Here is a 144179-nt window from a genome sequence, read left to right as displayed (position 1 = left end):
CAATGAAGGAAGGACTTGCAAAGGTCATGGACATGTTTCCAAATTGCCAATTAGTTTTTTTCCCGTAATGCACAAGGACTAAAGTAGCTGCGTTCTTCTGCATTTGGTCCACAAATGGAGAAAGCGAGGCGCAATGTGAATAAGGCTGTTTGTGCCTTTCTAAGAGATGTTGGCATGTCCTCATTCCACAATGAAAACATTTTGTTTTGCAGCTCTTTCATTTTTCGCAGAGATGGAGTCCATCTCGCATATGCTGGCAATCAGATTTTTCTTCGCAGTGTACAAAATTCATTGTGACCTCTTTTGGATTCACAATAACCTATGTGACAATCCATTTTCTCCAATCCACAGTTTTTGACCCACACAACACACCACCGAAAGGCGCTTTTCAGAGCCACCACTTACTCCCAGCGAAAACTCCATTGGTTTTGCTTTGCTTGCACCCTCCATTTTTGTGTGTCCTACGACTGTCCGCTGACTTTTCCAAAAATGCGCGGGGGCCTACGACGGTCACTTGATAGTTCTATTGTTAAACTGAGAAAGGCGGCTCTGAAAAGAGCCTTTTTTTGTATTTTTTGTTATTTTCCAGTTTACTGCTTTTAAGGACACAACACACTAGGAGAGGAGGGCAAAGGAGGGTAAGGAAGGGAACCCAACCACTGGGATAAGAAGGGCCAGGTGGAGAGAGAAAGATATAGGGTGGCCTTTACTTAGGTAGGGAACAGTTCTTCTGATGCTCAGTGACCGTAGCCTCAAAAGCACTTTGAAGACTCTCCCCCTTGCAGAGTACTGCGTCACAGTACACACAAAATATTGTGACCCTTGAAAGGTAAGGGTCAACAGCATCGCAAATGGCTTGTGAGGCAGCTGGAGGGATGCGCTCCCCCACAGGAGTGTCTCTTGTGGTGAGAGGATCGGACACGGAGGATGCTGTGGAGGAACTAAAATCTACTACGTTCTTCACATGGCACCACCTTGCAAATGTCTGCACTGTGGAACGAAGTTAGGTGTCGCTTCATGGTTGTCATACCAAAGCTGTACGCACCAGGTCTCCCGCGACTCAGCACCAACTGGCACTGGTTACACTTGACCAGGTTCGCACGTGCTTTCGGTACATTCCCAAAAATGGAAAACAACCGCCACACCCACGACTCCCGCCGAGTGTTTGTAGTGTGGAGTTCCTCCACCTCATTCTCTTCTTCCTCTTCTTCCTCGATCTCTACATCCTCACCCATATATCCCCCTGCAGGCCCTTTGGGAGGTGGTGGCGGTGGAGGGTTTGGGGGTGGTGCTGAGGCTAATGAAGCAACAGTAGCCATGGATGCCATAAGGATTAGTTGCCTAATGGTTGCTACAGCAGTAAAGGCAGCACAACTTTAACTGCTATAGCCAGTAGCACAATGAAGATGAGCTCGGGGGTGTGGCCATTTATAGGGGTTGAGGGGTGCGGCTTGTGACCACATTGATCACTCAAAAGCGCTGAAAAAATTATAAACGACACGTTCACAGGTAGAGCTATTGTATGGGACATGTCAAATGGTGATTTTATACTGAAAAATAATTTCCCATGTATGTATAAGTTATTGTGCAATGTTGTGGAAGCAGACAAAGTGCACAAATTAGTCCACACGCTCAGCGTGGGTGCGGTCACATGATGACGTCCTGAACACATCCACGAGGGAAATGCGTGTCCGCTGGACAGCAAATGCAGACTAACCAACGTTCGCATTGTGTGCCAGTGTTCTACGGACAGTGTTTGGGTCCTGCAACTAATTAAAAGTGTGACACAAGTGAGACAGACAGTTAGAGACAGGCGCGATGTTCGCAGTACTTATGGGTGTACTGCGCATGTGCGTACCTGATGTGATCCATCTTGGCTCTTAAGTTTCTGACTGTCAGTAAATAAACCCACCTGGCCTAGATATGGCAGTGAACAAAAAAGAAGGGGCTACACATGTGATATCCACAAAACTGGAACCGGAATTGGGAATCAGGACCACAAATCTTCCCATTCGTTATATCACACTCTAATCCGAGTCACATTTATTCAAATATAACTTTACCTTTCGAATTAATCCATGCTACTGAGTTCCTGAGTTTTGCCTTCAGGGTTCCATAAGTTTAATTTCTTTTCTATGTTGATTTCCAAATAAACATTCATTTTTTATTTGCGTTTTTTAAATTTTACAACTGATTAAAAATAGAGATAGAATATCGGACCTACATTGATGATAGTCAAAGAATGATTAATCATCAAAGGTGACTCTTATTTCAGGAGGAACATGGTGGTCTATTTCTTTCGTGTATAAACTCCGTTCCTCGGTAAATAAATGAAAGAGATGATCCCTTTTAGGTACCGGGATCAAAATGCAATCTGATGTAGGGATCGCCCTGATCCGTATTAGAATACTCAGATCACAAGAGAAGCCGACCGGTTTCAGTGGTATGATGATGAATGTCACCACTTTCTTCAGGGCTGGGGACACGCACCAGTTTGATTGTGCGGTCTAATTACTTCTTGTTTGAGAGAGCTCAATCTCTAGTATCCAGGAGTAGGAGGTCACCCCAATCGAGCTGTAGGGACTCCCATCTATCAGGGTCCTCGGCTCGAATAGAATTCTTTCACTATATCCCGAATCCAAAGGGGTTTCTACATTAGCCCACCTCCAGTTTGCTGTGAGGAACACAAACGTTGTTCCGCAGCCGGCACACAAACAACAGTTGTTTGTATGCCGGCTGCGGAACAACGTTTGTCGTAAGCTACACATGTGATGTCATCAGTGATGTCATCAATGACATTTGTGATGTCATCTTTGATATTCTGGGTGTTAGTGTTAGCAGTGCAGAGTGGTGCGGGCAGTTATGGTTGCCTAGGCTACCATAACTGGCGAATTTCAGGGGTTTTTCCAGTTGTACTGCAAACCATAATGTCACGTTTATAATGTTTTTTTGTGTGAATTTCACAGGTTTTTAGTAGTGCAACTTAACCATAACGTCCCCTTAACAAAGATTTTTTTGTGTGAATTGTACAGGTTTTTAGTAGGGCAACTTAACCATACGTCCCTTTAACAAAGTTTATTTTTACTGAATATATATATATAAATGTATATACAATTACTTATACCATTTTTTCCATATCATGCATTTTTACTTGTGAACTCTTTTTGGTTTCCAGTTTTATTTTGTTGCATTTTGCAAACCTGTATATTAGCCATTTGCAACCTCGTGGCTTTCATTTTGCTCACTCTGAGGGGTTGTACTATCGTGTGCTCTTCTCACATCTGACAGATGCACCCAATATTTCAACCCCTTTACTTTAACCACGGTTGGTGTACAATATATCACCTCGTAAGGTCCATGAAATCTTGGAGAGCTCCACCTCTGCACAAAACTTCACACATACACATTTTCCCCTGGCATCAATTGTCCCATAGGGCTGTTCTGTGCTGGCATTGTAGTATCTGTCTGTATGTCTTGTGTAAACGCGGGTGCGATCTGTCTTGCTATGTTGCACACTGCGCGGGTCAGTTGGGTAAGGTATTCCTTAAGTTCATCCCCCAGCACTTTTGCAGCTCTGTGAGCATCCGATGTTCTGCTTACTGGGGAGAGTGGCGTATGAATGCGCTGTCCCATCCCTATCTCGTGCGGGCTCAAATGGTGGTCTTTACTTGGCTGTGTTCGTAGTTTGAACAGTGCTAGGGGCAAACAATACACCCAGTTTTCTTGAGGGTGTTACACAATTTTGACAATTTTCTTTTGAGCAGGGCGTTGATTTTTTCTACGATTCCGTTCACCTGCGGGTGATAAATAGAACATAATTTATGCTTTACACCCAACAATGTGGTTACTTCCTTGAAAAGATCATTTACAAAGTGTGTGCCGTTGTCTGACCTTATGACCTTACATATGCCCCACCTTGAAAAAACTTCCCGTACTAAGAATTTGGCAGCACACTTAGCGTCTGGGTGGGGACATGGTCCAGCTTCCACCCACCTTGAGAATGGACAAACTATTACAATCAGATATCTTGCTCCATTGCATCTTTCCCCCATATCCATGTAATCAATGTGGAGCTCTATAAATGGCCCCACAGGATGCGGTAGTGTCCCTCGCAGTGTTCTAAGAGTGATTCCTGAGCTATATGTTTGACATGTTGTGCACTCTACTGAGAATTTTGATAAATGTTCCTGCAAATTTGGGACAAACCAATGATCCTGTATTTCAACTGCAATGTGCTGTTTAGTCACATGTGTTGGTAGGTGTAGTTGTTGAACTGCTATCTCTAACTATTCCACGAGCATCACTACCTTCCCTGTCAGTTCCTGTCGCCATATCAAATCTGTGGGTGACTGTTTACATCCTCTTTTTACCCATAGTTCTTGTTCTTCTACAGGTGCACGTTTTTGGAGTTCTATTATTTGGGCAATTGGGGTATGGCTGTATCCCTCCTCTGTTGTATCTGTACCAGATGTTTTTACAATGTACTCTACTGCTTGGGGGATATTAAAATAAGCTGCTTCTTTCGCGGCGGTGTCTGCCGCGTTCCCCAATGAGATTGCATCTGTGTTGTTTGTATGTGCTTGGCACTTTACTAGTGCTACCACTGACGGTTCTGCTAATGCTTCTATTAGCTCATTCAAGAGGGCCGCATGCTGTACTGGTGAACCATCTGCTCTTCTAAACCCTCTTCGCGGCCAACGTGATAATCCTCAGTGCACTGTTGTTGTTGCATATGCTGAGTCAGAGTATATTGTCACCGCACACCCTTTGGCTGTATGTAGTGCTTCAATTAGCGCTATTAGTTCTGCTGCCTGTGCTGAATAATGTGAGGGGAGGCGTTTCTGTACACTCACTTCATACTCCTCTTCCTCCATTCTTACCACCACAGCCCCAACATGTTTTTCACCTGTCTCGCTGTCTATTGATGCTGACCCATCTACAAAGTATATTTCTCCCTCCTCTAGGGCATTTTCGCTTGCTTTAGGAATGTCATCTTATTCTCCTTCGTACGTAGCACAATCGTGTTCCTGTATGTCGTCTACTGTGCATGGTTCTGTTAGAAATATGGCTGGATTAACTGTCTTGCACCTCACTACGTGAATGTTTGGGCTTGAAATTATCATTTCATATGCTGTTGCCCTTTGTGTGGTGAGAGTGCTCTTTGATCTCTCTAAAATGGCAAACAGTGAATGTTCTGCATATAGTGTCACTGAGAACCCATCACGATGGTGGCGCTTTTTTCTATTGCGAAGGCCACTGCGATGAGAGCCTGTTTGCATGCGAAGTGGCCCTGCATTACTGAATCTAGTGTACCGCTGTAGTAGGCCAATGGCTTGTGGCCTAATGATGTTTTTTGGGTTAACACTGCTGTCATTAAAATTCCATTACAGTGTGAAAACAGGTAGAACTCCTGATCATAATCAGGGTTTGCTAAAACTGGTGCGTGTGCAATAAGGTCTTTCAATTTGAAATATTGTGTCCTCATCTCGTCTGTCCACTTTAATGGGACATTATTCTTTTGCGCTTCTTTTAGGGCCTGTAACAGTGGGCGTGTGTACGCTGCATAATCAAGTATCCAGGCACGGCAGTAATTGCAGATGGCGAGAAATTTTTGCCTGCCCTTCACTGTATTGGGTATCATCAGGTGGCATATTGCTGCTGCTCTATCTGGTAAAATTCTCTTGCCATCTTTTGAAATCAGCTGTCCTAAATAGAGCACCTCGGCTAGGCAATATTGCAGCTTACCTTTGTCCACCTTGTATCCTTTTATGGCTAGTAAATTTAACAATGCTATCGAATTGGTTCTGCACTGTTCTTCATTTTTACTGCAGACGAGTATATCATCCACGTACTGTATTATTGTGCTCTCTACATCACTGTTACCAAGACCTTTGTGCAAAATTCTATTGAAAATACTTGGGCTCTCACAATACCCTTGTGGTAACCTACAATGCTCATATCTGTTGCCTCCCAGGGTGAACGCTGTGAGATACTGACAGCTTGGGTCAAGTGGTATCGAGAAGAAGGCATTCTTCAAATCCACTACTGTGAAACAAGTAGCATCTTTAGGTATGCTACACAAGTTTGATGCAGGATTAGGCACTAATGGGAATTCTTTCTGTATGACGTCATTAAGTGGGCGTAGGTCCTGGATCATCCTCCATGCCCCGCCCCTTGCCTTTTTAATCAGACAAAATCGCAGTGTTACATGGTGAATTGGATGGCACTATGATCCCTTGTTGCAGCAATGCATTTATTGTTTCTCGTATCCCTTCCTCTGCCTCACTTGATAGTGGGTATTGTTTTACTCTAGGCGGTATGGCACCTGGTTTCAGTTTTATTTTGATGGACGTGACCTTGTGTAATAGTCCTACGTCATGGGGGCCTGTGGTCCATAATTCTGGTAGGACCTTTTCCATATCTTTCTCAAATATAGTGGGTGGCACATTAACACTAGCCATGAGAGGGTTATGTATTTCTCTGTGTTGGATCATGATGTCACATGGTACACTTATTTCCATTATTATTTCCCCATCAGTCTCATTGTCAGTGAACAATTCTTCATCAGTTAAATCACGCAGCATTATATTTGGGCCTATGCACAGCACTGTTCTCCATTCGCAACCATGTGTGTCCATTCCTATCACTGCGATACGTTTACTTGAACCAGGTGGGGTGAGGGTCAGGTTGCAGTGAGGTAGGGCGGGCCCTAACTAAGCTAACATGAGATACTACCATTAGACATGCAATAAATAATGGTCACTACAACTCCTTTGAGTATATTATCATAAACCTATAAATCGCATACATAAAATTACAACATCACTCATTGGGACCTATATGAAGTACCAGGCTTAAGGTCTTGGTCAGTGAGATAACATTGATTGTGGGGTGGGTCCAGGCGCATCAAAAGAGGCTATAAGGCATTCTGACATTTGTTAGCTCTAGGGTGCAATATACTGTGACAGAGGTCTGAAGTTAGTTGGGGACACACTGGGGGTGGGCTTCACAGCAGGGTCACACGTCTGTTACATCAAGAGAATACCTTACGAGGGCACAGGGTTATAGTGGCAGTAATTTTCCAACAGCGGGGGTAAGAGGGCACAGGCAGGTTTGCGGAGATGGATGGGCTAAAAGTCATGTTCCGGGCTGGTTCACACACAGGACAGTGATCTCAGAGGAAAAGTGAAATGTTACATTGGTGTATTTGTTTCAATTATCTCCAGCTCATCTGTGAGAAATGGAGCTGCAAAGCTTTCAGACAGAGTGAGAAAATTTGGGGGCCATGAGCGTGGTGTGCGCGGTGCTGCAGAAGGGAGAGAAGCCTTTTCGTATTATCGCAGTGAGGCCTAGTCCAAAGATGGGGTCGAGGGTACACAAAATGGAAGCCAAGTGTCCCGCACAACAAACTTGCATCTGCCACTGTTAGTGTGCATGCGAGCAATGAAGGCGTCCCCCATTATTGTACGAGCAAGTGTTTTACATCGTGCTGAATCTATGAGGGGGGGGGCCTAAATGACCCCTCACTCCCACACAGTATTCCCCAAAATAATTGCTATTCGAACTCCCCAATGAGAGTCAATAATGGGCACACCCAGGAGGGAATGAGACCAAGACCAAGTGCGGGTGAAAGTAAAAGTAATGTTTATCTAAAACCAAAAATAGGGCAAGCAGAGAACTCTGCAAACTCCGAGAGCGCCCTGCATAATATCACTCTAACAGGACTTTAAAAAGGGGTACATCATCATAAATTATGGCATTCTATAAGTTACATAAGTTACATTTTCATTGTTGGAGTCACAGATCCAGTATAGCTGTGTAGGCACCACCTCCAGATGATTGGATAGTTGCTTGGCGGGAAGGCGGACATCACATGCATCAGCCGGTCTGGTCAGTGTAAGGTGCAGATTATGGGGCTCTGGATAAGATGATTGATACTAACTCTCTAATCTAAACACCACTTCAAAGTATGCAATAAAAGACACTCATAAAAAATAACCATTGACATCCTGACAGTTGGGGGGAGAATCATATATTTCACACTTTCCTATACGTACATTTATCTTGGATCCCTGAGAGGGGGAAAGGCATGGGGGTCATCTTGTGTTAGGGGGCAGAGGGGTGAACAATCTGTTCGGGCCTAGTGGAAGTAGAAGTGGATACCTTTGTTGCATTAAGGCATCAGTGATACATGGGCCTTTGCCAGAGCACCATCATAAGGAGAGAAAAAGGTGGGGGCCGTGTGCTTGTTGTGCACGGTGCTGCAGTAGAGGAAAGAGAAGGCCCTTTGGTTCTTCAAATTTGCCCAGTTCGATTAGTGGAATTATAAGTAAACCATTGGAATGGGGCTCGAACATGTTTACTGTCACTTCATGTACAAGTAGAAAGCAGGTTCTGACTATATCGTGGGCTCTGTCCTTACAGCATGCTACAGAATTGTTCTTATTTAAATTTGTCTCATGGCCCACCCTTCTATACTGCACACGTGAACCTTCTAACATCTTAATACATTTGCAAGTTTACACAGTGCTGGGAAAAAATTGAGCATTTGGGTCATACATTTTACATCATAACACATGGGTCTGATACTGAAAGACATGGAACCCTTATCAAAAAACACCAACATGCGGATCATAATATCGTATTCATTGCAATTGATTTAGAAGGGTTAATTATTGATCATTCTGTTACATCTCACAGGGACAGCTCCCTTACACGTTAACACAGGAGAGAATGTATAGCCTCACAGAGGGGATTAGTGTTGTGGGTGAAACAGGCTGGATCACAGTCGTGGGGCATGCATCTGCTACATCAAAAGGGGGTGTGAGGTTGGGGGTTATACACATTATATATCTTAAGGGTAGGGTCTGCAAATAATGAGGCATGTTTGGGGAGATGAATGGTTTCTTCCAGGCCCAGGCTCTTGCCCGGTCATTCACAGGTCAGTGATGTAAGGAGGAAAGTCAAAGATACAGTGTTCAACTTGTAGCTGTTCGTGCCCAGTCTGCCATGAGAACAGGGCAGCTACAGGGACACCAGAGGGGAGTGGGTGGGGGGAGTAGCTGGCTAACGGTGCGCGGCGCCAGGGGAGAGCTGCAGGCCTGCAGGCTGGCTTTGCTGTGAGGCCTGCTTTGGCATATACAAAATGAAGTTGGGATTCAGTACACAATGGAGACAGTAATGAGCCCTCTTCAGCCCTCTTATGGACGTTACACATGTATGTGTCGTCCCAAGGCTGTCCGACACCTCTGGCCACAGGCGCATGGGCAGCCGTGGGATGGGCATAGGGTGCGCACGTGAGAGGGAATGGAGGGGAGGGGGCTTAAACGACCCTTCCTCCCATTCATGCCATAGGCACATTTTATGTGGGGTGAATTACATATATTCTATCACAATCTGCAATTAATCTCCTCTTTCTAACAGAGATATGATTTTTCAAAGAATTACATTTTTAATTAAAAGGGCACACAAAGGACTTTTCTTCAAATTATAAAGGAAGAAGATGCTGACTTCGGCCTACAGGTGGCATTGTTGATGCATGGGAAATGGGCTCTTTTCCTTTTTACTGAAGTAGAAAGCTCTAAGATTTTAATTTTCAATGTAATGCACCCATGGTTTGTCTTGTGACTTTAATTAGCTAGATATTGGTTAAAACAGTCTTCAAGCAGGGAAATCTTAAATGAACACAATGACAAAGCCGTAGTTCAAACGTATACAACAAGCAAAGTAAAAAGGAAATATATGGCAATTCAATTCAACAACAATATATAACATATGACCTGATTCACAATATGATCAATGTCTCTTGGCATGACCTGGGTGAACTACCCTTCCCCAGATACAAATCAGGCTGTTCTCCACACTTCAAAGGAAAACAAGAAAATCTGGTTTTACACGAAGTTCCAATGCAGTTCTTATGTTCTTGTACTCAAATTCACAAAGTTCCATTGATTCAATAAAGCATCACAAGCAAGTCATACACTCTCACACCTCTTGGGATAAGAACAGCTTCACATTTGTAGAAACAACACATATTTTGGAACAAATGGTTTACCACAATTTCAGCTGCAGAAAGAATTGTAACTTTTCTTCAACCAGCTTTCAAAATGTCCCCCCCAAATGCCGCAACTCAAAATATGTTGTTTTCTATTAGTACCACTATTCAGCACATGCACCTTCTACTACCTGGCTTTTTCTTTCACCAAGTTCTTCTGGGCAACCACTTCTTGCCCTACGGCTATACTCGCCTGCCCTTCTACTTCTTTAACAACAAGAACAGAAAAGTGCTTCAATGGTAACTTCCAACTTAGAATGACATCAACTTCAATAGTATTCTCCAGCGTCATGCTTTAGACAGGTTAGGGGAAAACAAGAAACCACATTAGTACTCTTTAGGATTCCTGGGCAATTCTGCTCCTCTCCCTCTGGATAAAATTCTCCAGAAGGGCAGCCTATTTGCCACCTTTCCTCCCCCTTTTGTGATGACAGCCAAATAGTGGAAAGGACAAAGGCCCTCATTACGACCCTGGCGGATTTTTTCCGCCATCGACGGACTTTTCCGCCATGGCGTAAAGTCTGTTTACGCCATGGCGGATGGCGGACTTACCGCCCCATTCCGAGATTGGCGGGGCGGTAAGTCCCCATTGACCCATTTACCCTTCCCCATTCCCATTTCGGCCCCATAGGGCTCAATGGGAGTGGGGAAGGCGTTAATTACGCCACCGTACATTACGGTGGCGTAATTAACACCAAGGTCCCATAGCGCCATGGATTTTTACGCCCGCAAAAAGCGGGCGGAAAAGTGACCATGGCGCTTTGGGAACTCGTAGTTGGCGGTAAGGGGTCGGCGCAGCTAACGCTGGCGTAAACCCCTTACCGCCAGGGTCGTAATGAGGGCCAAAGTCTTATTCTGCTTCTGCCTTGTCTTTGGTATTGTGAGCTTAGAGTAGCCAGAGTATTAGATTTCTCAAAACCCAAGTAGCTGATCTTACAATCTGTGTGTTTTTTGCCAATCCCTTGTGGCTTTGGCAATACCTGTTGGATTGGTATCGCTCAGGTTACATGCTCTCCTGGCTTGGGTATTGGTGGTTGTACAATTCAGTTATATGCAGGATTCCCCCACCGGGTTGTTATGCTTGCCATATACTCACAAACTGGCTTCTACAGTTGCTGTGTTTCCTTAGACACCACTTTCTTTGCTTTCTGACAGTTCGGTATTCAATAATACCTCTTTCCCTCATACGTGAATGAACATGCTGTTGGGAACATGCAGACAACAGCAGAACACTCTGGGGCCACTCGCAGATAGTGAGCTCACCAGGTAAGTCGCTTTCCTCCATTCTGCTCGATGCTCTCAGGACTTCAATGACCAGGGCTCGTCTCTGCCTGGCAAACAAACCCCTTGGTCTGTCTCGTTCATGCTTCCCAGTGCACAAATGCTTTACTGGGGATGGTTAGAGGCGCAGACCCACAGTGGTCCCGGTGTCTTCTCGCTCCTCCAGTTCCGCCTCCAACTGCAAACACAGCCCGCGCTGCTTCTTCCCCTCCTGCTTCCACTCCTCCTGCCTCTTTCTAATGACCTGCACCTGAGGGGGCCATTTAAGCCTTTTAGTCTTCCTCATGTGTGGGTCATCCTGGATAACTAGCTGACCACTCCTACATTTCTGTCCCTCTACATCCATCTTCCTCATCTCAGTACTGAGGGAACTAATGCGACTTGAAATCCCTGGCGTAAAAGTTAGTTTTTCTAATCTTTTCTAAAGGAATATGTGAAGAATCCTGCAGATCCCTCACTGAAACCCTGCCTAACATCTCCTCCCAGGTGGCCTGGGGAAGGAAGATGCTTCCTGAACCCAACCCTAGGAGTGGTGTACTGCAGGAGGATCACCTGGGTGGAGACAGGAACCAGGGTGGTGAGGATACTCCTTGGGATGAGACACAGTATTCTTCCTCTGATAAAGGGGTTATGGCTTATTGTCATGTTAATGTCTCTCAGCCTCCTATTAAATCTAAGGTTGTGAACCCTAAGATTGTAACATCAAAGTACACTATACCAAAAGAAAGACCCTTATTGGTATCTAAAATTAAATGCCCAGCCCAAGGGTGCACTACAAAGGATTGTGGAAATGTTGTCTTCTCTAAACCATCTTCCTCTATAAAAGTTAAAACCTACAACCGCACTGTCAAAAATACTAAGGGAATTAAATCTACCCTTATAAATAATCAAGCAGTAGAAAGAGCTAGCTTTGTTAGAGCAATCTACATGGCCCAGAATCCTAGAGAAACTGAGACGAGGAAGAGACGAGGAAGAGGGCTGAAGAGCTATGTAGATGTAGTGGTCAGGCAATTAAACCTAGTAGCCCATTGCAAGAGTCAGGCAATTGAAACTAATGGCTTACACCTGAAGCCTGTTATCAAAGCTGTTAGGCGTAAAAGGCCTGAGCAGGAAAGCAGGAAGGGGGAAGGAGCTGGAGCAGGAGTTGGAAGGCTGGCAGTAGAATTGCAGAGGAGAAGCACGAGGTTGGCAATTCACAAGGAAGTGGAAGCACAGAAGGGACGCCCGAACGTGGAGACAGAAGATTTCACCTGCAAGTTCTAAGAGGGTCATGTGTACCCAAAACCTGTATTGCAGCGGCTACGCAGAGGAAGACGTGCTGGAAGTGAAGTTTTCCCCATGTGAGCCAAGTTGCTGTGATTGCAAAGACATGACAGTGCAGGAGCAGAAGGCCAGTAGCAGAAGGCAAGCCGAGGGTCTCAGAGTGAAAGAGACTCCCAATTAAGGTGGCCGGACCGGGGAGACACCCATGCAGGAGAAGTGTGTGGGTTCCAAGTGAGCCCGAAGTAGTAGCAGTATTCAAGGAAGTCGGTGAAGCAGAGCAACCTGAGACACCCGAAGAACCAGTACTGCTGAGTACTTGGAATTAAAACCCAAAAGCATGTTCCACCCAATACTAGACATGTTTAAACTCAAGACCTCAAGGGATCTAAGGAAGATCAATTACACCAAACAACAAAAGGGGAACATCAGGGACCACCAATTAAGATTGCTTAACGAGCTTGCTGAGGACATTTCGATCACAATGAAACCAGCAGATAAAGGGGGAGCCCTGGTAATTATGGATGAATCTCTTTACAACAAGGGGTGCTTAGATCTGTTACAAGATACAAGAACCTCTAGTTTTGGATAATGATTCTCTTGGATCTATAAATGAACTGATTGCAGATACCATCAACAAAGCATTAGAAGAAGATTGGATCTCTGATCGCACAGCTGATTTCTTACTACAAAAAAACCTGGTTACTCTGGTATTTTACACTTTGCCAAAGATTCACAAAAATCGATGCAACCCCCATCCCCTTTCCGTTCCATAGTTGCTGGCATTGAAAGTATATTTCACCCTTTGGCCATATACCTAAACAAAGCGTTACAACCCCTGATCCAGGCCACATCCACGTATCTTAAGGAACATCCAATGTTTTGCAACTATTAAGTGAATTGGATCTCACAGAGCCCAATTTGCTATTATTCTCTTTGGACGTTCACAGAATAGAATAATAGCAAATTGGGCCATAGTGAGGGAATTGGCGCCATGGAATGGTTTCTATTGGAACATGAAAGCATACAAATACATAAGGTTTTTGCAATAAAATTGATCAACATAATCTTGCATAATAATTACTTCAGATATGAAGGACAATATTATTTACAGACACAGGGACCTCTATGGGCTCATCAGTAGCCCTGACCTATGTTAATATTTGCATGTATCAATTTGAAAAAACATTTGTCCTTGAGACACAACCATGGAAGACTAAAATCATGTTTTGGAAATGTTACATTGATGACGTCTTTGGCACCTGGAATGATTCCAAAAACGAATTCAGACAATTTTCTGAATACTTGAACAATTGCCATAACCAAATAAAAGTTACGATGGAGGTAGGAGACCCAGGTATCCAAATTTTGAATGTAGCAGTAACTTACACAGGTACTGAGCTATTAACATAGAAAACCCACGGAGGTAAATAACACGTTACAATACACTCGTTTTTATCCGAAACATCTGAAAGAGAGTTTACCTTATAGCCAGTCCCTGAGGTTAAAAAGAATTGTCTCCAATACTGAGAACCTAGAAAGAGACTATAGTGACAAGTCCGAAAGATTTAAAAACTGGGGATTCCCTGAAGATGTACTACAAAAGGCACATCAAAGATCTGAACAACAAAACAGTTTAGAACTCCTTAAAGGCCTCCCTAAGAGAGAAGTTGATACATACACTAAGATTTTCCCCGCAGAGTTATCAGGTGAAAAAAATGATCAAGAAAAAATGGGATCTGATTAAACTTGACCGTACTTTACATCAGTTATTTCCACACCCACTTATGTTAGCCTATAAAAGAGGCAGAAACCAGAGGGAAACCCTAGTGAGAGCAGAAAGGCCTAGAAAACCCACACTGACTGTACTACATAAACAAAAATGAGGAACATTTGCTTGTTTGAACTGTCAGCAATGTTCAATTATCATTAAGAGTGAATACATATGTCATCCCCACAATGGGAAAAAGATCAAACTTAGAAACATGTGACAGTAGAAATATGATATATGCCGTAAAATGCCCTTGTGGCAGATACTTGTTGGCAAAATGATGAGGAAGGCTAAGGAAAGGTGGAATGAGCACATGTCCAACCTGAGAACTGCCAATATGAAAATCCCCCGTTTACCAACATTTCAGGGATAATAGACACACTATGGCACAAATGAGGGGCATTATACTTGAAGCGGTACATCCGCCCCAAAGAGGAGGTGACCTGTCAAAACGCCTCTCACAGGGAGAGTTATTCTGGATCCATTGTTTGGACTCCATGGCACCTCTGGGCATGACTGAGGAAGTCTATCTTGGTCCCTTTCTGTAAGGATAGACAGATTGGGAAACCTCTTTACTACTGTATCAGGCAACCTTTAGGTGATTTGGCACAAAGGCAAGATCCATACATGGAAGCAGGAGATGGTGTATACTTTAAAGAGAGACAGAATTGGACAACATGAGTATTTACCTTATAGGGATCTAAGATTTTACAGATGGTAATGGGTGCCACAGGATGAAAAAATGTGGGTTACCATAAAGTGGTGTTATGAATATACTACGTATATAGAATGGGAACTTCATTTGAAGGCTACATATTATTACATGTTTAAACACACACATAGGATATTTTGTAAATGCTTCTCGAATTTGTATCTAAAGTGTTTGATGATTATTAATTCAGGTGTTACGTTAATACTATAAATACAGAATGGGAACTTCATTTGGAGGCAGCATCTTAAGATCTGTTTGGACTTACACAGAGGATGTAGCTGATATGTTTGTTAAAGCTTGAGTGATTGAAGGCTAACAATTGAGGTGCCTGATGAAGTGGAGCATAGCCCAATATTATGTCAATTTTGGGGAATAGTCATTGTGAAAAATAGTCATATGCGAGGACATACACGGGTAAATGTGCTAATCATTGTTTTGACACCATTTTACAATAATACCGATATGTATTATAACAGTCGCGATACAAATCAAAACCAATAAGCACTAACATCCAAAGTTTGGACATCAACAGATCAGAGACACATGATGCTCACTGGATACTGGATACTGGATACTCCTCATTGGAGTAAATTAGACCAAACTTAAAAAACTGCAAGTTGTGCAGAATAGCGCAATAAGAGCCGTTATGGGCTTACTTAAATTTGTGCATGTGTCTGAATTAAGAAGGAAGCTACATGGCTACATGGCTATCAATCGAGGAAAGATTCGAGTTCAGGCTGCTCACTATTACTTATAAAGCACTTTCCAGCAATGCTCCTCCCTACATTGCCAACAGATTAGAAGTCAAACAGGTGGCACGCACACTTCTTTCAAATGGGAATAGGAGCTTACAAGTTCCAAAAACCTCCTTAGAATTAGTTATAAAGGGGGTGTTCTGGTGTAGTGCCCCTATGAAATGGAATGCCCTACCATCAACTGTAAGAAAATGTAGGACGATCAAGGAGTTTAAAAACAAACTCAACACTCATTTATTTAAATGAAGGATAGGTCATTTCTTTCTCTTCTGGACATGCTGGGGATAGGATTTGCGCCCGTATGCCTCCGGGCCTTTTTGGCTGCACATAACAAATAATGTAATGCTTCAGTTATAGTACGATACAGGCTTTTGATAAAAGTTGTAATGTGCACGTTACAACACAGGTGGCACATATACAAATAATAATATCAGACATTTGGATTTATCAACTCTAGGGACTGAGAACTCCTCAGTCAAAAAAACTCAAATATTCACAGAGACAGTTTAAAGTTATAGTTAATCCTAAAAAAACATAATTTAGGCAGTCAGTCTCAGCATGCGTGCAATGGTGACAGTTACAGTGGGCACTTTTTAACATTCACTGCACGTCTAAGCAGCTTTTACCAATAATATCCAACATTTGGATACTTGTAAAGGATGCTCTAGTTACAGTACCATACAGGCTTTTGAGAACAGTTTTATTGTGCACGTTACAAAACAGGCGGCACGAGTATACGTATGCAAATAATTACATCAGACATTTGGACTTTTCTGCCTTCCCGCCTGGGCACACGCTGACAGAACAGCTTTTAACAATAATATCCAACATTTGAATAATTGTATTCTAAAGGTCTTAGTACCTTTAATAGTCAGAATACCTCAAATATGACTCCAAAATAGTAAGCATGGAAATGGATATTAGTTATAAAGGGAATTGAAACACTTGTGTATAGGCGCGTTACAAATGCCATATCATATCATATCATACATTGTAACCAAGGGAGACATAGTGAATGTAAGCATCCCTCGTTAAGCGTGATGACGTCAGCATGTCGGCTTCACACTATTTCAATGGTGATCAGTGCGTTAGGCTGGCTTTCGGCCTGGACACACACTGACAGACACCCTGAAAACAGTTTTGCTGTCTACACGGGTAATTATACCGGGAAGAGTCTGATGAGACTTTGGGGACCGCTGGCTAGACATTGAGTAACACATAAAGACAGGTCTCATTCCCGAGTGTCCTGATTACATTTATTCTTGACAGATTTCAGCCGCATTAGGAGATGATCTAGCAATCTTGTTCATAGGTGTGATGTTATATCTGCTTTTGCTTTAGCTTATTTAATGATAATAAGAACCCTCAGAAGATTGGAGGGCCTATTAAAATGCATTAACATGATAACTCCTGTGTCAAGTGCATTATTCAGAGCAATGCGTCAGAGTGGTATCTCTTTGAGTCTAAGAACTTTACAATTCCTGGCTTTATATATTTATTCATGTTGGTGAGCACTTGAACCTAGGCATACCTGTCATTTAGCACTGGGAGATAGCATAGGGTGAGTTTTGACATGAATGACTGATAACCAGGAGTCTATTTTCACAGCCTCAAACGAGGTGGAGATAAGAGGCTGGGGGCCACACCTAATTATGAGCAATCAAGACAGTAGTTTCCCTCAGAATCCATCAGGTACAGCATGGGAGCATGGGTTCATCACAAACCGGCTCAACATGTGAGGAATCACACAAATGTGCCTGGACACATGGCTAGTGAAAGTTTCTCTCTCAAACAGGTACAGTATGGGTATGCTAAGAGCAACCTTCTCTCACAAATGGGTGAGCATATGCAAGTGGAAGTTTCCTCACAATATAGCATGGGTGGGCATGGTCAATGCAAGCTTCCCTCTCAAAAAGGTACAGAGCGGACTGGGCCAGTGCATGTTTGTCTTAAAACAGGAACAGGTACAAAACTGACAAGACTAATGCATGTTTCCCTAACAAATGGGTACATGGATAGCATGTGTAGGGCAAGGCCAAACACAGGACACAAATAGGTACATGTACAGCACAGACAGGGCCAATGCAAGCTTTACTCAAAAACAGATAAAGCACATGCATGGTAACTGCAAGATTCCCTCACAAACAAGTACCCAATGTACAGGGGCAGTTCAAGCTTCCTTCACAAAACGTTGCAACATTGACAGGGCCAGTGCAATAAACTTGCAAACAATTACTGGTGCAGCATGCTGGGGCCATTGCATGTTTCCCTTATGCACATCCACAAGTACAGCATTGACAGGACAAATGTCTGCAAGTGCATGTGCACACAGCTCTCATAATTGGGTACAAGTATAGCACAAACATAGCCAGTACAAGCTTTTCTAGCACGGGAACAGTGTGGGCCAGTTCAGGTTTTCCTCAGGAACTGATCCAGGCATAGCAACGGAAGGGCCCGCACAAGCTTCCCTTACAAAAGGTTACAGGTACAGCATGGTCATGCCATTTCAAACAAGCTTATCACGCATTGACAAAGGCTTTGTTTGGTGAAAGCATATCCTGGGCAAATGCACACAAACACCCTAAAGCAGATGGAGGATATTTCAAGGGGAAGCAGACAAAGTGGAGAGAGGATGCAGGGCGGGTGGTTGAATATAAACCGGAGGATTGATAAATGACAGAGCAAGGGGGGTATGTGAATGCATGATTATGAAGATAGATGAAGGGAGATTGTGGTGAAGTAGAGAGGCTGCAACATAGGAGACTGACAAAGCATGAGGAATGTGGAAAAGGAGGATTGCTACAACAACTCAGAAGAACTATGATGATGGGGAAGGACTATGATAAAGTACTGTGATTAGGTAGATGGACTGTGACAAAGTAGAAGAGCTGTGGCAAATGGTTGTGATGAAGAAGGACTGTGCCAAAGGAGAACAATCGCTGTGAAGGAGAGAGACCATGATGAAGGACTGTGACAAAGGAGAAGGTTTGTGATGCGAAAGGAGGACTATAATGAAAAGAAAGGACTTTGACAAAGGCCTGCAACAAAAGAGAAGGACTGTGACTGAGGTTAAGGACTGTGATAAAGGACTGGAATGAAGGAGGACTGTGACAAAAGACAAGGGATGAGAAGACATAGGAGGACTGTGACAAAGCACAGATGAAGGGGAAAGACTGATGAACGAATGTGACAAAAAGGACGGTGATGTAGGAGATGAACTGTGGCAAAGCAGAATGACCAAAGAAAGGAAAGGACTGTGACTAAAGTCTATGACAAAGAAAAAGGACTTTGATAAATGAGAGCGGTGGTGAAGGAGGAGGACTGTGATGAAGGAGAACTCTGGTGAAAGAGAAGGATTATGATGAAGGACAGACTCGGATTGGCCTATAGGGCAATAGGCCAATGCCCAAACCACAACCACAAAATGCTAGTGTGTGCCTGTTCTTTAAGCCAAAGTGGGCCCCTTTTTTGGCCCATGTGCATCAGTTTGATAAGTTACTTCACCATGAGGCTAGTAGTTTTTTAAGTGTTTTTTTTTATTATTGGCATTTCAAATTAACATGATCAAAACCCCATCCCTACTTACCCCACCCCTTACCCCCTCTTCCCATCCATACCCTAACCCAACCACAATCATATAATGTCCACAAAGAATCAAAGTCTATGCAATACCTAGAATCTGCAGTTTGTGTGGGCAAAGTGCAAATTGTAATCATCTTGCAAGAATTGCAATACCATTAGCCATTCTTTCGTGAAAGCCTGTTGCGCTCCCTGGAACCACTCGAAAGCAACAACGTTCCATACCTTCACAAACCAATAATGAACATGTGGAGGGTCTTTATCTTTCCAAAGTTGAGCAATCACCACTAAAGCTGCCACCCTTGGAATAGTCTGTGCTTTTCGTTTATGTTTTGGCTATTTTCTCGCCTCTGATACAGCAATTCCCAACAGAATTGTCTTTTGTATGAACCTGCAACCGTTTTCCAAACATACTTTACATGTGCTTATTAATGGTTCCCCAGTAATTGGCCAGTTTAGGACAGTCCAACCAAATGTGCAGCCAGTGCCCTTGTCCATTACATTCCCTCCAACAAGTACCGGTGCTAATCAGTTTCATTTTACACAGCCTATGTGGGGTGTAATGCCATTGTAACATTGCCTTATACCATGATTCTCTAATCTGTAGGGAACGAGTGTTTAGGAATGTCACTCCATAGTGTTTGGCATTCTTCAATAGAAATCGATATACCTGGTGTCTGCTGCCAGCTCTGAACATATTTCACGCTACTTTCTTGAAGCTCCACTTGTAATATGCGATAAAGATTGGAAATAAGGGTTTTCTCTCCTGAATTTAAAATTAAGAATTTCTCAAATGTGGTTAGTGGTATAAGGGCCGCAGCTTTATTCGCAGGGGGCATCAGCCAATGACAGACCTGAAAGTATTGGTATCTATCTGATTCCAATAATCCCAACTCCTTTTTACATTGTTCGAACAGAATAAAGTCTGTGCCCGAAACATATCCTTGATTTTATTGCAATTGATTTCTTTCCATTTAGGAAAGGAACCCTTTTCCAGGCCTGGTTTAAACTACGGGTAATTAAATATAGGTGAGAAGGGGAGGAGTATGTTGTTATTTGGTATTGTCTTACTGCGCTGTTTCATATTTTTTTCAACCAAGGTATTATTTGACTGGCGTGCCTTTTCTGTGGACGGTCTTGTTTAGGGAGCCAGAGCAGTTCCGCAATATGCAGGCCGCAATTTGCTTTTTCCATTCTGGCCCATATTTTCTCAGTTGATAAAGAAAAGCATTCTCTCAATGCCCTTAGGTGTGCAGCCTGGTAATATTTTAAAAAGTTGGGAAGACCCAGGCCCCCCTGGTTTGGTGAAATCATCAGAGTTTTCATTGCTACACGTGGGATTTTATTGTTCCAGATACATTTTGATATCAACCTTTGTAGCTCCCGAAAGAATATTTGCGGCACAAATATAGGGAGAGTCTGAAATAAGTATAGCACCTTGGGAAATATAAACATTTTCACAGCATTTATCTTCCCCAACCAAGAGATCGTTAGTGGGCGCAACACCGCAACAGTAAACATCTGAGTTCCAAAAGAAGAGGGGCGAAATTGGATTTATATATTGACTGTAGCGAATTGGTTAGGTACAGTCCTAATAGTCTAATTTTATCTTTTGCCCATGCAGAATTAGTGTTTACCGACACCTGAGCAACTTGGGTAGGTGTGAGGCGTAAATTCAATATTTCAGATTTAGTGATATTTATTTTTAGACCCGTCATTTTACCAAACTCTGCCAATTCCTGTGTAACTCCGATCAGTGATTCTACCGGATCTGTGACCGTAACAAGCATATCAACTGCGTATGCCATTATTTAGTGATGTTCAGTCGCAAATGGTATCCCTTGTGCATACCTTGTATTTGATCTGTTTGTCTGATTTTTTCTAAGATGGGTTCCAAATGTATTGCATACAAAAGAGGAGATTACGGACATCACTGCTTCATTCCGCGATGTAATATGATCGGAGTAGAAATCTGGCCATTTATTGATAACCTTATCTTGGCGTCTATATAGTTAACACGTAACATACTCATAAAATTAGAACCAAATCCCATAGTCTATAAAGTTTTAAACAAGAATGACCACTCCACCCTATCAAACGCTTCCTTTGCATTTAGTGAAAGGAAAAGCCTTGGTTGTCGCTTCATGCCTGTTTTTTCAATCAGATGACATTCCCTTCTAATGTTATCACGGGTTTGTCAGTGTTTAATAAAACCTGACTGATCCGGGTGAATCAAAGATGGGAAAGAATCTACTACTTTATTGAAAAAAAAATGTGTATACAATTTTGCATCGAGATTGATCAGGGGAATATGTTGATGTGATCTGCATGCTGTGGGATCTTTATTAGCTTTTGGAAAGAGGATCATTTTAGCTTCCTCCATTGTGGGTGTTATATGTCCAGTTTCTTTTAATGAATTAAATAGTTTTATCAATTTTGGGGCCAGTATTGATTGACAGGTTTTATAAAATGAGGCAGAGTATCAGTCTGGCCCAGGAGCCTTATTTAGAGGGAGGCTTCTCATTACCTGGGAAATTTCTTCAGTGGTTAATTCTTGTTCAAGCTGTTCACGTACCTGGGCTGTAATCATTGGAAGGGTAACAGAATGTAGATATGTGTTTTGGGCCGTGCTATCGGGGGTCATCTGATTGATATAGTGTGGAGTAAAACTCATCAAATTATTTAAGTTTCTGTGGAGGTTACCAGAGCACTGTGAATATCATTAACACCTAAAATTGTGCGTGATGCCTAATTTTGCCTCAGCTGTCTGGCCAGCAATCGTTCAGCTTTATTTGCCTTTATATAATATTTCTGTTTTGCATATAGTAGACCTTTTTCTGCTTTTGATGTTTGCAAAAGCTGCGGTCTCCCCTTATGTTTCTATATATCTTTTTGATAGCTAGCCCTCCATCCATTTTCATTTTTTTCATTATATGCTTCAGTTCACTCTCAGGTTCAGCCTAAATGGCCGTCTTTTATGTCTGCGGGCCCCTTCTGAGATAAGTTTGCCACAAAATGTAGCCTTAAAGGCATCCCACATTGTGTTCATCGCTATGTCACCTGTATCGTTTATCTCAAAAAAATTCTTTAATCTTTTCCCCTAATTTCTCCCTCACTACCGAATCTCTAGAAAGTGCAGACGGGCACACCCAGGACCAGATCCCTGGAGTTGTCCCGGAAACCGAAGCTCCAGTTCTAGGGGTGAATGATCCGATAACGCAATCGGATGAATCTCTATTTTTGTAGTGTCGCCCTGCAGCGTGGTTGATGACCAAATATAATATATGCACGAAAATGATTTCTGGGCATGGGAGAAATGTGTGTATCCTTTCTCAGTTCCTTTCAGTGTTACCCAAACATCGAAGATCGCTAACTGTTCTACATTAGTTTGTAACCCTTGTGAGGGAGGGGGATGTCCAAATTGAGTTCTCACGCTTCTGTCCCTATGTGGGTTCCCAGGCTATATGAAAATATCTGACTATTAGCTGTTCCCCAACCATAAATGATTCTACTTCCGCTAGTGTCTTCCTCAAAAACCTATCCTGTCCAGTGTTTGGGGGATAAATTGATACCAGGTTTATCATTGTTGATTCTATTTATTTCAGCTATGATGAAGAGGTAACGATCTTCCCTAGCTGCCTTAGTATTCATTATTTTAAATTGTACCCTTTTCCTGATTGTGATTAAGACACCGGCCGGTTTCTTCTGTGCGTTAGCTTGAATAATAGTGGGATACTGTCGTATATGGATTCAGGCGTTATCCTGCTGTTTTATGTGAGTTTCCTGCAATGCTAGTACATCTGATCTTTGTTTTACTTATGTTTTACGGGGGTATTTTACCCATGAATATTAAGAGATATACACTTGAATGCCTCAGATCTTTATCAGATTTGCAAACATTGCCCATTTCCTAGACCTTGATCTAAATATCTGTTCCCTTAACCAAGTACAGCTTTTCCCCTCCCACCTCCCCAAACCTAAAACACTTCCCCCCCAACTTTTATAACTCTTATCCCCATAATCCCTCCCCTTTCCCTCCCCCTACCCTGGTGCAACCCATTGTAACTAGAGTACCTTCAAACCTCTCGTCTCCACCATGGATCAACACTTCCCCCAGGGTTCCCCATAGGGTATCCTAAAACCCTCTTCACCTCCACACCACTGATACCAAGTTGGAATGACTCATCCAGAGCCTACAGCTTCATAGCAGCTAGGCACCATGATCAACTGGATCCCGTCCTGTCTCACTATTGATATCACTTTTTAGGTGTCCACTGCAGCCCTTTAAAATGAGGATTCCGACGGGTACAAATTTATCCTGTGCTTCGTATGCTTCCTGTGTCCTTGCTTAATCCTTCAGGTGATTTTGCAGACGTAGGGTGGCCTGATTGTAGCTGACGGTTCTGAGTAATGTCACTTTCATCTTCTTTGATTTTTAACAGATCAATGCCTTCTTCACAGGAGGTAACTCTGTGTTGTCTCCCGTCTAGTGCAAACGTTACGCCGAATGGAAATGACAATTTATACTTTATCTTTCTAGTTTGCAGCGTTTTAACCATGATTTGCATTTCTCTGCACTTTTGAAGTGTGAGTGGTGAGAGATATTGGAACAGTTGAATATTTGAGCCGTTGTATGTGATAGGATCTTTTTGTCTGGCTGCCCTCAATATTTGTTCTTTTTGTGGATAATCCCAACATGCTGCCAGCACATCCTTCGGGTGCATTCCAGTATTTAGCCTTTTCAGGCCCACCATTTCGACGCGATCTAATGATATCTTTACCTTGTCGTCTGTACCCAGTAGATCCTTGAAGATCAACATTATTGCTTCCTTTAAGTCTGGTTCACCGACTGATTCACAGAGATTTCTGACTCAGATATTTGCCCTAAGAGACCTGTTCTCTAAATCTTCATATTGTAGCTCTAAATTACGAGTTGACCTCGCCAGATGTTCCATCAATTCCTCTGAATGCCTACTATCCTGGGTCAATTCTTGTATCGCTTTTTCGTTTGCGTCTGTGCATTCCTCCAGATCTGTTAGATATTTCCTGAAATCTGTGACCATTTGCTTAATCTCCGAACTTTGAAAGTCTTGGAAACTCTTTGTAGAGTCTTCCTTGGCACCTGCCATTGCTGCTGGAACATCAATAGTACAAGTTGTAGCATCTGATTGTGGATGCTTGGAGGTTCTAGCCCACATATCCCATTATGGGCTTTCCTTGGTCACTTGAGACGTTGATCGGCCTGCCAAAACCACTTTCTTTCTAGTTCCTTGCATAGGGTGCTTACCGCTAGTGCCCCCCCCCGGTCTGATGGACTTATGGCAATAATTATGCAGGTGGGTAGCGCCACCAGGATCTGCTGAATGTAGCAGGCGCACAGCAGAATGTCGTAGTCACAGCCTTAAGATTGAATTTAATTCTAATTCCGCCGGTATGCTGCTGCCCATACAGGTACAGCTACCCCAATCCTTATAGAACTACCTGCACTATGTTGATAGAAGTAAAAATAGTAGTCTGATGTTTGTCGGGTTTCACTGTAAAGGAGTGCTCTGTAAATCTGTAAGCATTCCTAGAACAGACCGAAACCTCAGGTTAGGCTTTTGAAGATTACTTCAGTAGAGGCTGAACTGCCATGTTTCTGTTAAAATTATGTTAGAGGATCTTGTTACTTACTTTTTTCAAGCTGTCAGCTCATTGGCTACCAAACCCTCTCAACATCATAAATTGTAAGATATTAGTGACTTAATCCGTCGGGTGTGCCTTGCCAGAACACCCTTTGCGTAATCTGTATTGTTTGTGTTAGCCAGGGGCGATGGTACCTTGTATATTGGTTCTCTGCAGTGTATTACAGACCGAGCCCTTTCTAAAGGTCACAATGTATATTCTCCAGTGCCAAGCCCACCAGTATTCATGGGTAGGGGGCCTAGTGGGGTATAGTTCGTAGTGTCCAGAGTGCGGCTCCTTGTCTCTTTCTGCTGATGCAGATATCAATATAGGTGGGGCCTGTGACCCTTTTTCATAAACGTTTTGTTAATTCACCCACCTAGGTTACCCACACTGTCTCTGAAATGCCCAACTTCCTCACAGGTCCACCAACCTTATGAGCCCTGACTCTGCCGCGGTACCACCCTGCCAGTTTTCCAATGAAACCACCTTATGCCCGTTAACGGACACCTCAGCGGTGCTTAATGTCAAACTAAATCTCTTGAAGTAAATCAACTCGCAATAACACATTATATCCCTGAGTACCTCTTCTGCGTCATGGGGCCTTCAATGCTTGTTGAAAAACGTTGATTTACAAGTTACTGTGCCCCACATTAACTTTGTGTGCAATGAAGCTGATGTTCCCAATTTTATATGAAGCTAGAGGTTTCCACCATGTGTTTACGTGTCTCTCTGTTTCACCCAGGTGGCGACAGGGAAGGATTTCCCGACAATACGTTCCAGCCTTAACTAGACTTCCGCTGAGGTCTCGTGTGAGCATTGTTGCCCATCAAGCTTTCAAGCTCCTTAACCTCGCACCAGCGGTATCTTTGTAGATTGTCCCTCGTGGACATGCCTCATTCCCGACTCGCCCGAATTCGCTATATTCATCGAGCGAGTACTATATCGGACGTGGTCGGTCCGTGTGGCACCTTCTCCTCCGATGAGTTTTAAACCAGAAGCCGCCAAGTTATCTCTGGAGGGTTGCAGACCTCAGTGATGCATAATCCTCCTTGTTTACGATGTGAGACTGCTAATAAAAAGCCGCTTGAGGTGCCGGAATTATGAATTTCGGGACGAGCCCCGCCTGCACACGTCTTCAGTGCACAGCGGCCATCTTGGAATCAGCTAGTAGTTTTGACGAGTGTTACTGAATAAATATTCTTTAAAATGCACAATTTACATCACATTTTATCAAATACCTCCCCCTTGGGTACTACTCAAAGGAATGAATTGCCATTTGTAACTGTGGCCCACTTTTTTATTGGTGCCCGAGACAATTTTATTCCTGCGTCCGACCCTCATGAAGGACTATGATGGAAATGAACTATGACAAAGCAGAAGGACTATTACAAAGGACCAGAAGAACAAATGGGCAGGATTTATTTCAAGTATGAGCTTGGAGGACAAGGAAGGATAGGATCATCCATCTAATCGAGGTGTGCCTGACATGATCTTGCAAGGGTCATGCAAAAAATGGATTGGATGAATGCTCTACAGGATGGGCTGAGCAAGCTGACCTTCTTACAAAACTCTGAAAAACCCACATATAAAATAACAGTTTGTGGCAAAGTTGCTTTCACCAACTTTTAACCGCAATGAAAAATGGATACATGTGGAGCATGTGACGAGCTAGGGCAAGCTTCCCTCACAGACAAAGCTTCACAGCACGAACAGTGTCGGTGCACGCTTATTTTGCAGAGAACAAGTACAGCCTGGGTGCCGGCTGTATGCAGCTTGCCAGCTCCAATGCACACAGAGAGCTCTGCGTTTTCAGGACCCTCTCATCCAATCAGCAGCTCATAACAGTGACCGTGAGCTGCAAGTCTTATTGGATGTAGAGGGGCCAGGTGAGGGCGATGGGGTGGTAATTTTGACAAAATAAGCACTTTTCTGCAGGAGCATAGGGATGAGTAGTGCTTAAAGGGCCTACTCAGCCCCACATCACTAATAAACCAGTGGTGATCCCAATCATAAAGGTGAAACAGGCACAAGCCAAAAGGTATACCTCTTGGGCCTGTTTAGGTAATGTGAGCAAAGTCTTGCTAACATGCTTGGTCACTAAAATGGACATTGGCCAACATAGAACTTCACTCCCAAGTCTGGCCAGAAGGCCACTAGCCAATATCGGACTGTCATTTGGGGAAGGAAGTCAGGCAATGGGGAGTCCCAAGACCACTAGGCAGTGCAGCTTAGCTGGAGAATAGCTAGACTTTTGGAGCTCAAGTGTACATCAGACAAATGGCATCAGCAAATCAGCATCGTCTATATTTTAGTAGGTTTAGTAACATGCATTTACCCTCAATATACACATATCCTCAGCCAGATTGTTTGCATTGGTTTTACAACCTTCTCTGGATAATGATACACTGGCATACACAAGCAAGTACCTCACAGTCTGATTAAGCATGGTTTGCAAAGTTAGCAGAGAAACTTTACAAATCAATTGAGCAGCTTGTTCTGAACTTTCCAAGAAATATTACACATTGCTAGCAGCTATGAATAAAGAATCACAACTTGAAAGTAGAGTATGTGCCCAATATAAAGTCTGTTTATTCTTGAAGTATGTTTAAAGTTATACGAAGAAATATACTGCAGCAAAATCCATCATCAAGGGGTTAGTTCTCAGAACCAGGCATTGCAGCATGGCTTAAGAAGTTATAGTGATCCGTCTGTTCATGCTTAAGAGGACATTCTTCAGTAGGCACAGCCCACTTTGACGTATCCCGAGAGTGGGTGGAAAGGTCTGTTCAGCTCCTTGTTGATGTGTGTTCCAGGGCTCCCTTGACACCCCTACGCTTAGCCCATCTCCTTCCTGGCCCGACATGTTAGGTGTCTGCTTTGACTGTGCCAGGCTGTGCCTCCTGAAGTTCCACGAGGGTTCCACCAAAACTCAGACCAACCTCAGTCATGTGACTGACCTGGCCCTGACCATATTTTTCTATCCAGATTACTTCCTGTTAGGCTTCAGTGTTTTTACTTTTGAGCAGGTCAAAAGCAGATGTCAGTGGAGAATAGCTCTGTTTCCACGGCCAGGTCAGGGACTCTAAACATGCAAGCACTATAGTTTGCAGCAGGGCACGCCCCTCCTAGTTGCAAGACGCTTATCATGTTGCCACTTTGGCTCAGGTTGGTTTACATGTATTTTCTAATTCATGATAATGGATGGAAAAACGTGCTCTTTGTCTTTGGCACCCCCTGCTGGTCTGTTCCCCGGGCAGCCGCCTACTTTGCCCAGTGCTTTCGCGATAATGGTTTTGTACCGCTCTGAAAATGCTTAGAAATGACTACATTGCGGAAAACCCAATAAACACATTATTAAATACATTACCCTTCGCTGCTACAGTGTTATGTTTATCAACTGTATGCTAATCCCATGCTACCCACTGCCATTCCTTTTCCTTAGCCCACATTGGCTATGCAAAATGTAGTTTGTGGTGTGCCTACAAGGCTGATTCGTTTTTCTCCATGGACATTTGTGAGGTTTTTGAAGCCTTCCTTCCACGGGTGAGTTATAGTGACTGCTGTGTCTTCATCCCAGTTCCTTTTCTAGCAGATGATTTACTTTATGGTAAAATGTTTCATTTGCTCTCCCAGGCACTTGATTTGATAAAAACATATACAATATGCATATTACATTCTGCATAAAATGCAATCTGTTTCCAGAACACTCATATTTCTGACTGTCCGGTCCATCTAGCTTGAACACCGAATGTCTCTGATTGTTCCAACCTGCAACATTTTGTTTTTGCTTTCACCCTTATCATTATTCATATCAAATATTTCAATCATCGCCTACTAGGTCACGTGAAATGTTGTATTGTTTAATCACCGGCATCTCTTGTGGTCAAGAGTATCTGCATATTATACAGTCCATTATCAACTCAAGTGAAACTTTGGACATCCATATATTTCCTGTCCCCTGGACCCAGAATGGCCTGGAACTGCAGGTTAGTGGCATACTTCCAACATGACCCATTCCAATCTGTAGGTGCTTATCCAGTCCTGTTTTTTTCTTTGCATTCTGGGACGTGTAGTCCAAGTTTTATAGTGGGAAAAGCGGAACTACAAATCTCAGAATACAAAGAAAAAAGAATCCCGGACTGGATAGGCACCTACAGATTGGAATGGGTCATGTTGGCAAGTATGTACTGGTCTTATCCATCGGTCAGGCAATTAACTTTATTTGGATCATAGAAATAATCCCTCAAAGTACATACAACAACATTGAACATAGAGGTGGGGGAGCCAGAGATTTCATGGGTAGGGCCGAGCCAGGGCAGAGCCTGTGGGTCAGGCCTGGCACTAAGTGGCCACCACAGGCCCAAATTGACTGCACAAAACGAGTTCTTCAAAGCGCTGTACATACAGCATATTTGCATGTTGATAAATGTATACCAAAGTCGGTACCCATTTATCTACTTCGGAAGGATGAAAGGCTGAGTTAGTCTTGTCGGGATGAGAACCTGCATATCACACAGAGACCCATTTTCTCGGACCAGAGACTCCAACCTGTCCAGTTGGCGGCATCCCTTTGGTCTTATTTCGTTCTTTTGTCTTCTAGGGCTTTTGTCATGTACCTGCTATGAAGAGCGCCTCAGCTCCTTCCACTTTCGGGCCCGGGAGTCTGCAAGCCATTTGCCTAAACTGAAACTGACTAGTCCTGAGGTGTTATTCAAAGGTGGACGGCAACCCTGTCTGCCCTCCCTGCGTGACATACCTCACCCCTGCCTGACATACACCGGCTTAATCCCCTGGGGCCTATATCTACAGGGATGTTGCCCTTGCGGGTCCCAGGGCAAACGCTCAAGAAAGGAGTCCTGGACACTTTCTCCCGAGCCAGTTATAGTATCTGCTCGGGCCGGACATTCAAGCACAGCCAGTTTCCCAAGTCTCAGTGAGGCAGACACCCACACAGCGCACTGGTTCTTCAGGTCGTTAAAGTGCTCAGGTTGCAAACACTTCTTTTATCAGTGGAGGTCAGAGCCTTTTTTAAAAAAACTTTTATTTTTGTTGGCAGAGGTTTACAACAAACACACATGTCAAATAAAAAACATTCAGAACATTTACCATGCACTTGAGAAGTATTAAGAACCTGTAAGGACAAAAAGAAACAAGTGTGACAATATTATATCGCAGTGTACCACAACATTTGAATGTCTTACTGTGGGCCCGGGGAGGTACCGCTCTCAAATGCGCTCTCCTCCAGACTGTTAAGGTAGCTGTTAAATGCTCACCATATGTTCTTTGGACGCGAGTGAGGAGAGAGCATAGCAAGATACTCTTCTTCGCAATTTCGAGACCATGTGAGTACGTTTAGCCACTTCTGAAATGTCGGGGGGGGAGGGACTCTTCCAACTGTGAAGTACACATTTCTTGGCTACCATGCACCTTATGTTTAAGAATGTAGCCATGCTCTTAGTGTCGATAGACTCCCACACCCCAAACAAGACTCCCAGTGGGTCAGGATCAACTACAGTATCAGTAATCTCCATCAGAGTCTCCAGGATTCTTTCCCAGAATTCCCCCATTTTATGGCATGTCCAAAACATATGCAAATTATCTGCATTTTCCGCCTTGCACCGGGGGCAGGAGTGTGTGGTGGTTCGGGCAAATTTAGAAATCCTAAGGGGAGTATAGTAGAGTCTGTTCAGTAATTTATATTGCATTGCTCGATGGCAGAAATTGAGAGACACTTTGTTGGTGTGTGAACACATCCTTTCCCATAGCTGGTCCGAGATCTCGAGGCCCAATTCTGCTGCCCAATCATTACGTGCTCTGGAAGGCTGGGCCGGGGTGGCCGCCAACAGAATTCTATATAGCGACGACAACACACCATGTGCACCTCCCGAATTGGCAATGTAAGCGATCCCTGGAGTATCCGGGGCTCTTCAGGGAAGGTGGGCCATGTGGCACGGAATTTAGCCCGCAGCCTGTAATATTGCAGGGTCTCCAGTGCCTAACCAGAGTGGCCCAGCCTCCATGTCTGTGGGTCTATGAATCTACCATTGGGATAGAAATCCGTTAGTGCCCGATAGCCCAGGGTCTCCTAATGCCGAGCCAGGGCTGTGTTGTGAGTGGGTTCCAGCCCGGGGAAACCCAATAAGGGGAGCCATTTGTAGTAAGGGTGGGGTTGCGGTGTCGTATTCAATAGTCGATCCCAGGCATATAAGGTAGTCCCCACTGGTTCAATGGGCGAGTCAGGTAAATACTGCTGATGCAATATAAGGGACATTATATTGGCCCCTGCTGCTGCGAGGATTTCCAGCTTAACATGCGGACGGGGCGGAGAGCCGGGGTACCAGTGGGTGGCATATTGGGCCTCTGCCGCTATCCAGTACAGCATTAGGTCAGAAGCGGTGAAACCCCCCTTCTCATATGGGAATGTCATGTCTGACCATTTCTTGCGTACTGCGCCGGAGTGCCATAGGAACTGTGCACATGATTTGTGTAATTTCGTGAAATATTTCATCCCGGGCCAGATGGGTATATTTATAAAAATGTATAGCAACTTGGGAAGCAAGACCATCTTAATGAGGGAAAGCCTCCCAGCGAATGATAATAGGAGAGGGCGCCAACGTACCATCTTCGACTCGACTAGCTGTGCAGCACCCAGGTAGTTTTCTGCTAGCAGGGTGGTCTTAGTTAGGGACACCCGAACTCCCAAGTATCTGATCCCACCGGGGTACCAGTAGAGTGGGTATTCAGTGGCCGGTTGTTGGGTGAATTTGTTGAGCGGGAAGATCTCGGATTTGGAATAATTAATTGTAAATCCCGAGAAGTTGCCTATGCATGTGATGTCTCGCAGTACGGGATCAAGATGGGTGGTGGGGTCCCTGATGTACAACAGGACATCGTCCGTGTACCGGAATATGATCTCGGGAGTATCTTTCAGCCGTATTCCCCTATGGGAGTGGTGTGCCCTGATGTAGTCCGCCATTGGCTTATCGCTAGTGCAAAGAGGATTGGGGAGAATGGGCAGCCCTATCGGGTGCCTCTGAATAGTGTGAACAGCTCGGACGTCAAGGAATTGACAGGGACCCTGGCCACTGGAGAGGTATATAGTAATTTGATGTATCCAATCATATTGGGGATAATGCCCATTTTCTCCAATACCAGCCACATGTACTCCCACGACACCTTATCAAACACTTTTTGGGCGTCCAGTGTGACCGCAATAGCGTTTGCATCCTGGTCAATCCGGGACATTACATTGAACAGTTGCTGATGTTATGGGAGTGGACCTCCCCGGTACAAAGCCTGCTTGGTCTTCATGTATCAGATGCGTCATTATCGGGAGGAAGCGGTTCGCTATCACTTTAGCAAAGATCTTAGTGTCCAGATTCATAAGGGAGATGGGCCTCTATGAACCACATTCATCACCAGGTTTGTCGGGCTTGAGCAGCACTGTTATGATGGCTTCACGCGGGGAGGGAGGTAGAACGGACACGCAGAGCGACTCCTCCCAGACCTCCAGTAGTTTGGGGGCTAATATGGCTATGTGTTCCTGATAGAATTCGGCTGTAAACCCATCAGGGCTTGGCGGTTTACCTTTAGGGAGGTCAGATATGGCCCTCACTATCTCATCCAGCATAATTGGAGAGTCTAGCTGGTCTCTGGTCAGGGAGGAAATGCACGTCATGGGTATCTGGTCGGGGAGATCCCCCATATGCTGTTCACTATGTTCGGGAGGTGAGAAGTATAGATTCTTGTAAAATTCGGTGAAAATAGCCAGTATCTGTTTGTCTGACCATTGTGGGACACCTTGCCCATCCTTGATAGAGGCAATCCGGGCCTGACCCCATCCCCCCCTTGTGAGGGTCGCTAGTGTTTTCCCAGGTCTATCGCTCTCCCCATACCTTCGTGCCGCGTGCGGGCGGCTATAATACTGAACCTCTCTGGTGGCATGTGTGTTAAATGTATGGAGTTCCTCGCAGATCAGGGCGAGTCTGGCCGGGTCAGCCGCAGTGGAGCAGTCCCGTTCCAATTCACGCAGTCTAGATTCAGTGCGGTTGAGGTCCGCCCTTATTGTTTTCAGCACCCCCACCTCCCTGGATATGGACATTCCCCTAATGCATGCTTTGAAGGCATCCCACCGGACCCCAATAGAAGTGGCCTGAGGGGTATTGCACTCGAAAAAAGGATTCTATATCCGCCAATATGTCAGCCCCGAACACAATATCTCTGAGGGCCGTGGACATGAAGCGCCATGTGTTGAATGTAGGTATGGGTATTCCCAGTTTGACTGACAGGGTTATTGGCGCGTGGTCGGATAATGTGCGGGTCAGTATCTGCACTCCCTCTACTCTACCCATCACCTCGCCTGACACCAAGAACAGGTCGATTCTGGAGGAACTATCGTGGACAGAGGAGTAATAGGTATATTCACGCAGTTGAGGATGCAATGTTCTCCAAGCGTCTCGAATGTTAAGTACTGCACTTTGTTTAAGAAATATGTGTGCCACCCCCGACAAAGGCCTGGGTGCGGTTCCTGTTCTGTCCAGGGTAGCGTCCAGTACAAAGTTCATGTCACCTCCCCAGATAATCTGAACACCCACATATCCCAGCAATATGGAGGCCACTGTGTCCACAAAGTCGGGGTTGTCTACGTTAGGACCGTACGTATTTACAAGAAGGTACTCTCTGTTCACTATTGTACAGTGTCGGATGACATATCTGCCTTCTGTGTCTATATAGCTCTTGTGTAGTGCGAATTTGATGGATTTGTGGATCAGTGTCAGCACTCCTCTGGCTTATGTGGAGTAAGAGGTGTAATATCTATTAGGCCCCCAAGATGGTGCCATGCTCATTGCCAACCGACCCGTAGAGTGTGTTTCTTGTAGTAACAGTATTTTACTGCCGTGTCTATGGGCATAGGCCCTTATTGTCCGGGCCTTGGTGTGGTTACTTAGTCCCCGGACATTCCAGGACATTATAGTGGTAGGCATTTTACCTGGCTAGGGCACATCCCAGCATGTTTGTCGCGGTAAATGCTTGCATTTCACATTGTCACTCTTGAAGTGCACAGACATAACGTGGTAATCTGGTCTGCCTCTGCCATTTCCAACGCAACTTCCCAGAACAATTCCTCCCCTCACCCTCGCCACCCAACCATGGCCGGCGGCGCCCTCACCCTCCCCCTCCTCAATGTCTACAGACCTACCCCAACTCGGTCCAGTTACTCTATGTGCCCAACAGGGGCCAACCAGCAATAACCATTCTAAATAAGCTGTTGCAACTGCAGTCGGGTGCGCTGTTGCTGCGTGGCCGACCAAACTAGGAGCAGTTAAAATACCAAAAGAGGTACGTATATCGGCGGTATGCATAACAGTCAAACTCTTACATATTACTAGTGTGTGCAGCAGGAAGGGGGGTAAGTAAAGTATGTGGCATTCGGGCTGCAGATCCACCCCGTATAGGCACAGCTGACAGTCATAGATACATACATAGATCTGTACCACATGCAACTCAGTGGGGTGCCGGTCAAATAGTGATAGAACAGCGGTTGTCAAGGAGTGCACACAACCTAGAAGAAAGGATTTTTGTTATGCAAGAGCCAATGTGGCGGACAATCCCATCATCTCGTCAAAAGGTGAATGTTCCAGAACCAATGTGAGTCGTATAGCGGATTGGACACGGCTGTGAACAGTCATTATCCATGTGTTCCTCAGGTGAGGGCTGAGGCGGTATCTGCGCTTCTATGAATTTCACCGCCTCCTCTGGGACGGTAAACAAGTACATCTTTCCTTTATAGGTGAACTTGAGTCGCGCCGGGAATAGTATAGCATAGGAAACGTTGCGCTCTCTCAATAATTTCTTCACTCAAGGAATTGGCGCCTCTCCTGCTGTACTCCTACAGAGAAATTGGGGAATATCCTGATGGTGTCGGAGCCCAGGCGCAGTTCACCCTTCTCCCGTGACAGGCAGAGGATCAGATCTCTATCCCTATAATTAAGGATCCTGGCGATGATAGGCCTGGGGAAGTCCCCGGGCCTAGGCCGTGGGGACAGGGCCCGATGGGCTCTCTCGACAGAGAAAAAAGGGGACAGGACAGGATTGTCGAGTAGCTCCTTTAGCAGGTTTTCAACCTCCAGCTCCATGCGGCCCTTAAGTGCGTTCTCCGGGACCCCAATAATTTGAATGTTATTCCTGCGAGACCGAGATTCTAGGTCATTGCATTTGGCCCTCACAGTTTTCATGTCACGGGTCAAGGAGGCCACTGTGTTCTGAAGAGAGTGTAATCCGTCCTCGTTAGTGCTAATTCTGGCTTCTGCTTCTGTGATCCTGGTCCCAACCTGGTCCATCCTCGATTTGAGTGAAGCAACATTAGCATTAATATCGTCCAGCTTTTCGTGGAAGGAGGCGAAGTTTTTGGCCATGGATTCCATCATTGTAGTGAGGTCAGGGGTCGGAGTGCTGGGGCGCGAATCCGGCTCCTCCATGCTAGATGACGTCTGACCCGGCTCCAGCCTAGGTATCGCTTTAGCAAACGTATCCATTGCTCCCACCTTGGTGGCGCCACAAGATCGATTAGACATGGTCTGCGCGGTGAAAGGTGTGGTGGTGCCCTGACAAGGTGGCCGGGGGTGGATGGAAGCAAGCACTCAATCCTGTGCAGAAGGCGCGCACCTGGTGTATCGAGGGTGAATGAGCTATTTGGGCGGAGGCCAGAGGAGCAACAGTAGCCTAGTCGTGAGGGTCCATGGTTAAAAGAAGGAGGCAGGAGCCTTTCTGTGGGAGAGTGGTCAGCATAGTCTCCAACACTGGGTGCATAGAGGTTGAGCCAATGGGAGTAGAGAAGGCGGTGATGGCAAAGATGGAGTAAGTGCCTGCCCAGTTCACTGTGCCAGAGGCGCACTTATTATAGGATCAGGTCGGGAAGTGCCTAGGGAGTCCTGGATCCCAGCAGGAGGACAACAGGTTCACAGAGCTGAGGTGGTTCCCGTTTCCTGAGCGATGCACCAGTACTGATGTGAGGGGGTACTATCCAGCCAAGAATATGGTGGTAGAGTTACGTTTCTCCAAACAAATAGAGGCTGAATTATCTAGGAAATGCTCATGCGTGTGGGTGAGAGCAGAGGAGCATTATGCGAGTCTGCAACTGGAAGGCAATTCTGAGGGCCAGGACAGGTCCGGGTCTCCGTGGCTCATGGGTATGAGCAGTATGGTGTGCAGCAGGGTGTGAGGGGCGCCTGGGGGGACGTAGGTGGGTAGGGGATATAAGTGCAGGGCTGGACCCAAGCGCAACGTGCGCTGTCGGTCACCCCCCAGCCGCTCACCTCTGCTTATGATGAAAGCTCAGGGGCGCACCACTGGGCTCCGGGGACGTCCGCGATGGAGGATTCGGGCGCCGGTATCGATGCAGCTACTGCCCCGGAGTCTGTCCCGGCAGAGAAGCGCAGGCTGGGCAGCTGCCCGGTGAGTGCCGGAAGGGAGGGAGGCAGTATGGGCGGTTCGCCATCTGGTAGGCACCCGGCACAGCGTGCGGCCGTCCGTCGCGTAGTGGAGGCAGGAGGGCCAGGTCCACAGCCCCGGACAGGTGGTCTGGCAGGATAGTATGTGCCGCAGGGTGCTGTGCCAGGAGGGTGCAGCCCCGGGCCGCCATCTATGAGCACGCCAACAGTGACTCGGGGAGATGAGGGGGCGGGTGAGAAAGCGCCACAGGGCTGAGGACCCAGCATACTCCAGGCCCGTCCCACAGCAGCGCTGAAACAGATATTTCCTGCCGGCCCGCCACCAATGGCGAAAACACCAGCAGCTGACAGGTGTAGAGAGTAAAAGATACCGCAGATGTGAGCGGATTAATGTTGGCTTTACGCAGAGTTCCAGAGGTAGGCAGCCATTTTCGGCCATTTTAGGCAGCCATTTTCGGGCTGCTCAACAGCGCCCCCCCAAGGACTTCCGTCAGAGCCTTTTTTTAATAGTATTTTTATTGTGCATATGTAAGGCACTTATACAACAAGTAAATTGTGTTTCAAAGTGCCCACAGGGCAACAGGGAGGGAGCATGGGAGTGCAAATCAATTACAACAATGAAGGAAAGAGGCAGACCTTCTAGGCCTTGTGAGAATTCAGAACGTATGAATGCAGAGAAAAGGGAAAGGAAGGGGCGAGGGGGAAGTGCTAGGCATGCCAGGAGGGAAGTGCTATGGAGTGGGCAGCCGTAAGTGCCAATTGGATTGGTCAACTGTCATTAGATAAGTAAGTGTAAGGCCACCGGTGGCATAGGCCAATGGTGCCAGGTGTGCTGGGAGCGGGTGGAGGCTGAAGGCGATTGGGTGTGGGAGTCCAGGGCCCAGAAGGACGCATAAGGGACCTGGTCACCAATCTCAGCAAGCGCTTGACACACAGAGAGTTGGTGCCGGAGGAGCATAAAACTCTGGAGGGAGAGTATTTAGTGAGAGCAAGTTGAAGATGGTGCGGTCCCCGACCTCAGTCAGCCTTCTGGATGATGCCGAGGGATTTGAGTTTGATCCTTGCAGCAACCGAGAGCCATTGGAGAGTTTTTACGGCTAGAGAGATGCACTCCCTGTGCTTGAGTTCAAGGATAGGTCTGGCTGCCCTATTCCGGATTAGCTGGAGGGGTTGTAGAGAGAAGGAGGGTAGATTAAGGAAAAGGCTATTGCAGTAGTCTAGCCTAGAGAGAACCGGAACTCTAGTGACATTGAGCTTCTGGGGGAAAGTGAGGAAAGAGAGAATTCCTTTGAGGAGGTAGAGTTGAAAGTGGGACTTCTTCGCAATGTCCTGAATGTGACAGAGGAAGGAAAAAAGGGGAGTTGAAGATGCCTCTGAGGTTTCTGGCTTCAGATGAAGGAGAGAGGGAGATCCCATAGTGGAAGGCCAGAGTGAGGGGAATAAAGAGTCCCAATAGGAAGGATCTCAGTCTTGTTGGCATGGTGGCAGAGATCATTGGAGGTGCACCAGTACTGGATGGCGGATAGGCAGTCAGGGATGATGGAAGAAGTAAGAAGAAGGTCCGAGGGAACTTTGAAGAAGAGTTTTGTGTCATCTGCGTAACACTGGAAGTTCGGGGAGAAGGTGGAAATGAGGAAGGCCAGTGGAGCAAGATAGGTGTTAAAGAGCCAGGGAGAGAGGTTGGAGCCCAGGTGCACACTGCAGGTGGAGATAGAGGTAGGGGAGGAGAAAGATCCCAGAATAACCTGGGATGGACGATCACTGAGGAAGGAGGTCAGCCAGTCCAGTCCCGCTCCGAGATATCTAGGGTGTTATGGAGCCATTTTATGAGGATGGAGTGGTTTAACATGTCAAATACAGAGGAGAGATCAAGTAGAATGGGAACAGCAGGAGAGTTGGAATTAAGATATGTGAGCAGTTCCTCACGGGTGTTTCGAAGAGCAGTTTCTGTGCCTTGGATGCTCGGAATCCAGATTGATGGTCGTGGAGGCAACCAACAAATTCAGTGTCGTGGGTAAGCGGGGGGAAGGCCAGCTTCTCAAGGAGCTTCCAGAGAAAGGGGAGATAGATATTGGGCAGAAATTGGCTGGACAAGTGGGGTCTGCTGAAGTTTTTTTCAGGAAGGGGCGCAGAAAGGAGTGCTTGAGGGAGGAGGGGAAAGATCCGGAAGCAAAAGAGTGGTTGCAGAAATCAGCAAGTGCAGAGGCAAGAGAGCCAATGTTGACCTTAATGGTTCTGGATGAGCAGGGGGAAACCTGTTTTGAGAAGACCTTCATGGAGCGTGCAACTCTGGTGACCTCAACAGGTTTGATAGGGGAGAAGGAAGAGAGAAATGCAGAGGGAGGGTGAGGGGCAATGGGAGGCAGAGGGATAGCAGAGGAGTGGGGTGGCGGGCGGCACACAAGGGTGCTGAGGATGTCCTGAGCTTTTGTAGTAAAGTGAGTGGCCAATGCGTTGCAGAGGTCCTGGGAGAGAAGAAGTGAGGAGGAGACTGCGGAAGGGTTGGCTAGTTCTCTGCACATTTTAAAGAGTTCAGCCGTGTTGTTGGATGCACCGGAGATGCAAGCCTTGGTGTTGGACCTTTTCTTGGTGCAGATGGAAAGCCTGTGGCTGCAAGTTCAGAGTCATACCAGGTGTTATGCTTAGAGGCAGGTTTCAGGCGGATCCTCATGACTGGGGCAAGAATGTCCAGAGTGTTGTAATGTCCAGATGGAGGTTCCTCTGAGCAGATTCAGAGCTAGAGTCTGCGGTGGGTGGAAAAGGGCGGATGTAGGTGGATGCGAAGGCAGCAGCTGACATTCATTTCATCGGACCGATGTTCGTGAACGAGGTTGGCAGGGTTGGAGCAGTAGCAGTCAGAGGACCGGGAGGACCCAGGTGAGAGGAGAGTAGAGAGTGGTCTGACCAGGAGAGAGGGGTGATCAGCGGGGAAGAGAGTGAAATATCAGAGTGGATGAGGGCATCAAGCGGGTGACCAGCCAAGTGCGTAGGCCCAGAAGGGAGAATGGAAAGGGAAAGTGAGGTGCAAAGGTCATGTAAGAGAGTGGTTGCCCTGATAGAGGAGTCCAGATCGATGTTAAAATCACCCAAGAGAAGGAGTTTAGTGGTAGGGGTGAGGGGAGAGGAGCAGAAATCAGCCCATGTGGCCTGGAGATAGTGGCAATGGTCAGAGAGGAGGAGGGAGAGATGACCAACTTGCAAGCCAGGCTCTCACAGGAAGAGCAGGGCTGGGTGGGTATGAGGGAGGAAGGGACCCACCCAGGGAAAATCAAGGCAACATCACTGCCAGCCCGGTTGTTGCGAGGCTCGGAGATGATCTTGTAGCCATCAGGGAGAAGGGAGTCAAAAGCAGTGACTGAGCTTGCATTGAACCATGTCTTGGTAAAAGTGAGGATGTCAAGGTCAATGTCTTCAAGAAGGAGGCAGATGTCCGCAGAGTGTTTGATGGCTGAACAAGCGTTAAGTGTGGCTAGATGAAGGAGATCTCTGCCATTGAAGGTTTTCCGAGAAGGGGTAGAGGGGCGTGGTACACCAGTCAGAGGAGGGTGGACAGAGAGAGAGGAAGAAGGGGTAGCAGATGTGGGAATGAAGTTAATGAGTGATGGCAGGCACCAGTGAAAAATAAGGTGGTTGGGTTGAGGACCCTGAACCAAGATAGTGCATGCTGGAACATTTCCAACTCAAAGAGCCTGCAAAGCACCAGTTACATTGCACAGATGTGCTAGCTAAAGTGAGTAACACAAAAGGCCCATTTAAAAACAATAAAGTTGCTTTAAGTCACTAATGAAATGTTTTCAACATCGTTAATAACCTAAGAAAAAATGACAGCACAGTGTGGCCATGGTGCGGCAAAAGAGGTGAACATGTGCTTTTGAATACAGGAAGCCAGGAGAGTGGTGAAGGACGTGCTCTCCCAGACTCTTCGGATCAGGCGGCCGGAATATAGTCAGTGCGAGTGCATTTTCTTTTTTGGGTGCTTTAAAAAAATAAATAAGAGTGAGCGAGTACCCGGTGGGGCTCATGGCCAGCCCCTGCTTTGGGCAGTCACTGGCCCGAGAGGGAGGTCAGGCCAGAGTCGTAGGTTGGGCTCGGGCTGGCCCGAGCCCCGTTGTGGTCCCCCAGCTTTAATTGAACACAACACATAGAATAATAGAATAAAATATAGAGCACAAGATTAAAATAAGATATACAATCGCATGCCAAGAATCAAATTTATCAGCATACTCCTTAACTTCATTTCATGACGTGAATAAAGCAAGATAGACCAGGCTACATCCCAAAACAGCAAATATTCATGTTTTACAGAAAAATACAGAACGCTTCTTAGTATACGTTGTGGTCTATTCTAAAAAGCTCACCCAAACAAACAATACATAGGGCCTCATTACAAGATGGGCGGAATGGGATTAATGGCGGCGCTAATGGTGCCGGCGCCGTTAATCCCATTCCGCCCTATTACGAAGTTCCCTCGCGGGACCCGCTCTGGACATCTGGTTTTACCAGACGTCCTTAGCGAGTCCCGTGAGGGGACCAGGGAGCTAACAACGGGCCCATTGTTAATGGGCCCGTTGTTAGCTCCCCCCTATTCCCATTGAGCCCTATGGGGGCTCGAATGGGAATGGGGAAGGACCCGGTCCAGGTTATCCAAAGGAGGAAATACCAGGCCCCGCAAAAGTCAGAATGGCCCGGTATTTCCCCATTCAGGGAACCCGGACCCGGACACGATTCTGGAGGCAGCCATGCCCTTATTAAGGGAATGCCTGCCTCCAAAGTCGTAATGAGGCCCATAATACGAAAAATCAGATACAGCATATACCTTTGCGCTAAACAACATGAATAAATAGATATGGTCCCATGTCCAAAATTTAAAACAAATATGGAAGAATATATTTCATCCCATAAGCACTAGGAGAATATGACATAACCAGTGATCTAAAACACAACTTAAATATGTTTCATCTTAAGAAACAGTAACTTAAAAAAAAACATTAAAAACTAATAAACATAATACTCAGACAACAAACAATCTTGTTCCCAGCAAATGCAACTTGAACAAAATGACAAATTGTCTGGTAGGTTTAGGTATATACTACACTGATGTAGCTGAATACCCTCAATGTGTGTGCTAAATCCTCAGATACTCCATGTAAAAGCGGAATCTGGGGTATTTGGTATATCTAGCTGTGCCTGCATCTATTGCTAGTGAGTGGAATGCTGTGGTAGAATGTAGAACAGAGGATTTTATCATATGTCCCGGGAGGATAGCTCAGCGGCAGCGTGCGCGTCTTGGAAGCAAGACGACACGAAGCAGCAACAGGTTCGATCCCCGGGTCCGCGCTTAGAAACCTCCGGGTGTTTAAGCGCGTTATAAATACGTAACTAAGACAAAAAAAACACAATTACGCAACTAAGAAAAACAAACAATTCCTGTAACAGCGCCTGTGTGAGCGCTTTATAAATGTAAATAAATAAATGAATAAATAAATATGAGAGTGTTCCACGGTTGTCAGTCAGAGAGATGTGAGCCCTGAGAGAGGATGTTGATGGATGTCATCTGTCCCCATAACTTATCTGACTTGATGAACTGGAGCTGATGTACTTTAAACTCAGTAAAGGAGTTAACAGTTCAACCAGAGATGTCAGAGTAATTTGTGGCCAGGGACCCAACCTAACCGTATTCCCCCAAACAACCAAAATTACCAGAAAGGACGTCTGGCCCCATCTCGTTTGCCAACTCACAAAAAAGGAGGGATCTGAACAAGACACCAATAATCAGGGCTTGATTAAGCCTCCACCCTCCTGGCTGTGGAGTTAGTGAGGGGCCCCAGGGGTTGAGAGTATTAAACAGAAGAAGCACGCTGGTATTGGGTGTATTATATAAATACCACCTACATTTCAAAACGTTTCACCAATTAGTGCAGTAGGAATTGATCTAATATGCACCGGGGAGCGTGTGTTTCATACATGTAGAGTAACTAATGTTTTACCATTACATAAAACAAATCGAAGACGAAGAAGAATGTACAAAAATTATGTCCTAGGCTTTACATATAAATTCACCAGTCATGAGTGCTGGGAATATTGATGGCGTTATTCTTTAAGGCAAGGATTGTGAAGTATCTCAAATCCAGTGGACCCGAGTATCCAAGGTAGGTGATGTTAAAACTGGCTGGTTCTGGAGCTAGACCAGAGGTGAGTAGATGCAGACAAGACTGCATGGAGGCCCTGCAGGAAGCTGAAGAAACTAACCACCTGCACTCAGCAATCAATGGCATTGACTCCACCCGGGTTCAGAGAAAGTGCTGCACCAGTCACAAATCGAGTCGAGCTTGGAAGTTAGATACTGTCCGTCTGGCCATGTTGCTCGCAATGCCATATGACTATCCTCTGCAATGCATGCAGTTAAGGGATTTATTATTCAAATATTTTACTAAGGTATCTGCAAGTGTGTCAGCTTTGTAACTATATGTTTAAAAAAAGTCAAAATTAATTCACTTGACCCACCCTTCATCATAAAGTGAATAATAACAGTCAGCTGTTCAACGTATGCTAAGTCTGGCGTTGAATGAAAAGAGATTTAAAGGGGTTGGTTGCAGAAATATGTTTCTCAATAGTGGTACGAACATGCAGTGCAATGATTTGGATACATTTTTCAAAAATTGGTGAGGCCATGCATGAAGGCTATTCCAGCTTGCATTGTCAAACTTCCCTGGATACGTGGCCAATAAGTGATCAAGCTGTGCTATTCATTTTATACTGCCAAGAAAGTTGTGATATTGTTTTGATTCCATCAGATCCCCTTCCTACCTCAGAGCCAGTCCTCTTTCAGACAAGACGTAGAACCAGACACAAGCATTTATTCCCCTCCCCCCAACATTGCCGCTTAAAGCTGGTATTGATGAGGCATAATTCCTCTCACTGGCTGCAGGTCTTCAAAATGCCATTTTTGTGTGCCTCACTTTTTCAAGGGTTCTCATGTTTTCTTCCGCTACATTCCTACCACTAAAACCTCCAAATGTTTATTTGCAGTAGCCCAATGAATTGGCTTTGGCAATTCAAGTTATTACCAGTAACAAACTTCATTTTGTAAAACTTGGGTCAAAAACCATGGTCATAAGGGAAATAAGAACTGACCCCCCGCCCCCCAGAGAAACATGTGCGATTGTAGGTGTAATCACAGTTGGGCAGCAGACTGTGCTCTGACTTTGTTTCTGGCAGCATTATTCATGGGCATCGACATTGCTGTGAACTTTTGCCTGAAATCGCCTTGTGAGCCTGGGAGAATCGAGCTCGGCTCTACTAGCATTGTCTGCCCGGGAGAACATAACCCCATTGACAGCGCAAACGTGCACGATTCGGATGTGCGATTGTAAGTGTAATCGCAATTGGGCAGCAGACTGTGCTCTTTGTCTGCAGCATTATTTACGAGCATTGTCTTTGCTGTACATTTTTGACTAAAATCGGCTAGTGAGCTTGGACGAATTGAGCTCGGCTCTACTAGCTTTGACTGCCCGTGAGTACAAAACCCCACTAACAGCACGAACGCGCGTGGTTCGGAAATGCGGTTGTGCGTGTAATCACAGTTGGGCAGTTAGGGGGTGAGACGGAAGCAGTCCATACATAGGTGAGTGACTTGGTTAAGTGGAGTGTGCAGCATTCTCAGACTAACGATTATTTTGTTCGAGGTAGTAAATTTGACTTAATTCAACCATATTCCTGAATGTATGCGTAGCGCAGCTTGTCACGACCTTCAGATAAATCCCTGCACGAGCAAATGCTTGAAATGGCAAGTGAGATCCCTCTACCACCATCTCTGGGTGAAGGGGGGTTGGGAGAATGGGCTCCTTGTGAACCTGGGATCCCTACTGTAGTGGGGATGAAGTCTAACGATGCCAAGTGCCCAACTGCAAATGATCCCTGTGTACGTATTGACACGAACAATGGTAACTATGGTCAGGACATTTTCGGGGCATCCCGTTAACAGATGAGGAGATATTTATTGGTCATCATTAATGGTCAAGGAGAGAACATCAATCCTCTCTCCTTCGGGAATGTAGTGTCCCAGATATCTTATTCTGATGAAGAAGAGACTGCTACAGAGGCTTCAATCACCTTGTATCCTTTGACCCCTCAACCTGCCCAGAGGAAACTTATTCCCTCTGTGTTGAAGTCACTGGAGGCAAATAATCAAGGTAACCCTGAGGCAACCTTGGCAGCCTTGAATCATGTCATCTCGACCTTTGCTTTGCTATATGAGGACATCAAGGCAGAAATGCGAATGCACACCATTGTTCTTGGATCAAGAGAAAACAAACTGAACTTAATTACAAAAGAAGCAGAAGTGAAGGAAGCATTCAAGAGTGGGGGACGGGGTGGGATGTTGGACCCCTCACAAGCAATTCAAATGTTGTAGAGATCAAGAGGGTTGACACAGGTTTCTGGCATGTTGGAGGCTGCAAACAAGGAAAAGATTAATTCTCCTGATGCGCTGAATAAGGAACTTGCGCCCAGGCCAGTACCCACCCTGTGTACCCCCATGCAATTATCAAAAGGTATTAACACATGAAGGGAAATGGCGTCTAAGAAAGCCTCCCAAAAACAGAAGATTCTTGTGCTGAATTTAGAAAAGAAGTCCAAAAATATGAAGACTAAGGGGCAGAATAGACAATCGTCCAGAAAATTCTGCAGAAGCCTCACCGTACCTGAAATGATGAACTCTCGTAATGCGAACAACCAGAGAGTTGGGAAGGTTATTGTCTCTGAACCTAACAAAGTGATTCAAGATTGCTTTTCAGAGAGTGAATTAGAGGGAGAGGTGTTGGTGGATAACGCTCTAACGCCTGATTGTGTGTTTGTCCCTTGGTCAGTTTATGTGCACTTAAAAGCAGTGGCTACGCAGTTTGAAGCTGAACCGGTCCTTACAGGATAGAACCTTATACCGAACCACATCTCAAATGGAGAGTGTGGCAACCAGATGAAAAGTGGAATGGTATTTGAAAAAATGTGCTGTTTTGCAGCTGTGTAAAACATCTCCAATGTATATGAAATACAAATTGGGGATATTGGAGGTTTTGGGAAATTGACTTCAGACTGTGGTAGAGACCTCTTATCCAGTTTCGGTTTAATATGTCATAATAAGGTTGAAGTTGCTCCCACAGCGGAAAGCTGTTCAAAATCACCATTCAACAGTCAATGGGCCTCATTATGAGTCTGGCGGTAGCCATGCTGGTGAAAACGGCACGGCTGCCTCCGGAGTAATTTTTTTTCCCGGTGACCGGCAATGGGCAATTAGGGGGCATTAAAGCCCCAGCGGACCCAGTAATTTGCCATTCCTGGGCGCCGGAAAAAATTACTCCCCATTCCCATTTGAGTCCTATCAGAAACAATGGTACCGGCAAGCTTACTGGTACCGTTGTTTCCGGACCGGCAAGCTTGTAATGAGGCCCAATGTCTGCTGAATGTGAAATGATAACTAGGGGCATGCTTAACTTGAATTCTAATTGTGGGGCTAGCTCCGTTGTTGGTATTGGAAACACGTTTAACAAAGAAGCAGAAGGGGCTTGTTTGTACAGGCCGCACAATGTATTAGATGCTCCTATTAGACCACAACTTTTTTGTGACGTTTATGGAATGAATGTAAGATCAGAGTCAGTGACTAAAAGTAGAGCTTTAGATGTGTTAGAAAAGTTGTGCCCTAGAGAGGAAGCTAGGGGGCGGACAATGCAAAGGGCAATGACTCGTTCAAAAGCACAACATTTACAGGCCGATTCATGGAATTAATGTGCGCTGAAAATTCCTGCGCAAGCGTGCGAAACCGTGCGAATCGCAGTGCAAGTGCGAAAATCGCAGCAAAACCCGCGCACATCAATTCATGGAAGTCCGTGCACGAGTAAAATCTGGGATGTGCGCTGAAAATCTGCGTGGCGCACGCTGGCGCACAGGTCATCTAACGGCGTGCGCTACGGCCACAGCGAAAGCGCACATAGCGCGGCGCACACAACAAAAGTAGGCGTAACACAGGGCGTGATACGCGGAATGGGGAACAACGCGTGAAAATGTGGGCGTCACGGGGGAAGTACAGGAGGCAAGTGCGCGGAACGCCCACACGATCGCCTACAACACGTATTCATGGAATCGAATCGGGCAAACCAGCACACGGGCGAAGACGCGCACAGGCCTAAACACGTACGCCACACGAAGGCAGGCGGTAGCGTCCCTGCGCATGAAAAAAATGTGCGCTAACAAAAAGCACGTATATACAGCTCTGATGATTGTCCCATACTGTGGCCCTCTAGGACAAATGACGTGCAAAGGGGTACGCGACAAACACGAACACCCGCTGTGTCAAAAATAACGTGTACGTGTATTTCGGGGTTGTGCGCGGGAAGTTTCACACGCGATTGGCCTTGGGCGAGCGGGGTGCGTGTAAATCTGGGGTTCGCAGGAAGTTTCACACGCGATAGGCCCTGTGCGAGTGGGGTGCGTGTATTCCTGGGGTTCGTGTGAAGTTTCACACGTGATTGGCCTGGGTACGTGTAAATCTGGGGTGCGTGGGAAGTTTCACATGCGATTGGCCTTGGGCGAGCGGGGTACGTGTATTTCGGGGGTGCGCGGGAAGTTTCACACGCGACAGGCCCTGTGCGAGTGGGGTACGTGTATATCTGGGGTGCAGGGGAGTCCTACACGTGAATTGGCAGTGTGAGTCCTCCCAGGTGTTCCCTCTACACCCTCCACAGCCCCTGCAGGCAGCCCACACCACAGGGGACTACCCTGCACCCCTGGTCATGTCCCGCAGGCAGCCCATCCACCATGGGCATGCTCCCCAGCCAAGCCACATGTCAGCTTGCACTACTGATCACCAACACATGACCCCCTCAACCCCCACCCCCAGCAGTGCAGGGCACCTGCCAGCAGGCCCCCACTCATGTCCCACTCATGTCCCCTTGCACCCCCACCCCCCACCAGTGCAGGGCAGCTGCCAGCAGGCCCCCACTCATGTCCCATTCATTTCCCCTTGCACCCCCACCCCCCAGCAATGCAGGGCACCTGCCAGCAGGCCCCCACACATGTCCCCTTGCACCCCCACCCCCCAGCACTGAGGGGCACCAGCCAACAGGCCCCCACTCATGTCCCCTTGCACCCCCAGCCTCCAGCAGTGCAGGGCACCTGCCAGCAGGCCCCCACTCATGTCCCACTCATGTCCCCTTGCACCCCCACCCCCCACCAGTGCAGGGCAGCTGCCAGCAGGCCCCCACTCATGTCCCATTCATTTCCCCTTGCAAACCAACCCCCCAGCAGTGCAAGGTACCTGCCAGCAGGCCCCCACTCATGTCCCCTTCCACCCCCACCCCCCAGCACTGAGGGGCACCTGCCAACAGGCCCCCACTCATGTCCCACTCCTGTTCCCTTGCACCCCCCACCCCCCAGCAGTGCAGGGCACTTGCCAACACGCCACCACTCATGTCCCCTTGCACCCCAACCGCCCAGCAGTGCAGGGCACCTGCCAGCAGGCCCCCGCACATGTCCCACTCATGTCTCCTTGCACCCCCACCCCCCAGCAGTGCAGGGCACCTGCCAGCAGGCCCCCACACATGGCCCACTCATGTCCCCCAGCACCCCCACCCCCCAGCAGTGCAGGGCACCTGCCAGCAGGCCCACACACATGTCCCACTCATGTCCCCTTGCACCAGCACCCCCCCAGCACTGAGGGGCACCTGCCAGCAAGCCCCCACTCATGTCCCACTCATGTCCCCTTGCACCCCCACCCCCCAGCAGTGCAGGGCACCTGCCAGCAGGCCCCCACTCATGTCCCCTTGCACCCCCACCCCCCAGCAGTGAAATGGCGATCTCATGACACAAACCAACTATGTACATCAACACATGTCCGCCACACGAAGGCAGGCGGTAGCGTCCCTGCGCTAACAAAAAGCCTGTATATACAGCTCTGATGAATGTCCCATACTGTGGCCCTCTAGGACAAATGACGTGCAAATGGGTACGCGACAACAAACACGGACACCCGCTGTGTCAAAAATAGCGTGTATTTCGGGGGTGCGTGGGAAGTTTCACACGTGATTGTGCCTGGGCGAGCGGGGTACGTGTACTTCAGGGGCTCGCGGGAAGTTTTACACGCGATTGTGCCTGGGTGAGCGGGGTACGTGTACTTCAGGGGCTCGCGGGAAGTTTTACACGCGATTGGGCCTGGGCGAGCTGGGTACGTGTACTTCAGGGGCTCACGGGAAGTTTTGCACACGATAGGGCCTGGGCGAGGGGGGTACGTGTATTACTGGGGTGGGCGGGAAAGTACAGGAGGCAAATGCGTGGAACGCCCACATGCACGTGGCAAAAAAGACGCGCTAATCCGGAAACACGTACGCCAGCAGGAAGCAGGCGTACGTGGACCCGCGCAGCATAAAAGTGCGCGCAAACAACAAGCAAGCTCAGACGCCAGGATGAACATACCGTTCCTAGCAGCAGTGGTCATGGAATACCGCAGGAGGAGGAGCAGGATAGTCAGGCCCAGAATTTTCACACCCAGAACCAGCTTTTTGGCATGCCTGATGACCAGGTGTATGGGAGGTACAGGTTTCCACCTCACATAATACTCGACCTGGTCAGTGAGTGGGAGGATGACCTCACATCACCCACCCTCTGCTCCCAAGCACTCAGCCCCCTGGAGAAGGTCCTCAATGTACTGCACTTTTTGGCCACCGGATCATTTCAGCGGACAAGTGCCATAGTGGGGGGCGTGTCACAGGCCACACAGTCACGCTGCCTACACCAGGTCTTGGCCATCATGACTGCACGCCCATCAGTCCGCAGGCACATATACCTGCCCAGAACACCTGCAGAAAGGCAGGCTGCCGTCCAGGATTTCTACGGGGTGGCACAATTCCCCAAAGTCCTAGGTGCCATTGATTGCACCCATGTGGCTCTACGTCCCCCCAGGGCATCAGAGCACATCTATAGAAACCGCAAGCACTGGCATTCCATCAACGTCCAGGTAGTATGTGATGCCAAGGGAATCATCACCTCAGTATATGCCAACTATCCAGGGTCCACCCACGACAGTTTCATTTACAGAATGTCAACCCTAAACCGGGACCTAGAAGCTGGGCTGCATGGCGATACATGGCTGCTCGGTGAGTATAAATGCCACAGCACATGCATGCATGCCAGATACTGAGTAATGTCACAACCCTACTAATGATACCCATCACCACCTCCCCAGGGGACAGTGCCTACCCTCTGCGCACCCACATGATGACGCCAATTCGGAACCCCACCACGCCACCCGAGGTAAGATACAACACAGCCCACATTGCAACCCGGGGCATAGTGGAGCGCACATTCGGAGTGCTCAAGTCACGCTTTCGCTTCCTTGACCGTTCTGGCGCGCAGCTGTTATACGCTCCCCCAGTAGTGTGCAGGATCATAGTGGCAGCATGTGTCCTGCACAACATTGCAACACGCCGGGGCCTGGGGCTGGACATGGTAGTGCCCCCACATCCCCAACCACATGCACGCCCGCTGTGCATGGGAGGGGAAAGGGCACGGGGTGAGGCAGTCCGAACGCAGCTGGTGGCTAATTACTTCACTTAGAATCACACCCCTGTGGAGTGCACACAGCCCTGCCACATACCAGCTGACAATCGATGATGACACAAGGGACAGTGAACTGTCACAACCATACCAGCCTGAGATTGGTCACCTGGAAGTGTCACAATGTCTACCTACAGAAACACCACCAATGCTGTGTCATCAAAAGACACATATGCTGCTAAATGCATTACCCCCTTGCAAAATACAACATGAGAACAGTGCCATGTCACCCAACCCCTCCCCAGCACCACCACCCAACACACCATGGCATGTCATGCTATGTGAGAGCAAACAAAGCAATCCCGAAAACCTGACACAAGTGTCACAAAGTACAGTGTCCCTAATGGAAACTGGACACACACCCAATATGCTCCCAGTAATGTTGAACTAACAACACACATGACCAAATACTTACCAACAATACAATGCAGCTACACAAGCTCAAACATAACTAAAACATGACAGTACTAAGTTAACATAGTCGTAGTCTTACAACCTGATTATGCCACCACATCGCCCCTTCCAACTGTAGTCTTGCAGGCTTCAAAACTTGTCTGTGTACTGCATACAACATGAACTCCATCTCCAAAGTAGACGGCCTTCTGAAGACATGAGGAATGAACCTGCAAATTCAGATGGAGACATGGAAGCAGAAGCATACATAATTCCAACATGCAGTGTACAATACAACAATATACACAAGGAATGTCTACACAGTATTGACTACAGACTGCCCACACAGCTCATGGGAGCCCAACATCACTGTGTACATCACTGTCACTTGGTCACACCCTTTGCAATCCCATGGAAACGGGAAGCAGGAGGGGTGTGTGTCTCACGAACCCAAGCATCGAACCCAAACTCAGGACAAGCCTGCATGTGCCCAGCCGGAATACAGTGGATGCCCACGGGAGCCACACAAGGCAACACACTGTTAAAAAATAATCAAAAATCAAAAAACCAAAAATCAGAAATCAAAAATGGCCATGTGGGGGCTGGGGGGGTGGGGGGGAAGGCCACCCAGGAGGTCCGAGGACAGGGTGCAGGCCTGTGTGGATGTTGGGAAATAAAACACCTCCATGGGCTCATGGCCTGCACGGCTATGCCAATGTGGGAGAACTGCTGCTGTCACTCTCATTAACCTCTGGTGCTGCCGCAGGAGGTGGTGGTGCTATGGGAGGCAGCCCACGCAAAGCCCTGGTATGGTCCTCCATGGCAGCAAGCATGCGGTGTGGAGGTCTCGTTCTGGAGGATTATAGTGCGGAGGTCCCCATGCAGCACCTGACATGATGCACAGATCTCCTCCCGAGTTGCCTGCATCTCAGCTGATAGCGAACGTGTGAGCCGCTCCCGCTGCTGTTCTGTCCTCAAGTTAGTGGAAGTCTCAAGGTCAACAAGAGTCTCCCTGAGGTGATGAAGTTCTACCCTCAGGGCTTCCCTGTGGCCCTGGGACTCTATTGATATCGATTGGTGTAGAGTCTCCAGTGCCACCCGTCTGTCCCTGTTGGATGCCAACATGTCCTCCCTGTGTGATTGGCAAATGGAGTCTGTTGCCTGCTGTAGTAGCTCCATCTGCCTTTCAGGGGGGACAATGGAAGTGGCCACCCTCTCCATTGCTTGAGCCATCATCTCAACTGATGCTGCCTGTTGGGTTGCCATACCGTAAATGGATTGTTCCCAGGCGGTATTGCCTGGTGGCGTACGGCCACCGCGTCGGCGGGCACCACACCTGTTTGGGGCAAGGCGATCTGCGGCTAGCTGTGCCGGCACTGCCTGAGGCTGCAGGACTGCATTCCCCCTCTGATCTGCTGGCCAGGAACAGGATCAGATGTTGTGGAGTGTGACCCTGCACCCGTAACCGCCAAAGGCTGACTAACCAACACTGACATCCCCATAGAGGGTTCTACCCCTGGTGCAGGTGGGTTGGACAGAACAGAAGCCCTTCCAGAAACACTTACCTGCGACGCCACATAGGTCTCATCATCCGAATCAACACCTGAATAGAGGTCTGGGGAGGTGCACCCAGAGACACCCCTGGACAGAATCGTCTGCAGCAAGAGTGGGTTCTCACCCACCACCACACCACGTCCCCCACTGGTGGCCGGTTGTGCCTCAGGTTCCTCCTGGGTCTGCACCATCTCCTCACCCTCAACAGCATCAAGTGCGTCATCCCCTGCAAAAACATGAAAGACAAAAAATAGAAACAGGCATTAGCACCATAGCACACAAATAGGCCTGACAAGCTACAGAACCAGTACATGATTTACACATGTCCCACATGACTATAACCCTCCCATGCATGCACTGTCACAGAGTTGGAAGGGGAGGCAAAAGTCAGACACTGATGACACCAAGATGGAAGAGCAACACATTTGCTGCATACTGGGTAGCACTGCCATCACACATTGGCCTGTGAGTGGCATGTCCTATACACATAAATTACACATGCCATCACACAGATGGCATGTACCATAGCCATGGTACATTCCACAAGTACATCCATATGTCAGTGAATGAGTACTGTCACCCATCCATGTGAGATGGACATGAAGAGATGAAAAATGCCACATAGTGTGAAAATATAAGCCATGTGCCACACACTGCAACACATCCAGTGTACAAAAATACAGTGATTGCAGGGCCATGTACACATCAATGGTTGTGCACTTCAACATGACAGGAAACAACTAGCATGTTCCACATTCAAACAGGCCCAAAAACATCATGTGATCAGGACAATACTCATTCAGCCTGAATGGTCAAATCATTCAACTACCAAGGTGATACATGTGGGCCAATGTGGGGTTCTTCAATGACAGAAGCATGTCACATATGTCACAATAGGGCTGAGGAATGTGTTGCAAAAGTGGGAGAATTGAAACAATCAGCCTGAAAGAACAATGAAAAATACAAACAATGTTGTTGCATGATGCCACCTCAAGGGCAACTGCCATAATGTTGCTCTAAATTACTACTGTGGCCAGAAGGGATAGTGTCACACCCAAAGTCAAGGCCGCAGAATGTTTTGGATGAAGCACATGGGTGACCTATACTACTCAGTCACACACACCCTCACCTGGCACTCAATCAGAACTCGTCACCCAAACAACATACACATGCATTACACACACACGCATGGGCACTCACCGGACAATGTGTCATAATTGGGTAGTTCTCCCACACCTCAGATCTGTTCCTCTGTGTCGAAGGTCCCAGCAACAGACTCATGTTCAGTGAGTTTGTTGTCCTCTTGTGGAGACCCACCGCCAGTCACCAGAGTAGCGGCATGACTTGAGGCCAGCTTGTCCTTTGCTCTGCGTTTCAGGTCGTGCCACCGCTTGTAGCAATCATCAGCTGAGCGCCTCACAAATCCAAGGGCACTTATGTGGTTGGCGAGGGTCTGCCAGTGTGCCTTACGTTGACCAGGTGTGGTCTTGGACCCTGCAGTCACCACCATTTTGTGGCTATGTTGCAACACATAGCTCACAAGTGCATTAAGCTCCGCGTCATTAAAGCAAGGCTTCCTTGATGTGCCAGAGTGTGTAGCCGTGCCTGGGGTCTCAGCCTGTCATGCCAGAGCACCCTTCTTCCTCTTTTTAGAAAGTGGAGCGGAGCCAGAGTGGCTAATGCCTCTCTGGTCAGTAGGGGCAGAATCACCGGTGGACTGGGTTTTTGGAGTGTGCGAATGCACATTGACCATAGGACTTGGTGCAGGCATTGTCTGAAGTGTGATGTTGGCAGGGGGAACATCAGTATGATGGACCAGGACCAACACTGTCCTGGCTGGGAGAGTCAGAGCTGGGGCGGATGGAGCCGCAGCTGCCCTTGCAGCCTCACCACCCTGCATACCTGGGGCAGCAGATGACATAGCTGCCCCAGATCCACGTGCCTTGGTGACAACTTGCTCCGCCACACGTGGCCTAGACTTGCTGACCTGGAAGTCATCCAGGGAGTCATTCTGTGCCAGGTCAGGTGCCACAATGGGCTGGTCCAACAGGGGCTGAGCTGGGATGGTCTCAGCCACGTTTCCCTCAACCATGGGGGTGGCATGGGTGTTCCTGATTGGTCCTCCACACATGGGGGTATAGGGGCACCCTGCAAATCCTGGCCACGTCCCCTACCACGCCCACCACGTCCACCTTTTGGAGGTCGGCCACCTTTGCCTCCCTTACCGCTTGGTCGCCTCCCAGCCATGGCACTGATGTTGTTGTGTGTATGGGAGGAGCAGTAAACTATTGTCCTGGGCAATTGGGGGTCAAAGGGGTAGGGTACTAGATGGAATTCGTACCCTAGTGCTCTAACAAGGCTGTCTGTGACCCCTGGGGGAAGATGACGGGTCACGCAACGCACAGGCAGCCCAAAAACAAAAATAAACGTGCACGCAACCCCTCGTAGACCACGTGCGTGGAAAAATGAACCTGCACTACGCTGTGGCACCCAGAAACACAAAAATAAGCATATGCGTGATACACGCAGCCTACAATGACCTCTGAAGGGGTACGCGACACACGGGGCAAGCACAGTTGCTAAGTACGTGCGGAACTTACCGTCTGCCTGGAAAAAGAACGTGAAAAATACACGCGTGTGCGCGTTGGCAACACCCCCGCCAAAAGAAGAATTGTACACTGTCTGAGGAGACAGGACAAAAGGAGAAGTGAACACTGTTTGAGGAAACAGGCCCAAAAAAAGTACAAAAATGAAAGCTGTCAGAGGTAACAGGGAGTACGAACTTGAAACGCTGTGAAGTAATCGCGTGTGAACCCACAAGAAGTACAGAATCCACCCACTCACTCTCCACAAAAAGCACATACAAGGAAATGGCGTCCTACATGTACCTTTTAAACCGGCCCACACGTACATGTCACTTTTGCGTGTACGCGCCCTTTCCTCCAATTACACACGCTGACACTCGGACGTGCAGCTTTTCCACGTGTGCTCTGTCATCACGTGCTATGAGGGAAACACCCGCGCGCGTCACGTCACAGACACGCTTACACGCTAAGGGCCTTTGGTCCAATGAAATCGCATACTTGCGCTGACGCGCTTACGCGCTAAGGGCCTTTCCTCGATTTACACGCTGACGTGCAAGATTTTCACGTGCCAAATCATTCCGTATCAAGCTGGCCACGCGTTCACACACGGAAGACCACGCTCCTGCCCAGAAGGCCGAATTACTGCCCCCCAGATCCCCGAGCACGCTCCCACCTGCCATCTGCTGCTGCCTGATTGCCTGCTGCCCACGTGCCCTGCCATTTGTTGCCTGTACGTCAGCCAGGGGTGCTGTTGCTGTGACCAACCCTGCTGGAACCGAAGACTCCCGACTGGGATTCCATCGCTCCACAGCCCAGCCCCAGGACCCAGTTGCCGACACACTCCTGCCTCTGGGGTTGCCATGTCCAGCACTACACCATCTGGCGGCACTGGCAACCCCCAGCCAGAGAGGCAGAGGGCCACCAGCTTCACTGCCACTGAAGTTGGTGTCCTGGTGGAGCAAGTCCTGGGGCAGTATGATGCCCTCTTCGGAAGGTCACTCGCCGACAAGGAAGGACGGACCAGGATCTGGACGGACATCGTGACTGCCATCAACGCGGAGGGGGTGGCAGTCCGCGAATTCCATCATGTCAAGAAGCGCTGGGGGAACTTGAGGTCCAGGACCCTCAACAAGGCCCAGCGCCTCTTGAAGGCAGCGGATGCTAAGGGGCGCCGGGGCCACCTGTCGGAAGACCAAATGAGGGTCCTGGAACGCGTATGCCCAGCGCTCCACGTCCAGGTCCTTGAGAGGCAGACCCGTCTGGAGTCGAGCGGTAAGTGTACATGCATACTGATTGGAAGCTGTGCGTGTGGTGGTGTGCCAGTAGTGTGCAGGTTGCACATATGGTTTTGTAGGGCCATGTATGGATGTGTATGTGCAGGGCCGTGAGGCTGACACATGCGAGTCCTTTCATGTGTGAGACACATGGATGGTGTATTTGTGGGTAAGCATGCAGGCCAAATGCAGATGTGTGAGCACACATGTTTGAATGACTGTGTATGTCAGTTGTCAAGGTTGTGGTGTCACACATGGATGTTGGTTCCAGCTGCATGTATCTGCACTGTGTACATGTGCATGTATGTGTATCTGACAAGTGTGCAACTGTCATGCAACATGGATGCATGTGAGACTGATATGTAGAAGACTGATTGGCAGATGTGACATGGATGCCGATCTCATCACTGCGACACTTGGTGGAGGTGTACACATGCATGTAAGTGTGGTGGCGTGTGTGCATGTCTATTGCACTCCCTGTGTCTCATGTGATGTCTGGATCACCTTTGCCTGCTCATGCTGTTGTATGTGTATGGATGGTGCTGGCTGTTGCGATATGGCTGTGGAATAGCTCATGTGTGTGATTTGAAATGACATGTGTGTTGGGGATTGTGATGCCATGTCTGAAGTTTGACAATTACACTTGTGTGCAACTGTCATGTGTGTATGAGTCCATTGTACAGTGCCCTGATGCCTGTGTCCTATCTCTCCCTGTCTGCAGCGTCGACTGATGAAGAGGGCGCAGAGGGTGCTGTGGAGCACAGCGGCAGGGATCGCACCGCCAGCCGGAAACGCAAGGCCCGGCTCCCCTCCCAGGTTGTCATCTCGTCGGGGAGTGAGGAGTCCGGTGCCGCGTCCCAGGTCGCAGCTGCTGAGGGGAGGTCCAAGAGGCGGAGGTCGGAGTTGGACTCCTCAGCAGCCGAAGGGGCAGCTGAGACCGCACAGGGCCCGACGGAGGAAGATGGCACGGAGTCATCCAGGTTGGTGGGGGATTTGGTGGAGGAGGAGGCCGTGCAAGGGACAGAGACGGGGTCTGGAGGTGGGGATTCCACTGGTGCTAGTGGTGCAGTGCAGGGGCAGGGACAGGAGGCAGCACAGGCCGCCGCAGAGGTGCCTGTGTGTAATCCTGTCCCCGATCCTGTGACTGCATCATTTTGCACCAGCAGGGATAACTACGTCCAGACCCGTTTTCAGGCAGGGGATGAGCTTATGACAACTGCCCTTCCTCTGCCTGCGGACGTGGCTATCCGGGACCGGGTTGAGCCTGTCCTGGGTGGTGTGGCGTTGCGTCAACGGGCCATGCGAGGCGAAATGTCGTCTCGAATGGCTCGTTGACCACGTCGACCTACTGGGACAGGTCACCAGGGCCGGATTCCTCTGTTTGCTGGGCCTTGTTCCGACCCCCTCCTCAACTGAACCCCCTATGCGCCAGTCGTACTCCGTGCCATCTTCCCACCCATGTGTAACCTGGGTGCCCTGTGGAGCTGCCTCTGACCCTGCGGCCAGGCTGGTGGAGGACACATCCCTGCCACAGTCGGGAGTCGGACGTCCAGCAGGGGTGGCCACCTCAACAACTGCACCCCAGCCAGAGGAGGATGTGACGGCAGCAAGTGCCAGGGCACAGGCAGAGGCACAGCAGCAGCAGCAACAAGGTGGGAGCCATGATGGCTCAGGGCCTTCGTCATCGGAGGGGCAGGCATCGGCCAGAGGGCAGGAGGACCCAGGTCAGGAAGTGTCTTCCGTGTGGCAGTGGTGAGGCCATGCCATAGATGCGCAGCGGCAGCGGGCAGAAGAGGCACGGCTCACGATGGTCAGGGCGGAGAACTCCATGTGGAGGGCCTTGAGGCGGGCCGAGTGCCTCGAGGCAATTCGCAGGGAGTTGGAGGAGAACATGTCGTCATCCCTGCAAAACCCTCGGGCCATGGAAGAGGACCGCCTCCGGGACATTGAGCAAGAGTTCGATGATGCCCTGGCCCGGGACATCCAAAAGTGAGCCGTCGGACTAGCCCGCTGCCCTTGTAAATAGTTAGATAGTGTTAGGTTTCCTTTGGTTTTTTCTTTATTTTGGTTGCGCTTGGACAATGCACCACGTTTCTGTATATAGTTTTTCATTAGGTTGTATTTTTGATAGGTTTCATTTCTTCAGTTGGGCTCATGGACACTGGATTGTTCATCTGTATATAGTTCACTATTGGATTGATCTCTTTTTTTTTTATTTCCCCATGGAGCAATGGTTTTCACTTTTGTTTTTCCCTTGGATTTCTTTGTTGGACTGTGACTTTGGACACCTTTCCTTTGGATTATGATTTCTTGTTTTTCATTATTTTACGGACATGCAGCTTTTCTTTTTTTATTCCCATTGTTGTTTGTTTGATTTAAATTCCATTCATGTTGCTTTTAATACATTTTTTTCTTCATACTTCGATGTGTGGTATTATCTCATTGGTTTCATGTCATGATATGGGTTTTCACATTCACTTGCAACCATTGTGTGTGTGTGATGGACATGTGTTCATTTACATACTTGCCATTGGGGTTGTATCATGTAATTGCCTTTTCTATGTGTGTGGATGCAATACTTGGTTGGGTCTTTGGGCTGGGGAGGCTGGCCATAAGGGCCATGATTGAGGATCGTCATGACCTGGGGGCAGGGGGACATGAGTGGGGCCTGCTGGCAGGTGCCCTGCACTGCTGGGGGGTGGGGGTGCAAGGGGACATGAGTGGGACATGAGTGGGGGCCTGCTGGCAGGTTCCCTGCACTGCTGGGGTGTGGGGTTGCAAGGGGACATGAGTGGGGGCCTGCTGGCAGGTGCCCTGCACTGCTGGGGGGTGGGGGTGCAAGGGGACATGAGTGGGACATAAGTGGGGGCCTGCCTGCAGGTGCCCTGCACTGCTGGGGGTGTTAGGGAGAATTCTCTGTTTAGGCTGAATTTCCTAACCTAGTGAGTCCCCCAGCAGTTTTGCTGGATTTTTGGGGTTTATTTTTTTCTCCTGCCAAGAGTGAGACTCTTTTACCCTCATTATTGGGCATGATTTGAGTGTGTTTCTTTGAATCTAGATGTGTTTAATGGGCTATGGGGTCTTTTACTCCATAGGGCTTCATGTGTTTTTGTGATGTGTGTTACACAGCACCCTCAGTACAGTAACACAAGGGTGTCATAGTGAGCCCCCAGTATAGACTCCATATCCTGGGACTGACTACTGTCTCCCAGGGCATGTAAAGTCACCATTGACTTTACTAGTCTTAAATTCTGAACAGAACCAGTACAAACCATCATATTGTGGACGTACTGGCTGGGGCAATTCAATTGCCCCGGGGTCTGTTAGTCGAGGGGGCACGTCTCCGTCCCCCCCTGATCGAGTTTTGGCTGGTGGCAGTGGATACTACTTTTTATATTCAACCGCGAATATTTTCCTATGGGATTTCCCATTGTTTTAGGCTACTATCTTTATTTAATTATTTACAGTAGCCTCAAACATACCGCCGGTTTATTTAATTAATATTAATTCTCCGGTTGGTATTTTTTGCCAAAACTTGATTCTAAAATGGCGTTTGTGTTCTCTTCTGTGACTCCAACCCAAGTCGAGCCCTTTGTTCCACCTATTGGCGGGCTTCTCCACAGAAGCCCTCCAAAGTGGTGCCACTCTGTCTGGGGTACTTAGGAGGGGTGGAGGGGGATTTAGGCACCCTGGACTGAGTTGCCTAGGCAACTCAAGTTGCACTCCGTCCTAATTGGCCCAAGTGGTGAGCCGGCCGGCTCACCACTTAGCATGTTTGAGTGACAGCTAGGCTGAGTAAATGGGGGTTTTCTGCATAAAAGCAGGGCTTTGGGGACTGGAACTCCAGAAGTCACCACAGGACCTAAGAATCTGATGAGGGAGAAGCTGAGCCGACCTGCCACGACGCCACCACCGGTGGAGCCCTGCTGGACCGTCTCACCACTTTTCCCAACGACAGAGGAGATCTCCTGCCTGAGAGTCTTCTTCCTTTGACTGGTGGGGATAACCAGTTTCACCGTCTTTTCGCCTCGTGGCCGCCTTGCCAGTGCCAAGCACCCCGGCAACCGGGATACCACGTTTTACCACGACCGCGAACAAAGGTACCACCTTTAACCGGAAAACTCTGCGGCTGGTTTCTTCCCTGGTAGTGCAACGACCTTCATCTTTCCTCCAAGTCGAGATCTTCTCTTCCCCTGGACGACGACGCGACTTGCACCCACTGCCAGGAACAACTGCCACCACTGGAGGATCCTTCCCACTTAAGGTACCGTGTCCCGCCAGGCTTCCTTTGCTACCGACTGTACGGGGTAGATTTAGCCCCCGGCTTTCGAACCTGGGTTAGCCTGGGACACCCTGGCTAAACTTTCCTAAGCCTCTCTAAACTCTTTTTGAACTCTCTGCAAGACTTTCTAAGCCTAGTGTAACTGTGTGATCTTGGGCACATTTGTGCTCTGCTCTCTCTAAGAGTGGGCCCATCCTTTGGTCTTTGGCTCACCAGTGACTTTTGCTCTTCTGCCTTGCTAACAGTGTTCCTGAATCTTAGAGTGGTGTACCTTTCCATATTCTGTCTTTTTCCCTCCCTTTCTCACAAACTTATTGGAGTGCCATCTAGTTAAGCGCTCACCTCTGTATGAAAATAAGTGGTGTTTTACTGAGACTTATCTGATAAGGAAAAATGAGTGTATATATTACAATAGTAACTGTGTTTAGAATATTTTACAACAAGAGTGCTGGAGTGTTTCAAACAAGTGTGTTTTTAAATAAATAATTATATACTTTGATACCAAAGCTCTGGTCAGTGTTTGCTTGTATTGGTGTGTCTGAGTGCCTATTGTGTATACTTTGCATACTGCCGAACTCTTCTTGAGAGAAGTCCGACTGCTCAGCCACAGCTACCAGGTAAATCTGGGTGGTACAGACTGCTACCAAGTGGGTTTACTGCTAACACCTGTAGTCCTAAATCTTTTGCAGTGTTCCCTAAGGGAACTGCACAGGTTTCTGCCTAACAGGGGGTGCAAGGGGACATGAGTGGGACATGAGTCGGGGCCTGCTGGCAGGTGCCCTGCACTGCTGGGGGTCGGGGTGCAAGGGGACATGAGTGGCACATGAGTGGGGGCCTGCTGGCAGGTGCCCTGCACTGCTGGGGGGTGAGGGTGCAAGGGGACATGAGTGGGACATGTGTGGGGGCCTGCTGGCAGGTGCCCTGCACTGCTGGGGGGTGGGGGTGCAAGGGGACATGAGTGGGACGTGAGTGGGGGCCTGCTGGCAGGTGCCCTGCACTGCTGGGGGGTGGGAGTGCAAGGGGATATGAGTGGGGACCTGCTGGCAGGTGTCCTGCACTGCTGGGGGGTGGGGGTGCAAGGGGACATGAGTGTGTTTTTAAATAAATAATTATATACTTTGATACCAAAGCTCTGGTCAGTGTTTGCTTGTATTGGTGTGTCTGAGTGCCTATTGTGTATACTTTGCATACTGCCTAACTCTTCTTGAGAGAAGTCTGACTGCTCAGCCACAGCTACCAGGTAAATCTGGGTGGTACAGACTGCTACCAAGTGGGTTTACTGCTAACACCTGTAGTCCTAAATCTTTTGCAGTGTTCCCTAAGGGAACTGCACAGGTTTCTGCCTAACAGGGGGTGCAAGGGGACATGAGTCGGGGCCTGCTGGCAGGTGCCCTGCACTGCTGGGGGTGGGGGTGCAAGGGGACATGAGTGGGACATTAGTGGGGGCCTGCTGGCAGGTGCCCTGCACTGCTGGGGTGTGGGGGTGCAAGGGGACATGAGTGGGACGTGAGTGGGGGCCTGCTGGCAGGTGCCCTGCACTGCTGGGGGGTGGGGGTGCAAGGGGACATGAGTGGGGACCTGCTGGCAGGTGTCCTGCACTGCTGGGGGGTGGGGGTGCAAGGGGACATGAGTGGGACGTGAGTGGGGGCCTGCTAGCAGGTGCCCTGCACTGCTGGGGGTTGGGGGTGCAAGGGGACATGAGTGGGACATGAGTGGGGGCCTGCTGGCAAGTGCCCTGCACTGCTGGGGGGTGGGGGTGCAAGGGGGTAATGCGTTGGTGATCACTAGTGCAAGGTGACGTGGCTTGGCTGGGGGGCATGCCCATGGTGGATGGGCTGCCTGCGGGACATGACCAGGGGTGCAGGGTAGTCCCCTGTGGTATGTGCTGCCTGCAGGGGCCGTGGAGGGTGTAGAGGGAACACCTGGGAGGACCCACATTGCCAATTCCAATGTAGGACTCCCCTGCACCCCCAAAATACACGTACCCCACTCGCACAGGGCCTATCGCGTGTGAAACTTCCCGCGAACCCCAGAAATACACGTACATTGCTCAAATTGTGTGTGAAACTTCCCGCGCACCCCAGAAATACACGTACCCCACTCGCACAGGGCCTATCACGTGTGAAACGTCCCACGAAGCCCAGAAATATTGGCCCTGTGCGAGTGAGCGGGGTACGTTTAGTTCTGGGGTACAGCGTGAAGTTTTACACGTGAAAGGGCCCTGTTGAGTGGAGTACGTGTATTGCTGGGGGTCGCGGGAAGTTTCACCCGTGATTTCAGCAGGGTACGTGTATTCCTGGGGTTCGCGGGAAGTTTCACCCACGATTTCAGCAGGGTACTGTATTACGGGTTTCGCGTGAAGTTTCACACGCGAAAGGGCCCTGTTCGAGCAGAGTACATGTATTTCAGGGGTGCGCAGCAAGTTTTACATGCGAAAGGGCAATGCCGTGCACAATACGTCACAGATGCACCTACGCGCTAAGGGCCTTTGGTCCAATGATATCGCGTACGTGTGCTGACGCACTTATGCGCTAAGGGCCTTTCCTCGAATTACACGCTGACGTGCAAGATTTTCACGTGCCAAATACTCCGTATCAAGCTGGCCACGCGTACACACATGGAAGACCACGCTCCTGCCCTGAAGGCCATTTTACTGCCCCCAAGAACCCCGAGCACGCTCCCGCCAGCCATCTGCTGCTGCCTGCCTGCCTGCTGCCCACGTGCCCTGCTATTTGGTGCCTGCACATAAGCCATCTGCAGGGGTGCAGTTGCTGTGTCCACCCCTGCTGGAACAGAAGACTCCCGACTGGGATTCTATCACTCCACAGCCCAGCCCCAGGACCCAGTTGCCCACCCACTCCTGCCTCTGGGGTTGCCATGTCGGGCACATCTCCATCTGGCACCACTGGCAACCCCCAGCCAGAGAGGCAGAGGGCCAACAGCTTCACTGCCACCGAAGTCGGTGTCCTGGTAGAACATGTCCTGGGGCATTATGATGCCCTCTTCAGAAGGTCGCGCGCCGACAAGGAAGGACGGACCAGGATCTGGACGGACATCGTGACTGCCATCAACGCGGAGGGGGTGGCAGTCTGCGAATTCCATCATGTCAAGAAGCGCTGGGAGGACTTCAGGTCCAGGACCCTCGTAAAGGCCCGGCGCCTCGTGGAGGGGGGCCGGGACAGCATGAGTACCATCCAGATGAGGGTCCTGGAATGCGTAGGCCCAGCGCTCCACGCCCAGATCCTTCGGAGGCAGACCCATCCAGAGTTGAGCGGTAAGTGGCCAAGCATTGCTGTGTGAGACAGGGCATGTCGCAGGGTGCTGGTTGTCTGATACTTGCCTGTATGTGTGACATAGGTCATGTACGTATGTGTGTGTGCAGGGACATCATGGTCATGCATGTGAGACCAGTAATGTGTGAACTACATGGTTGATGCATGTGTTACAATGCAACATGCGGAGCAGCATGGGGAATGCACACATTAATGCATGGCTGTCTCTGTTATTGGACATGGATGGGGTGTGAAAGATGGGTGCTGCTGTCATGGACATGTATGGTGTCCATGTCTGTGTGTCTGACTTGCGTGTCTATGACTTAGAAATGCCATGGATGCATGACACATGTCTGTGACAATGTTCAGATTCACTGATGCAGCCTACTCATCCTTGTATCCACTGTGTCTGGGGTGTACGAGGCCAGATGGATGAAACTAGGGTGAAGTGTGTGCATGTGATGGGCATGACCCATGATGCATGTGAGTTTCAAACCAGCATTGTATGTTTGAAGAGTCCCTTGGACATGTATGCTAATGTTCATAGCATGCGCCATGCCTGTTACTGCATGTGTTTTGCCTGCACTGACCCATGTGTTGTGGAGGGACATGATGGAAGTGATGTTTGACAGTGCCACTCATCTGCTATTGCTTCCTGTCTAGGGGACCATTGTACAGTACCCTGATGCTTGTGTTCTATGTCTCCCTCTACACAGCGGCAAGTGATGAAGAGGGCAGAGACGGCGCTGTGGAGCAAAGCGGCGGGGATGCCCCCACCGGCCGGCGACGCGAGGCCCAGTCACCCTCCCTGAATTTACCATCGTCCGGGAGTGAGGGGACTAGTGCTACGTCTGCCACTACGGCTGCAGCGGAAGGGGTCGGTGAGCCCCCACAGGGGCTTGCAATGGCAGAAGACAGTGTGGAGCCATCCAGGTTGGTGGTTTCCACAGAGGAGGAGGAGGCCGCTACTGAGCCGCACATGGGGCCTGGTGGGGGTGGTACCACTGGTGCAAGTGGTGCAGTCCAGGGCCAGGGGCAGGAGGCAGCACAGGTCACCACGGAGGGGCCTGTGCATGTCACTGTCCCTGACCCTGTGACTGCACCACCATGCACCAGCAGGGATGCCCCATACCAGGCCTGTCCGCAGGTAGGGGGGATGTCCATGTCATCTGACACTCCTCTACCTGCGGACGAGGGGACCCCTGGCCGTATGGAGAAGGTCCTGATTGGTGTCACGTTGGGCACGCGTGACATTCGTGATGACGTGCGTGCTTCCCGGGTGGAGCACGCACGTCATCACGAAGAGCAGTGTGCCAACGTGGCCCAGTTGGGAGTGTCCATGGTCGGGGGTTTTGTACATGTGTCGGCCACTCTGGCGGCCCTCTCCTCCTCTGTGGAGACTATGCGCCAGTCGTTCTCCATGCCGTCTTCCAGCCCAGATGCCACCAGGGCCCCCTGTGGACCTGCCCTGACCAACGCAGCCAGCTCGGTGGGGATCCCATCCCTGCCACAGTCGGGAGTCGGAGGTCCAGCAGGGGTGGACACCACAGCAACTGGACCCCAGCAGATGGAGGATGTGCCGGCATCATCGAGCAGGGCACGTGCACGATGGCGTCAGTGGATTCCATCAGCCTGGATGCCGTCGTGCTGGCAGAGGCAGTTACGTCGGAGGCAGCGGCAGGCTCAACGTGGGAGGCATCATGGCTCGGGGCAATCTACATCAGAGGGGCAGGCATCGGCCGGAGGGCAGGAGGACCCTGGAATGGGAGTGTCTTCCGTGTGGCAGAGGTTGGGCCAGCGGATAGGTTCGGAGTGGCGGCGGGCGGAGGAGGCACGGCTCACGATGGTCAGGGCGGAGAACTCCATGCGCAGGGCGCTGAGGCGGGCTGAGTGCCTCGAGGGAATTCGCAGGGAGTTGGAGGTGGACATGGCGTTATCCCTGCGAGACCTCGGGGCCAGAGAACAGGCCGCCGCCTGAATAGGAGTTCGATGATGCCCTGGCCCATGACATCAACAAGTGAGCCGTTGGACTTGTCCGCCGCCATTGTATATAGTTCATTAGTGTTAAGTTTCACTTCTTTTTTCTTTCATTTGGGGCGCATGGACTATGCCCCACATTTTTGTATATAGTTAGTAATTTGGTAGGTTTCATTGTAGGTTTCATTTATGTCGTTGGGCTCATGGACCCTGGATTTGCTATTTGTACATAGTTTTACAGTGGATTTTTCTTCTTCATCTTTATTTTTCTTCACCATGGAGCAATGGATATTACGCTTTTCTTTCCCTTTGGATTTGCTTTGTTGGACGGTGACTTTGGACACATTTTCATTTGGATTCATTTGGATTCTCTTTTTTTTTATTTATCATTTTTTGGGACATGCTGCATTTTCATTATTATCGGCATTAGTGTGTGTTTTTATTTCATTCCCTTCATTTTGACTTGATTACATTTTTGTTTCTTACTCCAATGTGTGGTCTTCTCTCATTGGTTTCATGCATGTCACAATGTGGGTTTTCTCAGTCATGTGTTGCCATTGTGTGGGTCGGACAGACTTGTACTCATGCGCATACGGCTTATTTGTGATCTATCATGTAATGGGGATTTCTATTTGGAGTGGATGTAAAGCTTGGTTGGTTGTTTGGACTGGGGTGCTGTGGTGTGGGATTTGTGTGGCCATAAGAGCCAGGGATCTGGATTGTGATGACGTGTTGGCTGGGGGACATGTGTCAAGGCCTGCTGGCAGGTGCCTGTCAATGATGGGGGCTGTGGGGGTGCAGGGGGACATGTGTGGGACATGTGTGGGGGCCTGCTGCAGGTGCCCCTGGCTGCTGGGGGGTGGGGGTGCAAGGGGACATGAGTGGGACATGCGTGGGGGCCTGCTGGCAGGTGCCCTGCACTGCTGGGGGGTGGGGGTGCAAGGGGACATGAGTGGGGGCCTGCTGGCAAGTGCCCTGCACTGCTGGGGGATGGGGGTGCAAGGGGTCATGAGTGGGGGCCTGCTGGCAGGTGTCTTGCACTGCTGGGGGGTGGGGGTGCAAGGGGACATGAGTGAGACATGAGTGGGGGCCTGCTGGCAGGTGCCCTGCACTGCTGGGGGGTGGGGGTGCAAGGGGACATGAGTGGGACATGAGTGGGGGCCTGCTGGCAGGTGCCCTGCACTGCTGGGGGGTGGGGGTGCAAGGAGGTAATGCGTTGGTGATCACTAGTGCAAGGTGACGTGGATTGGCTGGGGGCATGCCCATGGTGGATGGGCTGCCTGCGGGACATGACCAGGGGTGCAGGGTAGTCCCCTGTGGTGTGTGCTGCCTGCAGGGGCCATGGAGGGTATAGAGGGAACACCTGGGAGGACCCACATTGCCAATTCACGTGTAGGACTCCCCTGCACCCCGAAATACACGTACCCCACTCGCACAGGGCCTATCGCGTGTGAAACTTCCCGCGAACCCCAGAAATACACGTACCCTGCTGGAATCGCATGTGAAACTTCCCACGCACCCCAGAAATACACGTACCCCACGCGCACAGGGCCTATCGCGTGTGAAACTTCCCACGAAGCCCAGAAATATTGTCCCTGTGCAGGCGAGCGGGGTACGTGTAGTTCTGGGTACAGCATGAAGTTTTACACGTGAAAGGGCCCTGTTGAGCGGAGTACGTGTATTCCTGGGGGTCGCGGGAAGTTTCACCTGCGATTTCAGCAGGGTACGTGTATTCCTGGGGTTTGCGGGAAGTTTCACCCGCGATTTCAGCAGGGTACGTGTATTACGGGTTTCGCATGAAGTTTCACACGCGAAAGGGCCCTGTTCGAGCGGAGTACGTGTATTTCAGGGGTGCGCGGCAAGTTTTGCATGCGAAAGGGCAACGCCCGTGCACAATAAGTCACAGACGTGCCTACTCACTAAGGGCCTTTGGTCCAATGATATCGCGTACGTGTGCTGACGCACTTACGCGCTAAGGGCCGTTCCTCGAATTACACACTGACTTGCAAGATTTTCACATGTCAAATACTCTGTATCAAGCTGGCCACGCGTACGCACATGGAAGACCACGCTCCTGCCCTGAAGGCCATTTTCCTGCCCCCAAGAGCCCCGAGCACGCTCCCACCAGCCATCTGCTGCTGCCTGCCTGCTGCCCACGTGCCCTGCTATTTGGTGCCTGCACATCAGCCATCTGCAGGGGTGCAGTTGGTGTGTCCGCCCCTGCTGGAACAGAAGACTCCCGACTGGGATTCCATCGCTCCACAGCCCAGCCCCAGGACCCAGTTGCCCACCCACTCCTGCCTCTGGGGTTGCCATGTCGGGCACATCTCCATCTGGCACCACTGGCAACCCCCAGCCAGAGAGGCAGATGGTCCACCAGCTTCACTGCCACCGAAGTTGGTGTCCTGGTGGAGCATGTCCTGGGGCATTATGATGCCCTCTTCGGAAGGTCGCGCGCCGACAAGGAAGGACGGACCAGGATCTGGACGGACATCGTGACTGCCATCAACGCGGAGGGGGTGGCAGTCCGCGAATTCCATCATGTCAAGAAGCGCTGGGAGGACTTCAGGTCCAGGACCCTCGTAAAGGCCCGGCGCCTCGTGGAGGGGGGCCGGGGCAGCATGAGTACCATCCAGATTAGGATCCTGGAAAGCGTAGACCCAGCGCTCCACGCCCAGATCCTTCGGAGGCAGACCCGTCCAGAGTTGAGCGGTAAGTGGCCAAGCATTGCTGTGTGAGACAGGGCATGTTGCAGGGTGCTGGTTGTCTGATACTTGCCTGTATGTGTGACATAGGTCATGTACGTATGTGTGTGTGCAGGGACATCATGGTCATGCATGTGAGACCAGTAATGTGTGAACTACATGGTTGATGCATGTGTTACAATGCAACATGCGGAGCAGCATGGGGAATGTACACATTAACACATGGCTGTCTTTGTTATTGGACATGGATGGGGTGTGAGAGATGGGTGCTGCTGTCATGGACATGTATGGTGTCCATGTCTGTGTGTCTGACTTGCGTGTCTATGACTTGGAAATGCCATGGATGCATGACACATGTCTGTGACAATGTTCAGATTCACTGATGCAGCCTACTCATCCTTGTATCCACTGTGTCCGGGGTGTACGAGGCCAGATGGATGAAACTAGGGTGAAGTGTGTGCATGTGATGGGCATGACCCATGATGCATGTGAGTTTCAAACCAGCATTGCATGTTTGAAGAGTCCCTTGGACATGTATGCTAATGTTCATAGCATGTGCCATGCCTGTTACTGCATGTGTTTTGCCTGCACTGACCCATGTGTTGTGGAGGGACATGATGGAAGTGATGTTTGACAGTGCCACTCATCTGCTATTGCTTCCTGTCTAGGGGACCATTGTACAGTACCCTGATGCTTGTGTTCTATGTCTCCCTCTACACAGCGGCAAGTGATGAAGAGGGCGGAGACGGCGCTGTGGAGCAAAGCGGCGAGGTTGCCCCCTCCGGCCGGCGACGCAAGGCCCAGTCACCCTCCCAGAATTTACCATCGTCCGGGAGTGAGGGGACTGGTGCTGTGTCTGCCACTACGGCTGCAGCGGAAGGGGTCGGTGAGCCCCCACAGGGGCTTGCAATGGCGGAAGACGGTGTGGAGCCATCCCGGTTGGTGGTTTCCACAGAGGAGGAGGAGGCCGCTACTGAGCCGCACATGGGGCCTGGTGGGGGTGGTACCACTGGTGCAAGTGGTGCAGTCCAGGGCCAGGGGCAGGAGGCAGCACAGGTCACCGCGGAGGGGCCTGTGCATGTCACTGTCCCTGACCCTGTGACTGCACCACCATGCACCAGCAGGGATGCCCCATCCTGGCCCGTCCGCAGGTAGGGGGATGTCCATGTCATCTGACACTCCTCTACCTGCGGACGAGGGGACCCCTAGCCGTATGGAGAAGGTCCTGATTGGTGTCGCGTTGCGCACGCGTGACATTCGTAATGACGTGCGTGCTTCCCGGGGGAGCACGCACGTCATCACGAAGAGCAGCGTGCCAACATGGCCCAGTTGGGAGTGTCCATGGTCGGGGGTTTTGTACATGTGTCGGCCACTCTGGCGGCCCTCTCCTTCTCTGTGGAGACTATGCGCCAGTCGTTCTCCATGCCGTCTTCCGGCCCAGATGCCACCAGGGCCCCCTGTGGACCTGCCCTGACCAACGCAGCCAGCTCGGTGGGGATCCCATCCCTGCCACAGTCGGGAGTCGGAGGTCCAGCAGGGGTGGACACCACAGCAACTGGACCCCAGCAGATGGAGGATGTGCCGGCATCATCGAGCAGGGCACGTGCATGATGGCGTCGGTGGATTCCATCAGCCTGGATGCCGTCGTGCTGGCAGAGGCAGTTGCGTCGGAGGCAGCGGCAGGCTCAACGTGGGAGGCATCATGGCTCGGGGCAATCTACATCAGAGGGGCAGGCATCGGCCGGAGGGCAGGAGGACCCTGGAATGGGAGTGTCTTCCGTGTGGCAGCAGTTGGGCCAGCAGATAAGTGCGGAGCGGCGGCGGGCGCAGGAGGCACGGCTCACGATGGTCAGGGCGGAGAACTCCATGCGCAGGGCGCTGAGGCGGGCTGAGTGCCTCGAGGGAATTCGCAGGAAGTTGGAGGTGGACATGGCGTTATCCCTGCGAGACCTCGGGGCCAGAGAACAGGCCCGCCACCAAGACATTGAACAGGAGTTCGATGATGCCCTGGCCCATGACATCAACAAGTGAGCCGTTGGACTTGCCCGCCGCCATTGTATATAGTTCATTAGTGTTAAGTTTCATTTCTTTTTTCTTTCATTTGGGGCGCATGGACTATGCCCCACATTTTTGTATATAGTTAGTAATTTGGTAGGTTTCATTGTAGGTTTCATTTATGTCGTTGGGCTCATGGACCCTGGATTTGCTATTTGTACATAATTTTACAGTGGATTTTTCTCCTTCATCTTTATTTTTCTTCACCATGGAGCAATGGATATTACGCTTTTCTTTCCCTTTGGATTTGCTTTGTTGGACGGTGACTTTGGACACATTTTCATTTGGATTAATTTGGATTCTCTTTTTTTAATTTATCATTTTTTGGGACATGCTGCATTTTCATTATTATTGGCATTAGTGTGTGTTTTTATTTCATTCCCTTCATTTTGACTTGATTACATTTTTGTTTCTTACTTCAATGTGTGGTCTTCTCTCATTGGTTTCATGCATGTCACAATGTGGGTTTTCTCAGTCATGTGTTGCCATTGTGTGTGTCGGACAGACTTGCACTCATGCGCATACTGCTTATTTGTGATCTATCATGTAATGGGGATTTCTATTTGGAGTGGATGTAAAGCTTGGTTGGTTGTTTGGACTGGGGTGCTGTGGTGTGGGATTTGTGTGGCCATAAGAGCCAGGGAATCTGGATTGTGATGACGTGTTGGCTGGGGGACATGTGTCAAGGCCTGCTGGCAGGTGCCTGTCAATGATGGGGGGTGGGGGTGCAGGGGGACATGTGTGGGACATGTGTGGGGGCCTGCTGGCAGGTGCCCCTGACTGCTGGGGGGTGGGGTGCAAGGGGACATGAGTGGGACATGTGTGGGGGCCTGCTGGCAGGTGCCCTGCACTGCTGGGGGGTGGGAGTGCAAGGGGACATGAGTGGGACATGAGTGGGGGCCTGCTGGCAGGTACCCCGCACTGCTGGGGGGTGGGGGTGCAAGGGGACATGCGTGGGGACCTGCTGGCAGGTGTCCTGCACTGCTGGGGGGTGGGGGTGCAAGGGGACATGAGTGGGACATGAGTGGGGGCCTGCTGGCAGGTGCCCTGCACTGCTGGGGGGTGGGGGTGCAAGGGGACATGAGTGGGACATGAGGGGGGGCCTGCTGGCAGGTGCCCTGCACTGCTGGGGGGTGGATGTGCAAGGGGACATGAGTGGGGGCCTGCTGGCAGGTGCCCTGCACTGCTGGTGGGTGGGGGTGCAAGGGGACATGAGTGGGGGCCTGCTGGCAGGTGCCCTGCACTGCTGGGGGGTGAGGGTGCAAGGGGACATGAGTGGGACATGAGTGGGGGCCTGCTGGCAGGTGCCCTGCACTGCTGGGGGGTGGGGGTGCAAGGGGACATGAGTGGGACATGTGTAGGGGCCTGCTGGCAGGTGCCCTGCACTGCTGGGGGTGGGGGTGCTGGGGGATATGTGTGGGGGCCGGCTGGCAGGTGCCATGCACTGCTGGGGGGTGGGGGTGCAAGGGGACATGAATGGGGGCCTGCTGGCAGGTGCCCTGCACTGCTGGGGGTGGGGGTGCTGGGGGACATGTGTGGGGGCCTGCTGGCAGATACCCTGCACTGCTGGGGGTGGGGGTGCTGGGGGACATGAGTGGGTGCCGGCTGGCAGGTGCCCTGCACTGCTGGGGGGTGGGGGTGCTGGGGGACATGAGTGGGGGCCTGCTGGCAGGTGCCCTGCACTGCTGGGGGGTGGGGGTGCAAGGGGACATGAGTGGGGGCCTGCTGGCAGGTGCCCTGCACTGCTGGGGGGTGGAGGTGCAAGGGGACATGAGTGGGACATTAGTGGGGGCCTGCTGGCAGGTGCCCTGCACTGCTGGGGGGTGGGGGCGTAAGGGGACATGGGTGGGACATGTGCCCCTGACTGCTGGGGGGTGGGGGTGCTGGGGGACATGAGTGGGACATGAGTGGGGGCCTGCTGGCAGGTGCCCTGCACTGCTGGGGGGTGGGGTGCATGGGGACATGAGTGGGACATGTGTGGGGGCCTGCTGAAAGGTGCCCTGCACTGCTGGGGGGAGGGGGTGCTAGGAGACTTGAGTTGGTGATCATATTGCAACGTGACATGTGGCTTGGCTGGGGGGCATGCCCATGGTGGATGTGCAGCCTGCGGGACATGACCAGGGGTGCGTGGTAGTCCCCTGTGGTGTGGGCTGCCTGCAGGGGCCATATAGGGGGTAGAGGGTATACCTGGGAGGACCCACACTGCCAATTCACGTGTAGGACTCCCCACGCACCCCCGAAATACACGTTCCCCGCTCTGACAGCAAAATCGCGTGTGAAACTTCATGCGCAGCCCGGTAATACACGTACCCTACTCCAATCGCATGTGAAACTTCCCGCGCACCCCTGAAATACACGTACCCAGGCCAATCGGGTGTGAAACTTCCCGTGCAACCCTGAAATACACGTACCCAGGCCAATCGCGCGTGAAACTTCCCGCGCACCCCTGAAATACACGTACCCTACTCCAATCGCATGTGAAACTTCCCGCGCACCCCTGAAATACACGTACCCAGGCCATTCACGTGTGAAACTTCCCACACACCTCTGAGATACACGTACCCAGCCCAATCGCGTGTGAAACTTACCGCGCACCCCCGTAATACACGTACCCCACTCGTACAGGCCCTTTTGCGTGTGAAAGTTCCCGCAAACCCCGTAATACACGTACCCTGCTGAAATTGCATGTGAAACTTCCCGTGAACCCCAGTAATACATGTATCCCACTCGCACAGGTTATTTCGCGTGTGAAACTTCACGCGCACCCCAGTAATACACGTTCCCCGCTTGGCGTTTGCTGTTGGGCAGCCCTGTAAACTGGTCCAGGGTTAGCGCAGCCCTTTGCGCTGAATTGGGAATCTTGATGGCTTTTCCTTGCGCGAGGGTGTTCTTAGGGGCGTAACTGGCGCTGCTGCAGGGTCGCTGCGCCACTCTGCGCCACGGCTGATTTTGGAGGCTAAAATCCATGAATACGCTGTGCGCGGAAATCGATTTTAGCGCACGCGGCTGGCGCAGACATTCGCACGCGCACACTGTGCGCCAGCCGCGTGCGCCACTTTTGTGCAAAATTCTATGAATTACCCTTTTAGTATTCTAAGGAGAGCCAGAGGACCTGAAAAGGGAGAAGAGGCAATGAAAAAATGTACTCCAAGTGGTCCAACTTTTTGGAAAAGAGAGTCCATTACGGAGACATGAGTTGAACAGAGGACCTTTTAAATTGTTATTGGAAAGTGTTTTTGAGGATGAGAGCTGTAGAGGAGCAGGTGGATGCATTTTTTCCTAGCTCCCGCCCCCTCACCGTCGTCATACTGGAACAGTAGAAGAAAAACAGTAAATGGTATCCCTGTATATTTCCTATATCGCATCAAGTGTATGATAGACGTTATGCACTCAGACAGCCATACAGAATGTACCCTCGCACTGAAAGTGTGGAAGGATGCTGCATGGAGGAATGTCGGCATGTGCCTATGGACAACATGGAACGTTAAAGAGAAATGTGATGAGGGAAGGGTGATGTCATAAAGAAGATATATGAATCTATGCTGAAACTATATGAAAATACTTACGAGTAACAACGTAAATGAAGCACCAAGAGAAACGTATACCTAAAGTTAAAGTAATTGTGAATACAAAGAAGATGAAGTAACTTACTAGTCAATAATTGTAAATATGCAGTAACGCAAGGTAGAAAGGAAATATATAGAGGCTTGCTATAGAGGAATATATAATGTGACAAGGACGGCCATGATAGGATAATGGACGCTGGTTCATGTCGAATTCAACCAAGCTACCTCAGAGACAGACCAAGGTTGCACATTCAGGAGAGGCTGGAAAGCTCTGTGCGCAGAATAACAGAAAGGCTATGTTGGCCAAGGATCAAGGATGTTATTTTAAGGAATAATTGCAAGGCGCAAGGGGAATTAACCCGGATAAGCTATGAACGAAGGGCACATTTCTCTTAGATTAAAGAAGAAGAAAACATCTGCAACAGTAAAAGTATTGGACAATTAAAAGTGTATGAAGTCTGTGCAAGGTAGAGTGAGCAAGTCTCTAGAGGCCAAGAGGAGTATCAGCATTGTGCATAATTGAATCAAATAGCAGTAAATAGAAGGTCAAAATGGAAAAATGTGTGGTCTCTTCACATGCGACCCAGATATTGACAACAAGGGCTATTCATTAGAGCCTCAGACGAAGATAGCAGTGTGCTCACACTCACTTGAATGTTCCAGCAGGGCCATTGCTATCACTAGGCAAGGTTAGGCACTTGCATATATGTGGAAATGTTAGAGCGGCAAAATGCTGCTTTAACACCTCCACACTAATTGTATACTAACTGCCTTGTCTGTAATAGCACCGGCCCGACTGTCTGCAGGTTGAGGCTGGCTGCAGCAGCAGCAGCAGACCGGGTGCCGCCACCATGCAGCAGACCAGGCGCTGCCACCACGCAGCGAAGGTTGGTGTTGGGTCAGGGTCACGACTCACGAGTGGCAATGGGCATGGCAGGCGTGTTCAAAGCTCACGCGCGCACTGGGAGTAGTATGGAGCTTGATTTATTTTGGAAGGGACCTTAGCGAGATTGGATGTCTGTTTTAAAAGAGGCTATATACGCCTTCTGGGTTTGGATTTTGCACTCAGCAGAATGACTAGGAATTTGAATTAACTGGTAGCACTGGCAGGAAAAGGAATCGCTTTTTGTTATCAACACTGGACCACAAACAAAATGGTGATGGTTGGTTGAGAGCAGTTAGGACCCGGAAAGATTGCGTGGGGTGGGGGGCTCCAATCTGACAGTTTGCCTAGGGTGGCAAAATTCCCTGCACCGGCCCTGGATAGCGCTCGTACAGAATGAGTGGTTGGGAGGTCAGATTTTACTTAAACTCAATGGTAAAGGCATCAAAGATGTAAGACAAAGGGGAGACCAAGACGAACAAGACAGAAAAGACAAAGAAAGGGAGGAACGATTGAAAGATGAAGGGACGAAAAGAAAAGATAGACAAAGATGAGAGCAGTTATATCAAGATGAGCAAGTTAAAAAACATGAGAAAGCAGAAGAACCAAGAAAGCGTGATAATAAAAGAAGAACAGCCGATGAAAAAGAAAGGCTAAAGGAGAAAAGAATAGAAGCCGATGAAAAGGAAACGATAAGAGAGAAAAGAATACAAAGGCGAAGGGATGAGGAAAAGCGAAGGGCATGGGAACGAAAGGATATGAAAAAGAAAGAGGAAGATAGAATAAGAGAAGAGGTGAGAAAGCGCAGAGAAGTCGATGATGACATGGAACGTAAAAGGAGACGGAGAGCACGCATTCTTGAGTATTTGGAGAGGGAAATAAGAGATCCCAATCCACGGGTAGACTGGGAAGACATTGAGGAATTTTTTCCCCGAGTCCGAGCCATTTCCAGGCACGTCTAGAGTAAATCTAGAAGACAAATTTGACTTGCCAAGCATTGGGGAAACGATCGATAAAGTATACCACGAAATGTAAGCCCAGAAAAAAGCACACAGGAAGGGAAAAAATGATCGTTTCGAGAGTACTCGGTTGTATGATACTGAGGAAGCCTCAAGTAGCACGAGACAGAAGAGCTGTCTTTAGACAGGTTAACATTAAATAGAGATGATGATGAGAGGAGTTGCACAAACTGGCCACAAGAAGTATCAGACAAGGAAAGGGAAACCTACTCGAGGGAGGTTAGGAGTGATATATGTGGTCTAGAAGAACATCCATCTTTGGATAAGGAAGTAAGATGGTCAGATTTAAAATTACCTATGTCTACGGCATCAGAGCCACTGACGCAGTCAGACCCACATAAGGGGCAACCCCATGGTCAGAGGGGGGGAGTCCCCATCCTATGTAAGCAGGCTAAGGACATTGCCAGGTAGACTGCGATGTGGGAATATTACTCCAGCAGTAGATAGACAAATGATGAGAGATGAGAATGAGTTTGGAGCATCCCAGTTCCCCTTGTTAGAAAAGGGAGGAGCCAGGCCACAGTATATACCATGTCCCCAGATGGACAGGGAAAACTTGAAATGTAAACTCCCGAATTTAACGTCCGGTGCTGGAAAATGGATACATGAGTTAGAAACAATTACGGGAGGGAATACATTAGCTATAGGGGATATTAAAGGTCTTCTAATCGCCATACTTGGTGAAAGAGCTGATGACGTATGGACATGGGCAGGTGACCCTGGTGTGACTACAGTCAACACTGTGCATGATTGAGCGCCATTTAATAACTGTAGAGCAGCGATTCGGTAAGCGCTTCGGTTGCTATATCCGGACACGTCCAATGTAGCAGCTATAATGACAAGAAAAATGAAAGGAGGAGAGGATCCATTGCTTTATATTCAAAGTTTGCAAGACGCATGGGCGCTTCAAACACGTGAGGCTTGGCGAAAGTCTATACCTGTATTTTATCATATATTATGCCAAGGGCTGCCAGAGCAAGTGCAGAAACAGCTCAAGAAATTAGTGGGGATAGAAGCAAAACCATGGTCGGAAATTCAGTTAACCATTGCACATTATTGCAGACTCCTGCAGGAAAAGAATCGCAAAAAAGATACTTATCAAAGTATGCCATTGAAGGGGCAATGTTAACTAACGTGGGCGGATCAAACCCGCAGCAAGCAGTATCTAAGCCGCAAGTAAATAACCAAAGACATTTTGATCAGACAAATAATGGATATGCTCCAAGAGGAAGGGGATATCGAGGGAGAGGTTGGCAAGGTAATCAAGGGTATTGACAGAATAATCAGGTATGTTTTCAGAATGGACAACAAGGGTTTCAGAATAAGCAAATGGTAATCAACACATGCAAAATGGGCAGATGGGGAGACAACCTCTTGTATGTTGGACATGTGGAATGACAGGGCACATAGCTCATATGTGTAGGAGCCAAGGGATGGTGCAGCAGCAAGCACTGAGAATGCAACAAGGCTTGCAACCACAGCAAGTGACAGGTAATCAACTGCAAGGAGAATCACAGCAATCTGCTATGCAGCTTCAGCAGAACACAAACACAGAACAACCTATGATGCGTAGAATAGGAGGTGTCACTGTTGATGGAGGAAATCCATTCACGAGTGATGGAGTGAGGCTGTACCTGCAATAGGACAGCTCACTGGGAGAGCCGATGTGTTCAGTCTTATCTATTACGCTGAATCCTCGTGAGGAGCCAAGGATAGATGTAATAATAGGTGGCAAAGCTTATTCCTTCCTAGTGGACACGGGTGCAACACGTTTGTGTATACGTGAGGGCAAATTTTCAATGTCTGGCGATGCGATGAATACTCAGGGCTTTACAGGAGCAACAAGTCATGTTCCTTTTACAGAAGAATTACCAGTCTCTATAGGAGAATGTGATATGAAGGTGCCACTGCTTTATTCACGGCAAACACCTGTCAACATATTAGGATGAGATTTAATGACAAAAATGAATATGACCATTTCATTTACAGACGCTGGTATACTATGCTCAACACCAGGAATGCATTATTTAAACGTGTGCAAAATGATCGGGGCATACAAAGGACAAAAAGCGCCCAGAGAAATACCATTGGAACATGAAGTGTTCCATTATGGGATACACATTCTGTTAACATGGCTGACAAGTCTAGTAGGCAGAACCATGGGAATACCAGATCAGTTTCTATTCAGACCACAGATACCCATGGATGAAGAAGAGGGGCACATTTTCCCCTTAGCCTTAGAAGCAGCTATATATTCCCCAAACTCCACAAAATCAAACAGACCCCCCCCCCCAGGAAGACCTATAGTTTTGGAGTGTGGGTCCATCTTGTAAATTTATCGACCATTTCTTAAAACCACTCAGCCAACAAACACCAACCTACCTTAAAGATACAATGGCTACAATGACCAAATTCGAAAACAAAACATTTACCAAGGACAATGAGCTGCTAGTTACTATGGATATAGTCTTTACACGAGCATTCCACAAGATGCATCAATGGAATGCATAAGGCATCACCTAACACATCACATGAAACAGAAGAGAGTACCCACCAATTTCTTGGTGGAATTACTCGAACTAGCACTAACTAATAACTACTTCTTGTTTGAGGAGACCTTCTATATCCAAACTAGCGGGACTGCAATGGGGGGTGCATTCGCACCTAGCATGGCTATTATCTTTATGGCTGAATACGAACAAAACTATGTTCTCAACATCTACAATCCCTTCAATTAATACATATGTCCAAGGCATCGCTACATCGATGATAACATCCTCATTTGTAAAAGTGATAAGAACACTCTGGATCATTTCCTAGCTTGGATTAATAGACAAACACGGAAATTAAGTTCACAATGACAAACTGCAACACAGAGATCAACTTTTTGGATCTCACAATCAAACCTCTGAACGGGTCTCTCACATGCATGCTTTTTACCAAAGAAACAGATAGCAACACAATCCTGCACTACAGTAGCAACCCTCTGAAGAATCTGTGGGATAATTACCCATACGGACAATGTTTACGAGTCCGTAGATATTGCATGGAGATGGAGCAATATCAAAAGCATGCCAAAACTCTACAAGAAAAATTACTTGCAAGAGGATACCCCAAGAAACTCCTCAGTCACACACAAAAGAGGGCATTGCTACATCGATGATAACATCCCCATTTGTAAAAGTGATAAGAACACTCTGGATCATTTCCTAGCTTGGATTAATAGACAAACACAGGAAATTAAGCTCACAATGACAAACTGCAACACAGAGATCAACTTTTTGGATCTCACAATCAAACCTCTGAACGGGTCTCTCACATGCATGCTTTTTACCAAAGAAACAGATAGCAACACAATCCTGCACTACAGTAGCAACCCTCTGAAGAATCTGTGGGATAATCACCCATACGGACAATGTTTACGGGTCCGTAGATATTGCATGGAGATGGAGCAATATCAAAAGCATGCCAAAACTCTACAAGAAAAATGACTTGCAAGAGGATACCCCAAGAAACTCCTCAGTCACACAAAAAAGAGGGCCAGATATACACCGTGTGAATCCCCACTGACGCCTAAGACCCTGAACACAGAGAATGAAGACATCCTTACCTGTGTATCCACCTTTGGGCCTACAACTAGCAAATTCAAAGGACTTATTAAAAAGTTCTGGCCTCTTGTTCACCTCAGTGTACCAGAGGAGAAACTACCTAGAATGGCTTTAAAACGCTCCAAGAACTTAAAAGACACGCTCACTAACGCAAGAATGAACAAAAAGAGCACCAGGTCTACAACCTGGAACATGAGAGAGATTAAGGGTCACCATCCCTGCGGCACATGTACTTTCTGCAGATTTACCAAAAAAATGACTTCATTTTTGATTGAGGACAGAGTTTGGCATTTAAGGCATTTCTCAAATTGTAAAATGCCTAATGTCATTTATGTTATAGAATGCATATGTGGTCTAAGATATGTGGGCCAAACAAAAAGACAGATCCACAAAAGAATAGGGGAGCATAGATCAAGAATCAGGTGTTAAACCCATACTGCTGCTTTAGTGTCTCATTTTGTGGAATTCCAACACGGCCCAGATGCCTTACTTTGGTGGATGGTGGACATTGTGCCCTGTACTTCAAACACCACAAGTGCTCTAAGCCACAAGGAGGCGTGGTGGGTGTTTAAGCTCAACTCCATAGCAAATGGACTGAATGAGGCGGAACACAATGGACCGTATGGTTAAATACACCCTACGTATCCCACCACTTGACCAGCCTCAATCCTATACAGTATTAGTACCATCCGAACCAGGAAGACTTTAATGTGCCCCATTACTGATAAAATTGGGCTCCCAACTCTTGCTTCCCATCCTTTTTCCCTCTACCCCTGACCCATGGGGACCACTCTGCATTTTTCAGCCATTAATATGGGCCTTAGGCTACCATTCTTTCTTTGTTATTCTACCTCTTACAGAACCCTAATCCACTTTATTAGCGTTAACATATAGAGCTTCTCTAAACCATTGGTACAGATTCAGCCATTTAATTACATACTTAGATAGGAGGAAAATAAGGCTCTCTTTCAATACCTATAGGACCCCTGCATGATAGTTATCCAGCCCCCTTCCTGCTAATCTGATGATTTACCATGGTGTGTCCCATTATACCACAAGAAGAGTGGACCATATATTCAAAGATTTAGGATGGTTCGTTTCACTGGCGGGGTACAGATGTTATGGTCTCCGTAATACGTGTACTACCGCTAGACGGCACCTTCTATTTTGCATCGTCATGACAACGAGATGCATGAACAGTGCGCATGCGCGGAACATGATCACTATCCGCTCCAACAAATGCGCACTGGCCTGCATATACACAGCTCAACAGAGATTAATAGCGTTTCTCCAGTGCCGCGCCGTGCAGCACGATTCTGCCACATGAATCTGCCTCTACCCTTACGGGCGTAGTTGCCCGCCCGACAAGGTAAGCGTGAGGCCTGGCCCTTATCTGCCCCTAAGAATTAAGTGCCCCCCTGCCTAAATGCTCACAATCATGCGGGTCTCTTCGTAGGACGCATCTGCTGCTACACAGAGGAGCAGCACGAACCAACTCCGAGATGCCACTAATAACAACAGCGTCATCACGGTTCCTTGGCACACTTCCACGCTGCCTGGTGGGGTGCAGCATCCTCTCCCCTGAACAGACAAGCATATACATTTCAACAATATATCCTGAAGTGATGCAGCAAAAGGTAATACTCCAGTTGGACATACTATACCACGTATATCTTACAAGGGCTTATCACGGTCCAACTAAACGTTTCCTCCGCATATTTCCTTACAGCTCACAAGCATCAGAGTGATTATCTTTAGGACTAAGCCCTGAAGCCATTAGAAAACCACAGAGAGAGTAGATAGTGAAACACATTGAAGGTCAGTGCCCTATTGCCCTGTAGTATTAAATGTATGTCTAGGTGTCATTATATTAAATCCTTCTTCTGTTTTTAATGTCATGTATAAAGTTTAAAGCAAATATACACTTAACACTACTAATGTTAGTTTTTAATATGTTCCTCCTACAGGGAGACCTATTCCAGTCACCAGAAGAAGGCCCACCAATTCATATGCCGAAATGTCCTGGGACCTGACACTTCTTGTACATAGGCTGTCCCCTGTATTCAAACAACTTTTAATTCAGATCCACACATAGCCCTGTTATTAGGGCCACCCTTTTGTGTCCGGCGTTGCAATTGTATTTGAATAGATTGCATAAATGTGACTCTCATTGGACTATGTACAATTTAAAACACTCACAAGTCACTGGAGGTGAAGGTGTAACACAAGTACCACTACACACTATCAAGTCTATGGATCTTGCTGGTAAAATCCTTGTTTGACAAATTGTGATAACGAAATGCATAAATCATTTTTAAAAAAAGAGAAAAAGAAAAAAGCAAAAAAAGACAAAAACAAAAAAAACAGCAAATTAATAAATGCTGATTGTATTTGAATTAACACATGTGTTTTTTGCTCTTTAAATCCTGCAAAGGCTTGCATGTTACACTTAAGCAAGTCTATGTGACAAAACATTGTATTTTGTATACAAATGAATTGTAAACAAATTATTACTAAGGGCGGAACGCCCTCTTGTGTTTCTATTTAGAAGCAGCTATAGTCCGAGGAGCTATGGCTTTGCTTGATGCAACTGATGATAAGCGTAGGCGATGGAGCACAATAATTGCCATTGAGGAAGGCTGCAAAGTGACTGACGTCACTGATGAAGATTTGTTTGGGGATGACAGATCTGACGATTTTGTGATATTTGAAATGTGCCTTACTTATTGGGTCAAAGCGATTAGGAGAGAGGTCCCGCAGAGAATGATTTTAACAAAGAAGCGTCCTGAATATTTTGATGAAGATATGGTGAAAGTGCCAATTTCGTTATGGAGCACTGGAACCTATGACGTAGGCTTACTGAAGGGAGTTGGGGAAGTAAAGATTAAATAGAAACCAGGAGCGATTTTACCTCGAGCACAACAATATCCCATGTCTCGAGAGGCAGATGAGGACATTTTTCAAGATAATTTCTGCCATGATGGACCAAGGTATCTTAGTGACGTCAGAGTCACCGTATAATACGTCAGTTTATCCAATAAAAAAATCAAAGGGGGGGTCTTGGAGACCAATTCAAGATTCACACCCAGTAAACAAGATTGTAGAGGCCGAGTTCCCTCTAGTTCCTAACCCATCTACGATTCTATGTAATATACCTATTGATGCACGATATTTCACCGTAATTGACGTGAAAAATGCATTTTTCTCAATCCCATTGCACAAGGACTCACAAGATTTGACATCATTCACTTTTAGACAAGTGCGATTAAAAAGCACAAGGCTGCCCCAGGGGTACTGTGAGTCCCCATCGATTTTTAACAGAGTCCTCCAGATGGACTTGAGCAATATTGCTTTAGAAAGCGTTGTGCTGCAATACGTAGATGACATTTTAGTTTGCAGCACCACAGAACAAGAGTGCAGACGCGATTCTGTTCGGCTAATGATTATACTTGCTGACAAAGGATATAAGGTTGACAAGGAAAAGTTACAATATTGTCAACAAGAAGTGTTGTACATAGGCCAATTGATTTCACATGAAGGAAAGAAAGTTACTACTGAAAGAGCTGAGGCCATTCTAAAAACAGCTAAGCCACACATGATGCAGAGTTTTCTAGGACTATGTAATTATGTCAGAACATGGGTCTTTGACTACAGCTCATATACTTGGCCACTCTTACAGGCCTTAAAGAAAGCACAGGCAACGCAAGAGAAAATCATGTGGACTGAGTTTGTGGAAGAAGGGTTTGATGAATTGAAAAAAGCCATTTGCACAGCTCCAGTTTTATGGATTCCCAATTATGCAGAGGAATTATTTTTATTCTCGCACACAGATGGTACTTTTATGAAAGCAGTACTCACACAGAGAACTACATTGGGGTACAAACCCCTTGCATATTACAGTGGAATTTTGGACCCAGTAATGATAGGTCACTTTCCATGCGAACAAAGTTTAGCAGCCACCGCGATCGCCGTAGAGAAGGCTACAAACATAGTGATGGGATGCTCCATGACGTTATTTGTTGAACATGCATTATTTGCAATTTTAGAAAAACCAAAAGGCACGCTGACTACTCAAAGTGCTTGTGCCTATAAGGTAATCATATCGACTCCAGCGTTTAAAATAGTCCATCGTAAAATAGTGACTCCAGCTATGTTTATAGCTGAGCCTATTAACGAAGGAGAACCTATACATGATTGTGCAAACTATGAAGAGTTCTGTAATGAGCTATCTAGAGTAAAAGAGAATGCATTCGCAGGGGGAGAGATTGTCTTCATTGACAGTTCTTTGAGGATCGATCAAAATGACGGGCAAAGATATACAGGCGCTGCGGTAGTGAAGCATCTGGCAAATGGAGAATTTCAAGTGCTAGTATGTACTTGATTGCCATCACATTATTCAGCGCAAGCTGCAGAATTATTGGCATTGACACTCGCAGTCGAGAATCACGCAGACCAGGAAGTGACAGTTTACAGTGACTCCGCCTATGTGACGTCGACGGTGCATGCAGGATTGGAGTGCTGGAAAAGGGGGGGCTACCTCTGAGCGGATGGCACGCCAGTGCAGCACGCAGCCTTATTTGCCAGGCTCATTAAGGCACTACAACTACCAGTTGCCATAGCAGTCATTAAATGCGCAGCTCACACGAAAGGGACAGATTTTATCTTGCGTTGAAATCAAGCGGCAGACGCTGAAGACAAGCCCATAGCAAATATAGATATAGGAATGATGAATGTTCACACCATTGATGTGAATGAAAGAATGACTGTAATAACAAGTGTGGACGAGGGATACAAACATATGCCTAAACACAGATAGTAGAGCTCCAAGAGGAGGCACTGCAAGAGGAAAATAACTTATGGAAGCCAAACGGGTGTTCTTTAAACCCCTCTGAAGCATTGTGGTGACAAGACAGCACTGGTAAACCAGTAAAGCCTATAGCCTTATTAAGGGTAGTGCTAGAACAGTTACACTACCCAGCGCATACAACTAGGGAGAATCTTGCTGTAACCATTGCTGAGGATTGGTTCGTACCGAACCTAATGGAACATATTGCATTTTTTATGGTAAATTGTATTATTTGCCAGCAATTCATGGCTGGGCATACACTGTGCATAGTGAGGGGGGGTCATCCCAAGACCCAGTGGCCCTTTTCAGCACTTGCATATTGACTATGTTGATATGATACAAGTTTGTAATGGATATAGATACCTATTAGTTGTAGTATGTCCTTTCTCCAGATGGATAGAGGCAGGTCCATGTACACACCCAGACTCTAAATACAAATAGCAAAGGTAGAGAGAACAGTCAGCTACACCAAACTAATATCACAATATATACATTTTATTAATAATCTTTAAAAAACGTCATAAAACACATACAGATGTTAAAAACACATAAAATATAAAGTGCAAGTGACACCAAGCAAAATGCTAACAAAATAAATTGTAACAATTCATCACTAGTCTTTGACTAGACTAGGGCACAACTCCTGTTTACACCTCAGTATGACATATACAGGAGAGGAAAACATTCTTGGTGGGTGAAGACCTAAATACACAAACCCGAAGATCTAATAACTGGTGTGATGCCTCGACATGTTTCAGTTCGTATATTTTCATTCAAACTTTCTTCAGGAGGGTGTTATTGATCCATCACTTTCTCTTTATCAATCAATGTAGCACATTAACATTATAAAGCGCTCAGATCACGTTGGTGCTGCTGAAGAACATATTTTAAAAAACACTGTGTGAGTCCGTATACACTACAGAGGAAACAGATTTAATCTGTTCTGGCTTGACAAAAGAGAAACAAATACATCTTTTACCCAGCATCAGAATGGAAGTAATACAGGGGAAGGCTGCGTATTATTCCATCTTCAAGCACTTAGTGCACCCTTTACAGTTTTCAATATCTGTGGAGATACATACAAACCGTATCAAAACTACTATTTAGAACCTCTAACTGCCATCTGTTAAACCGTGAATGTGCACCAATATCCAAATGAACATAAGTTTTCTATTCTTTAAAAAAGCCAAATGGGTGTTCTGAAAGGCCAAAATTTTCTCAGTACTTTACTACGAAATAATCTCAATTCTTCGATGAAAAAAAACACAATGCCGTGATGCCTTAACAAATATAAACTTTAACAGAAATAATGCCGGGGTTAAACGGGAAAGAAGATATTAAAAAGTCTGCCTCTTACCTTGTAATCAAGGTTCTGCAGCTGAAAAATTATTAAGGTAGTCTCTGAGGGTGTCGCGATTATGACGTATTACAATTGCAGTCCTTCACTGAGATCAGCGAGGAATCAAACCGCCAGAACGGCGGCAAGCATTCACTGGAGAAAAGTGAATGAAATGAAAACGGATGTCATAAAAAATGTGTACAGTGGAAACACTGGGCGCACAGCTGTACAATGAGAGTGACATGCAGGTGTCCTAGCAGCATAATGCTGCGCAAATCCAGATAGACTTACCATCACTGTTGCTTATAGTTTAAGCGTCTGGCGAGTGTCGCAAGGAGTTCAGCTTGCGGGATGGTGTAAGCGTGTTCCCTTGCAAGAGAGGCGAAAATGCGCGCATAATTTAAAAACAAATTCCACTCCCGGCAACCCGCATGGAAAGAAGCACGCAAACGCCATCGGCCATCAAAGGGTAGTCAAGCCAAGGAAGGGAAAAGGAGAAATGGAGTCCCTTGTTTGTGTCTATGCAGAATCCTTAGTCTGCTAATGACGGAGTCCTAGTGGTGAGAAAAGGAAATGCAGGGTGGAAGTATTTCACCAAGTGGCAACCCAGTCAGGTTGCAAAAATTACCACAGAAGAAAGATAATGGGGACAACTAATTGAAAGCAGTGGTGTGGTGGAGCCACAGAAAGAAAATCAATCAAAGGATCAGAAACCCAAAAGAACTGATGTGACAACATATTACCTGGGAACTTATTTAACTTTGTGCCACTCAATGGCATCGTTTAACCCATAAAGGTCACAGCGTGTTTGAAAAATGAGTTGTTGTTCTTTCTGTAAGAGTTTCTGATTCTGAATGACTAGGGTATCAGCTTTCACCACCAACAGCACTGTCCAGCTAAAACTCTCAAAACCATGTGCTTTATCGACAAAATGTTTTACCATCGGAGCTTGGAGTGTTTTTGTTCTTAATACAACTCTTGTGTTCGTTAATCTGAATTTGTATCTTGAAATTGGTCTTACCAATATAATGGAGGTCACAAGGGCATGTCCAGACTCTACCTGGGCAGCAAAGTTCTTGGTGCGTGAAGTGTTTCCTAGATGGGGAGTGTGTGAAGTACTGAGATCAGACAATGGACCCCACTGTTAGGCTCACCTGGTATCCACAGGGACGCCACCCAGCTGGGTTACTCACTGGTATGCTTCTCAGCTTTGCCCTGATGTGGTCTGCCTGAAAATAGAGGAGGACTGTGTTCAAGACTGACCGACTGGGGTAAGTATCCTCCCTCAACCCCCGTATGCGTTCAGTCCCTCTGGCGCCCTCTTCTCAACTTGTGGTAGAATTAGGCGTGCTCTCCGTCCTGCCTTCTTTGCAGGGGCGCATTGTCTTTCATGGGCAAGTGCGGTCCAGTTACTTCAATGACGCCGGCCCGTTTGATATTGTTCAGGTAGGTCTTATTGCTGTTCTTTAGTTTTGTTGCTATCCTGCAGCGCTGTGAAGTCTTGCCTTTGCTAACCTGTGTTTTCCTTCCTTGTAGGTCGTGATGTTCTTCAGCATGAGTGGAATGGCCGGAGTGGTGCCAGCCGAGATGTGACCAGCCAGGTAAGCCTTTTGAGCAGTTCGTAATTTGTAAATGTCTCTACAGCTTTTTTAATGTTGCCTCTATCTTCCTCTTTCAGGTCGTTCTGTCCGGGAGGCGTGCAGATTCAAGGAAGCTGTTCTCAGTAGCTACGAGTGTTTAAAGATGAAGACTGCAGGTAAGATGCTGCTGCTAATGATATTCCTTTTGTCCCCTTGCAGGTGCTGCTTTTCCGAGGTTCGAGGGAATAGCTGGACACGTGAGTGTCACGTTGCAAGCTGCAAAGTAACACGAAGCATGTTCTGCAGTCAGGGTGTGGTTTATATAGCCCAGGTAAAGGAGTACCAGGGAAAGTAGTTCCAGGCATGCCACACCCAAAACACTAGACCGCATAGCTTGGTTCTTAGGCACCACGCTATGTGGATGCCTCCATGATGGCTGACAATAGAATAAAGTAGTTCCCAAGCACATTGTTGTTCATGGTGTATGAGCCTGGCGCCATAGGCGCCAGGACTGGCCCCATGAGGGCTTTTAAAGAGGATGCCAGGCTCTAGAGGCCCGAGTCCTGACTCCACCTGGCCAATGGGTTTGCCAGAGGGGGTTTTGGGCGAGGGTCATGACAGCACTCCCCCCTAAGGCCCCTCCCATGGTGTTCCTTCTGTCTGGCCCAGGTTTGGTTGGGAAGTTCCGATGGAATTTCCTGATTAGACGTGGTGCGTGGATATTCTCACTGGGCTCCCAGGATCTATCTTGTGGTCCAAATCCTTTCCAATCTACGAGATAATATAGCTTGGTCCTAGAGTATTTAGAGTCCAAGATATATTTGACTTCGAATTCTGGTTCTCCGTCAACAAGTATGGGCTTAGGTGGTGTACCAATCCTTGTGCCGGGTTGCATTGGTTTCAGGAGGGACACATGGAATACCGGGTGGATGTGTAGATTAGGTGGTAGATCCAGTTTCACGGCTGCTGTGTTGATAATTGCCTTAATGGCATAGGGTCCTAAGAATCTGGGATGAAAGGTCCGGGTTCCCTTGATCGGTACGAATTTAGCGGCTAACCAAACTTTGTCTCCTACTTGATAATCAGGGGCCTTTTTCCGGTGTTGGCCGGCGAATCTCTTTTGTTTTTCTTTGGCATGAATAAGGTGTTCCTTTGCCCTTTTGAAAGCCTGAGTAATGGTTGTGTGTAGAGTCTTTACCGCTGGCATTTCCAAGCTGGCTGGAAGGTCTAGTTCAGAGGTACGTGGATGTCTGCCATGAAGGGTATCGAAGGGCGTTTGTCCCGTGCTTGAATGCAAAGAGTTGTTATATGCATATTTGTCTTTCCAATTCCTTTGTTCGTGGTGCAGCATTCACCGTAAATATTGCTCGAGTGTCTGATTGGTTCTCTCGGTTTGGCCGTCCGTTTGGGGATGGTGACTGGTAGATAGCCGAACGTCAATCTGTGCCATAGCACAGCATTTTTTCCAGAAGTTTGAAACAAACTGGCTGCCTCGATCCGAGACCAGAACCGAAGGGAAGCCATGTAGCTTAACCACACCCTCCAGGAACACTTTTGCTAAAGTGGCTGCATCTGGGAGGCCTTTGAGAGGAATAAAATGGGCCATCTTTGAGAATAAGTCCACAACTACAAGGATGGTGTTGAACCCTTGGCTTGGAGGTAGATCAGTGATGAAGTCAAGGGAAAGAGTGTGCCATGGAACTGGAGGAATGTCCAATGGTTGTAGGAGACCAGATGGTTTTTGTTTCTGTGATTTATTTTGTGCGCAGACACCGCAGGACTGAATCTACTGAATGATGTCCTTACGCCAGGTAGGCCACCAAAAGTTCTCTTTCACCTTAGCTAGGGTTTTGGCAATCCCAGGATGCCCTTCGATCAGTGAATCATGATAGTTTGAAATAATATGCTGTTATAATTCCTTCTTGGGTACATATAGGTGATCCCTAAAAAAGGGTAGGTGGTCCTTTATGGTATATTGTTCTCCTTGAGTTTTCCATGCGAGGTAGGTATCAGGATTCATTGTCCGTTGGATTTCTTTTTGTAGTTCTGCTTGTGTTAAGGCTGTCGTAATACCCAAGAGTTTGTCTTCAGGTATAATAGGTACTGGGTCTGGAGTTGTATATACTATTTCATCTATGCCCATGCGAGATAAGGCATCCACCTTTCCATTTCTGACTCCTGGTCGAAATGTGATTACATAATCATATTTGGCGAAGAAAAGGGCCCACCGTAATTGGCGCGAGGACTGGGCGTTGGCTGTTTTGAGATATTGCAGGTTTTGATGGTCTGTGATGACTGTAATGGTGTTTCTGGCCCCCAGAAGGTAGTGCCTCCAGGCTTTAAAGGTGGATTTGATAGCCAGGAGTTCCTTGTCCGTGATGGCATAATTAATCTCTGGAGGTGAGAACTTTTTCGACCAGCAGGCCACAGGATGTAGCTGGCCGGTTTCCGGGTCTATCTGTGAAAGGACAGGCCCATTGCGAGACTGGACGCATCAGTTTCAACGACATAAGGGAGGTCTGGACGAGGATGTCACAGGATTGGAGCAGAGGTAAACCTTCATTTAAGTTCCTGAAAGGCTTATTCTACTTCTTCGGTCCAAGCAAACTTTTTATAGTTTTTTCGTAATAGTACTGTGATTGGGTGCACAATCTGAGAGAAGTCTGGGATGAATCGGCGGTAGAAGTTCGCAAAGCCCACCATGCTTTGTACCCCTTTCAGAGACGTCGGTGAAGGCCATTTCAGAATGGCATCTACCTTGTGCACGTCCAATCTGATGCCTCCTGGAGTAAGGATAAAACTAAGAAATTCGACTTCGGTGATGTGAAAAAAGCGTTTTTCAATCTTTGCAAACAAGCGATGTTGACGGAGCTTGGTGAGGACTGAACGAACGTGCCTGACATGATCTTGTCCTGAGGCTGAGTATACTAAGATGTCGTCTATTTACACTAAGGCGCACACATCAATTAACTCCCTTAAGACGTCATTCATGAAATATTGGAATGCCGCAGGAGCGTTGCATAACCCGAAGGGCATGACTTAATATTCAAACAAGCTGTACTTAGTACGGAAGGTGGTTTTCCATTCATCTCCTTTTCTGACTCGGACTAGGTGGTATGCTCCTCGAAGGTCCAATTAGGTATAAATCTGGGCATCTTTAACTTGATCTAGCATGTCAGGGATAAGCGGCAAGGGGTAGTGGTTCTTCACGGTGATTTGGTTCAATGCGCGGTAGTCAATACAGGTTCTCAAGTCTCCTTCCTTTTTCGGTACGAAGAACAAAGGACTGGCTGCGGGGGACTTCGAAGGACGGATAAATCCGTATGCAAGGTACTGGTGTAAATAGGATTTCAAATGAAGGTTTTCTGGTTCTGTGAGAGCGTAGATCCTGCCGCAAGGGATTTGTGCACCAGGAACAAGGTCGATCTGACAGTCATAGGGCCTGTGCGGCGGAAATGTATTGGCTTGGTCCTTTCGGAAAACATCTTGGAAATCATGGTATTCACTTGGCAAGGTATTAGTTGCTCCGAGGGTTGATACTGTCGCTCCGGGAGTCATGGGGATACAGACGTCGGGTTTCTCCTCTTGGTAATAGCAGGCAGGGGAGCAGTCACCGGGGAAGGTTAATTTTCGTGCCCACCAGTCTATCAAAGGGTTGTGAGCAACCAACCATGGAATCCCTAGCATTAGCCTGAACTGAGGTGCCTTGATGAGATCAAATGAAATAGACTCCCAATGTCCGTCCTGACACAGCAAGGTTACCCTGGATGTGCACTGGGTTACTGGTCCGGAAGCGATTTCTGTCCCATCCACGGTGGTTACCTTGCCCATAGTTGGATTAGAACACAAAGGAAGCCCCATCTCTGCTGCCAGTTCTTGATCAATATAATTTCCAACTGCTCCGCTATCGATGTATGCTTCAACGGCATGCATTCTTGACAACTGTTGGTGGTTAATTAAGATCACTGGTATTGCAAAGTCCGAGGTCAGCAACTCTTTCTTCTCACTCGACAAACTGACCTCTACGTTTGTCAAGCTTGGTAGTTTCCCGGTTCCTTAGCTTCATCCTTCTCTGTGGCCCCGACTGTTCTTCTTGAGGGTTTTACTGGACAGTCCTTCAGGAAATGTCCTGGTTTCCCACAATACAAACAACTCACCTTGTGGTAGAATTAGGCGTGCTCTCCGTCCTGCCTTCTTTGCAGGGGCGCGTTGTCTTTCATGGGCGAGTGCGGTCCAGTTACTTCACTGACGCTGGCCCGTTTGATATTGTTCAGGTAGGTCTTATTGCTGTTCTTTAGTTTTGTTGCTATCCTGCATGCCTTTCTTTGTTTAAAATGTCTCTTTTTTCTCCCTTAGGTATGCGGAACTTCAGCGCGTCGAATTGTCTTGGTTGAGCCCCGCTGGTAAATGATGGCGAATTAAGAGCGCTATGATGCGGTAAGTAAGTGCTATGTGCAGCACTGCAAAGTCTTGCCTTTGCTAACCTGTGTTTTCCTTCCTTGTAGGTCGCAGTGTTCTTCAGCGCGAGTGGAATGTCCGGAGTGGTGCCAGCCGAGATGCAACCAGCCAGGTAAGCCTTTTGAGCAGTTCGTAATTTGTAAATGTCTCTACAGCTTTCTTTAATGTTGCCTCTATCTTCCTCTTTCAGGTCGTTCTGTCCGGGAGGCGTGCAGATTCGAGGAAGCTGTTCTCAGTAGCTGCGAGTGTTTAAAGATGAAGACTGCAGGTAAGATGCTGCTGCTAATGATGTTCCTTTTGTCCCCTTGCAGGTTCTGCTTCTCCGAGGTTCGAGGGAAAAGCTGGACATGGTGAGCATCACGTTGCAAGCTGCAAAGTAACACGAAGCATGTTCTGCAGTCAGGGTGTGGTTTATATAGCCCAGGTAAAGTAGTACCAGGGAAAGTAGTTCCAGGCCTGCCACACCCAAAACACTAGACCGCATAGCTTGGTTCTTAGGAACCAAGCTATGTGGATGCCTCCATGTTGGCTGACAATACAATAAAGTAGTTCCCAAGCACATTGTTGTTCATGGTGTATGAGCCTGGCGCCATAGGCGCCAGGAGAGGCCCCATGAGGGCTTTTGAAGAGGATGCCAGGCTCTAGAGGCCCGAGTCCTGACTCCACCTGGCCAGGTGGTTTGCCAGAGGGGGTTTTGGGCGAGGGTCGTGACAGCACTCCCCCCTAAGGCCCCTCCCATGGCATTCCTTCTGTCTGGCCCAGGTTTGGTTGGGAAGTTCCGATGGAATTTCCTGATTAGCCGTGGTGCGTGGATATTCCTACTGGGCTCCCAGGATCTATCTTGTGGGAGGATAGCTCAGCGGCAGCGTGCGCGTCTTGTAAGCAAGACGACACAAAGCAACACCAGGTTCGATCCCCGGGTCCGCGCTTAAACACCTCTGGGTGTTTAAGCGCGTTATAAATACGTAACTAAGACAAAAAAAAAAAACACAATTACGCAACTAAAAAAAACAAACAATTCCTGTAACAGCGCCTCGATGCCTGCGGGCTGTGTGAGCGCTTTATAAATGTAAAAAATAAAAATAAAAATAAATTGGGGTCCATATCCTTTTAAATCGACGAGATAATATAGCTTGGTCCTAGAGTATTTAGAGTCCAAGATATCTTTGACTTCGAATTCTGGTTCTCCGTCAACAACTATGGGCTTAGGTGGAGTTCCAATCTGTGTGCCGGGTTGCATTGGTTTCAGGAGGGACACATGGAATACCGTGTGGAGGTGTAGATTAGGTGGTAAATCCAGTTTCACGGCTGCTGGGTTGATAATTGCCTTAATGGCATAGGGTCCTAAGAATCTGGGATGAAAGGTCCGGCTTCCCTTGATGGGTACGAATTTAGCGGCTAACCAAACTTTGTCTCCTACTTGATAATCAGGGGCCTTTTTCCGGTGTTGGTCGGAAAATCTCTTTTGTTTTTCTTTGGCATGAATAAGGTGTTCCTTTGCCCTTTTGAAAGCCTGAGTAATGGTTGTGTGTAGAGTCTTTACCGCTGGCATTTCCAAGCTGGCTGGAGGTCTAGTTCAGAGGTACGTGGATGTCTGCCATGAAGGGTATAGAAGGGCATTTGTCCCGTGCTTGAATGCAAAGAATTGTTATATGCATATTCGGCTATCCATACTAGGTCTTTCCAATTCCTTTGTTAGTGGTGCAGCATGCACCGTAAATATTGCTCAAGTGTCTGATTGGTTCTCTCGGTTTGTCCGTCCGTTTGGGGGTGGTGACTGGTAGATAGCCAAACATCTGTGCCATAGCACAGCATTTTCTCCAGAAGTTTGAAACAAACTGGCTGCCTCGATCAGAGACCAGAACCGAAGGGAAGCCATGTAGCTTAACCACGCCCTCCAGGAACACTTTTGCTAAAGTGGCTGCATCTGGGGGGCCTTTGAGAGGAATAAAATGGGCCATCTTCGAGAATAAGTCCACAACTACAAGGATGGTGTTGAACCCTTGGCTTGGAGGTAGATCAGTGATGAAGTCAAGGGAAAGTGTGCCATGGAACTGGAGGAATGTCCAATGGTTGTAGGAGACCACATGGTTTTTGTTTCTGTGATTTATTTTGTGTGCAGACACCGCAGGACTGAATATACTGAATGATGTCCTTACACCAGGTAGGCCACCAAAAGTTCTCTTTCAATTTAGCTAGGGTTTTGGCGATCCCAGGATGCCCTTCGATCAGTGAATCGTGATAGTTTGAAATAATATGCTGTTGTAATTCCTTCTTGGGTACATATAGGTGATCCCTAAAAAAGGGTAGGTGGTCCTTCATGGTATATTGTTCTCCTTGAGTTTGCCATGCGAGGTAGGCATCAGGATTCATTGTCCGTTGGATTTCTTTTCGTAGTTCTGCTTGTGTTACGGCTGTTGTGATACCCAAGAGTTTGTCTTCAGGTATAATAGGTACTGGGTCTGGAGTTGTATATACTATTTCATCTATGCCCATGCGAGATAAGGCATCCGCCTTTCTGTTTCTGACTCCTGGTCGAAATGTGATTACATAATCATATTCGGCGAAGAAAAGGGCCCACCGTAATTTGCACGATGACTGAGCCTTGGCTGTTTTGAGATATTGCAGGTTTTGGTGGTCTGTGATGACTGTAATGGTGTTTCTGGCCCCCAGAAGGTAGTGCCTCCAGGCTTTAAAGGCGGATTTGATCGCCAGGAGTTCCTTGTCCATGATGGCATAATTAATCTCTGGAGGTGAGAACTTTTTCCACCAGAAGGCCACAGGATGTAGCTGGCCGGTTTCCGGGTCTATCTGTGAAAGGACAGCCCTCATTGCGAGACTGGACGCATCAGTTTCAACGACATAAGGGAGGTCTGGACAAGGATGTCGCAGGATTGGAGCAGAGGTAAACCTTTTTTTAAGTTCCTGAAAGGCTTCTTCTGCTTCTTCGGTCCAAGCAAACTTTTTATTGTTTTTTCGTAATAGTACTGTGATTGGGTGCACAGTCTGAGAGAAGTCTGGGATGAACCGGCGGTAGAAGTTCGCAAAGCCCACCATGCTTTGTACCACTTTCAGAGATGTCGGTGAAGGCCATTTCAGAATGGCATCTGCCTTGTGCACGTCCAATCTGATGCCTCCTGGAGTAAGGATAAAACCAAGAAATTCTACTTCGGTGACGTGAAAAAAGCATTTTTCAAGCTTTGTAAACAAGCGATGTTGACAGAGCTTGGTGAGGACTGAACGAACGTGCCTGACATGATCTTGTTCCGAGGCTGAGTATACTAAGATGTCGTCTATTTACACTAAGGCGCACACATCAATTAACTCCCTTAAGACGTCATTCATGAAATATTGGAATGCCGCAGGAGCGTTGCATAACCCGAAGGGCATGACTTGATATTGAAACAAGCCGTACTTAGTACGGAAGGAGGTTTTCCATTCATCTCCTTTTCTGACTCGGACCAGGTGGTACGCTCCTGGAAGGTCCAATTTGGTATAAATCTGGGCATCTTTAACTTGGTCTAGCATCTCACGGATAAGTGGCAAAGGGTAGCGGTTCTTCACAGTGATCTGGCTCAATGTGCGGTAGTCAGTACAGGTTCTCAAGTCTCCTTCCTTTTTCGGTACAAAGAACAAAGGACTGGCTGCGGGGGACTTCGAAGGACGGATAAATCCGCTTGCAAGGTACTGGTATAAATAGGATTTCAAATGAAGGTTTTCTGGTTCTGTGAGAGCGTAGATCCTGCCGCAATGGATTTGTGCACCAGGAACAAGGTCGATCTGACAGTCATAGGTCCTGTGCAGCGGCAATGTATTGGCTTGGTCCTTTCGGAAAACATCCTGGAAATCATGGTATTCACTTGGCAAGGTATTAGTTGCTCCCAGGGTTGATACTGTCGCTCCGGGAGTCATGGGGATACAGACGTCAGGTTTCTCCTCTTGGTAATAGCAGGCAGGGGAGCAGTCACCGGGGAAGGTTTATTTTCTCACCCGCCATTCTATCAAAGGTTTGTGAGCAACCAACCATGGCATCCCTAGTATTAGCCTGAACTGAGGTGCCTTGATGAGATTGAATGAAATAGACTCCCGATGTCCGTCCTGACACAGCAAGGTTACCCTGGCTGTGCACTGGGTTACTGGTCGTGAAGCGATTTCTGTCCCATCCACGGTGGTTACCTTGTCCATAGTTGGCTTAGAACACAAAGGAAGCCCCATCTCTGCTGCCATTTCTTGATCAATATAATTTCCAACTGCTCCTCTATCGAAGTATGCTTCAACGGCATGCATTCTTGATGACTGTTGGTGGTTAATTAAGATCACTGGTATTGCAAATTGCGAGGTCAGCAACTCTTTCTTCTCACTCGACAAACTGACCTCTACGTTTGTCAAGCTTGGTAGTTTACCGATTCCTTAGCTTCATCCTTCTCTGTGGCCGCGACTGTTCTTCTTGGGGGCTTTACTGGACAGTCCTTCAGGAAATGTCCTGGTTTCCCACAATACAAACAAAGCTGTCGTTTTCTTCTTTTGTCCCGCTCTTGTTTTGTTATTGGAGGCCCTATCCCTCCAATCTGCATGGGTTCTACAGCATTTTCAGGTACACAGGGTGTGTTTTTTCTTGGTCGAACATACACGGTCCGAGGGTCCGTCTTAGACCGGTCTGCCTTTTGGTCCTGCAACCGGTGGTCTAGCTGCACAACCAAATTTATGAATTCTGCACGGTCTCTTGGTGGATCAACCACCTGGGCTAAGACGTCCTTTAATTCGCCTCATAAGCCTCGATGGAATAACGTGGATCTTTTGTTTTCGGCCACCTAGCTTCGGCAACCAGTCTGTTGAAGGTAGCAATGTACGTTAACAAGTCCTGATTCCCCTGTCGGAGGGACAAGAGTTCATTGTCTACTGCTTGTTTCTGGGTATGGCGAGCAAAACGTTTTTCCATTTCTCTCTGGAACCCCCCAAAGTCATGTAATAGAGGATCATCATGGGTTACCAACGGTACCGACCAATCTGCTGCACTACGACTCAGGTATGATAAGACAAAAGCTACCCGAGCTTGGACGTTTGGAAATGCTCCAGGCCTACAAAGAAAATGAAGGCGGCACTGATTGATGAATGCCGTATACTTCCGTGGGTCATCTGAGAACCTTTCTGGTGGTGCCAGGGGCACTGTTCCAGGTAACGTGATCTGTACCGGAGTGGGTGGTATGGCAGGGTTTTGCATCGTTGGATTGCTTCCAGGTAGAGGCGTCTGTCCTGCCTGTGATTGCAAGTATTGTCTGCTAATCTCATCAGTGCGTTCTTTGGTCACTATTAGGTCTCTCCAGAGGGCATAAGTCTCTTGTCGGGAAGAATGAACCTCAGCACAAAGCTCTCTTAGTAATTGGGCCAATTGGTCCATTTCTGATGTCTCCATGGCGCCCAGGTGGATTTGTTGTGGTAGTCTTCGTGTTCTGTTACGCTCACCTGGTATCCACAGGGACGCCACCCAGCTGGGTTACTTGCTGGTATGCTTCTCAGCTTTGCCCTGATGTGGTCTGCGGGGAAGGTTCTGCCTGAAAATACAGGAGGACTGTGTTCAAGACTGACCGACTGGGGTAAGTATCCTCCCTCCACCCCTGTATGCTTTCAGTCCCTCTGGCACCCTCTCCTCACCTTGTGGTGGAATTAGGCGTGCTCTCCGTCCTGCCTTCTTTGCAGGGGCGCGTTGTCTTTCATGGGCGAGTGCGGTCCAGTTACTTCACTGACGCCGGCCCGTTTGATATTGTTCAGGTAGGTCTTATTGCTGTTCTTTAGTTTTGTTGCTATCCTGCATGCCTTTCTTTGTTTAAAATGTCTCTTTTTTCTCCCTTAGGTATGCGGAGCTTCAGCGCGGCGAACTTGCTTGGTTGAGCCCCGCTGGTAAATGATGCCGCATTAAGAGCGCTATGATGCGGTAAGTAAGCACTATGCACAGCGCTGTGAAGTCTTGCCTTTGCTAACCTGTGTTTTCCTTCCTTGTAGGTCGTGATGTTCTTCAGCATGAGTGGAATGGCCAGAGTGGTGCCAGCCGAGATGCGACCAGCCAGGTAAGCCTTTTGAGCAGTTCGTAATTTGTAAATGTCTCTACAGCTTTCTATAATGTTGCCTCTATCTTCCTCTTTCAGGTCGTTCTGTCCGGGAGGCGTGCAGATTCAAGGAAGCTGTTCTCAGTAGCTGCGAGTGTTTAAAGATGAAGACTGCAGGTAAGATGCTGCTGCTAATGATGTTCCTTTTGTCTCCTTGCAGGTTCTGCTTCTCCGAGGTTCGAAGGAATAGCTGGACACAGTGAGCGTCACGTTGCAAGCTGCAAAGTAACACAAAGCATGTTCTTCAGTCAAGGTGTGGTTTATATAGCCCAGGTAAAGTAGTACCAGGGAAAGTAGTTCCAGACATGCCACACCCAAAACACTAGACCGCATAGCTTGGTTCTTAGGAACCAAGCTATGTAGATGCCTCCATGTTGGCTGACAATACAATAAAGTAGTTCCCAAGCACATTGTTGTTCATGGTGTATGAGCCTGGCGCCATAGGCGCCAGGAGAGGCCCCATGAGAGCTTTTGAAGAGGATACCAGGCTCTAGAGGCCTGAGTCCTGACTCCACCTGGCCAATGGGTTTGCCAGAGGGGGTTTTGGGCCAGGGTCGTGACACTCACTTTGTTAACACAGTTTTCGAGCAGATGACCCCGCTGCTTGGAATAAAACACAGGTTTTCTTCGGCTTATCATCTGCAAGTAAATGGTATCTGTGAAAAGCTCAACAGCCTGCTAAAAGAAGCTTACTTTGGAAAAAGGGTGGTTGCACTGCCTACCAGTGGCATTGTATGCATTGAGGAACTAACCAGGTTCTGACCACCATCTTATGCCGCACGAGATTGGGACAGGGAGGAGAATGAGAACGCCTTTAATGCCTCCATCCCGAGTTAGAAGTGATGCTCAGCCAACATCAGAAGTGTTAGCACTTGAATTACAAAACTACTTGAACTATTTAACATCTAGTTTTTCTGTGATTTCAGGATAGTTGCTGAGACGAGGATGTAAAGCAGTACAGAACACAGAAGGAGATGCTTCAACAATCCAAACTCCCGAATTTCTACGTTCAAGAATCTACAAAGGAGATAAAATCCTGATCCCCAACCACACAAGGAAAAAGTGGGACGAGCCCCGCTTTAACGGGCCTTTCATTGTCGAGGACGTCACGCCATCTGCTGTCAAAGTGCAGGGTAGGCGAGCTTGGATCTTCCTGCGCAACACTAAAATCTACGCCAGAGAGACACCTCTGCTTACACCCCACCGCGAATAAGCTACAAACATCGGGGAAGAACCGCAGGACGTGCAGACGATATCCATGAAGAGGGAGAAGGACACATAACCCGACAAGTCAAAAGCTTGAGGAACTTTTAAGTTGGACTGTGGCTTAATTTGGACACTCCCTTTTTAGCTATAAAAAGGGTAAAAGGGCATATTCGAAGACTCTGTGCATCCTAGTTGCAAAGTAAAGGAAGATCTGCATTCATGAAAACCACAGTAGGTTATTAACTTTGGACTGAGGCATGCTTAAGCCTTGATAACAAGAAAAGTGAAAAGGGTTTATTAACTTTGGAGTGAGGCACACTTAAGCCTTGATAAGAATAAGGATATGCCAAACTTTGATCGTGGACACAGCAATTGGAAAAGTATGCAGTATCCTGATTCCTTCCAAACAGAAATCTTGTTTGGTGTTACTCATGGTGTTATCCAGTGATGACTTCTCTAGGCATATACTTACGTATTTTATGTTGATATTATGTTTGTATCCATCACTGGTGGGGAGAACTTGCTGCATTCCAGATTTTATTGGTAATACTGACAACGAAAGGATCGTTATAAGATTGCTCATAATCATCACTGAAGAGTTTTTGAAGTTGCCTGAGTTTAGTGAGGAAAACACAAATGCCCCTATCACCTGATGCAGCACATAGACTGTTCAGTGTGGTGTTCTTTCGTTTAATTGAAGACTACCCGTATCTCGTTGGAAGACACACGGAGTGGTGACATTTTTAAGAAACCAAAGAAATACTACACATTTGAATGTGATCCTGGAAGGTATCATCATCCAGGTGGCGATCTATTCTGAAAGAAATCACAGAGCTGTGTAGAAACTTTCCTCTGAGGGACAGATTGAGGAAGTGATTAAAACCTAAAACTGTGTTCATGCTGAAAGGGAAGCTACAATGTCATCTGGACTGAAGCAAATTCGAGGCATCGATTGGGAACTGGTTAATGAAGCAGAATTCATAGGAGCTCACAGAAATCATCTTTTCTCACGATAAAGGAACATTTGCACTGCGCCTGGTGAAGAAATTGGTTCCAGAAAGCAGCTAGTTGATCGAGGACGAATGCTAAAGAAGACAACAAGCTTCCAGAAGTAATCTAAAAAAGCAGTGTCATTAAAGAAGTGTTTTTCCTTCCTCAGCATCAAATGATTGAGATGGGTAATCAACGTAGTAACTTTGTGTTGCCCCAAGAGGACAGATGAGCAAATTGTGCTAGAAGCAGATGCTGTAAGATTACCTATCGTTGCATTGTGTGCACATGTATTGTATTCATACTCATATTGCTTTCACTGACAATTAGAACTACTTTTTCTATAGGAGCAGATGATGCAAAGACTCCTATATATGTTTCTGAGCAGAAGGAAAACGTAAACGTGGCAACTACAAAGCAACCCAGGCCATTCATAGCCATTCCCATCCCTAGAAAAAATGGACAGATACCTGAGATTGAAATGGATGTTATTAGTAATACATCACACACAGCACTTGTTTCAAACACTACTTTTGAATGCCGGAGACGGGGTCGGCGGAACAGGCAAAATAAGGGTTTGCCAAAAGTTGGGCCCACACACATAATGAATGCAGACACACCTGGTCCAGTGACACGAAGCCCAAGCACAAGTCCCACAGAAAAATCATGTGCAGAGATGATAGCAGAATCTAAATGGCCGTTCTTAGCCATTGCCAGAAAAAGACAGAGGGATAAAGAAAGACTTGCTGAACTTTCTTCTACTCAGGAAACCCGGATGGATGTTCCTGCAAATCAACCAGCCAGAAGAAGTTATACCGATGTAATCAGAGATGTGGTTATAGAAAACTACAAGAAGACTTTGAGAATTAAAAGAAGCACCCAAGAAGACAATTATTAACTGAATGATTATCTAGACAGCACAGCACACTTGGGAAACAACATATGGTACCAACACATGAAAGAATGAAAGAAATTGGAGGAAGGACATCAGATGAGGACTGCTTCATATGTTCACTCCTGCCATACAGCATGGGGAAGTCAAAGGTCTTCATAGCAATTGAAATTGATGTCCACACAGCTCATTGTCTTTCGCACATAGCACTTTGCAAAACAAGAGGTCAATTTATGGGAAGTGATGCTTCTCTTAAATGGGCAACTGAAAAGGCAGATCCAGATGAAGATGACTACATACAAGATATAAAGACAAGAAACAGAGCGAATACGAGAAATCATGTGATCAGATATGAGAAACCAGGAGTGAAAGGAGCTGGCATTAGATGGGAAGTGAACATAACACTTGAAGTCAAAGGAAAATGAGCAGAAGAAACTGGCAGATGGAAGAACAGAGGACAAATGCAAATTTGGGTAACAGTACTATCACCAGACGGATGTGGAAAAGGAGAGGTGATCAGCAGAGCATGGATAGTTATTGGCTGTTATCAACCTGCTATTGACATAGTGCAGAATGGATTCAAGCCATTATGGCTAAGACTTGCTAAACTACTGACATGGGTCGAAGACAGGGGAGGACCATTGCAGATAGTACCATTAGAAAGTTCTAGGTTTTGCTTCAGGAACAACGGCACAAGAAAAATGGGGGAAAATCAGAACTGTGGATGAATATTCGATGCACCAGGAATGGTGCATGGAACAGCAGTAATCATGGATCACTATTGGGCTTGTGGATCAAAAGCCAGCATCAGACTGCCTAAAGATTGGGGAAGAATTTGCACATTGGTGAATGTTTATTTTCCTGCATTGGTGATTCCTAAAGGTGACCTGAACATTGATAGTTTTCCAAAAGCAGATGCTCATCTAAGAAAAAGGAGATCTGTGGAACTGATAAGTCGAACAAAGAGAGAGAACTACTTCTCTGCTAAATCAATAGAAGCCTTTGATGCTATCCCGTATGAACACAGGCTGTTCAGCCAGACCTCATCAGTGTTTACAGAGATCTTTATGCCAAGAATCCAGGTTGGAGCAAATACCAAGTGGTTACAAATCACCATATGGGAACTGCTGCAGACAATTAACACAACTACAAAACGATTCAATGCAATCAGAGAACAACTGAGGGTTGTAAGACTAATGGCTCTCCAGAACAGATATGTCCTGGACATGAATACAGTCAGGGATGGAGATGTTTGTGCCAAAATTGGATAATCATGTTGCACATTTATACCTTCTCATGATGACAAGAATGAAACTTTGACAGAGGCCATAAACATGCTGATGAAACTCCTTGGCTAGATGATAGAAGAAGTAGAAGATATTGCTGATGACGGCTGGATTGGATCACTCTTCTCATGGGTTCCACAATGGATGGCAGATATGTTCAAATTTCTTGGAGCCTTGCTATTATTAGTGATGCTTGGATTTTGTGTGTTAAAGATAATAATCTTGCAATGCAAGAAAACAGCAAAGAAAGCCATAGGGAGGAAGATCATGATCGATGTTGAACCAGGATGGAAGCCTAAAGACTTGACTGATGAAGAAATCAGAGACTTTGTGAAGTCTAGTATCCATGCACCCGAGGGAATGAAGTTCCTATATCCAAAAGACCACAGGAAATATGTGGGAAGATGGATCCACTGCAGTCCAAGTGGACAGTGCACGCTCATGACATGGAACAAGGATGAGCATGTGAAATCAGCTGGATGCCTGAAGGGAGTCATACAAATATGGGTCCCTAAGAGGCACTTCTTTAGACCAGGGTGTCTAGTAATAGAAGACAATGTGAGAGTGGTCGATAAATCGCCCAGAGGGGGGAGTGTAGAGGAGGAGCCAAGTACCCCCACTCCACCTACCCCACCTACATTACCTGAGAAGTATGAACCAAAGTATGTGACATATACTACACCAATAAGAAAGCAGGAAGAAGAAGAGCAACGACTCTGTGCAGTACCCATAAGAATACCTATACCTAAGAGAATATGGGCAGTGAAGTACCCATTGAGGAAACCATACCTACATCTGACACAATATGATGGCCATTTGAAAACGATTCCTGATGAAACAAAGAAACTAAATGACCAGGATGAATGGTGGCGTCATACGAACCTGAATCGACTCCAGATAGAAGATAACCAGACCAGAGAGGCAGATGATCTATGAAGAACAAAGAAGTACCAAGGATAAGTGACATCTTGGGATCAAGATGAAGAGACTTATGCCATAAGCAGGATGAAGATACTTAGTTTGAACGTGTACAGATGCAATGAAACGCAAGAAACAAAGCAATCATGAAGCTAGCCAAATGCTTATAGTGAATAGATCGTGGCAAGCGCCAACATATGCATATACATATATACCTCATAGATACATAAGGATTGATTAAAGAATTAATGTTTCCACTAAGTATATAGCAGTCTTGAGCAACGAGGAAGGCCTCAATTCAGTGTCGCAGTTACAAAAGCAATTGAATGAAACAGAATATATTTCAGCTAAGGAATTCGCTGAGCCAAGAGAGCCAAGGTCTTATCAGAACTAGCATTGGCTGACATTGGGTACAGTTAACGTGGAAGAACAGAAGCTCCTGTTCAAAAAGGTCAAGTGAAAACAAAAGACGTCAGAGGACTATTGGGGAATAAAATCAAATACGAGAAAAGGCTCAAATCGTGGTGTCCAGTCACGTGATGGAAGAAAGTTAGACGCATGAGAAGATCACACCTACGCACAGAAGCCAGACAGTACCCATACTCCTTAAAAAATCCCAGAGAACAGTACAGACTCAAGGCCAACTTCAAACACTAATTGACACTGAACCATTGAGGTGATGATGGAGTGTACTTTTAATTGGTGGAAAGCGGGTATCAAGACAAGCTCACCCGCACCTGGTTGTTCAGTCTGCATGCTTCTCACGTATATGGAAAGTTACTGACGGGGGTTAGTAGCCAACCAATTGTAGAGGACCACGTAGTTGGGGGTCCTATAGTTGTGTAGCCAATGGGACGTTGTACATTTAGTGACGTTCATAGTGGCCATTTTGTAGGGAGGGCTTAATTGCGCCACCTGATATTAAGTATCCAATTATTTCTCTTTGTTACACTACACAGCTATAACACTTATGCTTAGTTATTCACGTAGAACCAATCCCGCTTCCCGATAGGTTTTAGAAGTTTGCTACGTAGGATGACTTTGGTAATGACCCAAGTCAACACGTCAGCTATGACCAATTTTGGGTTTAAGAACCCAGCTTTTTTATGAAATGATTGAGAGTTGAGTGTCGAGCTGCTGATGTTCGTTGTACTCCCTGTTTTAGTTACTTGCATTAAAACAGACAAACTTTTGCCAAGCTATTTGTATCGTCTGAATTATTGATGTTTGATTAAAATCTGCATCCCCATCCATCTCCAGGGTATGTCTACTCATCTTAACGGCCTGGAAGTCTCCAGCTCATTAGTGTTGTGTGTCTGATTGTGTCATTCAATGAGCTGTACAGTTGATTTTTGGAATTGACAAGATTGCAGATTAAGGTGGCAGTGCTCTGCATTGGTTGGCAGAGCTGTGATGTTGCTTTTGCCCATCATTGGCTGTCGTTCCCTTTTTCCCCTTTCCCATCTACGTTTATCTGTGTCCACCCTCTGCCGGTTGTGTGTACCCTTGCAACTAGGAATAACGAGAAGTCAACGAAAGCGAGCATTACATGATGCAACACGAGATGAAAAACATCAACACAAAAGAATGTGAACTGCAGAATTCAAATTAAACTGCACCATGCTGAAACACGTGTCCTGTGCTTACTATTTTTACTGAGCTTTACTTTTGCTCTTGCTAGTGTGCTGTGTGCCAACTAGGCCCTCACTAGTTCTTATTTCAAGTGAGCCACATGAGGAAGACACCTCACAAAATCCAATTTTTGAAACAAAAAGACTGTACTCTGGAGGAGGCTAAAACGTCAGCTGTCAGCAACCGGGCATTCTGTGAAGATTAGTGGCACGGTTCAAAATGCAACGGAGACTTTACTGGACATAGTGGCTCCCGATCAGCAGGTTCTCCCTGTACGCAAAATGTGTACTTTGACGGCAGCTGTGCAATGGTTTTCAAATGCTGTGGTGTTGGCTTTTAACTCTGTACTGTCCCCTGCTCTGTCCGTCATGCCTTTCAGCAAGCATACCAACGGGGGCCTCTGGGTCGGGGGTCAATGGTTCTCAAGCTGCAATGGAACTACATTTCTACAGCATTTGGGGCGAAAAGGGTGCATGGCCCCAATTCACAAGTCGAAGGCATGTCAAAAATATGCGGAACGTTCTTTTTTTTTATATATATCTGGTTCAGTTCGTGTCAAAGTGCTCTCCTTTCCTGAGACGACGCCGCGCCACCTGTCAGCTCCAGGCTCGCACTAGGTCTGGGCCTATGAATGGAGCGCATTCTGTCTCTGTGTTACGGCAATTACTCTGTGGCGCGTGCACTGACAGGTCGCCTGCTCGGGGCTGGAGAGATGAAAGCTATTTGACTCACAGGCGGAAACGGATATGGGGAACAAGATAGTCCGAAAATCTGCCCCCTGGGATTATTTGCAAAGCAGGTGATAACATGGCTTTGGGTACGTAATGATTTGCTTGGACATCAGGACCAATGTAAACAAAAATCATGGGGTGTGGTATATCTTTAGTAATGTATTTAGCAACCGGTGTACAGTTGAGAAAATATGCCATTACGTAATCCATAATCATGTCTGCTAACCTGTACTTGAGCACCTTTTGAAGCTATGACACGCTTGGCCTTCATGTCTGGCTTCTTACAACACCCTAAAGTCAATTAATCCCTAAAACTATATTTGTAACCAGCAACAGTCCTGAGAATTAGGCGTCTCATAGGCGTGAAGGGGAGGAGGCAGGTAGCCCTGGATAGAAGCTTAGGGGCTATTACCAAAAGGCTAGTTAGACAAAACGTGTCTGCACATTTCAAGTGAACAACAGCATTAGGGCTCCTCGGTCCCATTCGCTAACACCTTTAAGAGGGTCTCAAGCAATTGCCATGAAATGGAGGCTTGAGTCTTGTTCTGTTCAATCCAATTCTAAACTAATTGTAAAGCCAAAGAACGGTCCCCTTGCCTAGAGATAGATAGCAAGCATGTGTTGTTCCACAACTCAGTGTTACTCAGTCAGAGCGGTGGCGTGACCAGAAAGATCTTGTGGTGAACCGCCGGTCCCAGAAACTACGCTGAAACCACTACGCAGTTGGTACTGCGTACTGTTCCAGAATCTGAAACAGAGGATGGCCATCCTAAAGCAATATATTGGCAGAATAAAGGAAGCCAGGCAGGCAGATAAGACCAATACCGAATGGAGAGAAACCCCAGTGAGGTTATCCCAGAGAGTAACAGGCAACAGGGAAAACAGGAGGCCCGGGAGTGTTAAGGATTTCAATCAGGCAACACACCTTGGTCACGGCCTAGTATGCAGCGCACGACTGAAATGCTTATCTCTTTTTATGATATAGATTCAATATTAAGATGGTACACCACTCATGTCACACCCCATTTTCAAATACCCCGGGTCACAATGGACCATGAACCAGGCTGGTTGGTAAAATACAATATTTATTTATTTATTTTAAAATTGAAAAGAAATCATACACTTTTTAATATGGGGCAGCAATCACCAATGGGGTGATAATTACAATGAGAATGTGATCAATGCACTGGGTTTAACCTGCTACTGGAACATGGACATAGCACAGCGGAATAGGAGCAATTTTGATTTAGCAAAGATAGCACCCAAGTTAGAATTTCCCCCTGCAATGGTCCCTCAACCCACAAATAATCAATTCTGAGTGGATAAACAGAAGCAGCAGGAAATCAGGAATAAGAAACAGGAATCAGAAATCAAAATTTGACCTTCCCTCCCCAAATAAGAGAGAAAAACGGATTTTAAACCCCTTGCAATGTGATGAAATGACACTCGGAAATGGACAAATAAATAATGAATGGGTGTTAAAAACCTTAAAGCAAATATAATTTCTCACTAAAGCAACATTGCAAAGACACTAACAATCACAGAGAATGGATTACCAAAAGCATACAGTTTGAAAATGAGTGGAAATTTCAAAAAAGATTGCAGCAAAATGACACATTGCAAACTTTGCAATTTTTCAATTCCCGCCTGAAATTCCCCTAAACGGTTTTTAATAATGATTTGGAGTGCAATTTCTTGGTTGGGGCATAGAGGTATATCTCAGGTACAATATGGAAGTGAAAGTAAGTCTCTAGCTGGTAAATTCAGAGAGATATGAAAGGTAGAGTGAGGTTCGTTTTTAGGAAAATAGAGCAGTGAAAACAGCAATCGGTTTTAAAATTGAAAGGCAAATATTACTTAAACTAGATTTAATGGCTGAGAAAAGAGGAACGCCACCCATGAATCTTAAAAGTTACGCTGCAGTTGTAACCCTTCACGCAGTGTGCCCCTTTTCTTAAGGGAAAATTTATTAATTTAAACATAATATCGCTAATGACTTAGGATCTATGCAAGACAGAAATGAAGAGAAACATGGCGCTACCATTAGAAATCAAGGGCAAGGTTGCACATATAATTCTGACAGCTTTACAAGTTATCAGGATAAGGATAGGGTGACTTAGAGTGGGGATAAGGACCAAGGCAAGACAAGGTATACTATGGGTTTCTATGGGATGGTGATTTATACTTACAGTCCACTTTTAGTTTGGTATTTCTGGACCGTTAATGGTTCTGGTCACTACACGGCAGCGCACCTGACAAACAGCGGGGCAGTTCTGGTCACCGGATGGCACTTCTGGAATGACAATTCTGGTCTCTGGATACTAAAGGTCAAGTGGAGGGCAGGATGGTAAAATGGCAGGATGGCAGCAGTTAATGGGCAGCAAGCCAGGCTGGTTCAGGATGCTTCCCAAAAGAATTCCACAGCTTTCCCCTTTGGTTATTTGGGAATATTAGTGGGATTTCAGATTTGAGGCCTCGCTGGAGCAGGATCAGCACTGCTTGGGTTTTGCAGTGGGCCCTGGAGTATGGCCAGCAATGCTTTGGCCTTGTAGTTGGGATGTGGAATCTGGATGGATGGAACAGGAACGCAGCGCAGGAATGTCAGGAAGAGTGTGGGTCAATATATCCCACAGGAGGGAGACAGAGAACCCTTATGGGACTACTAATACCCGTCTCAGTCAAGATAACAAGATTATAACATTGAAAGCAAAAGAAGCAAATGAGAATCGTTATGGTTCTACTCATACTCGTCCCAGTCAAGATAACGAGACTATAACATTAGAAGCAAGAGAAGTGAGTGAGAATTCATTCTCGTCTCACTCAAGATACTAAGAGTATAGCCATGAAAGCGAGAGAAGTGGATGAGCATCATTATAGGAATACTCATACTCATCTAAATCAAATCCAAGAAAGCATAATCACGAAAGAAAGCAAAGATATAAGAGAAAAGCCAGAAGAGAAGGATAAACTGATATATATGTCCAAAGACAGCTTCAATAGAAGGAAGCAAGGTTGTGAATTGCAGAGAAGGGAAGAGAGTCTCAAGAGAGAGAATCATAAACGATGTATAAGGTTACCCTGGGAAAAGGGAAGAATAACTCTGTTGCTTCTACTTTTCTTTACTTTTAGTACAAACGAAAACCATTAACAAGGGAGAAGATATCAAAGGGACCTCCGTTTGAGAAGAACCAGAAATATTTATATTTTAGGTAGCGTTCCGGCCCGTTCCGGGTACTTTTTCCTGATAAAATGTAGGTTTTGGGCAGTAATGGGTTAATGACAGCATATTGGTGCACCTTTCTCATTTCAAAATGTTCTTCATGTGTGCTTGCATCATTTTCAGGTGATTTTTGCTGCTGTTTTATATATTAGGGTAGCGTTCCGGCCAGTTCTGGGTACTTTTTCGTGATAAAATGTAGGTTTTTTGGCAGTAATGGGTTAATAACAGCATATTGGTGCACCTTTCTCATTTCAAAATGTTCTTCATGTGTGTATGCATCATTTTCAGGTGATTTTTGCTGCCGTTTTATATATTACGGTAGTGTTCCGGCCCGTTCCGGGTACTTTTTCGTGATAAAATGTAGGTTTTGGGCAGTAATGGGTTAATGACAGCATATTGGTGCACCTTTCTCATTTCACAATGTTCTTCATGTGTGTTTGCATCATTTTCAGGTGAGTTTCGCTGCCATTTTATATATTAGGGTAGTGTTCCGGCCCGTTCCGGGTACTTTTTTTGTGATAAAATGTAGATTCTGGGCAGTAATGGGTTAATAATAGCATATTGGTGCACCTTTCTCATTTCAAAATGTTCTTCATGTGTGTTTGCATCATTTTCAGGTGATTTTTGCTGCCGTTTTATATATTACGGTAGCGTTCCGGCCCGTTCCGAGTACTTATTTGTGATAAAATGTAGGTTTTGGGCAGTAATGGGTTAATGACAGCATATTGGTGCACCTTTCTCATTTCAAAATGTTCTTCATGTGTGTTTGCATCATTTTCAGGTGAGTTTCGCTGCCGTTTTATATATTAGGGTAGCCTTCTGGCCCGTTCCGCGTACTTATTCGTGATAAAATGTAGGTTTTGGGCAGTAATGGGTTAATAATAGCATATTGGTGCACCTTTCTCATTTCAAAATGTTCTTCATGTGTGTTTGCATCATTTTCAGGTGAGTTTCGCTGCCGTTTTATATATTAGGGTAGCCTTCCGGCCCGTTCCGCGTACTTTTTCGTGATAAAATGTAGGTTTTGGGCAGTAAAGGGTTAATGACAGCATATTGGTGCACCTTTCTCATTTCACAATGTTCTTCATGTGTGTTTGCATCATTTTCAGGTGAGTTTTGCTGCCATTTTATATATTAGGGTAGTATACCGGCCAGTTCCAGGTACTTTTTTTGTGATAAAATGTAGATTTTGGGCAGTAATGGGTTAATGACAGCATATTGGTGCACCTTTCTCATTTCAAAATGTTCTTCATGTGTGTTTGCATCATTTTCAGGTGAGTTTCGCTGCCGTTTTATATATTAGGGTAGCCTTCCGGCCCGTTCCGGGTACTTTTTCGTGATAAAATGTAGGTTTTGGGCAGTAATGGGTTAATAACAGCATATTGGTGCACCTTTCTCATTTCAAAATGTTCTTCATGTGTGTTTGCATCATTTTCAGGTGAGTTTCGCTGCCATTTTATATATTAGGGTAGTGTTCCGGCCCGTTCCGGGTACTTTTTTTGTGATAAAATGTAGATTCTGGGCAGTAATGGGTTAATAACAACCTTTCTCATTTCAAAATGTTCTTCATGTGTGTTTGCATCATTTTCAGGTGATTTTTGCTGCCGTTTTATATATTACGGTATTGTTCCGGCTCGTTCCGGGTACTTTTTCGTGATAAAATGTAGGTTTTGGGCAGTAATGGGTTAATGACAGCATATTGGTGCACCTTTCTCATTTCACAATGTTCTACATGTGTGTTTGCATCATTTTCAGGTCAGTTTTGCTGCCATTTTATATATTAGAGTAGTATACCGGCCAGTTCCAGGTACTTTTTTTGTGATAAAATGTAGATTTTGGGCAGTAATGGGTTAATGTCAGCATATTGGTGCACCTTTCTCATTTCAAAATGTTCTTCATGTGTGTTTGCATCATTTTCAGGTGATTTTTGCTGCCGTTTTATATATTACGGTAGCATACCGGCTCGTTCCGGGTACTTTTTCGTGATAAAATGTAGGTTTTGGGCAGTAATGGGTTAATGTCAGCATATTGGTGCACCTTTCTCATTTCAAAATGTTCTTCATGTGTGTTTGCATCATTTTCAGGTGATTTTTGCTGCCGTTTTATATATTACGGTAGCATACCGGCTCGTTCCGGGTACTTTTTCGTGATAAAATGTAGGTTTTGGGCAGTAATGGATTAATGACAGTATATTGGTGCACCTTTCTCATTTCAAAATGTTCTTCATGTGTGTTTGCATCATTTTCAGGTGATTTTTGCTGCCATTTTATATGTTATGGTACCGTTCCGGCCCATTCCGGCGCGTTCCGGGTTTTACACACACCCATTGCAATGCGGGCATACTGGTGAAGCCTTTCGATAAAGACTCTCGGTATGGAAAAATGATAAAATTGGAGTGTGCAGAGGATGATGTTGTGGCTGAGTTGCCGGAAGAGGTTCATGAATAAATAATTATTGAGAAAAAACCTGTGATGGAAGTGGGAACACATGTGAGGCACAGGCCTGAGGGGTGTTTTCACAACATCTCGAAGCTACGGGAAAGGGGCGCTACCCTGTGTGAGAGCTGTGTGGCGGCAATTGAGGAATTAGACTCTCACTGGGATCAGAAGTGGGATCGCTGCCGAGCATGTGGGGTGTTGTTTGGCGGGGAAGTTGATACCTCCATTGCGGTACTGAAGGAATTGGACCCCGACTTTATACGGTTCTTCAGAGAATTGTCGTGTTATAACAGAGTTTTGAGACGTAGAAGTACGAAATGTGATGTGAGGCCTGTGATATGAAATTATATGAATTCTGTGCAATCTTTTTTAGATGTTTAATTGAGGGTTGTGTGGGTAGTGCAGAGAAGATGTGTGTCGTGGCCTCCATTTCTTATGTAGGCATTTCAAATGGAAAATGAATATTTCATGTTTCAGGTTCCTCGAGCAATTGATGGACTTTTGGGTGAGGTGGTAATATTTTGAGAAGTTAAGTGCAGCATATTGTTTGTCTACTGGACTCTGCAAGTAATTTATGGACTCTTTCGTATGAATAAGCAACTGTTGGGAATTTCCTCTTTGGTTTTGTGCTGTGTCAGGATGGCCGGGTTGGGGCCTGTGGGTGTGTGTGCAGTATGGTGCTGCTGTGTCAGGATGACTGGGTTGGGTCCTGTGTGAGAGTGTGCAGTATGGTGCTGCAGTGTATGGATGGCCGGGTTGGGTCTTGTGGGTGAGTGTGTGCAGTATGGTGCTGCTGTGTCAGGAGACACGGGTTGGGTCCTGTGTGAGTGTGTGCAGTATGGTGCTGCAGTGTCAGGATGGCCGGGTAGGGTCCTGTGTGAGTGTGTGTAGTATGGTGCTGCAGTGTCAGGATGGCCAGGTTGGGTCCTGTGTGTCTGTATGTGTGTGTGTAAGTGGTGGTAAGGTTGTGTGCCGCTCCTTTGAGGTATGTGTTTGGGACTGTTACTGTGTTAGATGATGGTTGAGTGAGTGATGAGGTTGGTCATGTGTTGGTTGTAAGAGTTGGATTGGGGCTGGTCTCCACAGTATGAATCAAGCTGCAGGGCCCGCATGCTTTGTGGATGGTGGCTTGGTTGGGGAGCTGCGTAAGATGTTTAATGGATGACTAGGGTTTGTTATGTAGTCATGTAGAGCTGGGTGGAGTTGATTGGGATGTTATTTTAAGCTCTGTGTTTTCGTTGTTTATGGGTGGAAGATAGATGTAGGTTAGAATGTTGATGTGTGGAATGTTTCCCGCCGAGGTTCTGGTGAAGGCAGTTGATGGAGTCCTGGCCAGAGTGAGGGGCTGGTGGATGTCTTTCCCTATACTTATTCTTCTTGTCATATATATCTGCATTTGAGCTGTAATCATATGAACTGAAGTAGAGCTCTAACAAACAGCAGGTGTTCGGTTCATGACTTCAGTAACAGAACTTAATATTTTGCACCAGTTTATCATATTGTGATGTTAGTTTTGACATTGCCCTCACAAAATGATACTGCCAGTTTTATACTGCTTCCGGGAAATGATTGTCAGTTTAAGAATTGACAGTTGGTGACCCCACATGCAAAGCTACGTGTGGCAGACGTCACTGCCTCACCTCGCACACCGCACCCGGGGCAATGCAGATACAACAAACACCCAAGCCATTTTCACAATGTTCCCAGAAAACTGGCATGCTAGTTTTGGTAGTGCTGTATGTCAGGGCCAAGGGAGCAACAGGCAATTGGAATCAAAATAGAAGTTCGTCCTTTTCTTTATTCTGTCTCCAAGAAAACAGGAGATTTCGGGTTTAATTGGCACATGAAAGGATACAAGTACCAATTTCGTACACAGAAGCCCACAGACAAAACATAACTTGACTGATAAAAGAGGAAATCATGCTCTAATAGCGTAGACCAGGAGGATCAGCTGGCAGCACACGGGCGCCCAGGACATCTATAATTCATCTTTTATTCCTTAGAAAAATTGCTTGTTGTTTCACCATTCTCCATGGCTTAGTCACGAGAAGCATGTTCCATTTGCAATTTTATTTCAAAACAGGAATCCTCTAATCAGAGGCTCAACTACGTTTCCCATGAGCCTCTATTCTTAAACCTAAACAAAGTAAATCTACAAAATCACTTTGTTTTCCAATACAAAATGGAAGAAATACAGAAGAAAAGATGGTTTCAATTTTGAGGCTAAGGTTGTGTTCAGTGTAATATACATATATATATAGTAGCTAGCAAATGTGCATGCAATGATATTCTAAAGGTTCCAATGGTATGACCTCATATGCAAGTTGACAGTTTCGTCAGAAGCTTCAGTTCCTTTTCGGTGTATGCAGCCGGAGTTATTTATATGGAAATAAATTACTTGAAAATCCAAAGGAGTGTCTTTTAGATTACTACAAGTGGCGACGAGATGGAGTAATATCCCCAGGTGCAGACCACTTACCGTACATGTTCGGAGGTCGCTTGGTGACTGGCAGCAGATTTTTGGAAAAGGCGTGTTGAGGACAGCTGTCGTTGTCATGGCAAGTGGACTAGCACGGCAAGGATTACTGAATTGATCCAGGAGGGTGTGTGGTGGACAGATAGTCACGGCAAGCGGCATTACTGATGTGACTGATCGTAACGGGAGACCGTTACAACAAGCAGTACCGAAGGAACGGTTCGCACAGGAGTCGTGTGCATGGAATGAGCATGTTGCAAGAACTGTTTCCAGGTTCTGACTGTGGTTCCTCGATTCCGGGATATAGTTGAAAAGTAAAGGGGAAAATAGCCAGTGACTGCCTGAGTACACACTGTGAGGAGCCAGGAATGAGACGCAGAAACAGAGAGCTCATGTTTGTGGCTATAGACTTTTATTCAAAAATAAAAAGGGTTCTAAATCATATTTTTGCTTTTTGCCGGTCGCCTTACCAAAAAATCGATTCTTTTCAGCCGATTTTAAGCAGCCTGCAAAAAAAGCGAATTATCCCATTGCCTTGCTCCCCACCCTCTCTGGTGTGATGTCTTTTTGAAATTGGGGCGTTTCACTCACCAAACCGCCATTTCCCAGCTGCCACCACCTATCTTGCACTCCACAAATTCCCGAACCATAATTACACAAACAGGCAGCACACACGCACACACATGAACACACGCGCATACACACAGAAACACGTACCTCTTCTCCTGCGTCGCAACAACTCTTCCGGGTCCGACATGCCTCATGTGTGGCAGGGGCATGACAGTTCGATTTAGATAGACCGCTCTGTGCGGTCATAAAGCGGTCTTTCTAAATCAATCTTTTATTTTTTTTATAATAAAATAAAACTACCTTTTCACTTGGTACCATAAAAAGGGGTTGGAAAATGCCTTGCTGTCCCTACTCTAAAAGGTATTTCCCTACCTTAACCAAAAACTAAGAGTCTGTTAGTTGTCAAGATGTCCAAAGCAAAATGTTCTGTGTCAGAAATACTATTCTTGCCCTCACATTCTAAAAGTAACTTTAAGGTGAAATGGGTAATGTGTCTGGCCTTGAAAGTGCAAAAATGTTCAAGTTCAAAAGGAAAGGCGTAACTCCAACACAAAAGTTCACAATAGATAAAGTTCACAGTTCCAAGGGATTGCTCTCTTTCCCATGGGTTTCTCTTGAAGACACTTTGCACTCCTAAGGGTATGAGTCTTCCTTGGATTTCTCTGATCAATGAAAAAATAAACAACTTGTATGTAAAACAACTCTTTACTCACAGTCTTGGCTTTGCCTGGTACATTCTTCTGCGAGGACTTCCTCATGTGATTCACTTTACACACTTGAAAACTTGGCTTTGCCTGGTTTTCTCTCCTGCCAGGGTTTTGTTATGTGCTTCTCTTAACACACTTTCAAACTTGTATATATCTTGCATTCATTCTCTTATCCCCCTTTGGGAATATTGGGTTTCACATTCCCTTTTATGCACTTCAATTCGGCTTATTTGTTCTTGGTAAGGTTGTCAAAGCGCCCTAGTGTCCTAGTTTTCCTCCTAAGTACTCACAGGCTTTCTGTGGCGTTCTTCTGTTATCCCACGGCAAATGCAAAGCAGCGCTTTGGCATCCTGTTGCCAATTCCTAGGCTCACCAACTTCGCTTCGTGGCTTCTGTGTTCTCCGTAGCTCCTGCTTGTCTGCAGTTTGCTCAGTGTTCAGGTGTCCTGGATACTGCTCTCCGGTTCCCGCGATTACCAGGAAGTCTTCCCTCTTCCTCTAATGGCCTATACGCAGCGGACTGGCTCCTGCAGTCATCTTCCTCTGGCCTTCTCCCTGAGCCAGCTGGTTGCACAGGCTTCTCAGCAACACAGTAGTGCCTCAGTCAGTACAGAGAGGACAAGGCTTTCCCAGGCAGCATTGCTGCACGCTATTGTACAAAAGGACCGAATACCAAATGTGCAACTCCCAAAAGTCTGACCCCCATTTTTCTATATATATATATATATATATATGGGGGGGTAAAGTGTATATAAAATGTATACGGGTAAGGTGGGGGGCTGTGGAGGGTCTCCACCCACATATATATTTGCGGAATCTTTTAAATATATGTATAAATTCAAACAAACTTTTGGGAGTCTAACCTTTGGGTTCGGTAAAATTACTCAGATCTTCGCTACACAGCCAGCTGATTAGGGTTTTTGAATGTCCCAGCTCCTATCATGTGCTCGCAAAAATTAAAGCGCATTGTGTGCTTTTCGTCTTTACTGATCCTCTTTGCTCCATTCAGCTTTCTCGTTATAGTACTTTCACATGCACGGAGATGGTAGTCCGTTTTTGGCAACTTATGTAGAGAATATTGGAAGGCATTATTAGTAGGTCTCATGGATGGTTGAAGGGAGTTATCAAAATAGGCATAGGGATTTGGAGGGGTATTCCTAAGAGGAAAAGGGGGATACCATGTCTCATTTGATGATGTCATATCATCCCTCTGAAGGTCACCTCCCCCATGTGGTCCTCTCTCATATAGCCACCCCCAGTGTCAGGATCAGGTAGTGGCCGCCATCCCCTGGCCACATGGGGAGAGGCTACCGCTGAGAAAAGAGTAATGACATCATTAGATTCATCACAACACACACAGTGATGCGTGTGCATACATCATCAAGTGAAGGGGGCGGCGGTCATTTGTAAGCCAGGCAAACCACACAGAGATGCTGTGATGACATGGGGAGGACAGCAGCTTTCTTTTAACCAGGCAAATAGGGAAAACCTGTGTCATGGGCTCATGAAACTGGCAGGCGTTGAGCAGATTTGGGTCAAAGAGTTGTGAGACTCGGGAGGAAACATGCAATGAATCACAGGTATTTGTCCCTTCTCCCCAAGAGGCAGACTCCCCCTGTAAGGCTAGGGAGGTTAGTCCACTCCACAAGACATTCCCTAGGGGTCGAGGAAAGTGGGACCTCACTGGGAGCGATTCCTCCTTTGGGGACAAGGACTCCCATTCCCATGAGGAGCTCCCTAAACCACCTACTATAGCTGCATACATGGGACTGCCTATCATAAGAAATAACGTGACATCTTTTCATTTAGCTGAAGGCAATGCAAAGAAAAAAACATGTGGAAAAGAGACGTATATTTAACTGGGATGAGTCCAATGAGAAAAGGAGGAGAGCATTATGCGCAGGGGAAACCCCATGACATCATCACGCCTTGTAGAGGTGCAGCAAAGGGGATTTGAGGAGCCTGCGACTTCCAACGAGACAGAGAATGCCAATACAAGACACTGGAGGCCGGGAGTGTGCAGATGCGAGGAAAGCATTGTGAGGAGGAAAGAAGGAACAAGGTATCCGGTGGTGGTGTGACCACAAGTGCGGTGTGGTGGGCAGGACTCCCGAACAATGATGCCGAGATCACCATTGCGGGAAGCGTTGAAAGTTTCCGATCATCTGTGCCAGTGTACAAGAGGGACCCGAAGAGGAACCCTGCCACCTTCCCCTGCATACAGAGAGCTACCGGGGGAAACAGCAGAAGCAGCAGTCCACCAGGTCACCATTATCGATCTGAACAAACTCGCCCAATTCTAATGACGGAAAATTAAAGATAAGACTGTGTCATTGGAATTGTAAAAAGCAGAGAGAACAAGTAACGAATAACCCAGCTGGGGAATTGGGTAAGTATACAAAGAGAGAAACTAGTCCCAGTTAAAAGGACGAAAAAGTAAAGATACGCCTGTGTAATTGGACTTGTAAAAAGCAGAGAAAACAAGTAAAGAATAACCTGGTTGGGGAAGAGGGTTATTATAAGAAGAGAGAAACTTGTCACAGTCTTGAGGACGAGATATTAAAAGGGAAACTGTGGTGGCCACCTGTTGGTGGTGTGCCCATGGCCAGCAGTATGTGTGGCTTTAGGTGTTCAGCTGTTCCAAGGTATGGTGATGTGTGCTCATCAGCCCATGTCACAAGTGTTGGAACCTGGTGCGTGGAGTGGCAAGGTTCAAGAGTTGACCATTGACAGTTGAAATACGGGATCTGCCTGGGTGGTGGATGCCGGCTTATCATCTTAATGGTACCCTGCCAAGTACAGGAATAAAGATAAGTCAAAACTTCCTGGCTACCTGTCATCTTTGGGTCCTACGTCTAGCAGGTATCGCACATATTGGTGTGCCCAGTTGCTGCCCCCGAAGGTTCCACCACCTAGGGCATCATGTGAGATCTGCCCTGTCAGAAAAGTCTGTTGCCAGCACCTGCCTTTTCCTTGTCTGTCGGGCGCAGATGGCCTCCTAGGAGGAGGATCACATGTCCCCTGACAACAAGTTATGTTGGGAGGAGGAGCCGTTGTTGTTTTGGGGTGGCAGACCAAGGATGTGTGTTACCTACAGCAGAACAAATTAGCCCGTTGCCTACATCCGGAGCAGATGGTGACGGAGAGCAGAAGCTACCCGTTTGGGCAAGAGGCAGGCTGCACCTGTCGGGGAAGTTAGTGCCTCCATCAAATACAGCAGAGCTGAAGGAGATGCTTCTATGCAGTCTAGAGGGGTTTCGATGTCGAAGTGGCTGCAGGCGCTGATACAGCTGTGGGCTAGGATGTAGCCGGAGAGTCTGGGCATGATCAAGTTTTCCAAAGTTGCCATTGATCAGATAGTTTGCAGGACATATACTCTGACGCTTCTTGGGGGAAGTTCAAGCAATCAGGCGGATTTGGATGACCGGTGCTGTGCATGCACCCATGTTTTATGTTCCACCTGCGACAAGTGTTGCTGCTGCGATCCTGATCATAAACGCCCAGCTGCGGCACTGGGGTTTTTCCTGGTTTGCAGATATGTGCTCCCCATTTAAGAGAGTGAATACCTTGAAGTGTTGAGAGAACTTGATCCAAATCTCCTGGTGTTCTTCAAGCAAATCATCCTGGGTTCAGTGTCTATTGAGTGTACAGTGATGAAATGTTTATTGCCAATGCAACATATGGAGGATTGCCCTCTCCTGACAGAGTAGGTTTAATGATTATATGTTTGACAGGAACTGCATATGTATTTACATTGTGTTATACTTTGGGTGTTGAAGTGCATAAGCAAGGTTAAGTAACACTTAGCATTAGAGCACTATCTGTTTATTTTCTGTGCATTCTGTACTATTGTGTGAATGCGTAGGAAGGAAGTGGTTGTGAATTTTCTGTGAGGGGTCAGAAATGTAATTCGGTAAAGGCTTTTCACAAGAAGCAATTTTTATTAAATAATAAGGGTTTGACAAACGCCCCACTATTCTTAACCTTAAGAGGATTTCCCTGCCTATCAAAATAAACTAAAGGAAAACACTCTAATAAAAGGAATCTGTTCCTCACAATTATATATACATCAAACTCAAAAAGGTAACATATGGCAATTCAAATGGAACAGAAATAACATTTATGTTCAACATAGCCTAATAACTGTATATCCTTGTAACATGGGTCGAATCCCCTTCCCCAGATACAAAGCAGGATTTTCAATCAAAGGTTAAAATTACAAAATTCAGTTTTCTAGCAAAGTTCTGATCATAACGTTCTTCTTGCTTCAAAAGTCTATCACCTGGACTTTAAGCAACAATTCAACCAGACAAGTCTTTATCCTTCCACCGATAGAAAAGAGTTCAACACGTCTTCTTCTTAAGAAAAAAATAAACGTTTTCAAAGTTCCTCTGTATCAACAATGTTTTGTCAGGATTCCGCCACAATTCATGAATCACTTTAGTGGCTTTATCACTTATTCTTCTTCACAACTTTCAACCAGAATGCAGTACTTCAATGATTTCGTCCTAGTCCACTAACCTGCCAGGACTACCACTAAAAGGTCCCAATCCTGGTATACTCACCTGCCAGGACAAAAGCATCTAACACTAAAAGTACTCTGTGGTAAGGGTTACTTGAAACCTTTTGGAAAAGTCTTTAACTTTCAACAACATCATAATTCACAACTTGAAACCATGAAACAAATCTGTGCTTTTTGTTCCACTGCAGTATTTGCCACAAGCAATGCAGGTTATTCTCCTCTCCTCCTTGATACTTTCTACCAAGAGGGTTTCTCTCCTGCCACTCTTCATTTCCCATTTTTACATCAACCAACTGCCGACAATGTTTCTGTATTACTCGTGCCCCTCTTTGGCTTAGGCAATGCTTGTTGATGTTTTCTTCTACTATTGCCTCTTTCTTGCTCTGGCCACAATGGCTATAATTAGCTTGCTTAAGTATTGCCCTCTCTTGGCTTTGGCAATGGTGGTTATGAGTAGCTTGCTTCAGTACTTCCCCCTCTGTATTGGCAATTACGTTGGCCTTGATAGCAATGATTATAACCTCTCTTTTCTTCTCTTTTTACAAAGTTCTTGTTATGAAAATTTGACGTCTTTATATTGTTTCGGTATTCAAAATTACTTTCAGTAGCCAGCAGTCGATTATGGAGCGTCCCGGGATTACCAGACAATGGTAAACTCACCGATGTCTGCACAAGCATCCGCTCGATCTGTTAGGATGTAATACTAATATGCATTTTTCTTAGCCCTGAACTAATCCCTTTTTGCAATCAAAACCCTGTTCTTTTAGCAATGTAAAAAAGGGGTTGCATTTGTCATTTTCACTGAGTAAATCAAAATGGAAATGCGTGCAAGGCTTTTTCCGTCAGTCATTATAAGAACGTGTTATGACAGAAGAAGACTGGGTCCATGTACATGGCATGTTTTAGCCACCTGGCCTTCACTGACAAACTTAGGTGGAATAAGATTAAAAGCAGGACCTCCCATTTAGCGAAGCGAGAAAAGCTGTTTCAATATGGTTTCATTCTTTTAGCTAAATGCTATGCAAAGACTGACCACACTAAGCAAAAGTTAGTTACACTGAATCATAATGTTCAGCCCTTCCGTTCTTGTTATAAGAATGAAAGGTATCTTTAAAAGGTTGTACAAATATGGTGACCATTGTTGGAACAAAAGGCACGCAGGTTCTGTGTTTAAGAACCTCAAACATAAGTCACCGTCCGTGAACTGGGGGATAAAGCATGCGATTGAGCCATAAAGCCAAGTAAAGACTCTTTATGTAGCAAGAACATCTGTCGAATATGCAATTTGTCCTGCCCTCTTGGGATTAGGTGAATTATTGTGTATGTAGTTTAAACATATTTGCGTTATTATCTTTTGCAAATGAATAACAAATGACCTATGTGGATGCAGGCTCAGTTTTGTATAAAAGGCAACCTGGTGAACCATTCAGGCAATTCACTTTTGCACTCGCTATGCATTGGTAGTGGTTTGAACTGAGGTCCGCTCGAGTGGTTTTTATTTTTATGTATATTATATATTAAAATGTGACCTGCAATCTTGAAACCCTGTCTCAGGTGTTCTATTTTGTTTGAATTATAGTGCTTAGAAGTCTCAGATCCGCTGCTTGTTCTGGCTCTTCTACTGCATACGGCATGGCAGACTGCTTCGGTTTGTTTCCTGCCGCCTGCATTGGTCAGGAAAGGAGTTTCTTACTCCCTGTGCACTCCGGTGCTCGCCAGGCACCGGATACAGCATGTAATAAGGGGAGTCTCTCTCTCTCCAGGGGGAAAGCATGTTACAACAACGCTTCCTGCTGTGCAACCTCTGCAATTAAGGCCATAAATGTTGGAGACCCTCTCAGGACCCACATCTGCTCCAAAGATAGCGGCGTCCCCGTGTTCTTTCTTCTTCCACTGCTGCAACTGCGACAGGTGGTTTCTGCAACTCCTTCTGTTTCTAATGGCCTGGGCCTGAGGGGGCATAATATATTCAAAAGTCCCGCTCGGGTGTGGGTCATGTGAGCATCCTGAGGGTATTTTCACCCCGTTCCCTGGCAATGCCTCCACCCAGATTGCCAGTAAAAGGCTTAGCTACTGGATATGATATATGTCATTAATAACGCACCTGTACACAAGTGTTTCTAGGCTTGACAAGACAAGGGAGGGAAGTGAGAGGGGGGATAAGACAAAGCAATCTTACAAGGCCTTGTGTCATTCAGATCGGGCAAGTGTGGCAATGCAAAGTGCAGGGGGAAGGGAGAGGGAAGTGAGAAGTGCAATCAGGGCAGCATTGCTCTGAGTAAGTGCAGCCAGGGCAGCGCAGTTCTGGGTAAGTGCAACGGAGGAGCCTGGTACCCAGGGAGAAGCTGGGGGTAGCCAAGCAACCAGTTGGCGCAGCAGACAGGTAGGTTGGCAGGGAATGGTGAGGGAGAGAGCGAAAGCAGAGGAGAAAAGGAAGGTCTTCAGCTGCTTCCGGAACTTCAGGTGGTTCAGCTCAAGTTTGAGAGAAGCAGGGAGGCCATTCCAGAGGGAGGCACCTGCAGAGGAGAGAGATTTACCCCCCACTCTCTGCCTGTAGAAGCATCTGACCCTCAGAGAGTTGGGGGTAGCTGAGCGAAATGCTCGAGAAGGAAGGTATTTTGCAAGAGAAAGTTGGATGTAGTGCGGGCCCTGGCCCCAGAAAGCCTTGTGGACAATCCAGAGCATCTTGAACTTGATCCTTGCAGCTACTGGGAGCCAGTGGAGAGATTTCAGGGCTGGAGAGATACAGTCCCTGGGCTTGAGGCCAAGGATAAGTCTTGCTGTCCTGTTCTGGATTAGTTGCAGAGGGCGGAGAGTATAGGAAGGCAGATTGAGAAAGAGACTGTTGCAGTAGTCCAGCCTAGAGAGAATTAGGGCTCTGGAGACAGTGAGCTTCTGGGGGAAAGTGAAAAAAGGAAGAATACCTCTGAGGAGGTGGAGCTGGTAGTGGAGGAGGCAAGCAAGAGCAATGCAGAACTCCCAAACAGGTAGTGAGCGGTCTAGTCTTTTTAGGACCAATCAACTTGGCAGGAGGCTTAAGACTTACATGAACAGAGAAGAGGGGGTCTGCTGGAGAAGAAGGTCGACCGACTGCTGGAGGAGCGCAGCCCCGCACTGGAAGATGGTGTGGCGGAGGAAGCACTCGAGACCACCAGACAGATGCAGAGCGTATGAAGCAGGAAGCCACGCTGAGAGAAGCTGGTAGCCTGTGCTGCAGCGAGGAAGCAGTTGTGACACGCCGTAGCTTTGGGGAGAAGCCCGAGCTGCCAGAGACGCATCGGTGGTAGACGCAAAGCCACAGAGAGCCGCTGCAGAGGAAAAGTGAGGCGCTGCACGAGAGAGAAGGATTGTGGTGGTCAGAAGCCTTGCCTCATCGCTGTGTACAACAACTGGTAAGTCCGCCTAGAAGAGGGGGACACCGGGCACGGCATACAGGTGCACAAACCCGTGAGGACATCTGTTTGGAATATCGATATGAATGAAAGCCAAGACCGGTACTTTTGAATACTGATATGAATGAAAGCCAAAACCGGTACCTTTGAATACCGATACAAATGAAAGCCAAAGACAGTATTTGTGAATGCTGATGTAAAATACCAAATTAAAAAAGAAGATATTAAAGAGCAATTGTGAAACTATTGAAAAGAACCCGTGAGGAAAGGAAATGGGGACTTTTCAGCAAGCAGCATTTCCTATGAAGGAAAGTTATAAGTTGTGGAAACGAACATTGGCAAAGCTACATCAATGCATGAAAGCAGTAACAGATGAAAGGTGGCAAACCAGTGATACAGTCTATACAAGGAACTGATGAGACGTGTCAAGTAATGTGTATCAGTTGCATGACATTTAATGAGTGTACCGTGTGGTCCAACAACTGTGCCTAGACCAAGGACACATGTATATTGAAAAACCACTCAAATAATGACAGAGAAACCTGTGTTTGAATATAAAGGAAGTTTTGTGTTCCAAGACAATGAACTTTTGCTTTGTGAATACTGTGTAGTTTACCTCTGTGAAACCGGTGAAAAAGTAACCAGATCAGAGGAGCTGGAACTTATCCCTGACAACTGTGTTTTGATAAAGTTGAGAGACTTAAAGCTTGGGGGAAAAGGAACCATTTGCCTGGTGAACAGGTTTGAAGCTTGAGGAAAGGAACCCCTGTGCATGGTGAATGGTTTTGAAGCTTGAGGAAGGGAATCCCTTGGCATTGTGAACTATCTTTAAGTGTGGGAAAGAGACCCCCCATTGAGAGCCCAGAGCTGGGAGAAACTTTGAACTGTTATTGAACACTTATTATTTAGATACTTTAACCCATACACATTTTTCCAAGTATCAAGTGAGGGCTAGGTTAGGTTTGAACATAGACAGAACTTTTCATTTGGACATCCTGACGCAGACTTTCCTTAGTTTTTGTTAGATAGGGACGTTTCACTTAGAATAGGGAAAGTGAGGCCTTTTTTCCAAACTTCTTTTCATTTAATAAAAGTGTATAGCCAAAACTATACATCTCGTTTCTGTGTCTACTTCATGATGATTTCACACTCATTAAGACCACTATACTACAACTTGCAGTTTAGTGCCTCTGAGTCCCTCTTCTTCATCCCAGCAGTTAGGGCATTGTGGGAATTGAAGTCCCAAATGTTCTGATTACCCTTTTCTTCAAAGGTTTCAATTCTATAATAGGATATTAAGACAGTAGGGTCTCTAGGGAAGTTAGTAAAGGGGTTCTCCTGACCATATTCCTGTCTCATGTGATCCTCTCGCAGAACGCCACCGCTATTGCCCCCTATGGATCAGGAAGCATCTACCTTTCCCGAGACACATGAAAAGAGCCCTGGGCCAGGGTTTCTGGGAGAATCTTCTCTGATTCACCACATTTTGTGTCATTGGGAACCCCTGTAGAACTTGAGTGCTGGTGGGCATCAAGTAAGTGAGTATTGTATTTGTGAGATGCAACTTATAAACTGTATTTCTCCCTAGGAAACAAAATGAAAAAATGAAGAGAGGGAGAGACAAGGTGTTAAGTGTTAGCTGAAAGTTAACTTTCTAACACTGAGCTAAGCATTATCTGTATGTTCTAACACAGAAAGAAAGGAGGAGAGAGTTGGCTTGTGAGTGTAGTGTGAGGTGTCTGTAGCCGAACGGCACAGTTAGATTTCTCTATTGTACGACTTGGGGTTCTCATTGCACAAGTCCTTGTGGCATGTGGGAGTTTTATCTGTGACTTTGAAGAGTGCTCTGTTGTAAAAAGTGCGTTAAGTAAAGGTTATAGCATTAGTGGTGGCTCTTAGTGGAACACACTGTGTTGTGATGTGACTCGGGTGTGGGGGTGCATCAACTGTCTGTGACTGGTTTATAGCAAAGAGAGGGAGTTGCTCTGGTTAGATTTGTGATCTGTGACTCATTTACAGCACAGATAGTGTTGCCTGCATGGCGCTTAGTTTTAAATGTGTTGTCTGTGACTGGCAGGAGCACAGATATTAGTTGATTTGTGGGAGTTTTGGCAATAGTGCCATCTTTAAGAATTGACATGAGGCAGGCGCATACAGGGCCTTTACTGCTGTGGGTATTAGGGAAAGTATCTACTTTTGTGTGTGTTTTCTGTTAGAGTTGCTCTTGTGCTGTGTTGTAGGGTGGCCAGCGTCTTGGTGACCTGCAGGGACTCTGCTGCTGGTTTTGCGGTAGGGTTGGGGGCTGATGTGCAGGTTGCCTTTTCCTAGCTGTTGGTAGGGGACAGGGGAAGAGTGACCTGCACGTTCCCTCGTGGTTGGGTTGCTTGTAAAGAGTAGTGACCTGCAGGTTCAGTGGTTGGTAGGTTTGAGTGATATTGACAGTCTGTGCATTAATTTCAGTGCCAGCTAAGGAGGCTTTTGGGTCATTTTGGGCTTTGATCCCCATTTTCCTCGGGGGCCATGTGGTTCAACAACTGTCATGTGTGTTAGGCAGGTATCATCCTGCCACTGGTGTGTTTTGCTCCGATAGCTTTTGTTTGGTAATTAAATTGGTCGACACACACAGTCGGCTGATTGGGAGGCATGTTGCATCTATTAGTTGTATAGTTGTTCCTTGGCAGTTTGTGGGAAGTGGTGTGGAAGCGTGTTTGGTCTGGTGGTCGTAGAAGCACATTTGGTCTGGTGGTTGTCGAATTGTGTTTGGTCGGGTGTTTATGGCCTTATGGTTACCTTGTGAGGGATAGGTGTGCTCGTTGCTGGCTGTGTGTGTGTACGAGTGTATTTGATCAGTGCGGAGTGGATTACCAGGTCCTTTATTTGGGGTGCCAAATCTTTTGGTGTATTTTTTCGGGTGTGTGAGTTGGTGTTGGTGTGCTAAGTGTGAGGGCTCAGAAATGTGAGCTGGACAACTTTTAGATGATTTCTCAAACTTTGCCATTTTATTAAATCATATGTTTCAGCAAACGTCTCACTATCCCAACTCTGACAAGGATTTCCCTGGCTATCAAAACTAAAGGAAAACACAGGATATCTGGCCCTCACACTTAAACATCAAGTACATTAAGAAATATATGGCAATTCACAATAACATCAACAATGATATTCACAATATTTCTTGGTAGCCTGGGTGATCTCCCCTTCCCCAGGTTTCAAGGTAAAGTCAGTTCCAATGTTCAACAAAAAGAAACAAGGAATCCGGGTTTGTGATATAGTCTCAATTCAGTTCTTGGCTCCTTCAATATGTCAAAAGGAAGTTTTGTGAATCACAGTTAAAACAACAGAAAATCTTCTCTTCTTGTTGAAATAAATATTTACCACTTCATACAAATAGTATCAGTCATTTCCAGCCATGATGCTTTGCCACAACTTCCAGTTGTCCAATAAGAAGTACCACAGTTGTTGTTAGGTTAAAATAAACACAACTGACAACCACATACACCACCACAGCTTCAGTATTTTGTGACTTTAAATAGTTTTCAGATATGACAAAATTCACTTTCTGGAATATCAACACCTTCAAGTAAGCAAGGCACCCTTCCTCTGAATATTCCCTTTTCAGAGGGGTCATGACTCATTTGTCTGTCTGCAACAATGACAACCCAAAAATTGCCTTTAAACACAATTTTTTTGTTCTTACTATTGGCTTTGGCAATGTAGGTTGTATCAACTTATAACAATTGCAAGTAGTAAGTTTCCCTTCCCCATCCTTGCCTTTATCCCTTTACTTTCTGCTAGCCAGGATAATTACCCAAAAGCTTTGCTGCCACTCTCTTGGCTTCAGGTAATGTTTACACACTCTTGGCTTGGGCAATGCTGGTATCTTTCTAGGCTTATAGAAAGGTATGTACCATTCCTGAGCTTTGGGAAAGGCTGGTTTCACTCCTAATTGGAGAAACACTTTGCTCACTCTTGCCTTGGGCAATCCTTGATCTTCACAGTTTGTAATGATTAGCTTTCAGACACTTAGGGCCTCATTACGAGTTTGGTGGTGCGGGAAAAAAGTGGAGGTAATTCAGTAACCCCCATTTTTTCTGCAGCAACATATTACACGTTTTGACGGAATTACCACCAGTGGAATTACTGAGTGGTAATTCCACCAATTTTTGGAGGACAAGTGGAGGATGTTCCTCCAGCATCATACAAAATGGGTGGAATTACCAAAAGGTAATTCCACCAGTGGTAGTTCTGCCAAAAATCCACAATGGAATCCTATGGACTCCAGAAAATGGGGATTTACACTGCCTACCACCAATTGTAATCCAAGGGGACTAATACCACAGGGCCAAGTGGGGGTAACTGTAAATCCGTTTGGTGGTATCTTGGAGGATTTACCTTCAAAATACCACCAAACTCGTAATTAGGCCCAAATGTTACATTGTTTTTGCTTCTTCAGTATAGAATCACAGGTCATCTTTCCTCTCGGAATCATTAAGTACACGTAACCACTCTTTTGTATGTTTTAACAAGATTAATGTTCAACAAAGAGCTAGTGGTAAGAGCATTGGAGGAAAAGTGGATCCCTGCGCTGATCCTGTTCCGCATACTGTAGTACGTCCTGCTGCCATGCATTGGGATCCTGCAGGATAATGCTCAAGCAGTCCTGTATGGTGAGATATGGGAAGAGGATGGGAACCCTGTCTGCAATGGCGCTGGATTTCAATTAATGTAACCAGTTAAGGTAGTGCGGCAGGTACGATTGAATGACGAGTCTCACTACTATGGTTTGAGTGCAGTGTTGGTTTTATTGGCGTAAAGTTGCCACAATCTTAGTGCACATGTAGTGCCAATCACATGGAGAAAGCCAACACCACCCTGGACCCTGCCTCCTGTTAGGTGATTCTCCCATAGTACACCATCCCCAAGGCCAGGATCAGAAAGCGCCTGCCTTTCCCTGGCCACCTGTGAGAAGACGGTTGGCTGGGTTTTAGTGAGGGGTAGGATTCATTACAATAGTCAGGAGAGTCGGTTCACAATCGTAATGGTAGATTATGCATCAAAGTGGTTTGAGGTAGGGCTTGTGGACAATATTACAACAAGGAGAGTGATTAAATTCATGGAAGAACTATTTGGGAGAGAGGGTTATCCCAAGATTATTGTGTCTGACAATGGGGTGCAACAAGTTTTGCATGAGATGAGGATATATTTAAGCACGCATAGTATTGAGACTCACTGGACCACGTTATACAACCCGAAGACAAATGGGTTGGCAGAGCGACTGAACAGGTTAATCAAGGAATCTATACAATTGGCATATGCTAATGGAATGTACTGGTGCGTGAGATGATGATTGCATACAGAGACACACCCTATGTGGTGACGGGAGTATCCCCACTTGAGGAAATGAGAGTGAGGAAAATTCAATGTGAGGTATTTCCTCATTGGATGGTGGTGGAGAGAAAGGCGACGGACTGGAGAAAGGAGGAGCATGATGGTAGAAATGGTGAAAGAGGAAAATATAAAAGTAGGAAAACCGCTGGGGCAAAGTCAGTGTGTGTAGGGGGAATTAGTGAGGGTGAAGAAGCCGTTCAAGGTTGTTCACAATATTGTGAACCTATTCAAGTAATAGAAGTGGCAGAGAGACATGTTAAGACTATTGACAGGAAAAGAATGGAACGAAGATTGTGTCGCAGTGATGAGAAATATAGTGGCAGCAACTTTGGCCTGTGAAGGGACAGGAAACTGTGTAGATGGGTACGGAAGATGAATGGTGGAGAAAGGAAAGGAGTCCGGGAGAGCCTGGTGAACAGACTCGGAGGAATGATGAAAATATACATGGAGAGAGGGATGACCACTGCACAGTAGCAGAAAGTGCAGCGAGTGGACAAAGAGAAAATACTGTCATGGTACCGTGTGAGAAGAAGTGAAGAGAGAGATGGTAGTAAAGGTGACTGTGAGGGACGCATAAGGAGTAGACCAGTAAAGTTCAATGAATACGTCATGTGTTAGTGTTATTGTGATTTTAGTTGTGTAATGCGTTTAAGTCAAATAAGTTTTTCAATGCATAAGGAGAAGCATAGAATGTAGTGGCTAGCAAATGCACGTACAGTGACATTCTAAAGGTTGCAATGAAATGCCATTGCACGCAAGTTGACCGTTTGGTCAGAAGCTTCAGTTCCTTTTTGGTATATACAGCCAGGGTTATGTATATGGAAATAAACTTACCTGATAACCCAAAGGAGTGTCTTTTAGATTACCTACAATATAGTTTTATTTCCTGTCTAGCCCACTTTCGCCGAATGCATTTTTGTGGATTACTTTTTGCACTTTTTTTGGTGTCAAAATGCAGATGGTAAGTGGGGTAAGGGTATATATGGGGGTGTGGGTTGAGGTTGTTAAGGGGTGGATCCAGGGGGCCTCTCCCTGCATTGTTCTGCAAAAAAAATGCAATATTCAGCAGAAATCCATTTGGCGAGAAATGCAGAAAAGGTTCATAGACCCGTATTTCCAATTTCACATGTAATATACACAGGATTAATTGAAATAAAAAAACAACCGTTCTTGCATGATCTTACATTCAATGGCAAAAATCGCTGGATGTCCTTTGATAATTCATATTGGTTATTTAAAGTTCTACATGTAGGTATTAAATTCCATAGTGGAATACTGTGTTTCTTGAGTGCAAAATGTGCAGCAGGGAAATGTATAAAGTGCTTGATAGTGCAGAACAGCAGCAATAGTATATAGCTAAGGGCAAAATGATGTTACAATCCATAAAGTACTAAGAATAATGTGCGTGCATAGTGCAATAGCATCAGTGTTATTGATGATAGGAGCCAACCTGAAAACAGTGCTTGCGTATTGTGGTCGCAAAAGCAGTTTCAACTGTCGAAAGTAACAGAGATGGAACTTAAAGTGCAAAATATTATTATAACATATGTTAATGACTATAATAAAAGTCTCAAATTTACATTCTGATAAAAAGGCTAGCATTATCGGATTACATTCTCTAAAAACACACATATTGATTTACTGCATTAAAGAATACAATAGTAAGAATTGCAACAGTGATCTAATTCATCTTATGCGGAACAACCCCAACAACTCTAGGAGAATAACCAATCTCTTGGCATTTGAAAATGGACACCTTTTGTCAGTTCATAAATAAGTGGAGAGGAAAAGGAGGGGTTGAGCAACCTGACAAAAGAATGACAAACATGAGGACAATGTAATTCAGTGCATGCTACGAGTTATACAAATACACGAAAGCCCTCACTGGAATTCAATACATTCAGAGCCTGAGTTTTAAAATGTACATCAAGATGAGACTCTAATTTTCTTAATGTCAATTCTCTATTGCATTTCCTTATATTAGGTGATACAATAGAACGACCAATACATATCTAATTTGCTGGATCACTCTGTTACGTTGTCGGGTAGGTTCACTGCTCTCCTATAACAGATAACGTTAATGCTCTTCTGTAAACTGGGATATTTCACAAGTAAGGTGCTAATGTTTTCTGTGAATGCTATGTCACAGATGGCACAGAAAACCACTCAGAGGCTTTGAGACAGTTCCAGGGTTTTTGTTTGTATTTTTGTGGGCCCTAGGGCCGTCACTCTCGCTCACATCGCCTGTGGGATTTCCTCCCTAGCTGAGGCACCTATAATCCCGGTTAGTGCCACCAAACAGTACTCCTTACTGTCTAATGGTTGACTGTGACCACGGATAGCTCCCTAGGTGTAGGCTATCTAAACGCCCTGTTCTAATAGGAAGTTGGATAGTGCCTTGCACTTGTTCTGTGATATTCATACTATCTCAGTTATCCCCCTTCTCCTCTACACTCACGACCACTCACTCTGGCCTCCAGCCAGTCCTCCTTCCCTCAGATGTTTCACTTCTCCTACCATCGCCTCCCTCCTTTGATGTTCCAAATTCTATTTGCCCTTGGCAACCAACTCACATAGGATCTGTTTCAACGTTTTCTTCAATTGTTCCACTGATCCATCAGTCTGTGGATGATAGATGTTCGTAGAGTCTGTATGTTCATTAATTCCTTCACTCATTAGCGTGGACATAAAGCTGCTCCCCTGGCCTGCTAGGAAAGCCCACTCTTGTAAAGAATGGGATGAGTACCTTTAACATTGAATTAGTGGTGTTGTTTCTCATTAGGAAGGCCTCCGGATATCGGTTCACACAGTCAACCACGGATCTGCATGTCTATAGAGAACTGACTATATTCATACCGATCTGGTGGAAAGGCACCTCTTTGTTTAGTAGTGGTTGTATGGATGCAGTGAGGCAGGCATGGTTTCACATGTAAGGACACAGACACAAAAGGTACAAGTTTCAACACCTTTATTAAGTTTGACTGGGGTTGGCGAATTCCTAACTGGCCTCAATTCTATAATGGGAGTAGTCTCGACCATTAAAGTAAAATAAAATGATCCACGTCAGTCAGTCAAACAAAGGAAAAAGTCTGTGCCAGAAACCTATACTTAAATGGGGGTTGGTGAGCACTGCTTATTTTCTTTGCTTTCTTTATAAATTGATATTGTTAATGTTTTAAGTGCATTGGGTTATTTGGTCCTGTTGCCAGATTCCTCCCCTTTTGCACGTTGGGGTGGTTCAAAATAATGACAAAAGTGAGACTGGGGTAATTGTCCCAGTCGACTGGAAGGACATGTGTGGTAGTCCACTGTAACATTCCAGTTACATTTTCATGCTCATTTCTTAACAATACTTCAAAAAACTTATATGAATTTCTCTGTAGTTGTCTTTATTTTGTAAAGATTATCTTTTTTAATAGGCCTGTTGCAACTCTTTTATTTTGTCCAATGCATTTCGGTCTATATTTGACCTTCTTCAGGGACTGTTCTAAAGAGATAAACCATGTATTTCAAATGGATCAAAGTTCAATATAATCCCATAAAACAATTTTCAAAATAGTGTGTATATCTTCTATTTAGCTTTTCTTTATAGCCTCTTTTATTTGTGGGGAATAGGATGAAAATGAAGAGTGCATTAAAAGAATGTCAGAACGGCAATGAAAGTGGCTCCCCACTCACTTCTCTGAGTTCAGTTCAATGGGGTTCTTACAAAGTTCCTTCAAGGTGGGTAGTATGCATAGTTCAAAGATCTCTCATAAATCTGTTAGGCTTTGCTCGCCTATTTCAATGTCAGTTCAATATGCAGTACAGTTATCTTCAAGGGATTCTTTCGGGCTTCCCTTACCCAGCTTCAAACAGCTCTGCTTCTCAGAGCTTCACATGCTGCCCTTGCCTGTCTTCAAATTCTTAAACATGACTGAAACACTTTCCAGCAAACAGCTCCACTTCTCAGAACTGGGGGAAAACTCCCTTACCCAACCTTTGTACTCCTCTTTCACAATTGTCACCTGTCAGAGACCTTCGCAACTGCATAGTATTATCAACCCCATGCGTGACCACTGCAACAGTAGGGTCCTTATTATTCTCGCCTTGCCAGGGACCTTTGCAGCCACATAGTATTCTCCCCCTATGCGTGACCACTCTGACAATAGGGTTTGTTTTTTAATATCCGTGCCTCTTGCACTTGGTTTCGCAGAACGGGCCCTCAGCCACTTTGTTCCTCATTTCACAAAAGCATATAGTTCATTAGGATGGGCCCATGGCCACTCTGTTCCTCGTATTAGCTTTTCGGTATCTCTGCACGCTCGCTTTCCCTTGTGACCTTTATTTCAATTGTTTACAACACATTTCACTTTCATTATTCACTGTTCTTTTATCTTTCACAAAGCGTTCAACAACGTGCCTTCTCACACGGCATTTACTTTGTTTCTCATTGGCTTCCTCGCCGGCTAAATACTTCCAAGCTTTCAATTCAGTGTCTTTGTCCTTCAACGTGTAGCCTTGCATGTAACACTGTAGCTTTCACAATTGTGCATATTGCAAACTGGGTTCTCCCTTTCTTTGGACTCACTGGTTGTGACTTCCATGGCGCGTCCTTCAGTTTTCAACTCATCATGGTCACGGTCTTCCTCACCTGCCTCTCAGACACTCCTGGGCTGCCTTACGGCCCAGGGGAGGAAACTAGCAGTTTGCTGGTGCATGGAGAAAAGGGACTTGGCGGCCCCTCTGCTCCCTTCTCTGAACTCTCATGGCTCCTTGGAGACACAGCTCCTTTGCCACACTTTCTCCTGCCTCAACTCACAGCCTGTCAGTGTCTCATCGGCCCATTCTCCCTGGCCTCATTCTCTGCAGCTCTCTCTCAGCTGCTTTTCCGTCTTGCCATCCAGCTTGCCTTCCTTCTGGGCCCCTGCCTTCCTCCTCGTGTCTTTCCGTGCTCCACCTTCTTTGGACTCACTGGTTGTGATTGCCTTCGCGTGTCCTTCAGTTTTCAACTCGTCGAGGTCAGGGTCTTCCTCACCTGCCTCTCAGACACTCCCGGGCTGCCTTACGGCCCAGGGGAGGAAACTAGCAGTTTGCTGGTGCATGGAGGAAAGGGACTTGGCGGCCCCTCTGCTCCCTTCTCTGAACTCTCCTGGCTCCTTCGAGACACAGCTCCTTCGCCACACTTTCTCCTGCCTCAACTCGCAACCTGTCAGTGTCTCATCGGCCCATTCTCCCTGGCCTCGTTCTCTGCAGCTCTCTCTCAGCTGCTTCTCCGTCTTGCCATCCAGCTTGCCTTCCTTCTCGGCCCCTGCCTTCCTCCTCGTGTCTTTCCGTGCTCCACCTTTTATAGTTTGAAAAACAGTCCATGAGTTTCAGGTGTGTGTGATTGTGACTGAGTGCCTGACCTTGCCTGGCCTTATTAGTGGGACAAGGCCAGTACATGTTACTAGTGGTAATCTTCCTAGTCTCAGTCTTCATCTTCCTCATCTTAGTAGTTGGGCTGACTAGGAAAAGAGGGTTGTAATGGGAGTTGTAGTATCCCATAAAGCTACAGGGAATATGGGGTTAATAACTGTCAGGAAATGGGGGATACCATGTCTCACCTTCCGGTGTCTCCTCCCCACTCCCCGAGGACCCCCTACACTGATGATCCTCCCTCACTTGTCCTGAATAAGGGATCCCCAGTGACTGAGTCATGAAACACCTTCAGGTTTTTCAGTGCCCTAAGTACATCATTTGGTGAAGTCTTGTGAGAGAAGGAGCAGTAAGAGCACAAAGTAGTTTAATCTCTGCATTTACAACGGTCCAGTAGAATCGTTTCAGCAGGGTCTTCTTTGCTTTTTCAAACCCAGATGGCCGGCTGTAAGGTTGGAATGGGCTAACTCTAGCACAGTCTTTCGAAATGGGTTTGTTACCAATAGCTGATGGTAGTGGATGCCCTTTCCTCTGGGATTCACTATGATTTAGCAGAGTAACCTTCCTTCCTAATCTAAATGCAGTGCTTTCAGCTCTCTGTCTCTGAAACCGGGACCTTCCTGGCTTGCTCTAGGAGCGGATCCATCCTGTAGGCTTCTGCAAATTCAACCAGCACCAGGCCCGGGAAATCTGGCTTCTGCTCAGTTTGTGTACTCAAGGGTTTCAACTTCTTCTATATTTGAAATGAGTATATGTTCTCAAACAAGTTGGGCTATGGCCAAGATCAACAAGAGTACCTTGATCTTCTCTCGATAGTCCCCATCAATCACCCTGGCATCGATCTCTAGGGACTGCTTCAGCATCAACCCAGACTTCAGGGCTACTCTTCTATGGGTTCCCTATGGTATTTCTAACTTCAGGCCAGTCTGAATCAAAGCTTGGCCTTGTGGTGGGATTGTCACTTCTTCATCAGCATTTAAATCACAGCCAGCAGCTCCTGGCATCACTTGGGTTGGCAATCGGGCTGTGGTAGTCGGTCTCACCACTCTGAGCATCTTGGATGGCAAAGGGCACCCTCTATATCCTGGCTTCTTGAATCCCACTTCTGTCACCATGCATCACAGATGGCACAGAAAACCACTCTGAGTCTTTGCGACAGTAAACAGGTTTTTATCTGTATTTGTGTGGGTCCTCGGGCTGTCCCTCTCTCTCTCCTGTGGGATTTCCACTCTAACACAGGCATCCCAAACCCTGGTTAGGATTACCGAATGGTAACCACTACCCTCTAATGGCTGATTGGGACTACGGATGGCTCCCTAGGTCTAGGGTATCTAAACTCCCTCAGGAACTTCCTAGCTTTCCCTACTCTAACTAGAGGTTATTTTTCTAATGGGAAGTTGGATAGTGCCTTGTACTTGCTCTGTGGTATTCAGAATACTTCTGTCATGCCTACTCACCCCTTCACCTCTACACTCCACTCCTCCGGCTTACCCCTCCCACCAGCCCTTTGTCCCCAAATGTTTCACTCCTCATCTCCCCTCCACTATTTGATGTTAACACTTCTCCGACTCCACTTCAGTACTCCCTGTTACTATTCCTACTTCCATTAATACACTCCTCCTCCCACTACTACTGTCCTCCCACTAATCCTCCTTTCACTACTCTCCTCCTATTACTCTCTTCCTGCCACAACCACTCACCTCCCTCCCAACCCTATCACTCAAACATACTCCTTTCACCCAGTACCATTCACTTCACATCACTCTTACACTAACATCCTCTACTTACTCGCCACAAAACCCACGCACACAAACTGCAGAACCACTTTGACTCTTAAACCAAAACTTCACCTGCTCCAACAATCTCCCTCACATGCCTCTGCTCCTTCTTTCCTCCTGCTTGTCTCTTGTTCCTCCTCGGCCTCCACTGCTGACTTCATCCGAATGACCCTCACTTCCCGTTTCCTGTCTGCTGCTTACATTTTCCACACGCTTTTCTGATTGGACAGCTTTCCCATCTTCCCCTCCCAGGTTGTGTATGTGCAAGGAGAAGTCTTCAAAAGTGGGCTGAGCGCCACCAACTTTCTCCCCGCAGGTTTGCTGTGCAATGGCCATAGCGACACAGGCAACTCAATGTCAAAGTTTGTGTTTCGGGGTGCATTCCCTGTGACCATCTCAGTAAGTTTGGGGAATAGTCCTTGGTGGTCTAGCGGATTGCTACTTTTGGATGCGCACTGGCCATCAGACTCTGCTGGTCCCATGCAGTGGTTTTTCATGCTGTACCACTGCACGGCTCCGGCCGGTGTGTATCTCTCTTCTTCACTAAGCTGCTGCTGCAATCGGCAAGCTGGTGCTGTGGTTCTCTCTTTCCCGCCCTCATCCTTTGGCTTGGCAGTATCTGCAACTGATAGTAAACACTGACAAATATCTGTACATAGAAGCAAGACTGGAGACAATTGCCTGCAAACAAGCATGATGGAACCAGAGGAGGGGATACGAAATGAGGCCTACTCTGATGCCACCACCCTCCTCAAGGCTGTTTAAGGCTTTGCAGTAGACCTCCCACCCCAACTGAGAGGGGATCTTGTCACAGTTAACCACTTTCAAACTTTGACTGCTATATGTTGTAATGTAATAAATGTCGAGAGGCAGGTACTACCCTTATTAATTCACATTTAAATATTCATATTGTGAAGAATAATATAAGGTCTATTACAGCAAACCTCATTTGCAGATCGCGGTAATATAACATCAACAAAACAAGACCAGGGTGTTCCGTTGCAGATATCTCCAATGCTAATTTATATCAAATGAATCAATAATTAACCATTTTGCATATAATGTCCTTTAATAGTTGATAATCTGGAATACAAATGCAGCTGAAAGCAGAAGAAAGCATCCGATGCATTTCTGACTGTTCACCTTCTTCAGGGAAAATATCAGTAAAACACATATAACAAAACAATAACAATATCTATATGGGATCCCACAGAAACCTGAATATAAATATATTGAATAAGACACCAAGGAGCTCATGTTCCTTGAAAACTGAATTTGGTGGCAGGGAGCTATTACGTTCACACTGTAACATAAGCAGGTCCCAGCCTAGAAAATGTCATCATTTGCACTGCTGGGTGCAAATGGGAAGGGCAAGAGGTGCCGTGCAAGCGTGTTCACAGTCTTTTGCCCTTCACATTTGCACTCTGCAGTGTAAAGTGAGTAAAGGCTGCCTAGCATGCCGGGCAGCATTTACTTTTCATTGCAAGCACCTCTTGTCGCATGGCAAGCAGCACTCACAATTACATTTAAATCCTCCCAGACAGGAAGGTTACATGCCAATTGTGAACACTGCTTGCCACGTACGCATGGTAAGCAGTGTTCACAAATACAATGAAACCCTGCCTGACCTGACATGCAAGTATGTTGGAAAGGGGTTTAAAAATAATTATACAAACTCCCTGCCATGCGCGTGTACAATAGATTCCTATGGGGTCCGCCTGCATGTGCGAGGACATGAAAATCCATGCTGTGGCATATGCTGGAGCATTTAAATGACGGAGAGGAAGGGAGGTATTGGAAACGGAAGTTGGGTTCCAGCCCTCCTCTCTTCCATACAAATGATTGTACCTAGCGAAGTACCGTGGAAGTACCGCTTAGCTGCTGGACCTGCTGGATAATTTGGCTCTCATTTCAGAATCTGATATTCTGCATTATATTACTGTTTATAACCCAGGCCCTGCCCACAAGTTCCAGAATTCCATAAGAAGATGTGGCCACACGCACTACAGAGCGCGCACCTAGTGAAGTACCGTGGAAGTACCGCTTATGGACCCGCTGGATAATTTGTCTCTCATTGCAGAATCTGGTATGCCTGCCTCCATGAACTAGATCTATGGACTAGACTTTATATCCACGGATACTACTGAGAATATCACTCTCAATTCCATATTTTCACTCCTTTTTATTGACAGATATACTGCATTATATTACTGTTTATAACCCAGGCCCCGCCCACAAGTCCCAGAATTCCATAAGAGGTGGCCATGTGTATCAGCACAGGCGTACCTAGCGAAGTACTGTGAAAGTACCGCTTAGCTGCTTGGCTGCGATGCAAGCAGCGAGCGTGTCTTCCATGGTAACTATACTTTCATTTCTGATTTATTTTCATATGTGCTGTTTCCCGCTTGTCAGTCGAATCTATTAAGTCCTTTCTATTCCTCGAGAGATCAGTAAATGAAGTCATGACAATAGAATCTTTCTCTCTGAAGACAGGTATGCCTTCTACTTTAAGTACTCCTGCAGCGTACCAATTTAGCCAGCACGCTTGTCGGCAAGTCTCTGCTGCTGAGTTCGCCCTCTCGAAAACATAAGACACTGGCTCAGACACCTGACATTAGACAGTTTTGCCAGTCAGAAGAGGTAAGACTTCTGGCTTCTACCCCCGCCATTACTGCTCTTTCAACTTTAACCTCCTTTCCCCATTCGGAGGAAGACAGTGTGATTCTAATCACTGATTCTACGATGCTAGCAGGCTTTCCAGCCACTCTGGAAGATCACTGTTTTGATTCTACTAAAAACGCGAACTGCAATTTCCCTATCAGGGAACCAGCCGCCGACGCCGTAGCTTTGCAAGTTCCCCCAACCGTCTCGGGTCAAAATCCGACTGTTAACCTTACTCTTTGCGACACAAGTCATTTGGGCTTACTGCACAAAAACACCGAGACTCGCTTGTAGTGGAAAAGGTTGCTTTAATGTGACAGGCCAAAGCTCACAAATAACAGCTAATCTTGCTCCCTGGCCTTACAGACTAAAACAAAATGTTTTAACAACCAATTTAATAATTCAACCCTTTAATTTCCCCCAACAAATAAATAATTAATTAGTTCCACTTCCTCCCTACCCATCCCTTGGTCCCTACCGTCTCCATACCATCTTCTCAAGGCATCCCGCTTTCTCCCCGGGGCCATGCCCCTCCATCTTCAAAACCTGTTCCCCCGGGGTAGCCCGTTTGTGTAAACAGCACCACCCCCATCATTTCCCGTGCTATTACCCCATTGTGCTTCACTCCCCCCTCATCTAAAGGGGCCATGCCCCCGGCCACCAACAACCTCAATACCCTAGAACTCCCCTGTACACCAAACTCTTTCTTCCTATGACCTGCAGCCAGGCTGACTTGCCACATCAGCAACGAAAACTTTACATCACAACTTCCCCAACTAATGCCCCAGCCTGTCACAAAAAAACTTCCCACAAAAAAACCCTACGGCCCTTGAACTCTAAGCATACAACCCACGAACCTCTTGTGGGGGAAAACCAACCAAAAATTCCTAATTAAAAATCCCCACCTCCCCTGAAATTTGAACCCTTGCAGACCTAGAAAAAGAGGGAGGGTGGGCGGGGACAAACTATCGTCCTAACCGTCGCCTGCTCCTGAAGCTTCCCTGCCCCCTTAATTACCCCAGGGGGTGCGCTGAGCGCAGGCCAGCTCATTGGTCTGTGTGCAGCGCCCAAAATAACCCCGGGGGGAAATGTTTCGCGTTCCTCCCGTTGCCCCCCTTTGGGCTTACTGCACAAAAACACCCAGACTCACTTGTGGAAAAGGTTGCTTTAATGTGACAGGCCAAAGCTCCCAAATAACTGCTAACCTGGCTCCCTGTCCTTACAGACTAACACAAAATGTTTTAACACCCAATTTAATAATTCAACACTTTCATTTCCCCCCAACATATAAATAATTAATTAGTTCCACCTCCTGCCTACCTATCCCTTGGTCCCTACCGTCTCCTTACCATCTTCTCAGGGCGTCCCGTTTTCTCCCCGTGGCCATGCCCCTCGATCTTCAATAACCATTCCCCCAGTGTAGCCCGTTTGTGCAAACAGCACCACCCCCATCATTTCCTGTGCTATTTCCCCATTGTGCTTCACTCTCCCCTCATCTAAAGGGGCCATGCCCTCGGCAACAGAAAAACCCTACACCAAGGTCTTCTTTCTGCCCCACCCCTACCACTTCCCTCTGCTTCCAAATCCTTGTTATCTCTTGCACCTGCAAAGTCAAAACCAAAAGGTAATAACTGTTCCTGTAAATTGACAGGTGAACACATCATCCCTAAAAATCTTGAAACCCTCATACCCTATTCCTTTGTGCTCCAAAACCTTCACTGTTGCCAAGGCACAACATTTCACCATCTCTCTATTTATTCCCTTCCTCGCCCGCTCTATTTCTCCCTCACTTCTTGCTCCCCTCCACTGCGGCAACAGCTTAGTCCAGACTACACTTGCTTTGGGCGACATTTCCCATACCCATACCAAATCCCTTTTCATTTTTCTCATCGGAGCCACACCTGTGTCTCTTACCAGGTCATTCTCCCCTGCATGAATAATCACCCCCTCTGGAGACCCATAGCGCTCTTTCAACCCTGCCAACATAGGCAGCAGCTGATCCCGGTGAGGCCCCCTAAACCTGACCACCTTACCAGTGCCACTTTGTAGCTGCACCCCAATTGTGTGCCAAAAAACCCTTTCCTCCATCGCCTTCACCGCCCACTTAACAATAGAGTGGCCCACAAACCAAATCTGCGGCATGTCCCCCGGCCTCCGCGCAGCATCTGGAAAAGAAATTACAATGGGCCTCATTACGACCCTGCCTGTCCGGAAAGAACGGTGGCGGTAAAAGCGCTGCCACCGTTCTTTCTGGACTGGCTGATTGAGAGTCCTGCAGGAGGGAGGTGTCACTCCCGCCAGGTCTGACCTGGCGGGTTTAACACCACCCTCCTGCAGGCGGACATGGAATTACTGGCTCCGCCATAGACGGAACCAGTGTTTCCATTGTCCCCATCCCCATGGAGTCCTGTGTGACTCCATGGGGATCGGGACCTACAGAATTCCACCTCTGGAATTCCCGGGTCACCAGGGTCGTAATGCCCCGGTGATTCCAGGAATCACAGAGGCGGAATGGTAGTACGGGTCCGGCGGTAGCCTGCGGTTTTTCCGGCATGGTTACTGCCGGATTCCTATTGAGGCCCAGTGTCACTTTCCAGACACAACCACCCCACTACATTCAGCCCTCCCCTAGACCACCGACCATTTTTCAAACAGCCCCTTTACCCAAGTCCCTAATATACCCTTTGTACCTCCCAGACCTCCAACGTCCCAAATTTTTCACCTTATCCTTGGATAAGGCCACCAACCCACTACCTTCAGATGACGCACCCATCCTAAACGAATGAGTTCCAAACTCCTACACCTTTTCCCCCACCGCTACCAATACCTTCCTCAGACAACCCATCCTCACCTGACCACCTCCTTATTCCCACTATGGAAACACCCCCGGTCTTTTCCTACCTGTCCCCCCATAATTCACACCTTTTACACCCACCCTTTAAACAATGCACCTACCCCCACTTAGACCCACTTCCTCCTCTCTCCTATTACCCTCCTGTTTACCCTTGCCCCCAACCTCCATCACCTTCCTACTATTGCCCCGTGTTGCCCACCCTGCACGGGGGGCCCATGTGCACCCCTGTCCATGCAGGCCCTTTTCTTCAATACTCCTGTCCACCACTGCACCGGGGCCAAACCTGCGCCCCCATCCATGCAGACCAATCCATATAACTTACTCTTCCAGCACCTTGCGTCCATAAAACCATGTTTCCCACCTGCACCAGAGGCCCTCGTGCACCCCTGTCCATGCAGTCCCATCTTATTGCTTCCCCTGGGTGCACCAGGGGCGCTCCCGCACCCCCGTCGATGCAGTCACCTCGACTCACCTTGTCTCCCCCCCGACACGTGTGGTATCAGGGAAAAAATGTAACAACTCCCATTAACCCTCTTTTTCCCCCACAGAGCTCATGTCTGCGTACCAACTGTTACTTAATTCTGGGTGGTACACATCTTCTGTCATGTCTAAACCTAACCTCTTATACTCATCATATTTGGCTCTTTTCAATTGCCTTTTGAAAAGTTTAGATATAATGACATGTGAAGAATTCAGTTTGACAGTAAGATTAAGAAACACATTAGGAAATAATAATGACATAGCCAAGTTAGTGAACTTCCCCATTTGCTCCCGGGTAGTATTTGTATTAAAACCAGTTGTGTTAGCTTGTGCACCAGCTGTGTTGTCATTCCCATATGTTGAGGCAACGTTGGCCATAAAAGCATGTGATGAAAAAATATCAGTGGTATTACACCTTGCCTGCCCCCCTTTTATATGCGCACCCCATATAAAACGACATCTTAAATATATCCCCAATCCAAACATACATAAAGCAAACAGAGCCGCGACACAATGCATGACGCAGGTGTAAGTACAGAAAAATGTGGAAACCCCATGGTTTGTAGGCAAACGTGAATTTTGCTCATTCCCAAATAAATTTGCATGTGGCCTCATCATATCAATGCGATATATAGAGAGAGTTGTATAACTCAAAATTAATGACAAAACAAAAGTACAAATTCTCATAGCAGCATCATCAATGGGGAGTTGGATCTTGTTGTAGTGCATAGGAGCTCGGAAACAGCACATATAAGATAAATCAATCAACATTATAGTTATTTCACATTTAATTTCAACCTATGCAGGTGTGCGGCATGGGGTGCTCTGCGGATGTCGGAAGGATGTATCCAATACTGCAGCTCCCTAACTTTACCGCCAGAGTGGTGGCATAGACAATGGTGTATGGACCATTGTACCTATGCTCACTCCATCGGCGGACAACATTTTCACATAGCCCAAGTCGCATGGCAGGAGCTGGAGTGGTGGTGATGTCACTGAGGTAGATGCAGCACTGATTGAGTCTTCAGACCGTGGTGGTGCTATCTGTTGAGTAATACATTGGGCCTCATTACGACCCTGGCGGAACGGGTTAACGGGCTCCACAAAAGGAGGCGGACCAGTTAAACCTGTTCCGCCACATTACGAGGTCCCCTCGCGGGACCCGGTAAGGACGCCTGGTATAACCAAGCGTCCTTACCGGGTCCCGCGAGGGGAAGAGGGAGCAAACAATGGGCCACTCGTAATCGGCCCGTTGTTTGCTCCTTCTCCCATTCCCATTCAGCCCTATGGGGGCTGAAATGGGAATGGGGAAGGTCCGGGCCTGGGTTCCTGGAGGGAGGAATTACCGGGCCCTCCAAACTCGGAATGGCCCGGTAATTCCCCATTCTGGGAACCCAGACCCGGACGCGATTTCGGCAGCAGCCATGCCGCCAATAGCGGCATGGCTACCGCCGAGGCCGTAATGAGGCCCATTGAATTGCTTTTGTTAAGGCAGAAAGGTTATCTCGAAACATATCCCCTAGAATGGATGCAGCACTGTGAGAATCTGAAGCTCTCCTGATGGGAGATAGGGGTGTGTGCATTCGCCCGACCTGTTACCACCTCATGTTGTGATAAATGGTGATCCTTACAGGGCTGTGTGCAATGCTAAACAAAACCAGGGACAAACAGTGCACCCAGTTCTTCTTTAACGCGGTGCACAGTTTTGACAATTTGCTTTTCAACAGACCATTAATGTGTTCTACAATCCCAATGGCCTGGGGGTGGTCAATTGTGCACATCCGATGCCTGATGCCCAATAATGCCGTTATCTCCCTGAGCAGCTCATTAAAGAAGTGAGTGCCATTATCAGATCTCAATACATCGCACACGCCCCAGCGAGGGAAAACCTCTGACCAAAAATGTGGCAGCACATTTGCCTTCTGAATGTACACAAGGACTTGCATCCACCCATCGCCAGAAGGCACACAGATCACAATCATATAGCGATATCCATTACATCTTTGGCCCATGTCTGCGTAGTCGATGTGCAACTTGCTGAAGGGTTTAGTTGGGCGGGGCAGGGTACCTCAAATAGTACTCAATGTGTGGCCAGTGCTTTAAGACTGACAAGTGGTGCACTTAGTTACCATTTTAATCAGTGGGCCTCATCACGAGTTGGGCGGTAACGCCGGCGCTATTAGCGCCGGTGCTAATAGCCCTACTGCCAAACCCCCTGCGCAATTAGCGCCGGATCATGGGTTTGGCAGAACGGTTATTGCCCATTCCCCATTGGGTCCATTCGGGAATTCCTCATTCGGTCAAGGAGTCCCCCCCCTTCTCACCTGACTCTGTTCTTTACCGGGGTCCTTGGATGCTGCCTTCTTTCGGATGGATCGGGTTTAGAAGAAGGCGGCCCGTGTCTCTGCCGAATCCAGAATGCGTTCAGTTTTCCCAGGAGGTCGAATCCCGGAATCCGGGAGGCAAGGTAAGTTCGCTAGAACTAGAATCCAGGAGGAAGAAGAAGGGGGGTGTTCGAGGAAGGGATAGCTGAGTAGAAAGGAGAAGAACCACGAGCTACGGAGCACACGTCTGGTCGCTAATCGCTATAGCATTGAGACGCGCGGAGCCGCGGAAGGCGTGGTCTACAAATAGAGAAGGTTACGTCCAACGCATGGAGCGAGAAGGGAATGCGTTGGACGGCCATATTGGAGGTATTAATGAGTATAAGTCCCTTGTGACAAGGACCATGAGGCCCAAAAGGGGCGCACCCTGCGATTCATGCTACATTCCCCATTGGGCCAAATGGGGAAAATTTGCACGATTTCCCGCTGGTGGTAATCGCGCCGAAAATCGGCAAATTTGGCACAGATTTCCCCCCAGCTCAGAGCTGGGGAGAAATCCGCCAAAGCCATGATCTTGTAACGCTCACCTGATTCCCGTAGATGTGTGATGTGTAACACACGGCTGGCTCTTTGGGCTGGACCTCTGTGCACTGTATGTCTGGCTCGAAGGGTAAAATGTCTGCAGAT

Source organism: Ambystoma mexicanum, chromosome 7q (assembly GCF_040938575.1).
Source record: "Ambystoma mexicanum isolate Mex_15411 chromosome 7q, UKY_AmexF1_1, whole genome shotgun sequence".
Lineage (NCBI taxonomy): Eukaryota > Metazoa > Chordata > Amphibia > Caudata > Ambystomatidae > Ambystoma > Ambystoma mexicanum.
The sequence above is the reverse complement of the archived record's forward strand: the minus strand, read 5'-3'. Positions refer to the sequence as shown.